This window comes from Pinus tabuliformis, chromosome 2_1 (assembly GCF_031772625.1).
Source record: "Pinus tabuliformis cultivar Carrire ecotype Pingquan chromosome 2_1, CPIR1, whole genome shotgun sequence".
Lineage (NCBI taxonomy): Eukaryota > Viridiplantae > Streptophyta > Pinopsida > Pinales > Pinaceae > Pinus > Pinus tabuliformis.
Window position 1 is genome coordinate 298329099 of NC_142299.1, and position 144179 is coordinate 298473277.

Genomic DNA, 144179 nt, shown 5'->3' on the forward strand with positions numbered 1-144179 from the left:
GAGGAGTGGTAATTTTAGCCAATGCTAAAATATAGGGTTAGATTCATTTATTCTTTCTCAATGTGATATTTCACTTCTTGAACCTTTTTCTTCTTGATATGTCCTTCTATCTTGCAAGTTTGAGGAATGGCAATTCTCTCAAATTCTTTACAAGATATTTTCAGATTCATTTCTTCTTTCTCTGGGGTTGGCTGTTGGTGTATATCCTATTCTTTTGATGCTTCTTGATCCTTTTCTTCCTCCTCTTCATAATCTATGTAAAAACATTTCTTCTCAGCACACTTATGACCTTTATTGTATTCGCTATCACAATTGTAACAAAGCCCCTTTTCTCTTTTTTCTTCCAATTGTTGTCATGTAAACCTTGTAGGTTGTGGAAGGCTAGGAGAAAAAACACTTCCATAATTATATTCATGAGTGGTGGGATTCCTTGTTTCCATAATTTCTCTTTCAATTTTTCTTTCCAACCTGAATGCCTTCTCCAATGAATCAGGTTCCTGAAGACAAACCTCATGTTGAATGTTATCCTTTAAAGTCCCTATGATGACATCAATCCTTTTCTTCTCTAGAATATCATTTACCCTTATATTCGATTTTTGAAAGTCCTCAGTGTGCTCTACCAATGAACCCTTTTGTTCAAGATTAATCAACTAGCTAAAGAAGGTGTTACTCTTTGTATCCTCATAATGTGCTATCATTTCTTCCGTGAAAATTAACAAAGTGACAAGTGCTTTATGAGAACAAAGCCCTTTATACAATAAAAATTGATTTTGTTCTAAATATAAAGATGCAATATGTACCTTTTGTAACAGTTGAACCTCATCTAGATCAAAATATTGCTCCATCTGTAGTATCCAATTTACCGGATCCTTGGCATCAAACTTCCTCATATCGCATTTTCGTGATTTGAGGAGCTTGATCTTGAAATGACTGTAACTCTGCAATTTCAAATCTCTAAGTTTTGAAATTGCATCCTGTAGTATCCCTCTGAGTCCTCTTTCTAACCCTGTAAGTCTGATCAGAATTTAATTCTTCAAGAAAGAGTTATGCCCAATCTCCTAAGATGACTTGATTATATAATTTTTCAATAGAGCAAACTGTACAATGTGCCACATGTCACTGTTTCGACCTTCGGATCTAAAAAATATACACAAAAATCTAAAGTCTGTCCTCTATTTGTAACTTCTTATGAAATTTCAATTTGTTGCTCAAACAGAAAGTTATGACGATTTTCCCCATGTCACCTGTTTGGAATGTAATTCGGGAGTTTGCAAAAACCCTAACTTCTTGAGATCTAGCAAGACAAGCTTTGAAATTTGAACCTAAAGTTCAAAACGAGTTCGGCTCAAATATGTTGTCCTTTTAGCTTCTGAAACATCGCCGAAAAAATGTTATAGCTAAAATTCCATGATGACCTGTTTGGAGTAGCGAAACCCTCGAATCCAAAGCTCTAATATGAAATGTTATGAAAACCAACACACATAAAGATAGTAAAGTTAGATAAACGCCTTATAATTTAGCCCCTTCGAGGGGGCAACCTCCTATACATTACATAAATGAACAATTCTTGGATGATACAAATGACAAGAGCTCCTTTTTACATATAGGAGTCTGAGGGGTCACAATATAATCAGAGTCGACATAACAATAATAATGTAAGGGCACAATAATAACAATAGTGGGAGTCTATGGGGCACAATAATGATAATATGAGGACTAAATGGGCACAACAGTATAATAAGGGGGTTGTACTAATAACAATGATGGGTTACACTAGTAGCATATGGACCTAACAGAGCTCAATGAAATCACGCTTCAATGCTTCTAGCTCTGTGATGCCTTGTAATGTAGCCTACTTCACCTCTTCAACCAATTTTTTTGTAGTTGGTCCCTCTACCGCAAGCAGCATGGTCCTATGATTCTGCTGTAGAGATTTCAGTTTCTCCTGAATAGTTTAGGAAATTTGGCTCCCCTCTTTTGTCCAAGGTTGAAGGAAAGCCTTTAACACTGATTCTTTTTGCTACAACTCTTGTACTTATACCTGTAGCAACTTTCCATCATGGAGGTGCACGAAGCATTGGAATAGCACCAATGTGCGTGAAGTCACCCTGATCTCATCATATTTCTACTAGTCCTCTCTGATTTCTATGTTTAATCTCTGCAAGTTTAGGTCCTCTTACAAAGTGTCCCATAACTCCATGGCATTGTGAAAAAGGAAGTCGCAGCCTTTGATTGCATTCTCCATGGTATTCATGTGTGCCTTTATGGTTACATCATGCTACTCCTTGACCTTTGGAAAAGTAGTCGGCTGTAGCTTCAGCTATAGTTTTGATATCTTCATCTCAAAGTCAAACGTGACTTTGCCTATCTCATATTTTGATTCGCGGACTATAGTAGCCAATTTCCTGATCTTTGCTGTAGCTGCAGTGTCTTCTGGAATATGTCACTCGGGGATGGAACTACATGCCTGTGTAAATTCTACGTTTAGGCTTTGACTTCGTGCTTCTAGATCTTCCTTTTCTTTTAGGGCCCGAGCCTTCTTAGCAAATATTTTTTCATTTTTTACCTTAACCTCACTGATTACTACAAGTGTGTGCTTTTAACTGATTTGAATCTCGTCTAAGACCCCCTGATGAAGCACATGCAGGGTCTGAAGTGGTAGCGCAGCTAAGTTTACTCTTATGTCTTTGAATGTGCTTAGTAGAGAGGAGTCTTCCTCTGTTCCTACGGGGACTGGTCCTTCTGGTAAGGATATGACTCTGAGGTCCAAAGTCCTTTCTCTCTCCAATACGCTCTCAGTCACTTATTATAGGTTTTCTTGCACCATGCTTGCTTTCCCTACACTCATTTGAATTCTGCCTATTTGGATTTGTAGCTCGCGCAGATCCTTTTGGATGCTCCCTAGAATTTACATGTATTTCTTCTCAAACTGTTCCCACAATTCCATTTTGGTGTCCCTGACTTTATCCCCAATTTGCATTGAGGACCCCTTATTTCAGTACCATAGGGTCAGTGTACACTTGCTTATATAATTTGTTCTTCTTCCTTGGTCCGGAAGTTGTCTCCTTACTCCCCTTTTTCAATGTGAAGGGAGTACTCTACTCCTCCCCTCCGTGTCCACCCTGTTCAGACAGTTCCTGTTCCTCCATATGCTAGGAAGTCGATGCTTCGACTTCCACTGTGTCAGTGTGCTCTGTCTCAGCATGGTCTTTCTCAGCAGCTACCTTAGTAGTGTCTTCTCTCTTCCTCTGCTCGGCCAATGCTCGCGCCACTGCCAATTCTACTTCTTTTCATTTCTACATAGCCATTGTTTGTGCAACAGAGCTTTCTCCACCCTGACTGGTATGTGTCACCACTTCACTAGCCAACTTCCCACAATTTCTAGCATATCTATTTCTCAATCTAAATATGGAAACTTTTGCTAGATCTACTAAGGGTCTCGCCTCGCCCAGATTGATACATTATGGAAGTCATCCTTAAAATTCGTGAAGGACCTCAACTGCTTAAACAAGGTTGGGGACAACCTTGGTAGCTGACTTATGATTGTGCTTACGTCCATCTCAACCAGTATCCAAAAAACCTTTGAATCCATGATTCACTCTAAATCCTTCATCGACCAAAATGAAGTGAACTTCACTGCCTCCAATAAATCTTCTTCCTACGGAGAAAATTGACTATCCTCTAGTAATCGCCATGCGACTAATGAAATAAGCAATAGGAGCCAGGCATAGTGAAATGCCTTGCTCTCCTCATGTGCTTCAAGAAAGTTCACAAGTAATTCTTTACATAAGTACCATGCCCATTTGTACTATACCCCCTTCTTGCACTATGCAGCTGATGAAACCACTGGCATCAAAACTTTGTTCGTGTGACATTTCCTCATTATCTTCCCAGCTAGAATTTGGGCAGCAAAGTGCACTGCTTGGTCTTGAATTGAGCAGATAGAATATCCACGTGAATTTTTTATCAGCCCAAACTCAGTCTTCATTTTATCCACCATCTCCTTTTCTCTGCTTTTTCCTCCAAAATCCTTGGCAGGGTCCACCCCTTTATAGGGCAACTTCATAATTCTATGGATGAGCATATCGTTTATAGGGATGGGTTCACCGAGCCATAAGCACCCATCATGCACAAGTGTGGCCAGCTAGCACACACAAACAGTGTTAATGATCGACTGATAGAAGTGTGGCATGCAAAGCATATGTAGTAATCTGGCCTGCTCGACGCCTTTGATCCATTTCATGGGTTTTAGTTTTGTGACCCCAGTTTCTTCATAGTAAATCTTCATCATGTATTTATTGGTGGATAGGTTAGGTAATTTATTGTGGTTGGTGAGATCCCAATCCTACATATTAGGTACCAGGATGCGCGCTATGAGCGCACCTTCAAAACTACCTCCTCTGGCAACAACGGTGTAGAGATTATGAATTTGCCTGAATCTGGGTCCTTGGGTACCTTGGATTTCACTTTTCATGGAGGGATATACATTGGGATCCATGTGATAGGCTCACCCTCCTCAGCATCTAACTCCTCAACTCCATCGTGGAGTTCCTATGCCTCCAAGTCCACTAGTTTCTCTCGCTACTTCAACTTCTCCTTCTTTTCTTCCTGTCAAACCTCGAGGTTCTTCCTTGGTGACTGCCTTACCAGTACAAGATTCTTCTGCTTCTCTTTAGCAGTTGATTTCTTTGGCCTAGGAGACCTTGGTGCCATAGGCATTGAGGGTGTAGCCTCCATGGACACAAATTTAGGGTCTTCTTCTTAAGAAACAACTACTTCGAAACTGACTGGCACAGACATTTTCTCAAGGATGATCTTCTGGTTCCACTTAGGTAAGGTTGCAAATATCAAGTTCGAAGCTAAATCATCCCAAACTTGCTGACTCATGTAGTGGGAATATGAGGGATCATACACATTTGTCAGAATGAAATGTTTTTTGTGATAGACCAACATGCCTAATTTATAGGTGTTTTTGAATTCAATTCCAATTCTAACCATAAATGCGTATTTGGCAGTAGATATCCAAATATTTTCACCCTAAATGTTGCCTACCCACTACTCCTAATGGGATTTTTGATATCCAATCATGAATAGTGACTCCAACAATTACTTTTGGACTCGACTTTGTGGCACCACCCCTTATGGCACAGCTCATCCATCGCAGCTTCATTTGTCGCAGTGTTTCCCATTGTACCTTTTTCGTCCATCGCCTAGCCCCTTTTTTGTATTTTTTTCTTCTTTGAGTAGTGTAGTTTAAAGTCCTGCTCCCCCTTGCAATTGTACGGAGCAGTAAGACTGTCCCATGACCATATAGTCATTGCTTGGGTCCAAGATCCCCTGTATACAACTTCAACCTACTTCCATTCACTTTCCCAGGGAATGGATCCCCATTCAGCTTTCTGAGCTAAATTGTTCCACCATCCGTGAATTTCCTTAATAACATATGGCCCTAACCATTGCATTTGAAATTTCTTCGGAAACTTCATGAATTTGTTGTCATATAGAAACACTAAATCATCCACCCTAAAATTGTGTAGCTTAATATGTCCATCATGCCATGATTTTTATCATTCCTCTTGTATTTTCTAATGAAATCTGGAAAGAAAGTGGTTTTCTTCCAACTCCATCAGCTACATGAGCCATTCCTCCAAAGTCTCGCGATCTACCCCCTCTGTCAAAGATGCAATACATAGACTTGGCACAATATATTCCATAAGAATCATCACTTCAATCCCATAGACCAACCTAAACAGTGTTTGGCCTGTCAACTTCTTGAAAGTCATCCTATATGCCCATAGAAATGCGAGTACCAGCACATCCTAGCCATTCCTATGTGTGTTACAGAACTTTGTCAACAGGTTCTCCAAGATTTTGTTAAATTATTCCACTATTCCATTCGCCTGTGGGTGATATGGCATGCTATTTTGGTGGTATACCTGGAATTCTTCAAGCATTGTGTTGATCGTTTCATTCAAGAAATGTGTACCCCTATCACTCATCAGCACCTTAGGGCATCCAAACTGTGTTAAGATATATTCAAACAAAAACTTCGCAATGGTGGCATTTGTACAATCCTTTACTGGCTATGCTTCCACCCATCTAGTTAAATACTCTGTTGCAGTAATAATATACCACGCTCCCATCTTCTTTCCTAGTGGTTGTATTAGACCTATGAAATCAATAACCCACTTATCAAATACCTGCAATGAAACCCAAGGATTTAAAGGCAATTCATCTCTTCGCGAAGGCTTCCCTGTCCTTTGGAAAGCATCGCACGCCTTGCATTATGCCTTGGAATCCTTAGCTAATGTCAGCCACCATAACCCTGCACACAAAATCTTCTACTCAATCACTTTTCCTGTGTAGTGTCCTTCTACTGCTCCTCCATGTGCTTCAGGGAGGATACTAGCGCGTTCAAATTATGGAACATACCTTCAGGGTATTTCATTTGTTCACATCTTATACAAGTGACTCGAAATCACCGAAAATTTTGTAGAGTGGACTACTAATTCCTTCTTCTGCTAAGTGTAATATCCTTCCAAAGTTGTACCCGTGGTTGAAAAATTGATGATATTAGCAAAATGGTCATCTGCGATGCACACCACAGAGAGTTATGCATCTGAAAATCCTGCCTCCAAACTATTTGGTTCTTCACCCATTTCAATTCTTGATAGATGGTTTGGTCCTACATTCAGCCTTCCATGCTTCACAATTACTTCAAAGCCATATTCTTGAAACAATAACAACCATTGGCATATTCCCCCCCAACAGAGGCTTATTGACTAGGTACTTCAGCATAGAGTGATCTGTATACATTTTAAAATTTCTTCCTAAAAAATAACGCTAAAACTTTTGCAGTGCGTAGACCATCGCCAACCCTTCATGCTCTTAGTGGAATAATTTTTCTCAGCCTTTGATAACTTTATGCTCGCAAAGGCTATTCGATGATCAAGTTATCATTCTCCTACTTGTGTTAATACCGCACCTAGCGCAATGCAAGAGGCATCTACATGCAGATGGATTTCTTTCTTCTAGTCTAGAAATACCAAAATAGGCGCAGTCACCATCTTTTCCTTTAGCACATCCAAAATTTGTTGGAATTCTTCATCCCAACAAAACATCCCATCTTTCACATCTTTCTTCAATAATTTTTTGATTGACGTGGTTATCTGAGCATACGTCTTGATAAACTTTCTATAATACCCAGTGTTCCCCAAGGTCATGCACAACAGTTTTAAATTCCTAGGAGATTCCAAATTCAAAATCATAACGATCTTTGCAAGGTCCACCATCAATCCCTTCTTACATACTACATGTCCGAGTAAAATTCCAAAGGGCACGCATAATATGCACTTCTTCAAATTCAGCATGGCTTGATATCTTCAACATGTATCCAACATAAGGCACAGACTTGCAACATGATGCTTCATCAACCGAAACGAAGTCCAATCATTAAAATAAACCTCCAAAAATTTATGAATAAACTCAAATGATGCAATTACTACCCTGGAGAAGATTGCAGGTGCATTCTTCAATTCGAATGGCATTACTCTATATTGAAAGCAACCCCACTCAGTCCCGAAGGCTTTCTTGCTTCAGTCTTCTGGCGCAATGTTTATTTGATGGTATCCTAAGAACCCATCAGTAAAGGAATAAGCCTCTTATCTGCCACCTTTCTCTAATACTTCATTTGTAAATGGTGTTGGAAACGGATTGTGCATGCATGCATTATTTAGTTTTTTTAGATCTATGCATATCTTAATTTCACCTTTCTATCTTTTCTCTTGGACAACCATTGGTCTCAGCCAATCAAATTCCTTGACTAATTCAATAATTCCGACATTGAGCATCTTATAAAGCTCTCAGCTCACATTTTCTTTATACTTCGGATATAGTCGATAAGGTCTCTGATTAACGGGCTTCGTATCTAGTTTCAACGTAATCTTCATAACACCCAAATCTCGATCGATCCCCTGTAGATCCACAAACTTTGTTGGAAATAGGTCTTCATACTCGCGTAACAGTTCGACCAACTTATAGACTATATCTTCATCTGAATAGTCTCCTATCTTTGCGAACTTAGGCTCTCCTTCATATCCAATATTTAGTTGTTTAGTTTTCAAAGGCTCTCATACATCCTAGTTCTAAGTTTTCGATCCTTGGACTTGGTGTTGTCATTTTGTCTCTGGAATGTTAATACTTTAGGGGTCATCTTCTTCCTCTTCTGCAATCACATTATAAAATTCCAATGCATGGAGAAGCTATGTACTCCAATCCGGCTAAGCTCATTTGATTGGTTCCTTAGGCATTCTAAATATAGCTGATTTTATCTCGTGGAGTGCTTCATCAATGCACTCAAACCCATCCTCAAAGATGAAAGTCAATAAGAAAATCTCTCTTAATATATCCCATTCAGTTGTCACATGGTGAAGCTATATTTCCAAGTACCAGCTCATTGGGATTGTATCTAAGGTATGAAAAAAGATATGCACCCATTCTAGTTCTGGTTCCATTCCCCAAGCCTTAGTCCATCATGCCAAATGATTGCATGGATCATCCTTCCCACTGTATTTTTTTTCGTCTAGATATTATCATACCCAAACCTTAATCTCACCATTCTTGTATATTCCTTCCATCCAGTGAAGCTTTCCTTGTGCATACCCCACCAATGGGAAGGTGTAGCGCACAGTGCTAATTCTAGTGCTTGGAAGTGATGTTCTTCAGGTACTTTCCTTTCAAATTAATTTAAAAACATATCCACATAAGTCAAACCATCATAGTGTGGAATCTTCCTTACCTCATTTCCGGCATACCACATTGATTTGGTAGATACTTCATGCAACCAATTATGCTATTGTTCAAGCTCTTCATATAAGTTTGAGGTGCAGTAACTATCCCTATCCCACACAATTCGTCCGTCGGCCATAGGATTGAATCAATCTTATTTTCACGTTGTGAACTTGTATATCTGATCCAGATCATCATTATCTTCCACAAAATTGTTAACAAGTTCAGTATAACAAGCTCGCTCAGCAGGGTTTAGTGGCACTACAACCCTAAGCACCTTCCTTTCAAACATCATTTTTCACTTCCTTAAGTTAATTACCATGTCCATATCAAAATCCCATTCAATCCCTAGTAGTGCGGGGTACGAGTTACTATCATCAACTATTTCAATGACCTCAAAGTTCGCCAGCACGCTTGTGCCCTCAATGTCCATTGTTACACCATATAAGTACCCCATAGGGATAATCTTTTATTGATTAGCCATAGACATCTAGATAGGAGACCACTATAGCATAAGCCTCCCCATTCTCTCCCATATTTTCTTAGGCATAGCATTTGCATGAGATCCCAGATCCAATATTACCTGGTCCATTTCATATTCTCCGAGTTGTGCGGTCAGCCTCATCTCGCGCCCTATTTGCTTCTTATGCTTACCATTTTTTCTCACAGTGCGCTATTCCATAGGTGTCTTTTCTTTATTCGCACACTTGTCAATTAGCTCTTGCAACCCTTCTATTGCTTTCTTATCGTGCAACAACTTCATACAGGTCTTTAGAAAAGAAGCTAATACCAAAGGATCTACCGCTTATGTCTTACTAGTTTCCGGCATTTTCTCCTCGCTTCCTGAGGTGGAGGCCTCAATGAAGTTCTTCTTTACTTCCATGAAGGTCTCCTTAGCTTGATTAAGATCAAAGTCTATGTCTTTGTTTGCAACCTTGTGCACCCACCCATCAGTCTCAGGTTGATTGGGAATTCCTCTATCACATGGTCGAATTGTCTGCAATAATCACATTACATATGTGTGGGGTTTGTGCAATCTTGTGCGAAGTGTCCTTTGCCACAATTATAGAAAATTATCTTCCCCCAGCCTCTGCCAGCTCTGCCCCCTCTTCCTCACCCTTGACCTTGGAATCCTCCGCGCGCTACTCCTGTACCGTGTTCTCGAGGCCAATTTTCTGCACGCATTTAGTAGGTAGGGGTTCTATCCATCATTAATTCATAGCTTTGGCAATGACGCTCATAATGACCTATAGACTTGGAGAAATTGTAAAACAACAGCTAGGGGTCTACACAAACTTCTGCAGTAAGTGACAACTATTTGTTGCATGTTGTCTAGTAACCTAATAGATAGGGCACCAAGCCACAGCTCCAACTCATGGCCCAACATTATTCTCTAGTTTCATGGGAATAGGCCCTCCCCCAATAAGCTAGTTCTGATAAATTGGGCAATGGCCCTTATCATGCCCATGGCCCTTGCATTTCTAGCACCAGACTTCAACGCACACCTCCGGTTGGGCTTCCCTTCCTTTCTTAAGGATACACAATTCCAAGTGCAGGCTTTTGAGTTGTGAGTGAATCTATTGTACTCTAAGGTTTGTATCCTATAAGGGTGAGTCTTCCAGCCTCATCACGATTTCTAAGGCTTTTGCATGCATTTCTATATTTTGTTGGGACATCAACAATCTTAAGTGTGGTAAGAGCGATGTGATATACCTGTCTCGATTTTGGAGTCTGTAATCAACATATTGGCCTACATGATCATGCATTTTAACCTTTGATCGAAATCCGACGGTGACTCATCTTTTTTTTTTTTGAATTTCTTTAAACTTATTCATCGACTACACCTCTGACTTAGGCTTCCTAAACTCCTTGTTCAGAGCTTGCTAGGTTTCTTCCAATGTCACGTTGGGGTTCTTAGTATAGTACTTGATGTACCATGTCAATCCTCAATCTTTTAAGGTTGTGACCAACTATGCTTTCTTGATGTTATCATTTGTAATCTATTGTGTTATCCATACAACTCCTACAGCAAACCATAACTATTCAGGGTCTTCGTTCCCTATCCCTTTAAAAACAGACATATTCATCGTGTTCACCCTATTGAATCGTGGAAGTGGAGGTGGCAGTGGAGGTGAAGGTGTTGGCATATGAGGTGGAGGTGGAGTTGACGGATGAGGTATCCTCGGGATACCCTGCTTAATCAACTTTACTACACTTCGTAGTGTAGTCATCATTGTCCCTTCACCTTCACTTGATGGTGATTCGATCAGCAAACTATACTTTGAGCTTGTTCCTTCATTTCTTTTGAAAATTTACCACTTCGCATAGCTCCAAACATCAAGATAATTGCATAACCCTATTTTCACATAACAACATTTTCATCCACATTTTCAATGATTTCATATACTTGCCTCACGGTCCCTTGAAGAGCCTACGTTCTACTTCACTATAGTAGATAGTTCGATCAACCGTGAACTCAGTCATAAAACTTCCAAGTCTGTGATCAATCCAATGATCCACAACCCATAAGATATTTCTTTCTTATGCTTCCAGACATCACACTAGTTATGGAGTCCACATTATAAAGTCATCAAGCCTCCACTCCCCTTGACTATCAGTCAATATAGATAATCACTCATGTAGTTTATTAGGGAAGAAACATAAGAATGCTTCGGCATCGTCTATGTACAAATATATTTACAACCACTACTCCTTGGAAAATTTACTGCTTTTGTTCTCTTGAGCTTCAAATGTGTGCACTTTTCATTTAATCCACTTCTTGATCTCTTTCCTTTTAGGAAAACACTTATCACACATCTATTGGGTAGATCCTTATCCTAGAAATGAAAGCATTTGTTGGCTTATGGGGGCGTAACCTGGGTTTAGATTTATTTGTGCCAACCAAAAAAACCCTAACATTTGGCCCTTTCGGCAACAACCTGCATAGTGTAGGCTGCAGTCTCACCCGAAGTAGTATTGGGGGATGTTAGAACCAAGTTTCTACATCTAGATATAGTGTGATGTGTATTCCTAATACCTTGCAAGTGAGATCTGCCTTCGCACAGATTTATACCTTCCTAAGGTCTAGTACTCTATTTAGATGACCTCCAAGTCTTCGCAAATGGATTTGAGCATGCTTATCAGACCTAAAAGAAGTAGGCCCATAACTTTTGATCAGTAAATTACAACCATAGATATTCCTTCGCACGAATCTACCCGATTCGAACAGTTAGTATTAGATCTATTTCAATATCTTTGCGGAAACAGTGCTCACATTCTTAATGCATGAATATTAAAGAGTTAATAGATTCACATAGAGAATACAATTTATTTCATTGAAAAGAGATCATTAAGAAATAATGCATAAGATTAAACAGAATTAAGAAAAAGACACAGATTCAGTAGATTAGGTCAAAAATCAATCTTTATTAGATTCATCATTCAATTTACAGACTCTTCCACCCTGCACACCGAGTTGCATGGCCTCGCGCACTTAGCTGCGGACTTGCCAAGGTCTTCGCACACCCAACTGTAACAGCCTTCCCCTTTCACCTAATTACAAGAAAAAAATCTTTCCTGCTTTAGCCTTTTTCCCCTCCACTTATTCTTTTAACAAAAGTTATTGTCTAGACACACCATGAAACCAATATTTATAACCTTCCTATTAAAATACCTTGGCCCGTGGCCTATGGATGAAGATCAAAACCATCCTATCACTTACCCATACAAGGGGCTAAAGCCACTTTGACTCTTATTTAGTTGCGCACTCGGCTTCGATATTTTGCAGAGACTTTACATTATTTACAAAATTATACTCAAATATTTATTAAACCAACCAAAATTGACCCTAGGGAACCTATCCCAACAATCCTTCAGTTGAAAACCAAAAAAAAAACTTGAGGACTGGCTTGCAACATAATAGTATGACTAATTGCAAAGATTGCGCAATTTTCACTGGGAGGCTGGGAGACTGACTACCAAAACTATGAAAGTTACAGTCTCGGTTGTTAGGAGGCTAACTGACTGTTGGAACTATGCAATGCATAGTCAAGCCTACCTATGGAGGATTGAACTGTTCAATGCAAAGTTTCAGTCAACAAGGGCATGCAAACCCAAAGATGACATTGTGCAATTTTCTAGGTCAGCAGGGCATTGCCGCCTAGAATTATGCAATGCAAGCCTAGAGTCCAGTGCTAGGATTGATTTGCGCAATTTTTGGAGGGAAGGAAGAGCCTTCACGTCTATAAATGTGAATTTTTTGCTGGGTAAGGCAATGTCTGGGCCAAGGCATCCCAAATCCACTGAGGGCAACTGAAAACAGGAGAAATCTGAGTGCATGGAGAAGCTAAGTGCAAACAAGAGTGAATGAACATGCATGCAAACATTGAGTGCAGTATTCATAAAAAAGGAAAGAAAGCGTGCATGGGAAGTGAGTCGCCACGATAGTGACCTTCAGTGCAGAAACAATGTCATGCATGTGACAATAGTGAGATGGAAGGAAAAACTAAAACAATGCTTCTACATGCTAACATGCATCAAAACAACAACAAGCATTCATTGAAATCAAGTAGACAACACTTACACAAAGCAAAATATAAAAAGTTCCAGAAATGAAACACATGACATGAGAAGCAGACTTACCCTGATAAATCTAATCTAAATGTGCCAAAGACGCCTAGATGTGATGCAGGATGTCAAAGTTCTAAGATCAATGTGAGGAATGAGCTCTGCAACGTCGGTACATAAGGTTTGATAAGATAGAGGTTATGACGTGCATGCCACAAATCCAAGAAGAGAGACACTTGGAGGGAGGTTTCTAAAATGATCTTTGCATGTAACGTCCAACTGCTAGAATAGATCCCTAAAATCTATGGATTCCTTTTGCTTATTGCCTTTTGCTATTTCAGGAAAAGTATCCCATGCATACAAATTAGGATAGCTCAGTCCCAAAGGGGACCGGTCTACCTGAAGGGACATGAAATATTTTTCAAGCGTGGGAAAGGGATTTTCATAGTTTATGGGCTAAGGAGGGTTAGTTTTCCCTCAGCCATTGTGCAATTTCTAGGGTCAACGGGTCATTGCCCCTTAGAATAGCGCAATTTATGGGTTGATGCCCACAGTGAGGCTGGATTGGGAGATTTTCCGAGGGAGGACTTCCTGGATGGATTGTACGATCAGGAGCTCAGCAGGTAGCCCAGCAAGGATTGCACAATTGTTGGAGGGATGGTTGGTTTCCCTCCAGAATTGCACAATTTTCTGAGTGAACATCTCAACCAGAAATTACCTAAGTCTAGAATGAAAACCTGTGATGGGAGACAAACAAGTTTACATGCACAGGCTGAAAAGCCAATGAAACTCAGCTAAAGCCTATGTACTTCATAGTGCAAGACATGGTGCTAAGGATGATTAGTAGGGAGGGTCCAAAATGAAGCTAAGGCAAAATTTTGGTGGGTGGTTGTAGTTGCTACAACACCATCATAAAATAGAATCATAGATCACATGTAATCATCATAGACCAGAGTCACAAATCACATGCATAATAAAACTGAAATAAAATATGATACTTATCCTTCATCGATCCTTACTTCTACCTTTGTTCTTTCTGTAAACACATTGGATCGGTTTCCACACCCATCAAACACCCAGTGCATTTTTATTTTCTTCAATAACATACCCAAACACAATGTACATCACAACACATACATCCACACACAATGTACGACACCACACAATGGATACACCTACACCTCACATACCACACAACACATACATCTATACCTAATGTATAATGCCACACAATACATGCACCTACACTCAGAATACAACACAACAAAATACATGTACTACACATAGTACAACACATAGTGTATGAATGTCACGATACCACAACTACACAATGCACATACATAGTACCGCATGCCCGCAACACATCATGTACGACATGCATGAGATACCTCATGTACACCAGTACCATATATACAACATGTACACAGTACCACCTGTACAAAGCACCACCTACATAACATGTACACAACATCACATGTACATGGCACCACCTGTATTAGGTGTACACAACACCACGTGTACATTGTATCACCTATACAATGTGTACATAATGCTAGATGTACACAACACCACATGCATGACATCTAGACAACACCACATGTAGATAGTACCATATGCATGACATGTACACAACACCACCTGCACACCACACCATATGTAGAACATGTACACAACACCACATCCTCACAACACCAATTGTACAATCATGCACACAAAACCATATGTACATATCACCACATGTACATAGCACCATCTATATCCATTATTGTATATCCAATATTCATACAACACTATATGTACCACTTTGTACATAACATGCATAAACAACATGTACACACTTTATATATAGAAAACATCACATGCACACAACATTATAGATGCAACATGTATAACACATACAACATATGTGCAATAGTAGAACCACACATGCAAAACAACACTATCTCTACCAAGCAACCTTGCCTTTAATGTCGTATCCACGCTTGTCCCAACATGTCACAGACCACACTACTTTCATTTCGTTGATGTATCTCTCAGCATTAGCATGTCCATAACATAAACATATAAATAGTATAATCACAATATCAATTCATATTAACTTGATACTCACATCAAATATCTGTCAGGCTACCCTTCCCACTCGATTCCTCATAAACCAGGAACCTCCTCATGCCACTCATCGGCATAAGAAATTATTCCTCCACAAGAATAATCCCTAACAACCATGTCATACAGTGACATAGATACATAGACACATATCCGTAAACATTATCATAAAACAATAATGATCTAGTCATACAACTACATACATACAAACATATGTACATATAAACATTATCATAATCATGATTATAACATAATTACCAGATAATATAAGGTCAAGCTTAAGATAACTCCATTTATCTATGCACAACATGAAAAACATGGAGAACAATCATTCCCAAGATAGCCAAGTCATATGATGCCTCAAATATATTTACATTACCCTTCCTGATTACTCTTCTCATGATTGTCTTACCATCTTCCATTTACACCAATGGACCCAACCAATCCAACTAGCTGTCATAGTCTTACCTTCTACTGCACTTACTCATGCACTGTGCTTCACCTGCGTCTTACATTACCTGTTGGGTACCACACAAATCTCCTTGAGCTCCAGTAACTTTCCTCTTTCCCAACCATTCCCGAGGCTCTCAAAACAATAAAGGAAAGACTTAGAAGCAACCAAGAAGAAAACCATGGAAATCCAACAACAATACGAGACCACAAACAAAGTGACATAGCTATGCACTGGACATAAATAAGTCACAATCAAACGCAACAAATCACAAAAGAGAAAAATTACAACGTTAATAATAGACACCATGACTTAATCCCCATGTTTCCCAGTGATTCCAAATGAAATATCAACCCGAACGTTCTTTATAATTTCATGAAAATCTCTTTGCCATGCAATCCCTTGCGTCATACCTCCATCAACACATTGTCAGTGCATAAATAAACATAAAAATACACTGGTTACCTTATCTTGCTATGCCAAGCACATTGCCTTGTAGTTGAACACATTTGTGCCATGTCTCAAGGGACTCCAATTCCCTTGACGAATCCATCCATAACTAGAAACTAGCTAATATACATGTGAAATACAGGTTCATGACTATAGCACATATCAACATAATGCAAGACAAAATCAAGGTTAGTAAGGATTCCTATATGGAAATAACTCATTCATTTGGAATTAGGGTCTCCAAACATAGCCAAATGAAATCTTGCCCAATTCCTTTATTTTACCTTTTACCTTTCTACAATTGATCCTTTCTATGTACTGTCACATCACCTAATTGTTATTTATATAAACACATAAACTATTACCTTGTCATGCTAATTCCAAACATGTTTCCTACAACTGTTCACACATGTCAACCACAGGTTCCAAATATAAAGACAATCATATCTTTCAATTTGAAATCATTGTTTACCAAGACTAACAATCATGTCATAATCCATAATCAACTCATAGTCATTAGACAAAATGCTAAATTTGTCACCTACTACACTCAATTACATATCAGTTGTCTCAACAATATGTGTTAGTACAATCATCTTGAAACAAGATCATTTGAACACATACTCGTATTATGAAATTTGTCAAACATTCAACCAACTTGCAAACATATCATGTTAAATAAATAAACTAGATGACATAATCAAACACTCAAGAATAAAATATTCGACAGAAGAAAATTCATACTTTGATGTATCTTAGGGGAGACTATCTTGTTTGCACAATCAATCTAGTTAGCATGATATAACTTCACAAAACATCATATCAAGCACAAATAATAACATGACATCCATAACAATAACTAACTAACATCTTCACATCATAATCTCATAAACATTTGTCATTCATACATAATAATCATGTCCTCACAGTCAGTCTAGATTAGTAAAACACAATATCACAAATAAGTTGACTCATACCTGAATTTCGTACAACCCTAACCATCTACATAGGCCAATCCAATTTAATACGATACACATAACATTAAGATCTTAATATAATAACCCTAATCATCAATTTACTAGCATATAACAACAAGAAGTTATATATCATGCTCATCAACAACATATAACCTAATCATCAAGCTAAATATCATATAGCAACAAGTGAACCTATAACATATGAACAACATATATAATAATCATCAAGTTAACTAACATAAAACAACAACAAAAACTCATATAAAAACAAGTTACTATCATTACTGATTATTCGACACGTGCATATGACTGCACTAGTCAACTAGCATCTATCATGTATGTAACCATAAAATCAATAGACATGTACATAAACCTAATGAATATAACCCTAATGCATATAAAAATCCATTAACTGACATACCTACAAGGAAAACCTACAATACATGTATGATGATCTTCTTTTACCCTGAAGTCCATTGTTGCAACTTCGCTTTAATGATTTTCATCTCTTTCTCTATCTCAACCAACACATTAGCATCATAACATACCAATATCATCATGATGACCTAATTGCATACAACGAATTCACAATAAATTTCTGACCTACCATACATGCATAGCCATAGCAATCATAATTCATGCACAAAAGCATGTAGACACTGACATGCATAACAAATTCGTATACAACCATACGCTCATGATGACAAATTCCACAACAACACCATCAACCTTCACATGGTGACATCACTACACCCATGATCAACACCATGCAAATGCAACAATCACATGGTATTACAACACAAGAAATAAATATGCAACCGACATAAATGCATGACCAACACACCACTCATCTAGTCTGAGGGGTGAACCATGCTCTAATTTACCATGCGACGAGAGGTGACTATGATTAGATTGAACCTCCTATGTGACCTTAAGGAAATAAAATCGACAGAAACACAACATACAAACCTTGCACATCAGCTACAAGACCCCTGAGAACCATCCCAACTCTTCTGGTAGCTAGCCCCCAGGTCCCACTAATTGTTTTGACCACTTAACCTCTAGACACTCTCATGCTATAGGTCTGCCAACATCCAGGAGGCTATAAACGCTCTCATGCTATATGCATGCCATCATCTAAGGACTATTTTTTCTAGTTTTATGAAAATGTCCCTAGGTTTTGAGACATTATTTAGGCCTAGAGGCCAGGTCACTACCCATAACTGAATGACATCTCCAAAATAGTAAAATAATAGGGAAACAATGTTGTAAAAAAAAAATAGTTGAACAAGATTTTAACTGGACCCCTACTAGCCATAATAGGAAATTCGTCAAACATATAAAAAATATGTAATCTAGAGGTGTAAATAACATATTTAAGCATAGTGATCTAATAATTATCTGAGAATCACTAAGAAACATTATTCCCTCATAGCATTTGCTGCATTATCATCTATTAGCCCATAGATACATTGTCTATTCATTTGAAAGTAAAAACATGATGATAGCCATATGCAACCACTGTCATGAAGCAAATATATAACCAACATAATAGTAGCAGAAGTACCACCAAAATCATAGGCATATGATCCACATATAAATCAGCATAATACTCATAGAAATATGAGAAATAACCTCATATTGATGATACAAAATCCAAACCCAGGATGTGACTACCACGTTACACCCAACCATAGAATGGCTTAGCCAAATCTCTCTTCCCCCATTCACCCCTATGCCATATTCCAAGAATGAATGTGGTACTCAAACCTAAAGAACCAACTAGGGCATCCCAAGGCTAAAACAACTCACCCTCATCAATAGAAACCAAGATTTATCGTAATCCATCCTCGATCACTAGCCCAACACAATAAATATGTCATACTATGATTTACCATGATCTCCACCTGATCACTAGGCCAAACAAGCAAGGATGGCACTAGATTTCTTCACCTACACGATGAGGAATTTTCCTGTCTCCTAGTCTCTCACGCTATACCATAATCAATACCATGCATGCCAAATATAGCAAGGAAAGTACACATGCAAATTGATACCTACAAAGAATATTGTTGTAGTGGCTTGATCCTTCCTTTCCCTGCTCGATCCTTCCTTCATCTTGCCTTCTTTTCCTTTCTTGATCCAATGAAAAATATGAGCAAAAGTTGGAGCCAAGAGCTTGCCAACTGATCCTCATAGTCCTTTTTATCAATGAGGCCTCTATTTTCTCCATTTTGCAATATTTTCCTTCAATTTCCTCCTCACATGAAACATGTGAGCTTTCACCTTCCTTTTCTCCTAATTTCCATTATTTTCATAAACAAATGTGCCGAAAATGTCATTTTTCCTTTCTAAAGCCTTTGCCATTTCCTTTACCAATTTTCTTAGACATAATAAACAAAATGAACACCCACTAGGATGTTTTTCCAACCATTCAGCTTGGAATACATGTCCCATCAACCATGGTCTTATATATCATTTTTACATGGGCTTTTAACTAGGGATGTTACAATGTTAGTCCGTCTCTAAGTCAAAATAAGTCGAGAAAATAGTGAGAGGACTGCTTGACTTGGTAACTGAAAACATGGGATAGGTGGCTACATAATTAACCCATGGTGGGGTAGATACCACTTCCATATAAGGAACATTTAGGGATGTCAGATGACTAGTAGTCGAATCATGATCAACAAACAAAAGTTGGTCAATAGTCACAATGTTTCCATTGTGAAGGAAGGACATCACTCAAAAGAGTGTGGAGATGATCACTTTCATGGCATAGACATAGTCTCACCCAAGGAGAAAATTAAAATCCAAGGGGCCTTGGACTACTATAAAATCCATATAGAGAATTTTTCCTTCCAAAGTAATAGGTAACTTATGAAGGATCCCTCATGGCTCACTAAATGTTCTGCTCAAAGCTAACATATTTTGTGTAACAAGCACAAGTTGAAGGGAACTGAAAGCTTGCCAAGCAATTGAGGATAAAATAATGGAGCCTGATTATCTTCTTTATTTAGAGGTATCGCCACATTATACCCCAGTTCATAATGTGGCGGAAACACCACCCATAAAATGTATGCTACAAGGGGGGTTCGAGGGGGCGGCTCCGATCTTTGGGAGCCCCGCCCCCCCTGGCAGGGAATCGGGGCCAACGCCCCCTAAGTTAAAAATAGATGTAAAATTTCCTTGTAAAATGTTGTAATTTCATATTCAATCTGGGTCGTTCATTAGGCGGAGATCTGATGGTAGAAGTTATGTTTAATTTATGGTTTTTCCCTAAAAGGCAACCCCTCTCTATATATGGGGGAATTTAATTGGCTCTATGTAGATTTGTATTCTAAGTGAGAAAGGGAGAGGAGACTGAACGATAGAGAAGAGGGAATTATAGTGGATCTATTGTAGGTTGTATCTCTTTAGTTTGCTAGATAATATAAAAGGAAGCATTGGTTGTTTCTCCATGGACGTAGCCCAAATTGGGTGAACCATGTATATATGTATCTCTCTTCTTTTATGCATTTTCTATGTTTATATTTCTACAATATTTTATGTGTTCCACTTCTCTGTAATATATAATTTACTAAAAATCGGTATCAGAGCTGAAGGTTTATTTGGCTGATAAACCTGTAGGAGAGAAGGGTTCCTGGTTCTAGTGGGAGCAATGGCAGAAGATGATGGGTTTAGGGTCAAAAAAATAAATGGCCAAAATTACCAATTGTGGAAGGTGTAGACGGAAGATTATTTGTACCAGAAAGATCTGTTCCAACCATTGAGTGGAAAGGCAAAGAATCCGATGAGTATGATAGACACAGAAAGGGATATTCTCGACAGAAAGGCACTTGGAACAATATGTTTGTGCCTGGCAGTGTTGGTATCATTTAATATTTCAAAGGAAATGACAACAGATGGTTTAATGTTAGCATTGGAAAAACTATATGGAAAACCCTTAGCCTCAAATAAAATATTTCTTATGAATCGTTTATTTAATATGAAAATATCAGAAGGTGGAACTGTTGCTGATCATTTAAATGAATTTAATACAGTTATCAGTCAGTTAAGTTTTGTAGGGGTTACTTTTGATGATGAAGTTAGGGCTCGATTATTTCTGTGCTGATTTCCATAAAGTTGGAATGGTTTAGTTATGGCCATTAGTAACTTTTTCTCTTGATCTAATACTTTAAAGTTTGATGGTGTTTTCGGTGCAATCCTTAGCGAGGAAATGTGATGGAAAAGTTGCGGTGAGACATCAGGTAATGCTTTGACTGCAGAGACTAGGGGAAGAAAAATGGAAAGACGAAAGAGCCCATGATATCGCAGTAAGTAAAGGAAAGGTAGATCAAAGTCCAGATCGGGGATAGTGTGCTAGAAATGCAGGAAGAAATGACACCTGAAGAAAGGCTACAAGTCTTAGAAGGGAAAAGAAGGAGACACAAAGCAAGAAAACAATCATGAAGCGAATTTGACAGGTGATGTGTTGCAAGATGCTTTGATCCTTTCATTAGAAAATATTATTGATGCCTCGGTGGTAGATTCAAAGGCCTCATTCCATGCCACACCTGATAGGAAACATTTTCATGATTATGTTCAAGGAGATTTTGGACAGGTTCAATTGGGTGATGATAAACCTTGTAAACTCATTGGAATGGGTCCAGTTTTCATAAAACAATAAAATGGAAATAAATGGTTGTTGAGGGAGGTAAGGCATGTTCCAAATATGAAGAAAAATATAATTTCAACAGGGCATTTTGGAGGTGAAGGTTGTGTAACTACTTTTATAGATAAAACTTGGAAGGTCACTAAAGGAGCCCTGGTAATAGAGAAAGACGAAAAGGTAGGTACATTGTACTTATGTAATGGTATTTCTAATTCTATTAATGAATTGAACTCTACAGGAGAAGATAAAACATTGTGGCATCAAAGACTCAGGCAAATGAGTGAGAAGGGGATGCATATCCTTCACTCAAGAATTTTGTTGCCAGGTTTGAAGCATGTTGATTTAAAATTCTGTGAGAATTGTGTTTATGGAAAACATAAGAGAGTTAGATTCTTCAGAGTTGGGAAATAAAAGACGAGAGAAAAATTAGAGTTTGTGCATACAAATGTATGGGGACCTACTCAGGTATCATCTCTTAGTGGCTCTTGTTATTATCTTACTTTTATTGATGATGCAACCAAAAAAAACTGGATTTATTGTATTCGAATAAATATGATGTATTTGATACTTTCAAGAAATGGAAAGCCTTGGTTGAAAATGAGATAGGAAAAGGGTTGAAGTGTCTCATATCATACAATGGAGGTGAATATTGAAACAAAGAGTTTAATAGGTATTGTTCAGAGAATGGAGTTCAGAGAGAGAAGACAGCTACATGAACACCACAAGAAAATGGTGTGTCAGAAAGGATGAATAGGACAATCAAGGAGCATGCAAGGTGCATGAGATTGCATGCAAGATTTCCTTTACAATTTTGGGTAGATTTTGTAGATATTGTCGTTTATCTCATAAGCATAGGGCCATCAAGTTCCTTGGATGGTGGTATTCCACAAGAGGCATGGACAGGTAAAAGGTAAACTACTCATTTTTAAAGACTTTTGGTTGTGAAGCCTTTGCCCACATTAATAAAGAAAATAGAACAATGCTTGAGGCAAAATCAAAGGAATGTACGTTTATTGGATATGGTGTTAATGATTTTGGTTATCGCTTTTATGATTATGAAAAACACAAAATAATTAGGAATCGAGATGTCATATTCAATGAAAAGGTTTTGTATAAGTATTATATGCAGGAGAAGAAACATGAAAAAGAAAACAGAGAATACATAGTGCTTGAGGAGATCACAGAAAAAGTGAACGTGCCTAAAAATCATAATGATCAATAGCCAAAACAACAACAACAACAACCATAATAGCAACACGCACCTCAAACACCTGAAAGTGGTGTTAGAAGATCTACCAGGATAAATAGACCCCCTGAACGATACTCTCCTTCATTATAATATGTTTTGTTGATTGATTCTGGTGAACCTAAATGTTATGAAGAAGCAGTGTAGGTAGAAACAGGGATGAGGTGGGAGAATCCATGAAATAAGAGATGGACTCCTTAGGACATAACCAAATTTGGGACTTAGTCAGGTTCCCTGCTAGTAAAACAACATTGTAGAATAAATGGGTTCATAGGTTGAAGGAAGAAGATGGAGGTAGAAAAAGGTATAAAGCTAGACTTGTGGTGAAGGCGTTTGCAGAGAAAAATGTTATAGAATTTGATGAGATATTTTCTCCTTTTGTTAAATGAATTCAATCAAAACTATTTTAAGTCTAGTAGTAGTTGAAGATTTTGATCTTGAGTAGTTAGATTCAAAGACAACCTTTCTCCATGGGGATTTGGAGGAAGAGATATATATGCATCAGCCACAAGGATATGAGGTCAAACGAAAGGAGAAACTAGTGTGCAAGTTGAAGAAGAGCTCGTATGGATTAAAACAGGGTCCAAGGTAATGGTATCTAAAATTTGATAGGTTTATGTCTGAACAAGGTTATACTAGATGTCACTCTGATCATTGTGTTTATCTCAAAAGGAAAAATGATGGAAATTACATTATATTGTTATTGTATTTAGATGACATGTTTGTTGCAGGCTCTAACATGTAGGAAATAAATGTGCTCATAAGAAAATTGGCAAACACATTTACAATTAAGGATTTGGGTGCTGCAAAACAAATTCTTGGTATGAGAATAACTAGAGACAAGAAGAATCACAAATTAACATTGTCTCAGAGTGAGTGCATACAAAAGGTGCTGAAAAGGTTTAATATGCAGAATACAAAACCAATTAGTATACCTCTGGCTATCAATTTCAAACTAAGTGAGGAAATGTGTCCCAAGACTCAGGAAGAAATGGATTATATGTCTAAAGTTCCATATGCATCAGCAGTTGGAAGCTTAATGTATGCAATGGTCTACACGACCTAATATTGTACATGCAGTGGGAGTTGTAAGTAGGTACATTAAAAATCCAAGAAAAGAACATTGCATGGAAGTGAATTGGATTCTCAAATATTTAAGAGGTACCACAAATCAAGCGTTATGCTTTGGTGGTTCAAACGTTGCTCTACAAGGATATGCTGATGCAGATATGGCGGGTGATAGAGATAACAAGAGGAGCACCACAGGGTATGTGTTTACTATAGGTGGAATAGTTGTTAGTTTGGTCTCAAAAATGAAAAGTGTTGTTGCACTCTCAACAATGGAAGCAGAGTATGTTTTTTCTACAGAGGCTAGTAAATAAATGATTTGGTTCCAAAGGTTTCATATGGTTAGCATTGGAAGATGGACAGTTGAAGATAGAAAAGATGCACACTAGCTAGAATCCTGCATATATGTTAACAAAAATTGTAACCGGGGAAAAAAATATATTTTGCTCAGTTTCAATTGGTCTTCACGTATGATGAAGAAGGTGAGAAATAGTCAGGTCCAAAGTGGACTCATTGTCCAACAAATGAAGCAGCGATGGAGTTTCTATAATCAGTCTCCAAGTGGGAGATTGTTGGGTGTGGAGCTTTATTATCTTCTTTATTTAGAGGTATCAACACATTGGATCCCAATTCATAATGTGGTAGCAATGCCGCCTGTAAAATGTACATTGCAAGGTGGGTCCAAGGGGGAGACTGCAATCTTGCCCCCCTGGCGGGGGATCAGGGGCAGTGCCCCCTAAACTAAAAATAGATGTAAAATTTCCTGGGCCATTCATTAGGTAGAAATTTGACAGTAGAAGTTATGTTTCATTTATGGTTTTTTTCCCTAGAAGGAAAACCATCGCTATAAATGGGGGAATCATATTAGATCTTTGTAGATCTGTATTTTAAGTGAGAAAGAGAGAGGAGATTGAGTGAGAGTGAAGAGGGTATTATAGCGGATATGTTGGAGGTTGTATCTCTTCAGTTTGCTGGATAATATAAAAGGAAGGACTGGTTGCTTCTCCATGGACGTAGCCCAAATTGGGTGAACCACATATATATGTGTCTCTCTTGTTTTATGTGTTTTCTATGTTTATATTTCTACAATATTTATGTGTTCCATTGCTCTATAATATATACTTTTCTCACAGGTGGGGTAGATACCACTTCCATATAAGGAACATTCAGGGATGTCAGATGACTGGCAGTCAAATCAATATCATTGAAAAAAAGTTGGTCAATAGTCATAATGTTTCCATTGTGAAGGAAGGACATCACCCAAAAGAGTGTGGAGACGATCAGTTTCATGGCATAGAGATAGTCTCACCCAAGGAGAAAATTAAAATCCAAGGGGCCTTGTAATACCATAAAATAGATACAAAATTTGTTTCCTTCTAGAGTAATAGGTAACTTATGAAGGATCCCTAATGGCTCACTAATGGTTATGCTCAAAGCCAACATATTTTATGTAATAGGAAAAAGTTTAAGGGAACCAAAAGCTTGCCAAGGAGTTGAGTATAAAATACAGACAGAAGCACCTTCGTCGACGTTTATGTGACACATATTCTTACCATATTATTTCATAATAATTTGGAAAGGGGTGGAAGAAGGAAGATGAGGCCTTGTCAGTCTAATCGAATGAAAGGAAATATCATCATTACTTGGAGGGTGTTTAATGGAAGAGGTGAAATGCCCCCATGTGTAGAAGGGTTTGAGGTAACAAGAAACTAAATAATATTAATTTCACTCTCTAAAGGGAGAATGTGATTGATTGAATGTGGAATTGACTGGACCATTTGATAAACCAATGGTTCATCAATCTAACTTATATGTGTTTCACTCTCCAATGGAAGAGTGGGATTGGTTGTACTTGGAATTATATCAATCACTTCATCAACTAAGGTAGGTTGGGAGAAAGTTTACGGTAACTAGTTGGAAGTTGTTACTATGAAAAAATAAGTTTTTACGATAATTTTGAGGCTTCATAAATATGAGTGAAAATGTGACTATGATGAATCATGTTCCATAACCTATAAGGAAACCTAAATTTACCCTTTTTCCATGAAACCTGACAATCACTAGTTTATGGATCAATAGTAACTTGATGGGAAATTTCATACCACACATCTAACAACTTTGGAATACTAGGGAAATCAATAAGAAGGTGGTCACCCTTACAAATATTGCAAGGGAATTTTTACTTTCTATGCATGCTGGAAGTTTCCTCAACATTACCAATACTTACAACCATCATTGGTTGGTTGAATTCTTTCTTATGTTGCTTCTTCTTCTTCTTCCCTTTCTTCTTCTTGTTAGCCACCTGGTTACTGGCATCAAGGCCTTTACCAAGCAAAAAATAAGAAAGAGAGGAGGACATGTTGAATTAAGAAGGTTAAGGGTCAACACAAGGTTAGTGGTGTTGAGATAGTGAAATTGGTTGAGGTGAAAAAATCAGTTGAGGTGGAACAATTTGGGTATTTGGATTAAAGAAGTTGAAAACAATCACACCGGTAAACCTATCCTGAATCTGGGAAGCGATAATGTAGCCATATAAGGAGGACCGACATTTGAAAAGTCAAGAAAAGGACAAGGATTCTAGTTAAAAGGGATTTATTCATCGGTAACTTCCAACATTGTTTCCATTATATTCAAATTAGATAATTTATTACCAATACTAACAATTCAAAATCACAATCCACACCTAAAGTCTTGTAAAAGGTAAAGAAAAAAAATAACACGCACTAATAAATCTAAGGAATCAAACCATACAAACAACCTTTTCATAGTGAAATCACTAGTTGGTGATGAAATCAAATGTCTTTGAAATCGATGTGAAAAGTGAATAAAGATAGAGCAGGTGAAATCAAATACATTGAAAACCTACTTAATGAACATGATCTAGTGTAAGTAACTTCACTTATGCCATCTCAAGTGAAGAATACCCTCCAAAAATGTCCAAGTGAGTCTAGCCAATGTCTGTTCCAAGTACATCAGAGACTTCTCCTTTGTCATCACCTTGGGTAATAGCCCTAATATTATGGTCTTTAAGGTTACCACTTAAGACAATTTAACCTAGGGGGAATGTCACAGATCATACGTACATGCAAGGGAAGATAAACAAAAATTTCAATCCCCTTGAAATTTCTTGAACATGGTTAATATGAGGTTTACTTTCAAGTGACTCCAAAACACCTTTTGACACTGTTTTTAATACGTGTAAATCACTCTACCGTAACTAATGAAGCGGGGTCAATCACTCCACTAAGTCTGATATGATCTCGTGCTTAACTCCTTTATTAGGGGAGCTTCCTAGAGCCAAACTGTAATAAATGGATTTACTCATCACAAGATTCTAGTGTTTCTTTTCAGTTTTGGAAAGTTAACTAATTTTCCTATTCCAAAGCCCCACAACTTTATCTAATGTAGGTGGAAAAATCCCTAAAATAATTAAAAATTTATTTTATTAGCATTTTTTTTTAAGTTGTTGTAACTTACTCAATGGGTAAATGGGTGTCAAACTAATGGTATTACGACTTGACCCAAAACTTTAATGCAATCGAACATGATATTGTGGTATTTCATTTCAATGAATTATAACTAAAGTAAGGAAAGAGGTTTCATTTACTTTTCAATAATACAAGAATCAATGGATCATTTTCAAGATACAAAAAAGAGAATCCGGAATATTCTATTATTAACCCTTTTTAAAAAATGCAACCTAACTTCCTCAAAATATAAGTTACAAAAAGAAAAAATTTAATCTTAACAACTTCTTGCATACCCAAAAACAAACAATGAATTCTTCCCTCAACAGACACAAGCCGTAATTTCAAATTGATGTAATGAGTTACAAATCACTGTAAGTAGAAGATTGTGTTGTCTTGTACAGAGAAATAATCAGTATTCACTTCAACAAAAACAACAAACTCCAAATCACAAGTGTTTCCTTGAAAAACCATATATTTTTCCTAATACTAATGACTCTTTCAAATTATGAAGATAGAGTACTTAATATGATATTTTTACAGAAAAAGGATAGACTCAAGCTATCTCAACAATGACCAATCCTTCTTTTAATTAATCAACAATTTTCCATATCAAAACTTGTACCCTAATTTGTAGAAATAAATAATTCTTCAAGAAGGAAAACCAAAACATCAAATAAAAATAAACAGGACATTTCTAGAAGGTGGACAGGTCTAACTAAACACAACAGTCAAAAGTTCATGGACTCACCAATCAGAAAACTTAATTTTAAATTTTTTTAGGTATGTGCGTAGGAAATAGTTTGATCTAGTGTGCATACGCATTGTTTCTAAAGGCTCAGTTCATAGTTATACAATCTATTGATAAAGATAAAGTGCACACTTTGGGAAAATTTTATAAAAAAGAAAAATAAAACCAAAAAATCACAAAATCCAAACTTTTGATATATTTCATACACTTAGACAAGGCTACGAGAAAAGATTTAAAAGTAAAAACAAGGAGATGATGAAGAATGATAAATTCCTTAGTGGAGTCACCATTTTTTTAGGTGGATAAATCACTTCTTGCGAACAAGAAGGATCACCCTAGGTTTCCAACAAAACCTAGTAACAAACATAAAAAGAATTGCTACCTTTCACTAGCCTATAATTGATTGAAACCAGTAGAATATGAATAATCACTTACCTATTTAAAGAAGTGCTTGTTGAAGTCCTTTTAGTTCTTTTGACAACCAAATTTTCTTCAATGCCTTAGAGGTTTTCCTAATTATTTCCAAAACTTATCCATGATGCTTCAAAAGGGATCTGCATAGAAAAAGCATTCAAAGGGATCAAAGAATATTGCATATAAAAAGAAAGGTAAATGAATCAATAACTAATTATAAACCATGTGTGTGATCAAGAAATCTCACAAATAATATCAAAACATACAAAATTATGAAAGAACAATTGCTTCGTATGGAATTCAAAGGAGAACAAACTTACAACCTAGTTGCCTTGATGTCACAAGCCTCTTCGTATGATATCTAACCTTCTCCTTGGATGAAAATCATTCTATATCTATTTCAGTAGCATAAGCCTATTATTAAGAAAAGTTAAATAAGAAAATTTATTATAAAATAGTTTTCATAAAAAAGATATGATAAAATATTGTAGTTATGATATAATAACAAGGAATCATGGAATTAATAAATAATCAATTTAAAAGAAATACTATTCACATAAAATAATTATTCCATAATTATTTAAATTGAACTCTTAAATAACCCTCATTGAAAAAAATCTAATAATGTTAACATAAACTTATAATTTTCAATCATATTAACTTAGATTAATTATTTCAACTCATAATGGTTTTTACATTATTAATAAAAATGAATAAAAAATTATTATAAAATAGTTTGAAAAACATTCTAATGAAACATAGTAGTTATGATTGACCACAACCCATATCTCAATTAATGATATATAAATATTATGATGATAAAGATACATAGAATTAATAGATAATCAAGTTATAAGAAATATCATTCAGATATCAAATTAACATCAAATAATTATCTCCTAATTAATTAAATTTATCTCTTAAATAACCCTAATAAATTATATTAAGAATTAAAATTAAAATTCTACCAGCCGACTGTAGAACATTCCCCTCATATATCATTATATATATCCTTGCAATTTCCTTACCCTAATCCACACCAATCATCTCAAGAATCTGGGTGTTCCCCTTTAGATGGACTCACATAGAAGTTTGAAACATTGGGTTTAATAAAAACTCTGAACTATTTATTCCAAAACATTTTTTAAATTTGACTCACTGATATGGATTCTCTCTTTAAAAGAATAAGCCTACCTTTAGTGGTCCTCCCCAACCCTCTAGTCTATTTTTGATTTATAGGCCAAGAGAAGGATGTTTGAGATCCTCTTCCTATGGGATGAGATACTGAAATGGTGGGATAAGGGATCTACAAAGAGAGGGAATTTTCTCCATGATGAGAGGGATTGGGTTTGAGTAAGCATTAACTTGAAGCTTTTAGTTGGGAAGGTTTCGCCCAAAAATCTTGTAGAATTTACTTTTTAAATTTTTCTTGCGTTGAGTCATGTGCACAACTAATAGTTTAAGATATATCACACTTTTGCACTAACTTTAATATTCAATTCTGCGTATGCGCAAAAACTAGCTAGGGAACTGCACAACCAATTAAAAATAGGATTTTGGTCCTTGTAATCCATAAATTTCATTCTCTTTGGTATTTTTTCGCTTCTAGCCTTGCAGGGGAATGCTTTGCAACACTTTGATGGATAGAAAAAGATCCAGATTGGTGGTCATTTTCCTAATGGTGATAAAATGGTGTGTAACAGATTTCCCCATAAATTGAAAAGTTAGAAAATATGTTTTTTGATTGAAGCACTTTATCATGTGAAGGTTCGGATTAGAGACCATGGTTGGAGACCTAAAAAAATCAATCAAATGGTACAATAGAATATATAATCATCATTGAGGTAGGCATCCCCATACTCAAAGCATAACTATCTCAAAGAATCAGTATGAAAATACATCTGAATATCGATGTCAATAGAAGACACAGTATAGACACGACCATCATTGGATCTATGTTTACAATCATGGGTATTTAATAATTCCATGCAACTTGAATGGATGAAACTAGATCCAGGGTCTTCGCCATCATCTCTCCATCTGTAGTATGAATCAAAACATGTGAGTAATGTGGGGGCTTCACTCGATGAACCTCTGAAATATCACATGAATTCATGGCATACTAAAAAATACCCATAATTTGACTACATATTGGCAAAGACCTCTAACAATCACATTATTTAAACCCCTAGTAATACGAACCCAATACACCTTCCCAAATTAAAAAACCCCTACTTTCACTAGATATTGTAGGTATATATTTCTTCATGAACATTTATTATACACCTTTATAGTTTTTTATTTACTTTGAGCTCCATTTTTTATACCTATCAATATAAAAAACCTTTAACCCCAACATATCCACTAATATATTATATCTTTTTTTTCCTCAATATATCTCCCCCAATATGAACCCATGTGGTATGGTATTTCTCCCCTATTGAAGCCCCTATGGTGAGTGAATTCCTTGTAGTCAAACGTGGTAGAAACCACTTGATTATTGATCAATGATGTAACCATTGACAAGAGCAAGAGAAACCACCAATAATGAAAATGGTTCTCTAGGTAGTTCCAATACAATCTATGAAGTGTGAAAATATGTCCTAAAGTCAGACACTCATAGAATCATTCCATCGAAGGTCAATGATGAGAACCCATCATCAAAGGTGAGAAACCTGCCATTAAAGCATGCAGGCTCGAAGGTATTAAAGAAGGTTCCTAGATCAAATTACTAGATAATGAGATGAAGTCAATAGGAAGAAACCCGTCAGAGGAGGGCCTACGACATGAAACTCATGTCATGTTTTGAAGAAAAACTTCAGAGTAATCAAGGACTAACTCAACGATGGCTGATGTGATTGAAGGCTACAAATTGCAAGGTAATTTTGACTAAGGTATGACTTCTCTTGAACATATCGGCGATATGACATTTTGACTTTCCAACGTTTGACTCAAAAATAATACCCAAAGCCAATTGAAGACTTTCAATGAGGTATGATTAGCTGTAAGTCAAATGGATTTCCCAACCTGAATACAAAGGTGACAAAGTTTCATGTTCAAGAGCGACATACCGCCTTTTGTAATATAAAAACAAACGTTCTTTCCCAATTTCCCCCCACCATTACTGGAAAGTACCTCTTATTTTTGTGCAAGCTTGAGGAGGATAACATATGATTGTCCTTTAAGCTCATCCTTCAGATGATCCCTTCAAAGTATTTTTAATGAACCCTATGAAGGAGTGCTTCAGTCTCGCCTGACTGGCAAGTCCTGCATTATTTATGTTTAACGAGTCCAGCAAAGGGGTAAATAGATGTCCTTTTCATATTTAAAGAGTTCGAAAAGACACGAAAAGAAAACTTGTTCAATTATTTCAATGTAAATTTTTAATAATCTCGGAGAAAGTAAATGTTAGTGTTTTTCATTTTTAGGGAGTCAGGAGAAAAACATAAGTAAATTTCGAAATTTCTTTTTTCATAAATTTAGTCTCGCAAGCCCAGAAAAGGGTAAAATAATGTAGTAGAGACCTGTATTGACCATGATTAGTCAATGCATACATTTTTTGTAAATATTCTAGTTCAGTCCGTAAAAGAGTTAAACTTATACTGAATAGATGATTGTTCATTTATTTTTATGAGTTTGAATAGTCAAATACTCGACAACCTTTTCATGTTTAGGGAGTCTCAAAAGGGATTAAATAGAATGCGAGTGTTTTTTTTGTAAGTTTTAACGAGTCCAAAAAAGTGATAAAATTTTACTCATCAGCAAAATGATTCGTTTAATATAATTAACACGTGTTCTGCACATTTAAACTCAAAAAATTATCGCAATTGCTAAAAAAATCATAGTAAAAACATTAAAATTTTGATTTTTTCAGAAGCTAAAGGCAAAAAATAATATTTTAATGGTACTAGAATGCTTGTAAAAATCCAAAAAGTAAAAAAAAAAAAATTCCATTTGTGTTTTTACCATTTGAGAGCCATTGAGAGTAAATTTTTACCAAAAAATTTAGAGGTGGATTCTTGCCAAACCAATGGACCAAATCACGAACCGTTTTCTCTAGGTAAGCAATCTTTCCCTTATCTCTTTTTTTATTGCTTAAATTTTTCTTTTCACTAAGTTTAGCACTTTTAGGGGGTTTTGTTAATTTAAAAATAGCCCTCGGTGTGCATAGTTCCTCCTCATCGGGACCACACACACTAACTCTTTTTACAATTCCTCAAATCACGATTTGCGTGGTTTTCTATACAGGAATCACACACACACTTTCTTAATAAAAAATATCCGTGAACAGTGCCAAGAATTTTCAAGAAATAGATAAAACTGCCAAATTATTTTTTCAAAATTTATGACATTGTTTTCTAATCATCCTCCATGGTTATTTTTAGGATTTTGATCTACAAAAGTGGAATGAAGGGAGAGAGAAGGTGAATATCAATATGAAACAACTTTGGATAACCCAAAAATACTATAGGCCTTGAGGGATTGTTGTCTATACAATTTTTTCATGATCCCAGAAAAGAAGGCTTAGCTAGAATTGCTGACATGGATGGTAATAACATGGACTATTTAGGAAGAGTGTTTCCATATTAGAGACCATAGACTTACCATAGATGTAGATGAAATTTATCTCCTGACTCGGGTTCCGTAGTTTGGGGTTGATATTTCTTTATATGGGCATAGACAAGGTGTAGAAACAACAAAAACTTACCTACAATAACATTATTTTGGAGGGTCCTAGCTCAAAGATTGACATCAAAACTATCGAGAGGCTTCCATTGAGGACAATTTCTTTCATTGTTGCATGATTGTATGGAAGACTTATTTTCTCAATAAGTCTAAAATGCATATTTCTGTGAATTGTTCACAACCTACCACTTTCAACTGGTGTGAAGGGGTTGTTGCCTATATCAAATGGCAATTGACCAGAGTAAAGATTGGAAAAATAAAAAACTTTGGGTATGGTTTCTGTTATCACCCCAAGAAACTCTCCTAGGTTGTATCTCAAAAATGCTTGGGAACATTACAAATTCAACAAAATGTTGGAAATGGATGAATGGAAGGAATGATGCATATTCAAGCCAGATAACGACTTCTATTATGCTTAACTCCAGACATGGGTGAACACCCTCAGACTACAAGGCTTTAGACCACCAATTACTCATAGTTTGAGGATTAAGTGAACATGGAGAACACTGACCACACCAGCAGATACACAAGACCATGTGATGGCCAGCTGTAACCAGTAAAGAGGTCTGCAAATCTATTCCCTAATGCACAAACAAGATGACAACTCTCTGGCACTAAGTAAACAGAAAACTGCATAGCACATTCAATGATACATACTAGATTCTAACACAAAGGTGGGATGACAGCCCCTCTAATCTTAAACATCAAGAGGACATGAAAAATACATAACAGGCACAACCTAGAATAGGGTAGAAATGGATAGTGAGCAATTAACAGCAAAAAAAGCTTGTATTAGCTAAAAATGAAGACCAGATGCTGCAAGTATCATAGTAGTTACAGTCTCCAGAAGTTGAACCTTACATCGAAACAACAACCATCAACCCATCCCCCCAATTACATATGTTTTCTGGGTATATATAGAGTTTCATTACAAAGATATTATATTGTTCTATGTGTGGAGGGGTCATAATGGACCACCAACCTCTTTAACTCTCTGATGGAGTCTCTGCTACAATCTTCTTGCTTTAATGAAATAATTGATCTTCTCTGATGTTCTATTGTCCTTCTCGATCGGGTGGAGTGAAATATGGATGAAATTCTAAGCCTGATAAATGCCTTAACTGCTTGAGGCTTTTCCTTCTTTTCCTTTGGCCATACTTCTCTTGAATGCGGTGGTTGAGGATTTGCTGCAAACGGTACTGGGAACTGGTTATGCTCTTCCTTCTCCCTCTCGGGTAGACAATGTGTTGAATGCAGTAGTTGAAGTAGTAATGCACAAGACACTAATAGATGGTTGCTTCTATCCTTCGGGTGCATGTTATAGGTCGAGAACATGGAGACTTCACAGTAGATGAAGGAGCAATATGGGAACAGATATCAACCGTTAGATCACATTGATGGATGGCAGAGATCTATCGGCAGGAGAGAAGAGGGAACAAATAGGATCAAAAAAACGTGGGCCATTAGATCGCGGGCAGATAGATCCGACGACGATCGGGCATGAAAGATGCATGGGAGATAACGCACGAGAGAGAGGACAAGGGCGATAAGCGGTATGGATCGCACCACTTTAGGGAGGTAAGAAGTAATTGTACACGGGGGTAGCGATCATGATAGGTGCATGACGCATGGCAGATGGGACACGGGGAAAAACTCTTTCCCCACGAGTTAACACGCAAGCGGTTCATGGGATGGAGAGGAGCGAATGACATTGGATCACACGACGGACGATCGGACGGTGGGGGAAATAAATGGAGTTTAATGCGTGGAAAAAAAGGCGGAGACCGTTTGATCAAGCGGTAGATGATCAGACGGTGGAAACTCGATCGCACGAACCTTGACTGATGTGATAGGATAGGGCTTGCGAACAGCACGCTATCATATGATCGCAGTTATATGACCATTTGAACTCGGTGCCTGGGGGCTAAGGAAATATGGGTTATGCAGAGTTTAGAGGAATAAAACAGAGGCAGTAGGGTGAATGGAAGTAAGCGGGGAAATAGGGAAAGGCGAGGATAACCAGAGTAGACCATCTCTGAGGCAGCAACCAAGGACCGAGCTTATTCCTCCTCCTAAAAAATCAGTAACATGTAGCAGAGCTAACACTGGCTCCTTCTGGGGATGAGATCCTCCCTGCGAGGTCTCAAGAACTGCAGACCAATGCCTTCATACAAAACAAGCTTAAAAACATTGCATAGTATTCCATTGGGCATGGAGTCTAATTAAGTCTATGCTAAAAGAACACATCAAAAACCCAAATCTTCAAAAACTGCCCATTTACTAGGCTATCAAAATTGTTTCCCCTTCTCCTGATGAACTTACCTGTTAGCCGGTTCATCAAAAATCTGCAAAATGGGGTTGATTTGATCCTCTACCTAAAAACATTTAGAGCATTTGACCTTGTCAGGTAGAGGTAGTTTATACTTTATCCCCTCTCTGTATACTCTCATTGAACTAAGATCCAAAGGGGAACTGAATGTACAAGGAGCTTTGCGAATCTCTACAGGCGATTCTTCACTAGCAATATTAGGCTCTAGACCTTCAGACTGCGTATTCTCAACTATAGGCCTCCTCTTGCAGATATACATGGGACATTTTTAGGCTTACCCAATCCTGATGCTCCTTTCCGTGATGTTTTCTTCGGCTTAATAATCTTCTCAGGGTCAGGCTTTGGAATAGCTACTGATTTCTGAGGATTTCTTCAAGTGTATCTCATGAACTAAGACAGGACTATGATGTGGAGTCGCAAGAGGTTGGGCTTCCTCTAGTGGACTCGCCAGATATATGATTACAACCAGAAATTTGTCCAGACTTTGTCTATCATCAAAATCTGAAACTGTGTTGTCTCCCAGGTAAGCTGAGCTTCAATCTCCTCTCCCCAGAAACGGTGCCAATTAATGTTATCACCCCAAGAAACTCTCCTAGGTTTTATCTCAAAAATGCTCGAGAACATTACAAATTCAACAAAATGTTGGAAATGGATGAATGGAAGGAATGATGCATATTCAAGCCAAATAACCACTTTTACTATTCTTAACTCCTAACATGGGTGAACACCCTTAGACTACAAGGCTTTAGACCACCAATTACTCATAGTTTGAGGATTAAGTGAACATGGAGAATACTAACCACACCAGCAGATACACAAGACCATGTGATGGCCAGCTGCAACCTCTAAAGAGGTCTGCAAATATATTCCCTAATGCACAGACAGGATGACAGCTCTCTGGCACTAAGTAAACAGAAACATGCATATCACATTCAATGATACATACTAGATTCTAACACAGAGGTGGGATGATATACCCTCTAATGCTAAACATCAAGAGCACATGAAAAATACATAACAGGCATAGCCTAGAATAGGGTAGAAATGGAAAGTGAGCAATTAATAGCAAAAGAAGCTTGTATTAGCTGAAAATGAAGACGAGACATTGCAAGTATCACAGTAGTTACAGTCTCCAGAAGTTGAACCTTACATCAAAAAAACAACCATCAACCCATCCCCCTGATTACATCTATTTTCCGGGTATATATAGGGTTTCATTACAAAGATATTCTATCGTTCTATGCGTGGAGGGGTCATAATCGACCACCAACTACTTTAACTCTCTGATGGAGTCTCTACTACAATCTGCTTGCTTTAATGAAAAAATTGATCTTCTCTGATGTTCTGTTGTCCTTCTTGATCAGGTGGAGTGAAATATGGATGAAATTCCATGCCTGATAAACACTTTAACTGCTCAAGGCTTGTCCTTCTCGTCCTTCATCCATACTGCTCTTGAATGTGGTGGTTGAGGATTTGCTGCAAATGGTACCGGGAAATGTTTATGCTCGTCCTTCTCCCTCTCGGGAATGCAATGTGTTGAATGCAGTAGTTGAAGTAGTAATGCACCAGACACTGATAGATGGTTGCTTCTATCCTTCAGGTGCATGTTACAGGTCGGGAACATGGACACTTCATGGCAGATGAAGGAGTAAGATGGGAATAGATATCAGTTGTTAGATCACATGGATGGACGGCGGAGATCTATCGCGGGGAGATAAGCGGGAACAAACAAGATCAAACCAATGTGGGCCATCAGTTCGTGGGCGAACAGATTCGACGATGATTGGGCGCAAAAGATGCATGGGAGGTAATGCATGGGAGAGAGGACAAGGGCGATAAGCGGTATGCATCACACCACTTTAGGGAGGAAAATGGTAATTGTATGCAGGGTAGCGATCATGATAGGCACACGACGCGTGGTAGATGGGATAGGGGGAAAACCTCTTTCCCCACGAGTTAATGCGCGGGTGGTTCATGGGACGGAGAGGAGAGAACGACATTGGATCACGCGACGAACGATCAGACGACGAGGGAAACAAATGGAGTTTAATGCATGGGAAAAAAGGCATAGACCATTCGATCAAGCGGTAGATGATCAAACGGTGGAAACGTGATCGCATGAACCTTGACTGATGTGACAAGAAAGAGCTTGCAAACAGCGTGCTGTCGTATGATCGCAGTTATATGACCATTTGAACTCGACGCCCAAGGGCTAAGGAAATATGAGTTATATAGAGTTTAGAGGAACAAAACAGAGGTAGCAGGGTGAAAGGTAGTAAGCGGGGGAATAGGGAAAGGCGAGGATAACCAGTGTAGACCATCTCTGAGCCAACAACCAAGGACCGAGCTTATTCCTCCTCCACGAAAATTAGCAACATGTAGCAAAGCTAACAGTTTCATTGTGGTATCATTTTCTCTAAAGAAGATTCCTCTTCTTTCCCAACAGGAATATATATATATATATATATATATATATATATATATATATATATATATATATATATATATATATATATATATATATATGAAAGAGGACCTTGATATCCTCATATGCTAAAGTGGATGTTATTGATGGCATGCCATGGACGTGGTGATGACCCAACTGTCAGATACACTCCTAAATGTTTTGGGTGGCTGCAAGGCTAGATCATCATGATCGAGGACTTCTCGTATGTGGGAATGGATTACACTAGTGATCCAGATATCCCACTTCCTACCGGAATCCAGTGGGGCGAAATAGGTAAAAAATTCACATTTTGGTTTTTTTTTGTTTCTTGAATTTTTTTTGTTTTCTTACATCCAAAACTAAATACCTAAAATAGTCACATAGATGTGGGACTAGTCATACCAGTAGGATTACGTCAATTTGAGAGACGTAGTGAGAAACAAACAAATCATGTGGTACACAACCCTAATGCAACAGAGGCTTTAACTGAACTTCAACATAACCTAGAGAGGTTGACTCTGGATATCCTAAATGTTGGGATTGATGATTTGCCTCTTCATTACCAAAGGAATACAATGGGATTTACCAAACTGATAAATTGCTTTCTATGACAAGTAGCTTTCTCCATCATCAGCTACCATGATAACCATGCTTAGATGGTAGTCATAGGCCTAGGTTTTTTTTGTTGATATATCAACATGTTTGGATAATAAAGGCCACAAGGCCTAATATGTCTTGGATGGTATTTTTTAAATCCACACTTTTTACAAACATTTTTATTAATAAAAACTACTGCTATTATCTCATTATATAATGTACAATATGTGGATGGATATTGTTTTTTGTTACATATGTTACAAATGTCAATTTAACACATAATTAGACAATGCATCAGTTAATGTGTTTAAACGTCTTGGAATGTGTTGATATTCAATGTAATAAAATTCTCATTCTAATATATGAACCCACAAAAACATCTTTAACATTGTGGGACTTCTTACTAAATAGACACCATTTAAATGTAATTATATGAGTTTGGAATCTAACCTAATGATCAATTAGCGAATACCAAATGAAAAGGTGTCAGACAATAGCTCAATAACTGCACTATATTTTGGGACGTTATTCAATATTCAACCAACATATTCCATGAATACTAACTAACTCATTAGTGAGTCAATAGTTATCCCAAGAGGTGAAAAAAAAATTTCAAATATTATGACTAGCACCATAAACAAAGCCAATGTAATTTTGAGGGAGCTTCGACATATGCAAATCAAGTGTAACACAAGATAAGGAGGAGAAGTAGTAGAAAATCGTAAAAATATGAAAAAAATTATCACACACAAAACATGATAGAACAATTTACAATGTACCCATGGAGGAGCACATGCCCCCTAACCTTCGTTTGATCTTCTTAAATAAATGACAAGTTACCAATATCTAGATAAAATGAAGGTTCATTTATAAAATAAAATGGAAGACGATCTAAAGGGGGATTTGTTTAATATTTTAATGAGATTGAGACAACACTATGCTCGTGAATTTCATAAATTGGTTTCATTTTCTAGCGAGGTTGACATAGTAAGAACCATCCTCACAAGAATTTGTTTCATTTTTTAATGAGGTTGACACAATAAAGAACCATCCTCATAAGAAAATATTTCATTTTTTAACAAGGTTGACACAGTAAAAGAACCATCCTCATAGGCACTTGATTCATTTTTTAACCAGGTCGACACAGTAAAAGAACCATCCTCATAGGGACTTGATCATGGATTCCAAATGGGAGAAACACATGTCAAGGGACATACCTCAATCATGGCTTCCAAGAGGTCTTCATCAGAAGGAAGAATAGTTCTCTAGAAAGAGCACATGTGAAGAGAATAAGAAGAGGTAAGAAAATCAATTTCAAATTCCCCCATGGGGTATACCATGTCAGTTACTCGATCTAACTCAAAATAAGTCAAGAAAATAGTGAGAGGCTCTCTTGCATCAGTAATTGAAAGCATGGGACAGGTTGCCACATAATTAACCAGTGGTGGGGTAGGTATCACTTCCATATAAGGAACATTCAGGGATGTCGGATGACTAGTAGTTGACTCAAGATCAACTAACGAAATTTGGTCAATGGTCACAATGTTTCCATTTTGAGGGAAGGACATCACTCGAAAGAGTATGGAGACGACACCTTTCATGGCATAAACATAGTCTGTCTCAAGGAGAAAATTGAATTCCAAGGGGCCTTGGACTACCATAAAATTGATACAGAAAGCTTTCCCTTCAAGAGTAATAGGTAACCTAGAAAGGATCCCTAAAGGCTCACTAACGGTTATGTTAAAAGCTAACAGGTTCAGTGTAATAGGAACAAGTTGATGGGATCCCAAATATTGCTAAGAGGTTGAGGATAAAATACTTCAAAAGAAGCTTCATCGACATTGTTAGCCTCACTCTCTTAAAAATCAATAATAAATCCAATTATTAAATTAAATAAATAAAATCATGAGAATTCCTCAAACTAAGGAATCTAGTTTGGATGAGAGATTCTCTCCAACTAGCTCTCCTAAATGAGTGTGTAAGTTGAGAAATTTTCTCAACCAAGTGAGTCTAAGATAGACACACTATCTTAAGCCCACTTGCTCATGTATTTAAATGCATTATTAAATTATTTGAATAAGAGAGAATTACATGAGCATGAGAGACCATATGATGGTTGTCTGCCTTTTCCGCCAGATTAATGTTTGTGTGTTACTTTGTTGTGCATATGGTTATATGGCTTTGTGATTCTTCTTCATGTGGATAGATTGATTGATGTGAAGGACAATTTCTGGTGTAGTGCAGGAGGCCTCCATATGGGTGTCGATAAAATTGATCCAACACTCATAATATGAATATGATTTCATGCTGAAGAAAAGAGAAAAATGTTTGTCAATAGTGTTGGCTATGATCCACTTATTCAGGCTTATTTGTATTCTATTGTTCCACCTAACTTCTTGAACCTTGCCAGTGACGAGAAGTTCACTGCAAATATGTTGAGATGCCTTGTTAAATGGTTTCAAAGCACTTTCCATGTCCAGTCTTCTGAAGAAAGCTCATCTACTCATTCTGAAGAGAGTAAAACGTTTGTCACCAAATTTCTCTATTCGATAGAAATTTGCACTAGGACTATTGAAGAGGTGGCTGCATTGAATCTGGTTGTAATGATGGATCTTAATTTTCTAACAAAATAGAATTTCGCCCAGCTGCCAAGCAAGATAATCCACCCAAAAAATGCAAGAAACTTTGCCCAGGTATTGATATGATAAATTTAGTCTGCTTAAGAAGTGAGGAATGTGTTCAGATTACAAGGAATTTTGGCCAATCGCATAAATATAACGACCATGAGTGTAGTAGAACTTTTCATATTGAAACAACCCATCACTGGGCTGAACCAAGTCAAACTAAGACTGGGCAGTGGCATGAAATCAATTGCCATGTTCAGATCTGTAGCTTGTCTTTAGAGACATACGTGTAGTGGTATATTTGGTTTTCAATAGCATTTCCAGATTAGCATAATCGAGCTCTGTCTTCTGTTGTTAAAACCCAAGTGTATTCTTTACAAATAATATTATAATACCTAACAATTGTTCTTAATAAAAAACCTGAAAAATTCATTTGAATATGCGGCTAAATTTTGGTGAATTTGATGTGAATGAATTTTATTGCTTAATCATTTGGAGCTTATGATTCAACAAAATCATATGCTCATCCAATCAACCATGTTTCCGAAAGACATCAATGAACACAATATAAAAAATTCATGCTCCTCTCTTGGGAATTTCAAATATTATTTTCAGCGCTAACTCAAAATTTTCTACTGATAGATTGTTCTATTTCATTCTTTGAAGAGCTCTAACTGGTCACCGTCAGAACAACCACCTTAAATCACATATTTAGAGCAGACATCCATCCCCAAAAGCCAATAAGGATTGCAATTTTCAAAGGAATTAATAATTCAAGATATCATTCTTGGGAAAGAAAGAAGTTTCAAACCTCAAAAGTGTAGGGGCAAGGGTTGTATTGACAATAGATCCTTTCTCTTTGCCAAATATCACGCTGACAATTTCCAACAGAACAAACGTAGCACCATTGAATGTCTCTAACTTGCAAATTGATTCTCCACACTGTGATCCTGATCTACTACAAAACACAATGGTTATGTTCACAAAAACGTTAAGTGCTTCGAAGAACATCCACTATCAAAAACCATGGATGAACCTTGCTCCAATAAAGCCATCAATTCCTTGCCAGGTTCTCCTCAGTTGCACGCAAAATTTTTAACACTCAAGCTTTGTCACACGATCCTAGAAATCATGAACTTTTCTCTGATACCACATGAAAGATTCTTCGTTGGATGTTTCTAATCACAATAGAAGAGATCCAATTGAATTGCTAGAGTGTTTTACTGAATAGCGCATTTGGTAGCGTTGAAGTAGTGGGACAAGTGGTGCAATGATGCTAGAATTTACAGATCTAGATCAAGAGACGACTAGAAAATAAAGAATCTTCTTCTGATTCCAATGTCAAATCGCCGCCCAACCAACATGCTTATGTTGGCACTGTGAATGCGAATTATGTGTAGACCTTTGAGCTATTTTGGAGCAATGATAGTTTACGATGTGCCAACAACAACCAACATTGGCCAAAAAAATGTCTACCGTGGATGAGTACTTGCACGGAGGACAAGTGAATGCATTGAATTAAGGTGCGCTTTATGAATTAAGTGTGCTTTGACTTTTCAAAAAGGAGATTTCATTCACTTTTAAAGTGACTCCATAACTCTGAATTCAATTTCTAATTCACTTTATTAAAGGGACTCTATAATAAAGATTTAAGTGGGACTTTACAAAGGAATTAAATTATTCTATTAAAGTTTTTTAATGGAGAAATAAGGTGTGGAGATATAAGGTGAGGAGTGATAAATGTAAAATTTTTTATTTTGGAGTAATAAGGTGAAATGAATTTTTGTATTTGGAGTGATAAGTGGAATTTTTTTAGTGAAATTCATTATTTTAATCCAAAGTAATGTTTTACTTTGAGATAATTTAAGTTCACTTCAAATTCAAGTCAAAGTTAAAATTGTAATTGAGAAGTTACAATGTCAAGTGAGAAAAGTGAGGGTTGATGTGAAAGTTAAGTGGAGCAGAAAATGAAGTTAACTTTGAAGATAGAGCTTTGTATTATCATTACTTAAACTGTGTCAACAATGGAGTTATAAGGGTGAATTTGATTGTTGATGTACTCTCATATTTAAATAAAAACATATCTTTTTGTGGTGATCATGTCCTAGATCTGCCTGAAATTGAATAAGGGGATCTTAGGTACACTCTGTGTCATGAATGTGCTTGCATGATTTGAGTCAAACTTGTAAAACACTCTCTTTATTATGTTTAAACAAAATAACTACATGCATATACAAAACTTTACATATACAAGTCATCGATAAAGCTCCTGAAATCAAAGCTCCCATAATCAATTAAGTTCATAAGCATGAAGTGTCACATCATCGATTTGATAAAAGTAATATTCCACACCAAGATTTCACAATAGCTAATTCACGCCATCAAGTTAAGGACGCTACAAATCAAGCACTTCAAGCCTAATGACATCAACATCGTCAACACTTTTTATATCACTTGTAGATAAACTTTTTTTGAATTGTAAGGGTGCATTTGTTGTTGAAACTGACACCCTCATTTGATTTGCTATAGTGCATACATTAAGTCAAGTCAGTTGTCACTTGAACATTTATCATTTGGGTGAATTTTGAACAGTGTTTGACACCCATCATTTTTTCATTCAGTGCATCACTAAGTGCAGTAATCACACAAGAGTTCAAGACAACAAAGTATTTCAAGCAAGTACAATGAAGCAACCGAGCATGTTCATAAAAACAAGGAAGCATGAGTATTTTATTCAAGTACGCATAAAAAAATCAAGAAAATTCAAGCACATAATCAAGCAAGCAATCATCTTCAAATGAGTGTGGACTCTAATCTTCAAATAAGCATCAAAACAAGAATGTGTCTACAACAAGCACCCTAAGATCAAGCGAGCTTGTCAAGTAACCAGATCAGGTACAAGAGTTCAACACACGACAAGCGAGCCTGTGTAAAGTTCATTAAAGCATTCATAATGTTTCATTCAATAAAAGTGATCATCATCGAGTGAGCGTACAATCATTAGTTCAAGCAAGTGTTTAAAAACATCAATAATCAACAACTAGTACAAGCAAGCATGTCATTTCAGTGATAGACTCAAGTGAGCATTTTTTTCAAGCACGAATTCTACTACAAGCAAGCCTGACTTCGAAGTAAGCAAGGCAATATGGTGACACACATTAAGTTGTCCCAAATTATTAACAATTTAATGTTATCATCAGCCGGTGACATGGTGCACATTAGAAAAACCACTCTTGTACAATTCAAGTGCATATTCAACATGCACATGAAATGATTGAGTTTCTTCAACTGGAGTCGCAACTTCAAAGAGATGGGTTGCAACACAAGAGTGATTTTTCCAAGTCTTTCATCCATACAGATGAAGATAAAGATGTTGATTCCATGTCACTAATCCAACCAACTTCCAGTGTCAAAGTGGTCCCTGATCTAGTTCAACTTTATTCCAAACCAATCATCAAGCCATGGGAAGAACTCCAATGTAACAAACATCAACAAGGATTAGGATATGACAAAGAAGAACACAACTTGCATATCCCTGATTATTCTAAGCTGATAAAGTTCATCAGTGCAGGATTTCTTGATCAAGTAACATTAACAAACCATGAGAAAGTTGCATACAAACACACATATGCACAAAGTAAAGTTGCATTCAAAGCAAAATTCCTTCATTGTCAATGAATCGGTCATCTGGAAGATCAACGTTTTTATCTCCATCCTTATCAGCATTGTGGCAAGTCAAATCATACATCAAAGAAACACTATAACCAAAAACAGTCAGCCAAATTGAAGATAAATTATTCATGGATTGATCCCTAGGAATGGTCATCCACAGCAAGAAGATTGTACAATTTTTACAATCAGATTCACTCACACATATTGCAGCCAATAGTCAAATGAATATGGAACTCTCGTGTAGTTGAACGAGGGAGTACAATAGTGAAACACTCATCCATATATAGGGGGGAAGTTCTGATATATTTTGTAGAAGATTGCCTCTCCTTTCAGCTGACAAAGGGAGAAAATGTCAATGAAATTGACAAGCAGTTGTCAGAATAAAAGTCTCGACAACATCAGCGAAGTAGTGAGTGGGCATCTTCATCAGCTAGTAGGCGATCATCATTAGCAAATACGCCAGTGATCATTCATCAAATTGTGTCAATGGACATCGGATTTTGTTTTCAAGCAAAGGATAGTTGGATCATTTTGTGGCTTGGCATATGATGGAGTTGTCAAGCGACATTCAGAGATGAATTAGACATGTAGTTGATTCATCTTCTCTTCAGATTTGAGTTTCTTCAACATCCAACTCTGGCATTTTTCAGGCAAATGTTTTTTGAGGATCAACTTGCGAACTTCGAAGATGGTTCCTTGTTTGTGTTGTATTTATCATTGGGGGGGGGGGGGGGGGATGTTAGCCTCACTCTCTTAAAAATCAATAATAAATCCAATTATTAAATTAAATAAATAAAATCATGAGAATTCCTCAAACTAAGGAATCTAGTTTGGATGAGAGATTCTCTCCAACTAGCTCTACTAAATTAGTGTAAGTTTGAGAAATTGTCTCAACCAAGTGAGTCTAAGATAGACGCACTATATTAAGACCACTTTCTCATGTATTTATTTGTATTATTAAATTATTTGAATAAGAGAGAATTACATGAGCACGAGAGACCATATGATGGTTCTCTGCCTTTTTTTCCAGATTAATGTTTGTGTGTTAATTTGTTGTGCATATGGTTATATGGCTTTGTGATTCTTCTTGAGACATTTGTGTGATGCGCATTTTTACCATACGCTTTTACAAAAATTTGGAAAGGGGTTTAATAAGGAAGACGAGGCCTTGTTAGTCTACTCTAGAAAAGGAAATAACCTAATTACTTTGAGGGGGTTCAATGAAAATAGGTGAAATTTCCCGATCTATAGAAGAATCTAAGGTAACAGGAAGAAGTTGAGCAATATTAATTTCACTCTCTAAAGGGAGAATGGGACTGACTCAATGTGCAATCAAGTGGACAACTTCATCAAGCAATGGCTCATCAACCTGAGTGATATGTGTTTCACTTTCCAATGGAATATTGGGATTATCCATACTTTGAATTAGATCAATCACCTCGTCAACTAATGGTTGGGAGAAAGTTTACGATAACTAGTTGGAAGTTGTTGCTATGAAACAATACATTTTTCCAACAATTTTTAGGCTTCATCCATATGAGGGAAAATGTGACTTTGATGAATCCCTTTGCATAAGTTACAAGGAAACATAACTTTAACATTTTTCCTTGAAAACTAGCAATCATTGGTTGATGGACCAATAGTAAGGTGATAGGAAATTTCATACCACACTTCTAACACCTTTGGAATAACAGGAAAATCAATAAGAAGGTGGTAACCCTTACAAATATTGCAAGGGAATTTGGGCTTGAAATGCATGTTGGAATTTTCCTCAAGAGTACCAATACTTACAACCATGGTTGTTTGGTTGACGTCTTTCTTATCTTGCTTCTTCTTTTTCTTCCATTCCTTCATCTTCTTAGTCACCTAGTTCCTAGCATCAAGTCTTCTACCAAGCAAATAAGAAGAAAGGATGACATGAGGTTGGTGATGTTGAGACAGTGAACTTGGTTGATGTGAAAAAATCGGTCGAGGTGGAATAGTTTGGGCATTTGGGATTAAATAAGTTGAAAACAACCACACCAGTAAACCTATCATGAATCCAAGAAGCAACAACATAGCTATATAAGGAGGAATGACATTTTCAAAGTCAGGAAAAGCAATAGGATTCTTGTTAAAAGGGGTTTCTTTATCTGTAAATTCCTACTTTGTTGCCATTATATTCAACTTAGATAAATTTATTACTAATATTAACAATTCAAAATCACAATCCACACCTAAAGCCTTGTAAAATGAAAAAATAACATGCGTTAATAAATATAAGGAATCAAACCATACAAACAAAATTTTCACATTGAAATAACTAGTTGGTGATGAAATCCAACAACGTCATGATTGATGTGAAAACTGAATAAAGATAGAGTGGGTGAAACTAGTTACATTGATAAGCTGCTCAATGAACATGATCTGGTGCAAGTAACTTCACTTATGCCATATCGAGTGAAGAATTATCTCCAAAAAGGTCCAAGTGATTCTATCAAAAATATTTTATAGGTACAACCGAGACTTTACCTCCGCCATCACCTTGGGTAATAGCTCTAATATTATGGTCTCTAAGAGTACCACTTAAGACAATTTAACTCGGGGGATAGTCACAGATTGGATGTACACACAAGGGAAGAGTAACAAAGCTCAATCCCATTCAAAGTTCCTCAACATGGTTAATTTGAGGTTTGCTTTCAAGCAAATCCAAAGCACCTTTTGACACCATTTGTAATATGTTTAAATCACTCTACCGTATCCAATTAAGTGGTGTTAATCACTCCACTGGGCCCAATATGATCTCGTTCTTAACTCCTTTGTTAGGAGATATTCCCAGAGCCAAACTGTAATAAATGGATTTACTCCTTATCGCAAGATTCTAGTGTTTGTTTGCAGCTTTGGAAAGTTAACTCACTTCCCTATTACAAATTCCTACAACCTAATCTAAAGTAGGCGGAAAGAGCCCTAAAATAATAAAAGATCTAAATTTATTTTATTAGAATTGTTTTTCAAAGTTGTTACTTACTCAATGGGTAAATGGATGTGAAATAGATGGTGTTAGAACATGACCAAAAAATTTACTGCAATCTAACATGATATTGTGATCTTTTCATTTTGACGAATTGTAACTAAAGTAAGGAAAGTTGCTTAATTTAGTTTTCAACAATAGAAGTATCAATGGACCATTTTCAAGATATAAATAAGAGGATGCATAATACACGATTCTTGGCCCTTTTTGAAAAATGCAACCTAATTTCTTTAAAATCTAAGTTCAAAAAGAAAAAATTTAATCTTAACAAATTTCATACCCAAAAGAAAAAAATCAGTTCTTCCTTCAACAGACACAAGCCATAATTTCAAATTGATGTAATGAGTTACAAATCACTGTAAGAAAAAGATTGTGTTGTCTTGTAAAGAGAGAAATAATCATTATTCACTTCGAAAAAAATAAAAAACTCCAAATCACAAGTGCTGCCTTCAAAAACCCTAACTTTTTTCCTAATACTAATGATTCTTTACAATTATGAAAGCAAATTACTTAATCTTATCTTTTGAATGAAAAAGGACAAGCTCAAGTTATCTCATCAATGAATGATCCTTCTTTTAATTAATCAACAATTCACCAGATCAAACCTTGAACCCTACTTTTAAAAAATAAAGAATTCTTCAAGAAGTAATCCTAAAACATCATATCAAAATAAAGAGGACATTTCCATAAGGTAAACAGGTATAAAACAATGGGAAAACTTAAATTTTCAAACATTTCAGGTATGTGCGCAAGAAACAATTTGATTCAGTGCACATAAGTGCTATTAATAAAGGATCATTTTACATATACACTTTTTTGATAAATATAGAGTGCACACTTCGGGAAAATTTTAGAAAAATAAAAATAAAACCAACAAATCACAAAATCCAAAATTTTGGTATCTTTCAGACACTCAAACAATGCTACGATAAAAGAGTCAAAAGTCAAAACAATGAGATTATAAATCATATGTTCCCTAGTGGGGTCGCCAATTTGTTAGGCATAAAAGTCACTTCTTGCAAACAAGAAAGATCTCCCTAGTTTTCTAGCAAAACCTAGTAACAAACATCAAAAGAATTGCTACCTTTTCTTAGCTTATAACTAATTGAAACATGTAGAATGTGAAGAATCACTTACCTATTTAATGAATTGATTAATTAATTTCTTTCAGTGCTTTCCATAGCCAAATTTTCTTTAATGCCTTAGAGGATTTCCGAATACTTTCCATAGCTTCTCCATGATTCTCCAAAATAGATCCACATAGACAAAAGCATTCAAAGGGATCAAATCATATTGCATATAAAATCAAACGTAAATGAATCAATAATTAGCTATAAACAATGTCAGTGATCAAGGAATATCACAAATAATATCAAAATAAACACAATTAGGAAAGAACACTTGCTTTGTATTGTATTCAAAGGAGAACAAGCTTACAACCTAGTTGCCTTGATGTCACAAGCAACTTCCCATGATATCCAAACTTCTCCTTGGATAGAACATATTCTAGCCCTATTTCAACAACATAATCCTACCTTCATTGGTCCTCACAAACCTTCTGGCATGTGCTTGATTAATAGGCCAAGAGGAGGAGGTTTGAGATCCTCAAATGGTGGGATAGGGGATCCACAAAGAGAGGGAATTAGCTCCATGATGAGAGGAGGCAAGCTTGAGTAAGCATCAAATCAAAGAATTTAGTTGGGAAATATTAGCCCAACAAAGCTTCTAGAATTGAATTTTTTATTCTTACTTGCATTGAGGCATGTGTGCAGTCTATAGTGTAAGATAGAGAGAACTTTTGCACTGACATTAATAATCAATTCTACGTATGCTTAAAGACTCGCTAGCTTATTGCGCGGGAAATCCAATAGATTTTTGGGCCTTGCAATCCAAAAATTTCATTCTCTTTGGGATTGTTTAGCTTCTAGCCTTGCAGGGGAATGCTTTGGAACACTTTTGTGGATAGTGAAAGATCTAGATTGATGGGCATTTTCATGATGGTGACAAAATTATGTGTAACAATACCTCATAGCCTTTATTTTCTTACGAGGCCCTTACAACCTCTCCTTCTTCAACTATATCCATACTCCATCTCCCAACTTAAACAATTTCTTTGTTCTTTGTTGATCATTACTAGCCTTATACTTATCCTCCAACTTCTAGAGTATGTCTTGTACCTGTAGATGTACATGCCTATTATTCACTATAGATTTTTCATCCCTTAAAGCATCTCCTATAAGATCTCCCCTCACCCCTCCTTGTTTCCCATATGCGATATCCAAAGGTTAAGGTGGAAAATATCCAAAACAAGTCTCAAATGAGGATTTTCCTGTAGACGTTTGGACTCCTATGTGGTAAGAATGTTGTATATATGCCAAATTTTCATCTTAAGTGTTCAGATTCTTCTAGTTGTAGTTCCTCAAAATCTGCACCAAAGTCATGTTGACTACTTTTGTTTGCCAATCTGTCCATTGATGGAATGTTGTATATCTCTTCAACTTTATGTCCATCTTCTCCCACAATGTAGTCCAGAATGCAGTGAGAAATCATGTATCCTTATCTGAAATGATGCTCCTTGGTATCCCAAAGTGCACCCAGAACTGTCTAAGGAATAAGTTTGTTGCTTCTTTCCCACTTATGGTATTTTTATAGGGCATCAGAACACACATGTTGCTGAACCTGTCAACCACCATGAACAAGTAGTCATGTCCCTTCTTGGTTGTCAGTAAACATCCCAAAAATTCCATGGAAATTATTTCCCAAGGATGAGTAGGTATAAGTAAGGGATGATATAAACCGTATTTCTTGTTGTTGGGATTGTTAGTACAACAAAGCATGCATCCTCATATGAAACTAGCGAGCTTCTCTTGCATCTTGTGTTAATACACATACCTCTACAAGTTAGCCAAGGACTTCCCTAGACCAAAGTGCCCTGCAACCTTGGATGTTTGAGCCTCTTTGATAAACTACAATCACTCGCCTTTAGGAACATGTAGCATATCTAGCATGTAGATTAACCCATCCTGGAGATGGTAGTCAAGAGTGTTATTGCCATCATGAACCTGACTCTGACTCTACAACTACTGATACAACTCCTTGAATTCCTCATCTTCTGAATATATCAATGTTGTAGGTACTAATGCACAGGTGAGTGTAGACAGAAAAACCTTCTCGGGTCTCCCGAGACCTAAGGTAGATGGAATTAGGTGACCTGCGATTGTTCAAGGATACATGCACATATTCATGTTAATCTAGAATCAACAAAGTAAAAGAGAAGAGTTACCTCTCAATCTCTAGTATAGTTTTGTTGGATATCTCAATGTGGAAATGGGAGGACCACTTCATCCACTCTTAGAACATAACCTACACATAGACAAGACAATAAGTAACCTTCATAGCATATATATATTGATGACTAAAATATAGGAATATATAAAACTAGCATGCATCTAAGAGAACCATCAATCTTGAATTCGCATCAACATATAAAAAAAGAGTTTTTAACATCATCAAGTAGACATAACAAAATAATATCTATATTATCATATGAGAGAAGAATGATTACAACCATGGTTGTTGAATCAAGTCTTCCCTTAGCTCCTTAGATCCTTTCCCTTTCTCTCTCTCTCTCAATTCTTTAACAACATAACAATATTGATCTCAAAAAATTTGATCCTTGTTATAATGGCCACACCTCTATTTTATAGGTGAGGACAGGCTCTCTCCATGCCAATTTACTCATAATTTCCAATGGGACAAAAGATTGGATGTTTCCTCTCTTTATTTCTCTTTCCCTTCCTATGAAGCTATGTTAGGATTAACAATGTCCATAGTTAAGACTGACGTGGATGTTCCCTACTTTTCAAGATGAAATTTGGGTGAAAATTGGAGTGTCAATCAGTCAACTCGTGCTTTGACCTCTAGAATCTCATAAATATGCAATAATTATTTCGTTTAGGAAAAACAGAGTCTTAACCTAGGGACTAACTCCTTTTTTTGAGTCATAAGAAGTGTTATAACTCCCTTTGTCTATTTTTGGGGTGTGTTACACTAGCAAATGGTTCTACAACTTAGTGTTTTCTTCGAATCAAAGTGTACTTCTCCCCTGAGCTAATGAGGAGGTCATTTTGTGTATAACATATGCCCTCTAAAGTGTGAGGTTAGAGATGAAGACAATGGATGCAATACTTTATATAATAGAGAGAGAGGATTGGAGCTTCAGCACAATAATAGACCTGAAAACAATAACATATATTAGAAATATATAAATATGTCCCGAGTAAGAAATTCCCATGCTCAATAGCTATATTAGAGTGATTCTTAAAAGAGGTATGATTGTCGTGTCCACCAATAGGCATAATGTGGAAGTTGTGTCATAGTATGCTCAATCTAAAGTGTTGTCTTTGAAAACAATATACATAGCTTGTGAGAGGAAACAAGGCTGAGTGATGTAAGCCTCTACCCAAGGTCTTGGTCATCGCCTCTCTGAATGACATATTTATGCACATGTGAATAAAGGAGTTGAATTTGAACATATGATACATCATATGATTACTAGTCAATGATGGAAACTATTAATAACTGCGATGATGGCAAGAAATAAAGATGATGGTCTCTAAGGTGTCCAATACAAACTAGTGAGTGTGAAAATTTTGTTGTCATCGAACACTCGTAGAATCGTTCAAATCAAAGCCAATAATAAAAACACCCAATCAAATGTAGGGTAACCTACCACTGAGGAAAACAAGTTCCAGGGTACTAATATTTTTCTAGATCTAATTCCTAGATAGGATGTTGAAGTCGATAGGAAGAGATCTATCAAAGGTAGGAAATGAGACGTCCTACATCAGTTGGCATGAAATGAGACAAGAATAATTATTTTGGAGATATATTAGAGCAATGGTACAGAAATACAGAGTGAAATTTGAGGCATATGATGGTACGTTGATATAAGAAGTAGAGAGTAGATGAGTCTCTTGAACAATAGAAGGCAAGACGTCAACATTACTAGGAATATTAGGCTCCTAAACACCAAAGAGTGTTAGGATACAGCGATGCAGGATGTCAAAGTATGAAGTCTAAACTCATACGATGGTAAGGTTCTGTGGGAGTCTAACAAAGAGGCTTACTAAGGGGGTGCCATGTTCAAGGGATGGACTACTCCCAAAAGATCCTTCAGAGTATAGATATTGAGCCATTGTTTTGTCTATTTTTCCCCATATGGTTAAGTTTAACGAATCCAAATGTGAAAAATCAGTGGTATTTTCATATTTAGAGATTCTGAGAAGATCGTAAAGACAAATCCACCGGGTACCTTTGTCATTGTTGATGATCGAGTGTGCCAAAGGGTTAATAGTATACCTGAAAAAATTCCTTTTCTGTAATTTAGTCCACTGAGTATGGATAAAGTGATAAACTTATGCTCAATATACATCTACCTAATTTTCTTATGAGTACGAGGAGACAAAGTGAACTCAATATTGCTTGTGAAATTTTAACGAGTCATATGAAGAAAAACTTGATAGATCTTCATAAAATTTTAATGAGTGAGATGAAGAAAACTCGATATATTTTTTTTCCATTTAAGGAGAGAGAAAAAGAGATAAAAAGAATTGCTCAAGTCTTCTTTGTAGGAGTTTTATTGTTAGGATATTCTGACACATAGGAAATAGTTAAGTACAACTTGGTCTAGTATAGAGTTAGGTAAAGGGTGTTTCTTTACCGTTGTACATTTTGTAACTTACAATTCGACGGTCACGATATGTAGTGATCTGACTGTTCATTCTCTCCTCAGTATTACCGACACTTGATCCGTGGCTTGACACACGATTGGTCCATGATTTCTATTTAAAGCGCATGGAGGGTCATTTGTAGGGTAATCCGTGCATGAGAGAAGCATATGTAAATTTTCATTCTTTTATTAATAAATTGCCTGAAGTGTCCGCGTTGGCTCAGGCCGTGGACTGTTTCCCTCTTTGAGGGTTTTAACCACGTCAAAAATACTGGTGTATTGATCTGCGATCTGGTTGTGAGCGGTGTCCTTTGGTGTTCTGTCTGAGGAACTTACCCTGTAAATTCCTACATGGTATCAAAGCTATTTGAGGGCCGCGTCCGTTGGTGATCCAAATCTAAAGCCGGTAGAACTGCATCCGACTGCCGTTTCCTAGATCTGCTGTTTTTTACTGCTTTGGGGCCGAGAGGACTACTCTGTTGTGTTGGGGGCATCTATTCCAGTGAGGAAACCCTTTCGTTTCACACGAAAAGGTTTCCGGTAGCCCTAGTTGCGTCATTTTTAAGATCTGGAGGAATACAGTGTTTATTTGCAGTTTACAGTTATTTTCTCTTTGTTTATTTCGGTTTCAATTTATTTAGCCTTTTTTATTACCGGATCTATACCTTTCATTTTTGTGTATTCTCTTTGCCCTGCGACTCTATGTGATCTGGGCAAATCAGAAATAGAAAGGAAGGATTTTTCTCATGCGTATGCTCTTTTCCCTACGCCTTAGTGTGATCTCGGAAAATCAGAAACATTGAGAAAAATATTTAGTTTTTCGGCTAAAGCTAACTTTGAGCCGCAAGGTTCATTTTTGAAAATATTTAGTTTTTCGGCTAAATATAACTTCGAGCTGTAAGGTTCGTTTTGTTTTCATGTCCGCGTTGGGTTTTGTGTTTTTTGTTTTGTAGGGAAAACGAGCCTTCTCAAAGCAAGCACGCAACCCAAAGCACCCCCCCTCTCTCTCTCCCTCTCTCTCTCTCCCTCTCAAATTTTTTGTATAGCTCAATTGGTTCAAAGCTATTTTAAGAGAGTAGAGGTCTTGGGTTCAAGTCTCCATTTTGTGGGGGCGGACTTTTTCATTTCCGCACATTCCCGCACTTCGTCGGCAACTTCATCAACCTTTTTTCAAAAAGTCATAACTTCTTCATCCGGAAACCATTTTCAGAGACGTTTTTTTTAAACCAGCCTAATTTTTCGAGATATATCCATTGGAGCACTTATGTTTAGCATCTTTAGCTTTAGTTTTCGTTGAAATGGAAAGTCAATACCAAGTTACCCTTGACAACAACAACTACTTCCAATGGTTGTCTTACATTGAGGATTTACTTAGAAGTAAAGGTCTCTACAGAATAGCCTCAGGCCAAGAAAAGAAACCGAAGGATGAAGATAAGGCTGCTAAATGGGAAAATAGGCAATATCAAGCACGTGGATTGATAGGGATGTCTATTTCTCCAGATCTTAGATTCCATATTGTAGAACTTGATACTCCTGATGAAGTAATGAAACAAATCAATAAAGTTTTTGGGATTAAAAATGAACTTAGATCCCATCAACTTGAAAATGAGTTGCTTACATTGGACCCTAATAATTTTTCTTGCATTGAAGATTTCTTGTCCAAATTCAAGACCCTTAGATATCTCTTGGAAGGTGTTAAAGTTCAAAAATAAGATAGTAACCTTATCTATTCCATTCTTACTAAGTTGGGACCAACCTACTCTGTGTTTGTTTCCACCTTCCATTCTACAAGAGAAGCCCTCATTTCTCAAGGAACAGACTACAAGTCCCCTTCCTTTGACTCTTTTTGTGATTCTTTAATAAGAGAACAAGAAAAACTCTTACACCTTAGTCTTCTTAATCTTGGAAACTCTTCCAAGAAAGCATTAGCTGCCCAGCAGCAACCAAATTCAAAGAATCCTAAGAAGTCATATCCTAAAAAGAATGGTCCTAAACCAAACAAGGGTCCTAAGAAATCTCAGCCTCAAAATGAAATATCATTTCAACAAAATGATAAGACAAATAAAAACAAATGGAAGAAGACTGATAGACATTGCAGCTTTTGTAATCAAGATGGCCACTTAAAATCCAAATGCTTTAAGAAGATGGAAGCCTTGGAAGCAGCGATGAAGAAACATAACATCCATGTGGAGCATTCTTCAACTTCAACTTCATCTTCAGGAATGGCACTTTCTGCATGTGGTTGTCAATCATCTTGGTCTGGTTATTCATTAAATGTATCTTCTTCTTCTCATTCTCATGAGTGGCTCATTGATTCTGGAGCTTCTTATCACATGGCCAAAAACAAAGCCATGTTTTCTTCTTTAAATGATTGTAACACCAAAACTATATATGTTGGTGATGATAGATCTCTTAGTGTTGTAGGGACTGGAACTGTTCATCTAGACAATGGTCAGTTTAATGATGTATTATGCGTTCAAACCTTATCCTACAACCTTCTATCTGTATATCAGATAACTCATTCAGGTGAAGGTAAAATCGTTGAATTTTCACCTCATGATGTTGTAATCAAGGACTTAAGAGATCCTAAAAATATTTTAGCTACTGGCATTGCTGATGATTCTACAAGGTTTTATAAGTTTCACAACTTTGGGTCATCAAATCTTCCCTCAGTATTTGTTTCTCACAACGATGAATTGAGCAAACTTCAGCATGAACGATTTGGTCACTTAAATTATCGCTCCCTTCAGCATCTATGTAAAGAAAATATGGTGACAGGTCTTCCTATGGTACCTTGCAGAGATGGTGTTTGTTCCGGATGTGTACTCGAAAAACATCATCGGGACAGTTTTGAAAAACGTGCCTCTTGGCACGCCTCAGCCCCTTTACAGCTTGTGCATAGTGATTTATGTGGTCCACTTCCAGTTGTGTCATTCTCTGGCTGCAAGTATTTCATAACTTTCATTGATGATTTCTCCAGACGCACTTGGGTATACTTCTTAAAACTCAAGAGTGAAGTATTTAACACATTTTTGGCCTTCAAGCCCTTTGTTGAAAAATGATCTGGACATCAAATTCTTAAGCTAAGATCTGATAATGGCAGAGAATATGTTAAAAACACATTCATCAACTATTGCACTGAGAATGAAATTCAAATGCAACATACTGTTCCATATACTCCACAACAAAATGGTGTAGCTAAAAGGAAGAATCAGACCTTAAAGGAAATGGCTAATTGTATGCTACAATCTAAATGACTTGGTCTTATTTTTTGGGCAGAAGCAATTAACTGTGCAAATTACATAATAAATCGCACTCCTACTAAGGCTTTAAAGAATATCACTCCAGAAGAAGCATGGAGCTCAATCAAACCAGATGTAAGTCATTTTCATGTTTTTGGAAGTGAAGCGTGGGCCCATGTTCCAGATGAAAAGCATAAAGCTTTAGAACCTAAGAGTGAAAAATGTACTTTTGTTGGATATTCTGAAGAAGTCAAAGGTTATCGACCTATCTCATTTAAGTCCAAAAATGTTATCATTAGAAGAGATGTAAAATTTGATGAAAATATATCGGCCTGCGAGCCTAGTCCGGTGGATGTGCCACCTCTTCCTATCTCTTCTACTTTTGAAAACATTTCTTCTTCATATGATGAAAGTGAGGATGACAATCCTACCCCACCATCTCAGGATCCTCCTTCAGCTCCGCAGCTTCTAAAATGGGTTTGTGTTACTCGAGATGCAGCAGGTGATCTTGTCGGTGATCCTACAGATCACCGACGCACACGTTCTCAGTTCGAGAGAGCCTCTTCTTTACTGGCTCAAGCTCTAGTAAATTATGATCCTGACACCTTTGCAGAAGCTTCAGGCCATCCAGATTGGGAAGCAGCTATGAATGAAGAATATCATTCATTATTGGCAAATGATACATGGGATCTTGTTCCTCTACCAAAGGGACGAAAACTTGTTAGATGCAAATGGGTTTACAGAACCAAGTATGGACCATATGGGAAAGTTGATAAACATAAAGCTCGTCTTGTTGCTAAAGGTTTTTCACAGGTTGAAGGCATTGACTACACTGAAACCTTCTCCCCTGTTGTCAAAATGAACTCTATCCACCTTGTTCTTTCCCTTGCTGCCTCGTTCAAATGGGAAGTCCATTAGATGGATGTTAAATCAGCCTTCGTGCATGGGGACTTGCATGAAGAAATCTACATGGAACAACCTATTGGCTTTATACAAACAGACTCCAGCCTTGTATGTCGGCTTAAGAAATCCCTTTATGGTCTCAAACAAGCTCCTTGAGCTTGGTATGCCAAAATGGATAACTTTCTTTTAGAATATGGCTTTTCTAGGTGTCATTCTGACAATACTGTCTACAGCAAGAAAGTGGGCAAGTCTCTTATCATTCTTGTTCTTTACGTTGATGATCTTATCCTGACTGGTAGTGATCCCAACCTTATCAACCATGTGAAGTCTAGCCATAAAAGGAAGTTTGAAATGACAGACTTAGGACATTTACATTATTATCTCGGTCTTCAAGTCTTGTAATCCAAGGAAGGTATTTCCCTTTCTCAGTCCAAGTATGCCTATGATATTCTACGCCACTTTCACATGGAAGACTGTAAGCCAACCCCTTCTCCCTTTCAGTCTGGAGTCAAACTTTCAGTCACTTGTACTTCTCTTCAAGTTGTTGCTACCTTATACCGTCAACTTGTAGGAAAACTTCTATATCTAACCCATACTCGACCTGACCTTTCCTTTGTCGTTGGCCTTGTTGCTCGGTTTATGCAAAACCCACGTGAAAGTCATTGGAAAGCAGCTAAAAAAATACTTAGTTATGTTCGAGGTACAGTTCAGTTTGGGATTCATTACAGTGCCCAAGCATCTCCTCTATTGGTTGGTTTCACTAATTCCAATTGGGCTGGTGACCCTGATGATCGGAAGTCTACTGCAGGTTATGTGTTCACTCTTGGTTCAGGACCTATTACATGGGCTTGTGAGAAACAAGGGGCCACTTCTCTTTCTTCAGCAGAAGAAGAATATCGTGGTGCCATAGAAGCTAGTAAGGAAGCCTTGTGGCTTCGTCAAATCCTGTCAGGGTTTGGCTTTGAGCAGCAGCATCCGGCTACACTTTGGTGTGACAATCAAAGTGCCATTCAGCTATGCAAAGATCCAGTCCAACATCAGTGTAGCAAACACATTGAACTGCACATGCACTTCATCAGAAAGCTCATTCACGACCATGTTCTTGAAGTGCAATATTGTTCAACAGATGATCAAGTTGCAGACATCTTGACAAAGGCTCTCACAGAGGCGAAGTTCACTAAACTTCGATTTATGGTTGGAGTTCAGGAAGTTGTCACTAAGGGGGGATAGGCTCTAGTGCCTCCTTCCTTCTCCTATTGTGTCATATTTGTAAATCCTTCAATCCTATCCCAAGTTGTTCTTAAGGGGGGATGTTACGATATTCCGACACATAGGAAATAGGTAAGTACAAGTTGGTCTAGTATAGAGTTAGGTATAGAGTTAGGTAAAGTGTGTTTATTTACCGTTGTACATTTTGTAACTTACAATCCGACGGTCACGATATGTAGTGATCTAACGGTTCATTCTCTCCTCGGTATTATCGACACTTGATCCATGGCTTGACACCCGATTGGTCCATGATTTCTGTTTAAAGCGCATGGAGGGCCATTTGTAGGGTAATCCATGCATGAGAGAAGCATATGTAAATTTTCATTCTTTTATTAATAAATTGCCTGAAGTGGCCGCGTTGGCTCAGGCCGTGGACTGTTTCCCTCTTTGAGGATTTTAACCATGTCAAAAATACTGGTGTATTGATCTGTGATCTGGTTGTGAGCGGTGTCCTTTGGTGTTCTGTCTGAGGAACTTACCCTATAAATTCCTACATTTATGAGATAGAAGAAGGTAACTCAGGGGTTTTTGAGCTCAAGGGTGAGAAAATGTCCCAAAAAAAATGTGCTCCTATCTTCTATGTAGGTGTTTTTTAAGCCCGAAGAAGGTAGCTCAAGGGTTTTCAGTTTAAGAGCGAGAAAAGGTCCTAAAAAATAATATGCTCATCTAGAGTGTAACTTGGTCGACTCTACATAAATACACTAAATGATTTATAGCATAAGTAAAATTTGACAGAATAGCAATATGGTGCATATTTAAACAAGATAGGAATGGATAGCTTCAATTTCAACGATTAGCTAAAGTGATTCATACCTCTAGAATGACTATCAAAAGCATGACAAGACCTCATTTTTATTATTTGAATTTTACGAGAGTGCTCTAGAGAGAAAAAGGAGTAGAAATTTACTGAGAAATTGTGAGCAATCCAGGCGACCATTTGACGTTCATTCAGTTCTAGGTAGGTGGCTTGATCCTTATCCGCCATTTAAATACTTAATTCATGTTGATGTCTCATAAATTTAGCATTTTTAGTAAGCCCTAGGTGGCTTTTCCAAATAATATAGTTTCCCAGTTCATGGGGAACGTTAAACACATTTCTCATGAAAGGGAAGACCATTAACATGCCTTGGGAGCATAGGAGGGCCACGTTAGCTGACCAAGAACAAGGATATCTTGGTTTTCTTCATTTCCCAAAGTTTTATGCTATCTAGAAACTGATTTAAGGGTTGTGTTATGCAGGGATCGGGCTTACAAGCTGATTCTTTGGGGAGAAAGAGACCATGATGTTGAGAAACTACAAATTTTGAATAATCCACCATGTTTGGAAGCTTTGAAACGATGTGAGCTACTAAAGTATGCTAGAATTTACTTGACTAAAAGTCAAGACGATATCTTGAGCTTGATTATCAAATGGCAGGATGAACAATAGGGATTGTTCAGGATTGGGGACTATGAGATCTTTATATAATGAGATGACATATATTTCCTCAATAGTTTATCATGTAGAGGTGCCTGAGTAAATGTGACATGAGGGAGATAAGATCTAAGGACCACTGTGGAGTTGATCTAAACATATCATAGTGAAAGTAGTCATCTAGTGAGCAAAAAAATTCCAATAGAGTAGTTAAGAACAAGAGTGATGAGGTCAATTCTATGGATGATCGTGTGCCTAGTAGGATCTAAGAGTCAACATGTGGCTACAAAGGCCTAGTTTCTATTGGTATTGGATTTCTTGCAACCACAAGTGTTCAACTAATGTGAGGGAGTACTCTATTAGGTGAAATTAGAGTTGAAAGTGTGCAAGACTTGGGCCCAAAGAGAGCTTGGGTATGACACTTTTATCGTATCCTTCATACTAGAGAGGGTGCCCGTGATGAGGCCTCACATGGGTCTTGTTATAGTCGGTCTCAAGGAGCCTTGACAGGAGTAATGCGTAGCCCTAGTGCCTTGTATAAGAGGGGGACCAATTATACATTTCTTTGAGCATGACCTTTTTGGGTCGCTCAACTAGATCCTAATGATTGATGATTATTCATATGTTGGCATAAAATATACAAGGGGTACAGAACTGATATTTTCACCTTACACTTAATGTGGGCCACTAGGTAAGAGGATAGATCAAAGTGAAAATTGTTTTTTCTCTTTTGAAGTTTATGCAGAATTTTTATTTTTGGGTGAAAAAATTTGACATGAAGTGTTTTCTTGACACATATGTGGAACCGACTTGTCATGTGGGTCCTTCTCACCATTCTAGGTGATGTGATCAACTACCTGTGGTTGGAGCAGCAATAGAGGGTGTGCCAACCATTGAAGAGGGATATGACACACAGAGTCTATGTAGGGTTTCTAGGAACCTCAAAGGATTGAGCATGGGTGTGCCACCTCTTCCCATGAAAGAGATACCTATCCACATGAAGAGACACATAATGGGTGTACCAGAGTGGGTTTTGGTGCCTATGAGGAGGTTAGCTAGAGTAGTGATCTGTTACCATGATCAGCAGGCTAAACAAGAGTAGCAGATGACTAGCGGGTGTTAGAGTGAGGCTTAGAAAATCCATTCCTGTATTAAAACACCCAAGTTTTGAGAATTATATATATATAAACATTTTTCGGTGATTTAATGGTGTATGTATTTTGTGATTTTTATAAATTTTTACTATGAAAATTTTGCACTCATGCATGTAACTATAAAGACTGTAATAGATTTGAATCCAATACATAATTTTCCAACAAATTAACTAATGCATTAGATTCTATAGGAATGTATTCATAAATAATAAAATCGAATTGATGTTCTGAGAGTTGTACCCTTAAAAGTAATGAAATAATATTGCATTGTGAATTTGATAATGATTAGTCAATTGTATAACAACAAGCTGAGAGTCTAACATAACCACTAGATTGGATGTGTCATGAGATGTAGCTTCAGTAAGGAGTGCGATAACAGACATGTACTCAACAATATTATTGGCGGTAGAACCAACAAAACTCCCCCTTGAACTAAGTAGTTCTGATTCAGATTTATAAATAACCCAAGTGGTTGACGTAATGCGCCATGTGTGACTAATGGCACCATCCACATATCTGATGTATGGCAAGGGTGATGAAGACATATGTGCAACAAGAGATGTGTATGTGATGGAGGGAAATGTTCCCCTAGGGATTTTTGGGTTGAAATCCTAGCAGACTGAAAGTTGTATATTCAAAGAAGCACACATTCACACAGCCATTATGCTATTATAAGCAAATTCTATTGTAAATGGTACGTACCATAGGTCCTATGTTTGGGAAGGCCTTTAGGGTCCAAACCCTTCTTGGAGTTCCCTTCTTCTCTTTTGTCCTGCAAAACAACCAATTCCAAAGAATACAGCAGTATATGGACAAAACCTTATAAAGAAACCATATTCATGTTATAAATAAAGGTAGTTAGTAATGAAAACCAAACAACCATCTACATATGAATTCTAAACATGAATATCATTAACATAAAGAAGATTCATTTCGGGAACCAAGACATGTGGTTCTTTTATTATAGATAAATAAAGTACATAAAAAGGAATATTTTCACCTAAGTCACCTTCAGCGGGCTCTAAGCAAAGCTTCCTTCCGGATCCGTTCCAGCCTCAAGCCTTTAACAAACTCCTTCCATGACTCTCTCCATGATGTCATAATGGTGGATGAACATCAACACACAAGGAAACAAAGGTTTCCTGCACAAATGGGGGAAGTGCAGAAGGCACAAGGGACTTCAGACCTGGTCAAGGGAAAAATCTCAGCATAATAACATTTCTCTCTATTCTCTCCTCCCTTAGGCCTTCCCTTTGAGGTCTTTTTATACCTCTCCCAAAGTAGTTTTTTAGTTGGGAGTTAGTTGGGAACAGTTGGGCCACGGGCACTAACAGGTGATCAACTGGTAAAACCCGTGATCTCCGCTCGAAAATAAGGAGTTTTATATTATTTTAAGTGTTTTAATACATATACGCGGGTTGGATATACACAGACCTGCGTATACACGTGTTTAACTGAGGGAAATGTTGTGTATAAGGGATAAAACATTGTTTTTTAAATTTTAGGACCAGGTCTGGAAGGAGGGGTTGCCCTAGGCCATGAGTACAGCATCACAAACCATAAGAGTGATATTTGGAGCTATAACAGATGCCCCCTAATATATGAGGTCAGAAGGGGTACATGATGGCCAAAATATATTATGTGACTACATGGAAAGGAAATCTGTCAAAAACCGAGGAGGACTTCACCAAAATTCTGCCTGCCAAGCCACCAAAGGAGATCAGAAAGAAACACTATCTGAGGCGGGCATACCCATGCTCAGAAAAAGTAAAGCATGTCCGCATATCAAGTACAAGCGGATCCACTAAGTATACAAGTATAAATGACTGAAAGATACATAATGGATCATCTGATCATAATAAACAATTACATGTTTGAATATCACATATAAGACTATCAATGATGCTGAAAGATGCAACGAATCACTGATATCAAAGACTGATCCCAAAAGGTACCAACTGAACATGATGGAATAGGATGGTACTACACTGCAAACTCAAGTGCCAGCATATAGAATGTCGCCATGACTAACTACAACATACAAAGTGGAGGGGTATCAACTAGTAGCAACAGAAGCAACTGTCAAGTGAACCAATGAATGCTGATACAACCTGAGGTCTTCACCGATCACCGTGGTACATTTCTACACCATGGGAATAAATGATTTGAAGTCGACCATGTGAGAAATCGTTTGATTACCGGTCATTGATGTATACCGTTAACAAACACAAGACTACTCACCGATAATGATAATGAGCGTCAAGGTACCCAGTACAATCTAACAAGTGTGAATAGATGAGCTGGAGTCGAACACCTGTAAGAATCTATCGATCAAGAGACAATGATGATTTCCCAATGTCGATAGTGAAGGATCTACCACTAATGACTACAAACCCCAACGTACTGCCAAATGGACTCTAGATCTTTTCCCCAGAGCAATGAGTTGGAGTCGATAGGGAAAGATCCGCTAGAAGGAAGGCATTAAGGCATCCTTCATCAGTCTAGCGCGAGTGTAACCCGAAGGCCAATAATGTGGAGGGAATCGGATGAGAAAGATGTAGTAACCGAACTGAAGTACGTTTTCGGCGTACACAAGATGTGGCTAGTGCATGACAGAAACCCTATGAACCAACCAATAATGAAAGCTGACACAGAGGCGAGATATCCACCAATAGGGTCAAATGGAAACGAAGGTACTGCATGAATCCCAATGTGTGATAATGTAAGCTGATGTCGAACACAAGGGAAACCACTCAGGCAAAGACCCATGATACTGATTGATGCTGAGCACAAGGTGACTTATCAATAATGAAAATAGGGCCAAGGTGCAGCTCTAGGCCCATCCTCAGAGCAAGGTGTCGTTGTTAATAAGGACAAGACCCGCCAGCAAGAAGTCAATGGGGACCTTCTCAAACTGGCACGAGTAAAGGACCAATATAACTGATGTGATGATAGACATGACACTGACAACCAGGGATGGCCGACTGAAAAATGAGTCAACGGACACTGCAGAGAGGCCGACTCAGGCTAACTCCCCTTGAACAAAAGCATGACTCAATGTGACTATGTGGCAGCATATGATGACTCTGTATAAGTTCACCATGCAGGAGGCACGAACGAACCCTCCATATGATTGGAAGAGATAACCAATCGGGGGAGAACTGACTCAATAACAAGGTTATGGCGTACCTAAGTCAAACTAAATCCCACCCATGTGGAGGAGACTTTGTTTTGAGTGCTTTGTTCAAGGGTGACACGACTGACTCTAGCTGCCAGCAATAAATGGAAATACTATCCCGTTCCCGCTCTTTTTTGGAATATTTAGTTTTTTTGTCTTTTTCTATTAAGCTAGAAAAAGAATAAAAGAATGCTATGGTATAGTGGAAAGAACGAGTGTCGGTGAAACAGTTGATCTAGTTCCTGGGAATGGAGCGTTCCTATGCTCAATGCAGGGAGTTGAAAACTGGTTAGTGACACTCAAAGGTGTGTTCCTTCCACAGGTCAAGGTGTGTCAAGCTGCAGAAGTCAAAGGTATGCAAGGTTGATTTTGCAGCCGTCATGGTCAAAAGTTGGCTTAAACACGAGTCCAAGTGAAGCCGGCTCTAGGCCAAAAGGTGCAAGTGGTCAACATGCAATGCAGTAGTACAACTCAACACAAAGGAGCCTCTAGGGTATAAGGCTAGAACAAAGTGGAGAAGCTAAGAGGAATGATTCTTCAACGCATAATTCATGCAGGGCTACAGAGGACTCCCGAGCCTAGGGATGAAAAAATCAGCATGAGTGCCAAGCGACAACAAGGTACTAACTAGGGCACCCATGATACGGTAGGCTCTACCACACAAGTCATGATACTTCTAAGTAATGAGAAGGTTCCGCATCATAACTTGGTGGGGTCGATCCTAATGCTAAATGGGAAAGGAAATTGATAAGTGCACAATGCAGGCGAAAAACCTAACCTATATGCCAGTTTCGAGAACCAATACCTGTCAGAACGGACCAACCATAAACTTCCAAAGGAGAAATCTTCCAAGTTCTGTAAACATAAATAGGAACACTAGACAGGAAGTTAATACATCCCACTTATAAACTTCATATAAAATCTTGTGTTATAGAATAAAAAGCTTGAAAACGCGTACCTTATATATATGATATGGTACAGGGAACCACGCAGCCTTGCGGCTTACGCATAATAGTTCTGCTGAACAAACCCCTTGCAGGGCTCAGGCCAAGGACTCCTTTGGTAGTCAAGACTCGTGGCTTCAAAGAGTTCCTCCTGTGAAGGCAAAACAAGTTCTAAGAAATCATGAGAACTACAAGGATCAAAAGAGGGAATTAAGGGGTCCCATGTCCCTACAGGAAGAATCCCCCGATCAATTGTCGGGACCAAGTCCCAAGAAGGAGAATAATATGTCAAAGGATCCTTCTCAGAAGTGATTGAACATTGAGGACTCAATGCCACATAATTCACCCGTGGCGGGGTAGAGTCTACTTGAACACTTGGAACAAACCAAGGGGCATTCTACAGTAAAGTCGAATTAGGGTGGTGATTATCAGATGCAAGCTGATCAATAGTGACAATATTCTCGTTATGAGGAAAGCACATTGCTCGAAAGAGTGAAGACACCACAGCATTCATAGCATAGACATAATCATGTCTAAGTAGCATATTAAAGTCTAAAGGGCTATCAACCACCATCATATCGATTAAGATAGTCTTCCCACCTAAAGTGATAGGAAATTGAGGAAGAACACCCATAGATTCACCAGGTCTTCTATCATAGACTAACAACTGACTCTGAGCTGTCAACAACTTTGGGGAACCCAAAGCTTTCCAAGTCAAAGAGGATATAATACTTGTAGCGGATCCTTCATCCACCATACATCGATAGACATTTGTGGAATTAACGCTGACCTTTATTTGGAAAGGTGCAACGGAAGGAAGACGAGGCTCAACAAGACTATCCTAATTAAAGAAAACACTCTTAGAACTTAGAGGGGGAACATTCGAAGAAACCGGAATGCCCCCTATACTAGAAGACTCTATACTAGAGATCAAACAGACTCTTTTGTTAGGCACTTCACCCCCCAAAAGAGGAGTGTAATCTGCCAGCGATTGCACTGGCTATACCACATTATCAACCAATGGTTGATGGGATTGATGAGAAACCATATCAGGTTTAGGAGTAGAAGTACTTTCAAACTCAGACCATATCCTTTGAACCTCTGGAATACCAGGGCATAAATGAGTAAGATGGTCTACCTTGCATATCTTACAAGGGAAATTAGGTTTAAAACTTCTACATCCAAGTTTCTTAACAACCTCCATTCCGCCAACATGACTAGCAGTGGTTTGCGGAGAGTCCTGAACATGACTTGCAGAGGTCGGTGACTCTTTGCTAGTATGACTCGTAGTGACTAGACCTGTGCCCCCAGCATGACTTGCAGTGGCTGAAGACTCATCTTCAACATGACTCACAAAGGTTGATGATGAAGTGCTAGTGTGACTCACAGTGACTAGACTTGTGCCCCTAGGATGACTTGCAATGGCTGAAGACTCATCTTCAACATGACTCGCAGAGGTTGATGATGAAGTGATAGTGTGACTCACAGTGACTAGACTTGTGCCCCCAGCATGACTTGTAGTGGCTGAAGGCTCATCTCCAACATGACTGGTAGAGGTTGAGGATGAAGGGATAGAATTATTCTTCTTCTTTGACTTCATTTTTCTCCTCTTTTTAGATTTCTTGTTACAAGAAGGAGGAGAAGAAGGAATCCCAGATTTCTCTTTGAAAGAAGATGAACAATTAGCACCCATGTGATGCCCTTGAAATAAAGCATTCAACTGAGAAGCTTCAAGAGAATTTGGAATATTTGGAGTGGACCATAGCCAAACGGGTAGTCCAACATTCAACCCAGGAATATTCAAAGTGACCATCAAGGGAGTACCAATGTTTCCAAAGAAAGGAAAAGCACAAGGATCCCCTTTGGGGAGGGCACCTTGGTTGGTTTGCACAGGAATATTGGCCATATCTAACTGATCCAAAGACCCTTCCCCTACGAGAATATAGAAATAACTTTTCAAGGAATATGGATAAGCAATCAAAACCTTTTCCCTTGAGGAGGAAACTCCACAACTTTTGAAAGAACGACCAAAAGCCTTTCAATATCGATAGAGTGGTAAGCCGCTAACTCAGAACACAAAGTCCAAATGTAACTAGACAAAAATACCTAAAGCCAACTATATACAAGGAACAAAGAGCACACACTATAAAGTCCCTGAAGATATCAGCCAGTCAAACAACTTCCAAGTATTTCCGCTCCGGGTGATGAGAACTGGACACCAAAATACAAGAAAGGGGAGTATGGGCCCTTCCGAAGATAGTCTGGGATAATGACGACCCAGTCCTATCAGCGAAGGTAACAAAGGAAGTTACGCTGACCTCCTAACAACAGCCTGCGCCAGTGCAAGCCCCCAAGCTTCGCAAGGGTGCCCTCCAATAGTACTGTTGAGATTGATGCAACGTCGACCTCAGGTGCCACGAGATTCCCCTCTGCAGCCACCTGTGTAGATCCCTAGGAGTAGAAACTATGGATACCAACTCGTCGCAGAAGCCAGGCGGAACAGTCGTGAGGTAAGTTCGGACAAGTAGGAGAGGGGGTATCTCTCTTCCCTGTCTTCACAGACCTTCGTGCTTAGCTCCCAGATCCGGACCTTTCCTGGTCTTCCTAATGCTATTAGACTTTCTCTCATTATTCAGACTCCTACGTTTGACGTTTATATGGCCTTGGAGAGTTAACTCTCCACTCGCCTAATCCAAGTCCCTAAAATCCTAAACTTGTTGGCGTAACTGACTAAAACAAAAGTTCTAGTGAATTTTAGTTAGCGCTTGATTTTAAAATAGGTTGTTCTTTAAGTCACAAGGTAACGGAAGTGAAACTAGTGGTGTTTTTTGACGCAAAAGAAATTAATAAAAACTTAACTACATGCACATGCACTTTTTCGTTTTTTGATGAAGAGCAATTTCTATAGGGTTCAGAGGAACTTCTAATAAAGAAAATTTTTCTCTTCTTTTCGTTAATTCACGCTTCACAATCAAAAAAGTTAATAACTCTATGTATTCCTAAAAAGGGATGAAAATCTATCCTAATGCAACAAATATATGTCGATGCAAGATTCAAAACTACTCTAAAAACCAAAAAAATGAAAGTTGCTTGCTTATCAATCTTTATCTTGCCACTTAAAATGTCTAGATGGAATATGAGATGCTACAATTCATTTCGTCTAAACACTAAAAGCAAGTTCTAAGACAAACATAAAGCACTTTCACTCACTAAAAGGAAACCAAATGAAAACCAAGTTCAAGAAAGCAAAACTAAGTTTTTCAAAAGATTTTCTTCAAAAGTAACAACAAAAGAGTCTTTTCAAAAAATGCTCTCAACAACACTAAAACTTGTGATTGAAGAATAGGCAATCAAACACTTTTGCAAGTTGACACCACACAATGGATGAAAACTCAACAAAAATAACTGTGTTAAAAAGTGCTCTTAACAATCAAAAGCAGCAATGAAAGCTTTGGCAATGAAAACCAAAAATATCAAAAAGACCAATTCCAAGAAAGTGTCAATCAACAACTTTTCATGAAACAAAGAAGTGGATGGTCACAAAAAGCAATTTTTGTCAAGCAAACAAAAGGTCACCAAAAGCAAGGTTAACACAAAGATTGAGATCAATATTCCTACTCTGATGAACCAGAGCAGCCAAGATTCTAAGCAAGAAATCTTGCGTGATTTAGAAAAAAACGATGACGCTTGCAATCAACCAAAAACAAGACCAATACTTCTTATAATCAGAGAGAATTTGGAACAAGATGCTTACTGTAAAAAAAATAATTGATATTGGAAAATGACTGTTTCAGACTGACTCAAACTACCAGACAGACCTTCAGAGACAAAAAGATTTACAAATCTTGAAAGTTGAAAGATATACGCGACTGTACTTATGTACAGAATGCGTGGATACGCTACTGTAACTAAGGAAACCTGTGTATACATGGGTTCACTTAAAGAAAGTTACGTACATACGCCTTTGTAACTAAGAAAAATAGCTTATATAAAAGGTTTCAAGAAAAATAAAAACCAAACTGAAGAAACTGGCAAAACTTAAAGTTCAAAAACAGACCAGACAGCAATAGCAAACAAACAGGTAGCTGAGCCCTGATTGGCTTGAAAAACACCCAAACTAGGAACAACAAGAGTGTTGTCCCTAGTGGAGTCGCAAATTCTGATGGAGGGAAATGTTCCCCTAGGGCTTTTTGGGTTGATATCCTAGCAGACTGAAAGTTGTCTATTCAAAGAAGCACACATTCACACAACCATTATGCTATTATAAGCAAATTCTATTGTAAAGGGTACGTACCTTAGGTCCTACATTTGAGAAGGCCTTTAGGGTCCAAACCCTTCTTGGAGTTCCCTTCTTCTCTTTTGTTCTGCAAAACAACCAATTCCAAAGAATACAATAGTATATGGACAAAACCTTATAAAGAAACCATCTTCATGTTATAAATAAATGTAGTTAGTTATGAAAACCAAACAACCATCTACATATGAATTCTAAACATGAATATCATTAACATAAAGAAGATTCATTTCGGGAACCAAGGCATGTGTTTCTTTTATTATAGACAAATAAAGTACATAAAAAGGACTATTTTCACCTGAGTCACCTTCAGCAGGCTCCAAGCAAAGCTTCCTTCCGGATCTGTTCCAGCCTCAAGCCTTTAACAAACTCCTTCCATGACTCTCTCCATGATGTCATAAATGGTGGATGAACATCAACACACAAGGAAACAAAGGTATCCTGCACAAATGGGGGAAGTGCAGAAGGCACAAGGGACTTTAGACCTGGTCAGGGGAAAAATCTCAGCATAATAACCTTTCTCTCTCTTCTCTCCTCCCTTAGGCCTTCCCTTTGAGGTCTTTTTATACCTCTCCCAAAGTAGTTTTTTAGTTGGGAGTTGGTTGGGAACAGTTGGGCCACGGGAACTAACAGGTGATCATCAGGTAAAACCCGCGATCTCCGCTTGAAAATAAGTAGTTTTATATTTTTTAAGTGTTTTAATACATATACGTGGGTTGGATATACACAGACCCGCGTATACATGCGTTTAACTCAGGGCAACGTCGCGTATAAGGGATAAAACGATGTTTTTTAAATTTTAGGACTAGGTCTGGAAGGAGGGGTTGCCCTAGGCCATGAGTACAGCATCACAAACCATAAGAGTGAGATTTGGAGCTATAACAATACAATACTACCCATTTAAAAGAAAAAATATCCAAACACACCAAAAGAGGAAAAGCTTATATAGGTAAAATTACAAAGCAGATGCACAGTAAAACACTAGAAGAAATAATTTTCAAATAGAGCTCGTTATAGGGCTTCGCAATCGGGATTGCATCACAGTCTTGAAGTTCATAGGTGCCTTTAGAAAGAACCTTAGTAATGACATATGGACCGACCCATAATGGTTGAAGTGTTCCTACCCCCAACAGATCATGCTTTTGGTTGTAAGGTAAAACGAGGCCGTCCTTTTTTTAAGATCAAGAATTGACATGTTTGTCATATTCAGCTTCGAATTGTCACTTATGCCCTTCTAGAGCCAGTGTGGAATCTCAATGAGTGTCATATAGGTGATTTAGTGACAACAACCACTCTTCTTCGGCAATAGAATCGGGCAGGGGTTCGACATCTACTTTGAGGGAGGGAATCTTGTGTGTGATATGAAGAACTACTTCCAGGTTGTAGGCAAGCTGAAATGGAGTGAAGCTTGTAGTAGTCTTTTATGAAGTTTGGTATGCCAAAAGGGTAGGATATAACATTCAATGCCAATAGGTTTTATTATTACCCACTAACCAACAGATCATGGTCTTGAGGACGCTTTTAATGGATTCCACTTGGCCATTGACCTATGGGTAGTAGGAGGAAGAATGTTCTTACTGAAAACAAAGGAAAGGAATTAAGTTAGACATCATGTAGTTGTAAAATTGGGAGCCATGGTCTATAATGATCATGTGGGTTAAATGGAAATGACAAATTACTTGATTAAATAGGAATAGAGCAGTGATTTCTCCATCAGCCTAAAAAATTGGAATCGCTTCAGTGAATTAGTCTACAATGAAAAAAATGTAGCTATGTCTGTCATATGAAGTGGGATTACAAGTGATGAAGTCAATGTTGCATTTACCAAAGGGGTGATGGAAATAACCAGGTGAAGAGGGACAAGGGCCACACACATTTTCTTTGTGTAGATTTAACAAGGATGACATTGTTGGACTACAATAATACAATCTTTAAACAAGGTTGGGCAGTACTATATTGTGCACAATTTTTTTTAGGCGGTAGCCATGCCATTAAGATGACCTCCACATGGCCCAGCATGGAAGTCATTAATAACATGTTCCATATCAGTATTTGTAAGACAACTTCAAAGAACTGAGTCAGTGCCACGATGATATAGAGTATCGTTCAGCACTAAGTAGTTCTTAGCTTGTTGGCAGGTGCAACAAGGGTCATCTGAAGATAGATATGGGAAAAAACGTTGTGTTTGGAGGTAGACAAGAACCTCTTTGTACCAAGGATCTGTAGAGTAAACTCGATAGACAAATTCATCGGGAATATGATCATGGGATACTTCATCTGAGTCAACTTTGGGAAGGTCTAAAGACAATTTGGTGAAGACTAGGGAATTTTTTGCCTTGGCAGTGGCAAAAACTAGATCAAATTGTTGGAGGATCACAATCCATTTGGAATATTTTCCTCCAATAACTTGATGAAATAGAATGTGGCTCATGGGATTATACATAGCAATGAGAATAGTTTTTCAGAGTAGAATGTAGTGTCGAAAGTGATTGACAGCAAAAACAACGACCAATGATAGTTTCTCCACATGGGAATACTAGTGTTTGGGACCAACAAGGACTTTTAAGAGATAGTAAACCACATGCTCATTGTGATCATCGTGAGCTTGAACCAAAACCATGCTAATGGATGATGGTGAGGTTTCTAGGTATAGCATAAAGTCATGCGAATAGTCACATGACTGAGTAGTGGGGTTGATATGAGTGCATGTTTCAGGGCATTAAATGACCATTGAGCTTGATCGTCCCAAAAGTACGATACTCATTTCTTTAGTAGGTGCATAAATCATTTTGTTAATTTTGCATAATTCATGATGAAACGACGTAAGAATTTTTTACAAAATTTGGTGTTGTAGACTGGATTGTGGTCTGGGAAATTGAGTAATCACCTTTACCTTATCAAGGGCAACCCATATCCCGTGTTTAGAGACAATGGAACCAAGAAGGTGACTATATTTGAGAATAAATACACACTTATGTGGATTCATACGGATGTTATAGAACCTACACCTAAGAAATATTTCTCGAATATGAGTTAGGCGTTGGGATCGTTTCCTAGAATGACATGGAAAATCATCCAAGTAAGCTTGAACAATATGTCTGATATCATGAAAGGCATATTCAATAGCCCTATGAAAGGTTGCGCCTACATTCTTGAGACCAAATGGGATCTTATGATACACAAATGTGCCCCAAGAATAGATGAAGGATCCACGAAGGAGACAGATTCACAACCAGCAAAATCGTTGATTTTTCTTATCAATGAACAAAGTTGGATAGTTGTCTTTCAGACCTACGACATTCAAATCATGGTAGTCAACATAGATGTGGATGGTACCTTTTTTTTTTCTACAAGAAACATATTAGAAACCCATTCATTCAAGGGAGAAAGGTAGATTAAACCAACAATTGATAGTTTTTCGACTTCACGCTTGATAGTTGCAGTTTTGCGGGGGTGAAATGGTCGAAATATTTTCCAGATATGCCTGGCTTCGTCATATGATTTCATGCTCGACAATATAAGGATATATGTCAAAAATTTCTTTGTAATACCAAGCGAATACATCACGGAATTCCTTGAAAGGGTAGGTGAAGCTTGCAATTACCTCAGGACAGCAGTCAACTCCAATCTAATTGTTTTCTACGATACTTGTTTTGACCAAGATATCAATGAGCATAGTGTTTGAAATATTTCCCAAGTTACCTTTTGAATCCATAGTTTGGATAGTCTTATAAGCCGAAGGAACAATCTCAAGTTGTTCAAAATGTATGATTTGAAGAGGTTTTTCCTATGAATCACATATCAAAGTGTTGCGATGAGAATTTTACCAAGGTCACTCTTTTAAAGACATGATATCTTAAATAAATTCATACAAAGGTAGGACTTCATTGAGGATATAGTTATAAGGAGTGTTAATGTGAGAGGAAGTGATACCATTGGTCGTAACAAAAGAAACGACAAAATTAGATGTAGATTTAATGTCTTAATAAGCCAATTCAACTGGTGAAAGTGGTACTTGTTCTCCATAAGAGTTAATGTATGGAGGGGCCAGGAGGATCTAGGGATCGATAGGGTCATGAGAAATGCTAGAGACCATAGAAACCATGTATGGAACCTCAAGTGGTAGGAGAGGAAGAAAAACCCAAAAGGGAGGAACCCTTGAAATGACCAGTTCCTACACTTACATAGGAATCATGTATACCACACACTAAGGGCACAGTGTTGCTAGGTAATAGGGAGTAACCTGGGGGACAAAAGGATAGTTGGTCCACTATGACTATTTTTCCCTCCAAAGGGAAGATGATGATTCACAAGATCGAAGAAACAATAGAAGTCATGGTGAAATTCCAATTGTGGCCCAGAAACAGATTATAGTCGAGACGATGATCTACGACTTCAATATCCATCATTAGCATTTTCCCACTCAAAATGATAAGGTAGATAGAAAGGTATCCTTTCAGGATGAAAGTGTGGCCATCGAATGCTTAGATGGAATTCAATGTCGATGTAAGAGTGGGAGAAACATGGGAGATCCAACATGAAGTCGACATTACGCATGTCGAAGCACCTTCATCCATGATTGTTCGATGGATAACTTTACCTTTTGATATAACCTCCACCTGAAATGCAAGATGGTGGGAAAGGTGAGGCTTAATTTTTTCCATGTCAAAAATTTGTGGCATGGTATTGTGAGGGTAAATTCCACCAATTGTTGAAAGAAAAGATTTTATTTGTGTTGGATAGGTTTGTAATACTTTTAGGGTAGACATGGTTGGCGGTGCTTGAACCAAATCTTCTACAATACTATAGTTTTGGGCAACACATGCATAGGTATTGTGAGTAGTGTGATGAAGTGTCCCTTTATGGGGATGAATCACAAGGTCAATGACAAGCCTTTTGATATGAATATCATTAGGTGGTGGTGGCTTCGAACTCGAGGCAGTGTGTAGAGTGTTAGTGACTAGAGTTCCATAAATTTTGGCTCACATTTATAGATCTACCATTTCAAAGGTGTAAACAGTTGACAATCTTTCAACAGAGGAAGGAGGATGTGAACCATCATTTCCCCCTTGTGGGGATTGCGGTGGGTTCAATATAATGTGTTTCTGCTGCTAAGTAGGGAAAGGGTTGTTGAGGAATGTGGGGGTCTAACTAGTGTCCTTTTGAGTAAGAAGGTCTGTGCATTCTTGAAGGAAAGGACATTTGTAAGTCATGTGGTCCCTTGTACATATGTTGTGAGGTAACCTAGAAATGTTTTCATTCCTAGTATTATATTTGGCATAGTATTTTTATTTGGGGTTGTTCTGCGTAGCAGGCTGCTCCTCAGAAGCAAAGGTCTTTTTCATATTATTCTTGTTCTTACCATTGGGTTTTTCTGTAGATTACACAGGTTGTATCGCAGGGGTTGAAAGAGAAATTTATTGGGAAGTAGGAGCAGAATCGAAAGATAGCTGGGAATATTTCCTGAGGAGCTATTTTATAGTAGCCCTAGAGGTAGCACTAATGAGGCCATCACTGTGCACACCTGGTCGCTAAGTAGTAGGAGCAATGGAATTTCAAGGGGCATGGGGGATTACATCATATATTGTGCCATATTGAGAGTAGAACAAAACTAAATGTTGGGCATGCAAAATAGATTGGTCTTTCGTCACCTCACCACCTAGGGCAATGTCATTGGAAATTTGGGGAAGAAGTGACTTGCAAAACCAATTTGCTAATAGGTAGTCCAGAATGGAGGTTTTGACAAGCCTCTGCCTGCATATCCATTCATGGATATGAATAGAGATGTGGGTAGAGGTGTCTTGGGGTAGAGTAGTGAGGAATTTCGTTCCAGTTTCACAATAGATAGGAAGCTGGGAGTGCTTTGAGAATTCCATTGCCAGGGCACCAAAGGTATTGACTGATGCACGTGGTAACTCAATGTACCACTTGGCATTATTTCCAATAAGGGTGCGGGGGAAGATTCTGAGTTGGATACTGTCATTAACCATGGAGTTAGATACACACCATAAATGGTAGGTCATGACATGTGTAGGAAGATCATCCCCTTGTTTCCCTTCAAATTTCAGAATTTTGGCAGGTATCTTTTGCGGGATTGGAGGCCAATCCAAGTTGTGATTAATGGGATAATTTTTCAACTTATATCGATTGGGGATGTGAAGTGTTCCTAGAAATGGAAAAGGTGTAGATGCCTCGGATTTTGACCAAGGTGATGCAAGATGACTCGAAGGACCAAGAGGTCCCCCCATCAAGTTGTTTTGAACAAGATACATGGGATTCATTGGATAACAACCTCTTAGTTGTGGTGGTGTATTCATATAAGATAGTGATCCATATGGGGTATTATATTGGGGGTTAATGACTGGTTGTCCCGAGGATGAAAGGTGCCCCCCTGACTCAATTGTTGTTTCGGAGGGGGTGCCCAAATGGATGTAACAGGATTGGTTTGAGGGATACCGCTAATCATATAGTTTGTAGTAAGCACATGATTGACACTAGAATAGTACCACTTGGAGGAGGTTTCAGAATTTTTACTTAGTATTGGGCCTAATGGTGAAAGTGGGTCTAGGTTTGATGTTTTTAGTTAGTTTAATCTAGTATGAAACATTATGAAATGTGGTCCACAAGAGGTGTTTAGGGTTGGAGCCTTCAGTGAGGGAGTCAGAGCTTCCTTCCAATATTATTTGGTGAATTTGTGTAGGGGGTAGGATATCCCTTCCGGTAGGAGCCGGTAAATGAGATCAGGGTGTTGGAGCTCCCTTCCAGTGGGTGTTGGAGAAAAAGAGAAGGTTGTAGCCTTTTTCAAGTGGGTGTCTATGTACTGGTATGAGCCTACACTAGTACAACATTTTAAGATGCTTTAAAATAAGACAGAGATGACTTCAGTTGTGGTTTTCTCCCACATTGTGTTTCCACCTAAAATCTTTGTGTTCATCTGTGTTGATGATCTATCAAGTCTTTGCTGCTCCTTAATGAATGAATAATGAACTAATGATGCATTGGTTAAAGATGAATAATTAACATGTCAAATTAGTTATCTCGATATATGCGGTTTCCTTTACTCACAATCACATACATATGATAGTTTCCTGAATGACATTAGCGTACATAAATCAAAATAAGAAATTGAAAAGTGGAAGTGTGTTTAAAATAATTAATCACCCCCACCCTCTCAGTATTTTTCCAGGCATGAAAGCCATTTACTGACCTTTTCCCCAATAGAAACTCATGCCACTTGTTGTTATGGTGTGGATTGGTGCTGCTACCATTGAAAATGAGGCCATGAAATTCGTTTGGTACTCTATTTCCCCAATGAAAATCCTGACCTCAAAAACATAAGTAGGAAATGACCATTTGATGATGGCCTCCATATTAGAAATATCTATCTTTAGCTCTCCACCATCGATCACATACTCTAGATACACCAAAATACTCTTGCGCAAACTCGCACTTGTAGAGATTTGTTAGCAGGTGGTGCTTCTTCAATGTTTCTAGAAACTGTGTCAAATGTGACATATGCTCCTCCTAGATAGCACTATATACCAGTATATCATCCAAATGGAATTACTAACCACTGATACAAACTTTGTCTAGTTTTGAGGACGGATTTCTAGGTATCTTCTTCTTTCACTTGAACCTGGTTATATCCAGACTTCGAGCTTGGTGAATTATTTTACTTGTTGCAACTAATCCAACAAATAATCTATCAATGTTGTGGTGGTTGTTAGGGTCTTTGCCCTAGTGTGTTTTGGTTTCCTTATTTTTATATTTCCCCCTTTTTGCTTCTTCTTCCCCTCCTTAGAAGCTTCCTATTTCTCCTTCTGCTTTGATCCACTTGATTTGGATCTCTTCGGACCTACTTTTTCTAGGTACTGTGTGAAGAGCACTAGTATTGCAGCAAGAATAGTGCAACTCCCGAGGCTACCAACTTTACTTCATCAACCCAGGGTTCGTACAAGCTTGGAGGTGACAATGATATATACACAAATAGATGTAATAAATCCACTCTTTTGTCACTATTGAGCCGGGGCAATCAACCACTAGGGTTTCTCAAACCACACTTCTATTGATTTATAAAAAGTTTGGTTGCCAATTGAGAAAGGCTAATTTTACTCTAATTGAGAGGATTGAAATGCTACCTATTATAGTAGTGAAAGATTGAATTGAGAGGATTGAAATGCTACCTACTGCAATAATGAAAGACTGAAATAGATGTTTGAAACACACAACTCATATAGCTACTTTTTAGGATAACTTGCTTCAAAATAATTCTAATTTAACACATGTGAAATCTTAACTAACCTAAGCATGAAATTTTATCTAAACAAGAACTTAAATTTTGTGCACATGAATAAGCATAAAAACATTTTTCTTTTTTCATTTTTGGGAAAACATCAATGCTAATCCTTCTTGGTTGCATGGTAGGTAGGATAGGTGTGGAGGGAGATGAGTGTGATCAGTCAAATGGCTTGGGAGGCAAGAAAGCGTCTTCTCCTAGATTTCATGATGCATCTTTGACAAATCGAGCTGAAAACAGGCCACTACAGGTTTTCCTATAGGATGTCTAAGGGATGTCCTAGTTCACCTATAGAACCCCCTATTTTCCTATAGGAAGAGGCCAAAAGAATAAGAACTGATTTGGACAGTGGTATGGAGATTAGGCAAGGTGAGTGATGTAAGCAATACGGCAATGAAGTGGTTGGAACTCACTCATGACTCAAACCGAAGCTCTATGATGGTTGGATTTTCTCAACGAGCATGGCAAGTTGTCGTTGTGAAATGTGATGTGTGCTAGTATTGCATCAAGGATGTTGCAACTCCTAGGCTACCAGCTTTACTTATCAACTCGGGTTCGTACAACCTTGGAGGTGACAGTGTTTTATGCACAAGTAAAAGTGATGATTTTACCTGTTGTCACTATTCAGCTGGTGAGAGACCACTGGGGTTCCAAGCTAGACTTCTATAGAGTCAGAAGAAGCTTGATTCTTTGATGGAAGAAGGTCAAATCTACTCTATGAGAGAGTTACTCTACTATAGTAATGGAAAAAGGCAAGATATAATGCTAAACCGTTTAAGAAGCTATATTAAGTAGAAATACTAAATCAACAATAAAAAAATTCTACTATCTAAGTTACAGAAATCAAAAGCATCAAACAATACTAAGGTGTAAGCAAAGAAACTCAACTAAATCTGTTTTCACTTTTTTTTTTAGTTCTTTTAGGCAAAATCAAGTATGCAAACAAATTGTTCTTGTGGATGTGATAGGTGGATGGAAGGTGTCTGAGGATGGATAGAATGTTTATGAAGTGGTTCGATGGTGTGGAGGGGTCATAAGAGGCTTTTTGTGACTTCCTAGAGGTTTCCCATCAATTCAACCTCAAAACAGGTTGTTTCAGGAAAACCTACAGGATGTACTAGAAACCTATAGGATGATCCTATATGAGTTATAGGAAACCTATAGGATACAACCGAGAGCTAATTGTGAGGTGTTGGGAAGCTTATGAAAGGTGTGTGGTGGGTGGAATGGAGTGTTAGAAGGTCTAGGAGCACTCAAGAGTCAATATCCGAGATAAGAGATGGCTAGATTCGCTCAATGTATTTAGGATATTTTCAATGAAAAATGATGAAAAACTAGTGAGGGTGATGGTGAAACAAGGGAAGCCTAAGGTGGATGAAATGGAATGTGGCTGCTGGTTATGAAGTCTTGATCTCCTCCTAAACTACTTGCTCTACTTAAAACATGTGTGTCTTCCAAAAACTATGCAACAAGATACATTTTCCTAAACTAGAAAAGCATGAATCGACTGCCCATATTATGCATGAAGAAATTTACTGAAGGGAGTGAAAGCATGAGTCAAATGTTATTGAGAAATGGAGATGGAAAAAGATGACAATGAAATCTGCCTTGCAATGTTAACTGACTACTGAATTAAAGAAAACAAACTCCAAATCTCATACAAGAACTGGAAATCTATGTTTTGGGGGCTGTTGAAGGGTCCCTTCCTCAAGTCATGGTCCCAGAGGGAGGAAGTGAGGCTGAGACACCTACTAAAAACCTTGTTGTGATCCTTTTTCTCTTTTCTAACCTGCTACTTGAAAGAAGGCACAAATGGAAGAAAACTATCACACAACCAATCTAATCTACATTGCTTGTAATGGAAATGCATCTACTAAGAAAATTAACAATTAAGCTGTGAATCTACACTAGCATACATGTAAAATAAAGAGGAGACTTGGCTCCTAGGGTTGGGCCCTAGCCTAAGAGCTTTAGCCCTGTGAGTTAACTCATTGCTGGCTCGAAACAAAACTCATTCTTATTACCAAAACAACAGATTACATCAAAATAACTATCACAAGTGTTGTAGCTCGAAAATAGAGTAGTGTTTTACAATGAAAATCCAAATCCTATTGAGGTTCTAGGCCTATCTACTTAGAGATATGAAGTCCCCAATGACTTCCTTAAAATTAGGGAGGCTAGGCTCCCAAAATTGAGATAAACTAGTGCTTTGTCTTTCACTTGCTCAGTTGCCTTCTAGTCCTCATGATTTGGTTGTTTGCACTCTGAGATGATGGAGGAATATTCGAATGGGGGCGTATTAAATGACGAGGATTTACCTCCTATAATCCCTCTCCTTTGTCCCATTCGAGTTTTTACCTTGGTATTTTCCAAAATTCCTTGCTTTTATCCTTTAATCTTTCATGAAATGCACATTAGACCACAAAGCAAAATATCCAACTCTAACTCATCTCATAAAAAAAATATAAACAAAAGTATGCAATAAGTTATGAGAATAGTTGGTTTGACTAATATAGGAGGTGAATTAAGGCCTAATAATAATTACCCAATGATGAGGCTCATCATCAACCCCCACTCAAAGTGTTGCTCATCCTCTAAGCAACTTAGTCGTTATCCATATCCTCCATGGCTCTGGTAGCCTCTCTAACATCCCATTTTTCTGTTGTGGTCTCCTCTTCTTGTTCTTCTTCTTTTCTCCCTTCTAGTATCCTTAATAGTAGTGGTGTACTGAGTTTTAGGGTTATCTAATTGACCTTCAACTTTTGCATAGATTTCTTACACATAAGTGTCATGTTGAGTGCCTCTCTCCACCTTTGAGGGGAGTGATATTCTATTATCTTTAAGTTGTATGGCAGTATGTTCCATATCCTTAAGCAAGCATGTATACTATCATCTCCTAGTAACCTAAGCATGTCCTGAAAATGTGAAATTGATTTCTCTTGGGCAGCAAGATATCTAGGTGCCAGCTGAGGATCATTTGTAATCAAATTATGGGTACTGATGAGGGCCATGGGATTTAATTGTTTAGCTTTGATCAAAAGAGGTTCAAATGTCTCTCTTTCCAATATCCTTTTCATCTCTGTAGATCTTGACTATTCATGGTTCATCCATGATGCCAAAACCATTAATTGTAGATCTCCTAGCTTGGCATTAGGGTCCCAAACATTCATGTCTATGAGGGCCATGTTGTGCAAATAAAACTCAACCATTTTGGCCCTATCCTCTAGTGTACTTTGATCACAAAGATCAATAAACTACCTGTAGTCCTGAAATGGCATGGTTCCCCTATGTGTCAGTGTCTTAATCTGAAACTGCAGCCATTGTTATTTGAGGTAGAGACCATAGGATTTAGATGGCATCCCACACTAGATTTCCTCCAAGGAGAGGGTGGCCATAAATTCTAATTGGTTTTCCCTTTCCTATAACTATCCCCTCTGTTAGAGTCGATCTGTTCAGCCCTTCGTCAAAGATCAAAACCTCTTTTGTTGCATTTCATTTTAGGTGTCTCATTCAGCTCGATCATATACATTCCATTAGGAGCATCGATCTTCTGATGGAAGGGTCTTGTCTCCATACTTCCCTCATCTCATGTACCTGTCGGTTCGTGTCTGATCATCAAAGTTCATCAAATCAATTTTACAGTCATTATGGATGGTCTTTTGGTCAGCCAAGAGTCATTTCAGTCATTAGGTTTAGGGTTTCACAAATTTTGTCTTCAAAGTGTCCAATAATGCCAGCAGGCACATGAGGATGTCCCTAATAAGTTTTCATTCCAAAATTTTCATTATCAATAATGCTTGAGAACGATTCTTCTTCAAAACTCTATTTTGAAGAAGAAATCATTAAATTTATTTTTTATAATAAATATGTAATTTTTAAGGTTTTTCAAGTTCTACAGTTGTTTAGTGCATCCCTGGTCATCCTTTGCCAAAATCCAAGGCCATCATCCCTGCAATAAATTGCCAAGAGTTTCATCATTTCAGTCAAAAGTTAAAGGAAACAACAAAAAACAGAGTTTGTATTAGAAAGTGAAATGTGCTAAAGTGGAAACATTAGAAAGTGGGTTATTGAGATCAAAAAATTAAGTCCAATGGTTATACAAGATATTTTGGTGTCCAAACAATTCATTTGCAAACAAGGAGACAACAATAAGTCAAGTTAGATTGTGGAAGGGAAGAATTGCGATTTTGAAGGCCGACTGTGTGTTGAATTGCTTGCACGACGCATTGGGAGGAAGGCGCGGCGCACACTGACAATGTGGTGCATACAGAGGTTTTTCGCTATGTAATTTATAACTACCGCGGTGCACATAGATGGCACGGTGCACTGGGTTGTGCGCGTGGCGCATAGAGCTGCCAACTAAAAATTTCATCACTGCTTCAGAATTTATTCAAATCGACTCAGTCTTATATGATCCAAGTAAGTGTGTGAGCCTTTTCCATTGCTATTAAACGATGTTTGTTGTGATTTGAAGAGAAGAATATAAGGTTTGAATGGTGAAAACATAAACCCTATCCTATTCTTGAAGCTGCTCCTTAGGGTTTCAAATGGTGTTTTAAAAATTCATTTTCATGCTAAATACTCACTGTCATACTATCATTTCCTTTCCCCTCACTGTCATACTATCATTTCCTTTCCCCTCACTGTCACATCATTATATAGTCCCTCTCCTTCTCCCCTATATTCTAAAATCATTCATATCATTTGTCCCCATTTTGTTTTTTTTCCTATCCCTAAACACTACCATTTCTTATCATTATCCATTTCCCCATATCATTTGCAAAATCCCTAAATCCCCAATTCCCAACAATCAAGCGATTATTATTGCACACATTAATTTCACTTGACAAACTCCACTTTTCCCACTGTTTCATATTCCTCACAGTCCCTCATTTCCCTTTGGCACATTTGGCATTGAAAACAAAGGCACCAATTACTCATTCTCAACAAAACAAACATACACCTTGCTTGAAACATTATGGAAATGGAGACTGATTCGTCATATGAACAAGATAGTGATTCTACCACAGAGCTTCATGCACCGAGAAGGCCTTGTAAAGGAGGAAAACATGTTAAAGAAGAGCCCACCTCTTTGACTGAACTGCAAGTCTGCCCACTTGTCATGCCATGTTTCCAACAATAGTCATGCTTTCAGTATTGCAAATTGATTGCTCACATTCAGCATCATCAGCAGTTGGCTAGGTTATTTTTTTTGCATTTGTATGATGGTCAGGTAACTCTTGCTGGTGTGAATTTCACCTTGACACTAGAGACCATTTCTCAAGCAACAGGAATATTGAATGTAGGTGAGGAGTGGAACAAAAGAATGCAGGTAGAAAAAGTACATTATGAACCATACATCAAGCCCAACTATGTGAAACAGTTCAGCAGGGTGTTCCCATTCCGTTTTTTGAAAGAATCCTATGCGATGTTGATGAGACTCAGTATCAGATACTTTAGTTGTGAGGGCCGCTTCTCACGCCTCTATGCCTACCATATCAGATTGTTGATGCATTTCACAAGAGTGAAGATGATGAACATTCCATATTTCATGTGCCGAAACATTGAGAGGATGACTACTCTTGTGCAAAAAAAGACTCCTGAACAGTAGTACAATAGCATTTACCATTATGCGCTCATCAATATCATTGTTGTATATCAGCTTGGATTGCAGGGTATCACATGGGAAGACTTCATTTCCTTTGAGCTCTTCACAGCTTCAGTAGCTCATCAGGAGGTTGTCCATCATCTAGGTGAACCTTCACATCAACATGGAGGTTGGGAGGCAGAGACTACTAGTGTGCCGAAATATGTCACCTATCAGAGAGGCATGAGAGGATTGTTTGCAGCAGCCCGATGAGTATTATCTCCACCTGGGGTGGAAGGGGTCTTGTTGCCATCATCAGTAGTATAGATACAGGATAGAGGCAAGAAGACTATGTAGCATGAGGGCCCTTCAGGAGGCCTAGACACTGATTTCATACTCATCGATGATGATGTGAGCTCTGCTAGCTCAAAGCTGAGGGAGGTCATTCAGTAGCATAAAGCCGAGATAGATGAATTCACCAACAAGTTGCAGAGAGCTCAATGGTTCATAAACTATTTGGAGCAACGAAACAAACAACTAGAGGATCAACATACATTCATGGAGTTACAAAACATTCGGCAAAACTGCCAAGCTGCCCAAAGGAGGAGCATAGAGTTCACTTCATTGGAGCAGGAGATAGACGCTGATTGAGAGACTTGGCTTGAGAGGGTCAATATTAATCTTGAGAAGTTGTTGGCGAAGGCAAACAAAGACAAGGACATGCTCAGGCACATGAAAAATCATTATATGGCACGAACTCATGTTTGCAAAGCAAGGATCAAAATCTTGAAGGCAAGACTAAGGAGGGCACTAAAAGGACGCAAAAGGCATAATAGGCCCCAAATCTTGGCCGAGGCTTCTCTGGCTGAGCATGATACTTGATGATGAACATGCAGTCCAAATTTCAACAAATTTGGAGAAAATTTTGTCAATTTTGAATTTTTTGGCTTCAAAACAAATTTTCTTGCCCAACGCGTAGCGCCACTTGGTGTGCGCTTATAATTGGGAGATCCTCTGGAGGAAAAATTTGCATTTCTATATTTTTTATGAAAAGTTATGCATGCTTATGAATTACCTAAGGATTTCATCAAGTTCTGGGTTTCCTAAAGGGTCAAAAACACACAAAAAATGATCTCTCTGCCACCTTTTTGCACCCACAGGAAGTAGTGTTGGGAGATTGAATTTTTGGAGGTGAAAATGGACACCAAATCTAGAAATTCCACATGGGTTGTAAATTATACGGGTATGGATTTCCAACGAGCTATCTTGAGCTCAATTTGGACTTCGGGAAGACCCTCAAAATCAACCTCAAATTTTTGCTACGCATATATGTTTTAGGCACGACGCATAGGGAAATTTGGCCTATTTTTCACTCAATAGCTCAGAATTTCGTCCATTTTTGACTAGTTTCACTTTTTCATGTAACTCTTGATTTATCTTAATGTAAATTCATGACTTTGAGGTAATTTTGGCACATTTTTACTCATCCATGTAGATTCATTCACTAAAACGTGAAAAAATAGTGAATGAATCAATTTCCTTTTATTTAGAGGCAAGTTGTTTCAATACCTATTTTTTAGTTCCTTGTTTAGATATGGTTGAAACAACGCCTAGAATGATGAGCTCGACCCCTAGAGGCATGGGAAGGAGTTAGGCTAGTCTATATCATGTAATTTCTCAACCATTTTCAGGGTTGGACACTTGGGATTGCTTGACACTCCATTGTACATCTGATTTCTGCATTTTTGGCAAAGGAAAAAGCAGGGTTTTGCAGCACTTTTTGGGATTCCTGTGGCTCTGTGTTTTGATGGTGTTCCTCTCTATGTAATTTTTGAGTTCACTAAAATTAATGTGCATCATTTTCTTTTCTCTTTTCTTATGAAATTAAACAAATGAGTGATAAAGGTAGAATTCATTAGATTATTCTGCTCTTCCTGTTAGTTTTGTTTAATTTTCAATGTTTTCTTTAGTTTGAAGAGGACTCTTGGTACCCTCTTGCCCTCTTCAACTTCTTACCAGTCTGAAACTTCCACCTTTACATATTAAAGCATCAAAATGATTGCCTTTCTTCCCCCAATCAGAACTCTGCAAAACTGGCCTTCATCCCCAGACCCAAAATTGCCTTTCCCTTGATTCCAACAAAACCCTAAAAAAAAATCAAATCAAATCCTTGTAATGCATACCTAGCCTAACATCAGAAGATATTTCATTCATCTCAAGGCCAATTGATCATCATTTGCTTAGATTGACCCGGAGAGAGCCCTCTCCTATCCTCGTAGGGCTAGCTACGAGGCTGAGCGTGGTCTGATGTTGGTCTTGGATCATGCCTTTTCAGCCTGAGGTAAATTTGGGCACTAACATAGTGGCGACCATACTAGGGAACTAAATTATTTGTTTCTTGGTATTCTTCATTTTATAAACTACAGATGGAGACTGTAGATTAGCCAGGTAGCCTTCGAAATGCTTTTGCTTTGCATTAATGCAAGTAGATAAATGCTACTTCAGCCAATCTCTAGTCTAGACTTATAAACAGAGTATCTAACTTACAAATCACCCCAGTACATCTGAGAATTCTAAGCTTTTGAATCATAAGTTTAGGATTTGATAGGCTGAACAAGTTGTTAATGTCCATTTTATCTCTTGAAAATAAGATCACACTGGCTTCCAGAAGACATACCAGAGTGAATCCGGATCCTGATCCTCTTCCTGTCTATGAAAATCCCAATCTTATTCCAAGAATCATTCGCCAAGGAAGTTCTATTATTCCCGTGTTCAAATCTCAATCTTGTCCTATTGGTTTTGAGTATCTTGAGGATCAAGAATTTGATGAGGAGTTTGAGTTGTCTTTGTTTGAAACCAAATTTGAAAGCGCTGTCACTTCCACTGCATTAAATCCTAAGTTTGTTTGAAATCTTGAAACTGAAAGGGATAATAAATCCATTGATGATTATATCTTGAATCGACTCCAGACTTCAATTGTGGCTTCTAATATCTCTGATTTTTTAGAGACTGCTTCTGTAACCCTTGGGTCATCTACAATTGCATCTAGTTCAAGAATTCCCACTGAACCTCCTTTCATTCCTACCCTTCCCCCGCAGCCTACTATCTCTGATAAAAAATCTGCAGTCGTATCACCTCCATATACTCCTTCTACTCCTAAAATAGCCAAGATTGCTTCACCTCTACGTACACCTCATAATACCCCTCATACATCAGCTCCACCTACTCCCCCAACATCACCAAGACGGATTGAAAATACACCAAGAGCAATGATTTCTCATTTTGCACCACTTGTACTACCCCAAAATCCGGATGATATGCTGGCCGACTATCAAAGAAAAATTCCTTTGTTTGATGGCACTCCTCATGGTGTCACAGCTCAGCAACAAGTGGACAGAATGACAAATTTCTTCGATCTTCATGAGATTGATGCAGAAAATGTAACCATGAGACTGTTTATATAAAAATTTGGTGGTGAAGTAAGGAAATGGTTCTGGGCCTTGCCAGCTGCAAGTGTCACTACATTGGTCGATCTGCATAGATAGTTTTTGAACCATTGGGAAGTGAAGAAAAATCCTTTGCAGATCCTTTCCGAGTATGAGCACATCAAGCGAAACGCTAGTGAGTATGTTCAAGATTATTACATTAGATTCAATTCCATTTACAATGCAATCCCAGATCACATAAAGCCACCCATGGGGCTAGCCTTGATCAAGTTTCCGGATGGTTTTGACACTGATATGGCTTACCAATTAAGAGAAATAGATCCAGCTACTTTAGAAGACATGCAAAATATTTCGGTCAGCATTGAAGAAAATACGCTGGCCAAAAGAGCTAAAGAAAGAGCTAAAAATAAAGTCACAACAAAAGAATAATCTTCCTCATCAGATCAAGTGCTTCAAAAGGTGGAACAGATGCTGGATAGGCTGAAACTTGACAAGCCTAAACCATAGACCAGAAATCCTAACTTTCGTGGCCAGCAGCAGCCCCAATATAGGATCAAACAAAGAGAGCAGCAAGCCCAAGATCAAACAGCGCAACAACAAGTGCAGACACCTCTCCAACAGAATGTTGTACTTGGTCCGGAATCAGAAGAGGAGGAGAATGTGATTGGAGAAGAAAATCATTTCTTTATGCCCAATGACATGCCAATTTACATCACTGAAGATGAGGAGTATTCCGAGAATCCAGCTGAACGAGGGGATGAAAATTTTATTTTGGAAAATGAGACAGTGCTTGAGGAAGAGTCTGATGATTACCAAAGAGGATACATGAATGCTTTGTCAGCTCAGCAATGGCAATATTCACTTCGAAACAGAGATGTGCCTGTAAATCCAATTCAGAAAAGGAAGGAGGAAGCAGCCTCAAAGAATGATCCTCCTAATGTGTCAAAAAAAGTAAAAGAGACAGCTGATCCTAGCAGCAAAAAATCGACATTAGCAAGGGAAAGACCAAATCAACCCAATGTGTCAAAGGAGAAAGTGGAAAAGAAAGATGTTCCAGCAAAAGAGGTAGATAAAGTTTCAGTGTTTAACTTAGAAAATGAAATTGCTAAGTTGAAAATATCCATTCCTTTGACCGAGCTGATGAAGAACAACAATTATAAAAGTTAGGTGTCTAAAATTTTGAGTTTAGATTCATCATCATACATGGTAAATCTGGAGCATGATAGTCCCGAGTTAATCTTTGGGCCAGCGTTGGAAGGTTAGTCCCAAGATAGTGATGTTGCTCCTTTCTATATCAGTCTCAGGGTGCATGACATTGTTTTACATAATGCTATGTTTGATTCCGGAGCTTCTCATAATCTTATGCCGAAAGCCATCATGGAGAAATTGGGATTGTACATCACTAGAAAATACCATGACCTTTACTCTTTTGATTTCGGTAGAGTAAGGTGCATCGGGCTTATCAAAGATTTGGTGGTCAGTTTGGATCAGATTCCGACTAAAAATGTTTTGATCGACGTGGTGGTGGCAGATATACCTCCTAGATTTGGCATGCTTCTTTCCAGATCTTGGGGGGCAAATATTAAAGGGACAATGCAACTTGACTTCTCCTATGCTATGATTCTCGTGTTCGGTCAAATGAGGAAATTATACTAGGAGCAGAAAATGAAGTACATGATCAACTATGTACATACTAATCTAGAGTCATTTTTTTTGTATTCAAATAGTTTTAATGATGTAAATAGCCAATTAGTGGAAGTAGAAGACATTCTTAAGATTACTAAATATTTTAGAGAAGTCTTGAGACAAGAGTGGCAAAGACCTGATGGCACCGCTGAAAAATCAGCAGTCCGCCACTAGCAACATAATGATGGAAAACAAGGTAAAGAAAAAGAGTTTTAGCATTTGGAAGAGGATGAAACAGGCCTATGGAGTATGGACTTTGATGGTGTTGTAGGAAGAGAAGGTGCTGGTATTGGTGTATGGATACGCAATCCAGTTTTCACCCCAAACAAAGTGCCAAGAAAAGTAAGGGTCTACTTTTATAAATTAGCTTTTGACTGCTCAAACAATGAGGTGGAATATGAAGCTTTGATTACTGGTTTGAAAGTGCTTAGAAAATTAAATGCTAAGAGGATTTCAGTGTATGGTGACTTTGAGTTATTCATTAAGCAGGTGAAAGGCTTGTATCAAGCAAAGCCTCCTCGAATGCGGGCCTACCGAAATGCGGTGTTGGATATCTTGAAGGTATTTACTGATTACACTATAACTTGTGTGCCCCGTGCTCAGAATGTCATTGCAGATTCAATTGCAACAGCAGCAAGAAATTTGAAGATTCCTATGAACTCAAACAATAAGTTTGAAATTCATGTGAAGCATCACCCGACTGTGCCCGACAATCAAAGGTATTGGCAAGTGTTCCAAGACAATGATGAGATCGATGAATTTATGCAAAATAAAGGTAAATTCAAGGACATTTCTATTGATATGGAGAATGATGATGGTGATGAGAATATGGAAGTCAATCAGATGGAAGTGTTGCAGCTCAAAGATAACATCATTCCAAAAGGTTTAATACCTTTATAGGAGCTCTTTGATCAGGACGATATGGCTAAAAAACCAAGCTTACTGCCAATCGAAAAGGGAGTCGAAGATGTGAACATTGGATCAGCTGAATATCCCAAGATGGTAAAATTATCAAAGGTGCTTCCCGCACAGGTAAAGGAAAAATACATCATTTTGTTGTCCTCTTTTACTAATGTATTCGCTTGGGATTATTCAGATTTGAAAGCATATGACACAATAATAATTTAGCATGTGATCCCGATAAATCCAAATCAAAAGCATTTTTGCCAAAAGCTAAGAAGAATCAATCCAAAGCTGCTGCCCTCAATCGAAAAGGAGGTGAATAGGTTGTATAAAGCTGGTATCATAGTCCCTATCTAATTTTTATATTGGATATCAAACTTGGTTCCCGTCCGCAAGAAGACAGGTGAGATTCGGTTATGCATTGATTTTAGAAATATAAAGAAAGTCTCCTTGAAAGACAATTATCCATTGTCCAAGATGGATCACATACTTCAGCGAGTAGTTGGAGCATCACGGATGTCACTACTCAATGGTTGTTTGGGTTATAACCAAATTTTGGTCCATCAGGATGATCGTGACAAGACAATGTTCACCACTCCGTGGGGCAATTTTAATTATGCAAAGACGCTGTTTGGATTGAAAAATGCTGGTGCAACCTTTCAGCGGGCGATGGATATAGCGTTTGCTAATGAAAAAGATGTTTTTCTTGTTTTTTATCTTGATGACTTAATAGTTTTCTCCAATACAGATGAAGAGCACCTCCATCATTTGAAGATTGTCTTTCAGTGGTGTAGGAAGTATGGAATCTTGCTCAATCCAAAGAAAATCTTGTTTGCCATGGATGAAGGCAAGCTTCTTGGGCATATAATCCCAAAGTAGGGCATCTGAATCAATCCAGCTCAGGTGGAGGCCATTCAAAAGATTGATCTCCCATGAAGTAAGAAAGAAATCCAATCCTTCAATCGTAAGATAAATTTCCTACGCCGCTTTGTTCCCAATCTTGTAAAACACTTAAGAGAGATCACAAATATGCTAAAAAAGGATAGTGTAGTAAGGTGGAAAGAGGAAGCGGTTAAGTCTTTTAATTTGGTGAAATTATCTCTTTCTTCAGCTCCAGTTTTGATCAACTCGGACTATACTCAGGATTTTATTTTGCTTTCCTTTGCCTCAGATCATACTATGGTAGTGGTCTTGATGCAGAAGAGAGACCAGCTTGAAAAACCGATTGCATTCTTCAACAGAACCATAAGATTATTGAAAAATAGGCCCTTTCATTGGTAAATGCATTGAAAGATTTTTGAGTTTATATTTTGCATTCTCACATCCTTGCCTATGTTCCTAATGTTCCTATCAAACATGTCCTAGTGCAAACAGATCCAGAGGGAAGGAGAGGGAAATGGATTGCCGCCTTGCTGGAATATGATGTAGAAATCAAACCGATAAAGCTCATTAAAGGACAGGGGCTAGAAAAACTTATGGCCAAGTCAAATCTGCACGCCTTGGACATTAATTTAATTTCTGCTATGTCCGACGAAGATGAAGAAAATCTGCCCACTCAGGTATCAGAAATTTTCCTCATTTCTCCTTGGTATTCAGACATTGTTTTTGTTCTTCAAAATTTGTCATCACCTCCCAAAATGGCTAAGAAAAAAAGTAGAACATTGAAGTTGAAGGCTCCTAAGTTTTGTATTTTGAATTCTTCACTTTATTGGAAAGATCCCAGTGGTGTTTTGTTGAATTGTTTGGTGGAAGAAGAAGCGAAGCAGATCATGGTGGATTTCCATAAAGGAGATTGCAGGGGTCACCTTTTTTGGAAAACAACGACCAACAAGATTTTGAAAGCCAGATACTATTGGCCGACACTTTTTGATGATGTGTATAATACTGTCAAGAGTTGTCATAAATGTCAAATTTTTGAAGGAAGACAAAAATTTCAGCCTTTGCCACTTAAACCTATTGAGTTAAGCGCCCATTTTCAGCAATGGGGTTTGGATTTCATTGGTGAGATCCATCCTCCTTCCTCAGCTCAGCATAGGTGGATCCTCACTGTGAGTGATTATTTCACGAAATTGATCGAAGCAATTCCCACCATGTAGGCCACAGATGTGGTAATAATTTCATTCCTTGAGAATAACATTTTGTCTCATTTTGGTTGCACGAATAAGTTAATCACTGATAATGCAGTAGCTTTCAAATCAAAAAGGATGGTTGAGTTTTGTCATAACTATCACATCACTTTGGGACACTCAACTGCTTATCATCCACAAGGCAATGGATTGGTGGGGTCTTCCATCAAATCTTTGGTTAACATCATTAAAAAGTTGCTGGAAATAAATAAGAAAGGTTGGCATAAGAAATTAGTTAATGCACTTTGGGCAGACCGAGTGAGTTAGAAGAAATCCATTGGTATGTCCCCCTTTGAGTTAGTATATGGATTTGACATAGTGTTCCCTACCTCTCTCGCAGCTCCAGTAGTTAAACTTCTTCAGGAAGTTGGCAGTGAAGAAGATCATATGTAGCAAAGATTAAATCAAATGATTCATTTGCAGCAAATGAGAGAAGAGGTTTTCCAAAACACATTCAAGCTACAGGAGAGAATTAAGAAAATCTATGACAAAAAAGCAAAGGTGGACAAATTCCAATTGGAGGACGTGGTGCTGAAATGGGATGCAAGGAATGAGGAAAAGGGTAAGCACGGTAAGTTCGAGAATCTCTGGAAAGGTCCCTTCAAAATTGCTGCATATCAGGGTCAGAATGCTTTTCTTCTGAGGGAGATGAATGGGGAAGACTATCCAGGAGGGCCGGTCAATGGTCGGCTACTCAAGCGATATAATTTTTGAGATGTTTTCTATTGATTACATTGTCATTGTATATACCATTTTATTTCAGTTTCATTGCAAGAGTATGCTATGATATTTTCTTCAGTTTGGGGCCCGAAGTGAAGGCTATAATTCTAAAGAATGATTCCAGCTTTGGTTTGAGTGTGTCAATTCATGTTTTTAAGTCATTTTGGTTTCAAAAGTTAGTTTGAGTCAAATTTCAGTCAATAAATTAGTCAAAAGTCTTGTGTTAGTTTGCTAAGTTATCGACTTCATAGCCCAATGGACGAAGGCACTATCTATCTCTCCCGGAGATCTGTAGTTTTTGGCACCTCCAAGGAGCTACCATCCCCATTGGAGCCACTATTAGATTTGGTATGTTCAGCCCTCCGTCAGAGATGAAAACCTCTTTTGTTGCATTTCATTTTAGGTGTCTCATTCAGCTCGATCATCTACATTCCATTAGGAGAATCAATCTTATGATGGAAGGGTCGTATCTCCATACTTCCCTCATGTCATGTACCTGTTGGTTCATGTCTGATAATCAAAGTTCATCAAATCAATTTTACAGTCATTATGGATGGTCTTTTGGTTAGCCAAGAGTCATTTCAGTCATTAGGTCTCGGGTTTTGCAAATTTTGTCTTCAAAGTGTCCAATAATGCCAGCAGGCACATGAGGATGTCCCTAATAAGTTTTCATTCCAAAATTTTCATTATCAATAATGCTTGAGAAGGATTCTTCCTCAAAACTCTGTTTTGAAGAAGAAATCGTTATATTTATCTTTTGTAATAAATATGTAATTTTTAAGGTTTTTCAAATTCTACAGTTCTTCAGTGCAGCCGTGGTCATCCTTTGCCGAAATCCAAGGCCATCATCCCTGCACAAAATTGCGAAGAGTTTCATCATTTCAGTCAAAAGTCAAAGGAAACAACAAAAAACAGATTTTGTATTAGAAAGTGAAAAGTGCCAAAGTGGAAACATTAGAAAGTGGGTTATTGAGATCAAAAATTTAAGTCCAGTGGTTATACAAGATATTTTGGTGTCCAAACAATTCATTTGCACACAAGGAGACAGCAAGAAGTCAAGTTAGATTGTGGAAGGGCGGAATTGTGATTTTGAAGGCCGACTGTGTGTTGAATTTCTTGTGCAACGCATTGGGAGGAAGGTGCGGTGCACATAGATAGTGCAACGCACTGGGTTGTGCGCGCGACGCATAGAGCTGCCAACTGAAATTTCATCACTTCTTCCAAATTTATTCAAATCGACTCAATCTTCTATTATCCAAGTAAGTGTGTGAGCCTTTTCCATTGCTATTAAACGATGTTTGTTGTGATTTGAAGAGAACAATATAAGGTTTGAATGGTGAAAACATAAATCTTATCCTTTTGTTGAAGCTCCTCCTTAGGGTTTGTTATAGACATTTTTGTGCCTTACAACTCCAAGCATGAAATGTCCTTAAACCAAGGGCTCCTAAGTCCCTAAAAGTGTTGTTCTAACCCCTAAAGGAACAAGGTCAAAATATTACAGCTTCTCCTAGAAGTTCTCCACCAGAAACTGCTCAGAATTGGTCAAAAGAGGATCATTTCAGCTGCTCCACTGGCTAAGTGCGTTCCATTGCACCTAAATACACTGTGAGGGTGCATTGAATTTCAAAACTCCCTTCTGTAGGGTGCGATGGGTGAGAAATGACAAATGGCAGTGTCATTCTGTGAGGTGGAGAGGCAATGGAAGCTTCCAGAATCTTCTCCTGTGACACTTACCTCACTGAATTCGACCAAAGATGAGTAAGAGGCCCTCAGTCTCCAAGTGGAAGAAAGAACTGACAGAGAGAAGACACTAATGAAATCACAAGCTGACTCATCCTCCTTACACATATCTATATATGGATCCCTCATCCCAGAGATCCGGAGGCTGGAATTTTGCATATTGCAAGGAATTGTTGTTGGTTTCTAGAGGCATACATTAGATTGTTGGGTGATTTATTCTTTGTTTGAGCTGAAGATGGGCTTCTTTGCTGGGAGGTTGATGCTGAGTCGGAACCACTGGTTGTAACTCCTCCTGGATCTTTTCTTGCTTATCAATAAAAACTATTTGAGTTTTCCTCCATGCTTTTGTATCATTGATGCTTGTTACATTTTGTGTGGTTAACTTAAATCTGATCCTAAGTTGTTTATGAATATAGATCCTTGTCTTTGTATATTGCTCTTCTTCTGTGATATTACAGGTGCTTTGTGAAGCTAGGCAAGCAAGGGAGCAGGTAGCTAGAGACTATCAAAGAAGAGAGGAATTGGATCAAAGGATTAGCGCAAGACACAGGTTGGTTCTTTCTATTCCTCTCTATCTATAATTCGTAAAGGAAATACAAAAGTAGTTTTTATCTATTTGTTTCTAAGGCAGCTGTCACACCTTAGTGGGATAGAGCAGTTCTAAATAGACACTTTTCCCTATAACAAAATGGCGACTCCACTGGGGAATGTCTAATTAGTTTGTTTTTGTATCATTCTTTGTTGTTTGTTTCATAAACTTACAAGTAGCTCTCAAACTGCATTTGCCATAACAAATGCAAAGTAGATAACTGCTGCTTCAATCCATTCACTGGATCTGTTTATGATTTAAACAGTTGATTCAGAGACTATCTGATTGCCCTTGTGATATATCTTAGATCCTCCTTAGATCTACCCCTGATTGTTGCATTACTGATTGCTTTTTACTCGGCCAAAAACCAAGGACTGAACTGCAAACTGTGACCCAGAACCCAGACAGAGTCTCGTTTCTGGCCTAGCATAGGTACTGTTCAGAGATCCTAAATTTCAGTGCACTTCCCGAAGGGGCAACCTGTGCTGCATTTCAGATTCTCTGTGTTACAGGTGCGCTGATCAGACTAGCTCTGTGCAGCTGTGGTTCCTGTGCTTCATTCTTTCCAGTTCTATTCCTGAATTTTACTGCCTGTGATTAGTATATGTCTGTTTGAAGCCTCTTTTCCTTGTTGTTATTCTGCCTCCTTTGTACAAAAGAAGTATAGATGTTTTGTGTGTTTTTTGAGTCGTTTACAGTTTTCCATTGCAAAAGTAGAATAGTCGTACTGTCGTCCTTTGATTGGAATCTGTCGCAAGTGTCGATTTCGATCATAGGAGAAAGTTTAGTTGTTGTTGATGGTCGATTATACTGTTACTATTGCTTTTGGTCTGAATTTGTGATTTTCTAGTGTGAATAACAAGTGTTCATTTCAAAATCGTAAGGTGTCGTAATCATCTCTGTTTTTCGATTTCGAAAAAGAGCTTGTTTATATTTGTTGCTTGAAAAGAAATTTAGATTTGTACATAAAATTTCTTTTTAGCATCAATACTAAGAAAGTCGAAAACAAATATATGCATGTGCATTTGCATATAGACACTTTGTTTGGCTCGATTTAGGAAAGTGCATTTACGGTGTGCTCTTTGCTCTTTGTGAAAAGATTGTGTCTTTCTTTTCCTTTAGTAGCTAGGATTTTCATTGCACAAAAGAGATAAAAGTTTGTTTATCATCTTTAGATTGCATTTTAGGAATTACATCTACATCTCGTGGTCAACCCGAAAGGCAAACTTCATAAACAAGATCAACTTAAAATAAATTCAATGAATTTAACAACGCTTTGGAACTTAACGCAAAACATTTAGAGGTCTAGGCTAGAGACGTATTCCGGCGTCGTAAAGCCTGGTAACTGTTGTCCTCACTGATGGTTGGGTGATTCCTCCACTTTGAGATGATAAGTGCCAGTACGGACTTGTGCTCCCACGTACCATCGAGTATATTTTGGGAGACCCCTATAGGCTTAAATCCTTTATCCTTAGGAAGCCGTGTCTGCCGCCCTATCGATCGCAATGCACTGAACACAACATTCGGGAAGATTGACTGTCGTACCATAAAAAGTGTTCTGCAGTTTTGCGATTGGTTTGGTACTCCCTCTACCTAGATCTCCAGAGTAGTCCCTTTCATTCCTTTTCAGACTCCTTAATGGAAAAGGTCCATCTGAGCACTTGTCACTTCAGGCTCATTAAAAATCGAAGGCGATGAGAGTCATCTTTTGTTTTTTCTCGACTCTTAAAAACTGAAAAAACAAGTTGTGTCAAAACATCTAAAAATTTATTTGAAACGGAATACTCATTACCCCTTTCCTACGTTGATCTTGGGTTGAGAAAATGGAGTCTACCAACCAAGGAATTCCCCTTGGATGAAATCCTAGTCCCTTCTCCTCATGGGGAGATATTGGTGCACCCCATATGGCCACATTGTCGCTTCCAGGACTGACGATTGGTTTACCTATATGGCTCTTCTCAACCTCTGTCATTCATAACACCACTATTCCTGAACAATCAAATCAGCAATTAGACGAGTCCAGAGTTACCCACCAACCTTCTACTTCCTCTAATTCTTCCTCTCCTCCTTCCTCTTCGCTTGATGGGGCTGGTAAAGCCAAAAGTCAAGTTCCTAAGGAGAAGAAGGAAAAGAAGAAGAAAGAGAAGAAGAAGAAGGAGCCAAAAGCGAATGGGGGCAAACGAGTCTCGTCTAACGAAAATCCACACACTGCACCAACCAGGCCTAAATCGCCATGTGTCATTTGCAAAGGAGACCATTTTCACAGAGATTGTCCCTGCATCCCTCGGATCTTAAGGGACTGGTCTCCTCGTTTGCACAACCCGGTGTCGTCAACCTCTGATGATCATGTTGAAAACACACTGTCAACTAATGAAAGTGAAGCCCCAAGACAAAAAGGAAAATATAGATTTCCTTGTAAACTGTGTGAAGGCGATCATGCCGTTCACCATTGTCCCTTCTTAGATGAAGCTAAAAGATTTTTGGATGATCGTCCGGTTTCACCGTTATGACTTCCTCCTGGATATAGAAAACTCTTGCCGAGTCCGTCACTAGTCGAAAATCTGGCTGACCCGCTCAGGTGGTCGGCTGAAGCATCTGTCATTGAATATGAACCATCTGAATCCATACCAGACGAAATTCAAAAGGTCGAGGCGGTAGTTGACCCGGTCTTGCCTTCAGAGGTTCCATCTTCAGATGATACAATCACTGAAGAGAACAAGGATGACACCGTCCAAATTCTTTTCATAAGCACAGACTCCAACGAACATGGGGGAAATTTACCCGTTCCTTTACCGCAGGAAGGAAGTTCGTCAGAGTCGTACCCGGCCATCTATTCGGTCCCACGTCCAAGCAACCTAGTTGTCTCCTTCGACTGGAATCGACTAGGCAGACCCCGTTTACCAACTAGTGTACCATTCCGAATTATTGTTCAAATATATAGAATGGTTATTGTTGGTACCATCATAGATGAGGGGGCTTCTGTGAGTATCCTTTCCTCAACTGCTTGGAAAGCGCTTAGTTCGCCACCGCTTTTTCCTGAGATGAGAAATCTGACAGGCTTTGATAAAGGAACGAGTTGACCGTTAGGGATCCTTCCCGATGTGCCCATAACATTGAGAGGGAAAACCGTTCATATGAATGTAATGGTAGTTCAAGGACCCCTGGATTACAATCTACTCCTTGGATGAGACTATATTTATTGCATGAGAGCCATTGTCTCATCACTCTTTAGAGTGATGTGTTTTCCGCATGAAGGAAGAGTGGTCAAGCTCGTGGACCAGCTTTCATTTCCCGAATCAAGCATAGCAAATAGTCATATACCATCCCTGAATGGTCTTTTCACGCAAGAAATGTCGCAATGTCCAATCCGTCCTCCCGATGAGTGCGAGTGATTCGGAGGGACATGACTGAAACCCAGGGGGCATGAACCCTGGTCTGCTTTGGCAGGAAAACTTCGGGTATAGGGTAGGTTTCCGCGGGAGAATATGACTAGTCTGTACCCCCGTCCATGATTGGAAGAGGGGGTTATTCTAGAACAAGATACTTTTGTCAAAGTTATGTGAGTTGGCGGGCATCGGCGCTCACCTTTGTTTATTTCGGTAGACATCGCGAGAGAAGTGTTTTGTTTACACCGTAAATAGAACTATCTTTGGTAACCTGTAAGAGGTAGGCCTCTCTCGGTAAAAGAAATGTTTTAACGGACTAAATAAGGGGTAACCTTGAAACTCTGTTTTATACCTGGGGGCATGCAAACCTTTTGGAATGCAGGCAAAGAGTGACTATTTATTTTTTAAATTTTTAGGACCTCTAACCCTTTAAACTCGTAGGATTGGTCGTTTCCTAACTTGCATAAAGAAAGGATGTGGGGAAAAACTCTAAAAGTTGTCATTTTTATATGAGACATTCTTATCACAAGACTGGATTAATCGAGCAGTGTTACCGCAAGGTCCAAGCTCGTTAAAAAATAAACCCGCATCGAGCAGTTTTAGCACATAGTTCAAGCTCGTTAAAAAATAAACATAAGACATGAGCAAATGTTTCCACCCGCGTTTAAGCTCATTAAAAAATGAACTATTCCCCCGGTAAATAATCATCTTGAATGTAGTACTTCAGCCGTTAAAGCCTTGGTCGCGTTTGCACCGTCACCTCCACTTTTCATTGGCCGATCATTCACCTCCATTTGATTGTTTACCCATTTTGAGGAACAACTGCGAGGAGTGATCTCACTAGCCATCCTTGTGACACTGCCGTGATTGGAAAATTCCAAACCTTACCTGGAATCAGCTGATACCCGTTTTATCACTCGTTCGTCAAAAGATGAGTCTCCTTTAAGCTCTTTTCAACTGACTCATGAAATATGAAAAGATTGCCGAGCCATTGGCCTCTCCAGCTCGTTAAAGGGACAGGAAGTGCTATCCCTCCTCTAGATTTTAATCTTTTTGGACCTGAGGGATTATTACACAAAAATATTGAGTGCTTGTTTTGTTCGGCTCGTTAAAACTATCGAAAATTCATCCCTTCTGTATTGTTTTATACCTTTTTGGACTTGAGGGATTAGATGACGAAAAAGGAATTTTGGAGTTACCTTTACGTTCCTTTTCAGACTCTCTAAAATTGAAAAGGACCGAGTTATCTTTGTCGTTAAACTCGTTAAAAAGATTAATAGCGACAAACTTGTCTTTAGACGAGAATGAGTTTCACTATCGCTAGGCTCGTTAAAACATAGCGATGGGTTTGCCAGAAGGGAAAATTATAGAACAAGCATATGTTATCCTCCTCAAGCTTGACAAAAATAAAGAGGTACTGGTCAGCAATGACTGGGGAAAAATTGGGAAGAAAACTCAAAGAAACTTTGTTGGTAGCAAGTTGCTCTTGAACATGACACTTCCACTCCGTGTCCGAGTCGGGTTGGGTTGTTTCATTCACCGGTCACATCACCATGGTCACGCCATACCATCCACATTTGGGGTTAATGCTACCAATCCATCACATCAGTGTCGCCGATATGTTCAAGAGAAGTCACCTGTGTCTCACCCACTACCATATATTATACTCCATTCTTTCATGACCGCCACCCTGAACATTATATCATCAGATCGTTTTCACTTCCATCAAAATCATTTGCTCTGTTCCGTGTCATTGATGTGGGATTCATTAAGGCCCTCCTGTGACGGATCACTTCTTGTCGACATCAGCTCATTATCCAAGAAGTTGATCTAGGAACACCCCATTCAGTACTTTGAAGCTTGCATGCCTCAATGGCAAGTTTCTCACTTCCAGCGACAGGTTTACATCAATGACCTTCGACCGAAATATTTTGTGTGGTGTTCGACGCCAAGTCCTTTATTCACACCACGTGAATTTTACTGCAGTACCTTGAGGATCATTATCATTATCGGTGATTCCTCTCGCACTTGTTAACAGTTTACATCATTGACTAGTAATCAAGCGATGCCTTTCCATGTTCGACTTCAAAACATTTCTCACATGGATCGAATTGTACTTCGAGTGAAGATCGGACGATATTGAAGACCCCGGATCTAGTTTCATCCATCTAGGCTACGATATATATTCAGGGAAATAAAGACATCATTGCAGCACAGATAATCATCCTACCAAAAGGATGATGGCTCTATCAGAATCATCAGTCTACACTCAGACGATTGTCTGTCCTATGTCCATGAAAATGAATTTATAAAGCTGAGCATGGGAATGCCCGCCTCAGCTAGATCATGAAAAAAATATGAAGATAATGTATTGTATTGTATCTTATTACAGGTCTCCTCCCAGTATTGAAAGAACTTCAGATCCTCATAATAAAGCATTTCGCCCGACACAAAAAGGTTAACGGCCTCATACTTTAGGGGGCAACTGTTATAGACATTTTTGTGCCTTACAACTCCAAGCATGAAATTTCCATAAACCAAGGGCTCCTAAGTCCTTAAAAGTGTTGTTATAACCCCTAAAGGAACAAGGTCAATAGATTACAGCTTCTCCCAGAAGTTCTCCACCAGAAACTGCTCAGAATTGGTCAAAACAGGATCATTTCAGCTGCTCCACTGGCTAAGTGCGTTGCATTGCACCTAAATACACTTTGAGGGTGCATTTCATTTCAAAATTCCCTTTTGTAGGGTGCGATGGGCGATAAATGACAAATGGCAGTGTCATTCCATGAGGTGGAGAGGCAATGGAAGCTTCCAGAATCTTCTCCTGTGACACTTGCCTCATTGAATTCTACCAAAGATGAGTAAGAGGCCCTCAGTCTCCAAGTGGAAGCAAGAACTGATAGAGAGAAGACACTAATCAAATCACAAGCTAACTCATCCTCCTTACACATATCTATATATGGATCCCTCATCCCAGAGATCCGGAGGCTAGAATTTTGCATATTGCAAGGAATTGTTGTTGGTTTCTAGAGACATACATCAGATTGTTGGGTGATTTATGCTTTGTTTGAGGTGAAGAGGGGCTTCTTTTCTGGGAGGTTGATGCTAGGTCGGAACCACTGGTTGTAACTCCTCCTGGATCTTTTCTTTCTTATCAATAAAAACTATTTGATTTTTCCTCCATGCTTTTGTATCATTGATGCTTGTTACATTTTGTGTGGTTAACTTAAATCTGATCCTAAGTTGTTTATGAATATAGATTCTTGTCTTTGTATAGTGATCTTCTTCTGTGATCTTACAAGTGATTTGTGAAGCTGGGCAAGCAAGGGAGCAGGTAGCTGGACACTATCAAAGAAGAGAGGAATTGGATCAAAGGATTAGCGCAAGACACAGGTTGGTTCTTTCTATTCCTCTCTGTCTATAATTCGTAAAGGAAATACAAAAGTAGTTTTTCTCTGTTTGTTTCTAAGGCAGCTATCACACCTTAGTGGGATAGAACAGTTCTAAATAGACACTTTTCCCTGTAACAGGGTTTCAAATGGTGTTTTAAAAAATCATTTTCATGCCAAATACTCACTGTCATACTATCATTTCCTACCTGTAATTCCTTTCCCCTCACTATCACATCATTATACAATCCCTCTCCTTCTCCCCTATATTCTAAAATCAGTCATATCATTTGTCCCCATTTTGTTTTTTTTTTCCTATGCCTAAACACTACAATTTCTTATCATTATCGATTTCACCATATCATTTGCAAAATCCCTAAATCCTCAATTCCCAATAGTCAAGTGATTGTTATTGCACACCTTAATTTCACTTGACAAACTGCACTTTTCCCACTGTTTCATATTCCTCACAGTCCCTCATTTCCCTTTGGCACATTTGGCATTGAAAACAAAGTCACCAATTAGTCATTCTCAACAAAACAAACATACACCTTGCTTGAAACATTATGGAAATGGAGACCAATTCATCATATGAACAAGACAGTGATTCTATCACAGAGCTTCATGCACTGAGAAGGCCTCGTAAAGGAGGCAAACATGTTAGAGAAGAGCCCACCTCTTTGACTGAACTGCAAGCCTGCCCACTTGACATGGCATGTTTTCAACAACAGTCATGCTTTCAAAATTACGAAATGATTGCTCAGATTCAGCATCATCAGGAGTTAACTCGGTTATTTGTTTTGCATTTGCATGATGGTTAGGTAACTCTTGCTGGTGTGAATTTCGCCTTCACCCCAGAGACCATTTCTCAAGCAACAAGAATACCGAATGTAGGTGAGGAGTGGAACAAAGTAATGCAGGTAGAAAAAGTACATTATGAGCCATACATCAGGCCCAACAATGTGAAACAGCTCAGCATGGTGTTCCCATTCTGTTTTTTGAAAGAATCGTATGCACCATTGATGAGACTCATTATCAGATACTTCAGTTGTGAGGGCCGCTTCTCACACCTCTATGCATACCATATGAGATTGTTGATGGATTTCATGACAGTGAAGATGATGAACATTCCATATTTCATGTGCCGAAACATCGGGAAGATGACCACTCTTGTGCAAAAGAAGACTCCTGAACAGCAGTACAATAGCATTTACCATTATGCGCTCATCAAGATCATTGTTTAATATCAGCTTGCCTTGCAGGGTATCACATGGGGAGACTTCATTTCCCGTGAGTTCTTCACAGCTTCAGGAGCTCATCAGGAGGTTGTCGATCATGCAGGTGAACCTTCACATCAGCATGGAGGTCAGGAGGCAGAGACTACTAGTGTACCGACATATGTCACCTATCAGAGAGGCATGAGAGGATTATTTGCAGTAGCCCGACGAGTATTATCTCCACCTGGGGTTGAAGGGGTCTCATTGCCGTCATCAGTAGTATAGATACAGGACAAAGGCAAGAACCCTATGCAGCATGAGGTCCCTTCAGGAGGTCTAGACACTGATTTCATACTCATCGATGATGATGTGAGCTTTCCTAGCTCAAAGCTGAGGGAGATCATTCAGGACCAGAAAGCCGAGATAGATGCATTGACCAACATGTTTCAGAGAGCTCAATGGGTCATAAACTATTTGGAGCAGTGAAACAAACAATTGGATTATCCGCATATAGTTATGGAGTTACAAAACGTTCGGTAAAACCGCCAAGCTGCCCAAAGGAGGAGGATAGAGTTCACTTCATTGGAGCAGGAGATAGAGGCTGATTGAGAGACTTGGCTTGAGAGGGTCAATATTCATCTTGAGAAGCTGTTGGTGAAGGCAAATGAAGACAAGGACATGCTCAGGTAAATTAAAAATCATTATTGGACATGAACTCATGTTTGCAAAGCAAGGATCAAAATCCTGAAGCCAAGACTAAGGAGGGCACTAAAATGACGCAAAAGGCATGATAGGATCCAAATCTTGGCCGAAGCTTCTTTGGCTAAGCATTATACTTGATGATGGACCTTCAGTCCAAATTTTGACCAATTTGGAGAAAATTTTGTCAATTTTGAATTTTTTGGCTTCAAAATAGATTTTCCTGCCCAACGCGTAGCGCCACTTGGCGCGTGCTTATAATTGGGAGATCCTCTGGAGGAAAAATTTACATTTCTATATCTTTTATGAAAATTTATTCATGTTCATGAATTACCTAAGGATTTCATCAAGTTCTAGGTTGCCTAAATGGTCAAAAACACACAAAAAAAATGACCTCTCTGCCACCTTTTGCACCCACAGGAAGCAGTGTTGGGAGATTGGATTTTTGGAGGGGAAAATGGACACCAAATACAGAAATTACACTTGGGTTGGAAAATAGACGGGCAGGGATTTCCAACGAGCTATCTTGAGCTCAATTTGGACTTCAGGAAGACCCCCAAAATCAGCCTCAAAGTTGTGCTACGCCGACAGGTTCCAGGTGCGCCGCATATGGAAATTTGGCCTATTTTTCACTCAGCAGCTCATAATTTCGCCCAGTTTTGACTAGTTTCACTTTTTCATGTAACTCTTGATTTCTCTTGATGTAAATTCATGAATTTGATGTAATTTGGGCACATTTTTACTCATCCATGTAGATTCATTCACTAAAAGGTGAAAAGATAGTGAATGAATCAATTTCCTTTTATTTAGAGGCAAGTTGTTTCATTGCCTATTTCTCAGTTCATTGTTTAGATATGGTTGAAACAGCTCCTAGAATGATGAGATCCACCCCTAGAGGCATGGGAAGGAGTTAGGCTTGTCTATATCATGTAATTTCTCAATCATTTTCAGGGTTGGACACTTGGGATTGCTTGACACTCCATTGTACATCTGATTTCTGAATTTTTGGCAAAGTAAAGACTAGGGTTTTGCAGCACTTTTTGGGATTCCTGTGGCTCTGTGTTTTGATGGTGTTCCTCTCTATGTAATTTGTGAGTTCACTGAAATTTATGTGCATCATTTTCTTTTCTCTTTGCTTCTGAAATTAAACAAACGAGTGATAAAGGTGGAATTAATTAGCTTGTTGTTCTCTGCCTGTTAGTTTTGTTTAATTTCAATGTTTTCTTCAGTTTGAAGAGGATTCTTAGTACCCTCTTGCCCTCTTCAGCTTCTCACCGGTCTAAAACTTCCACCTTTACAAATTAAAGAATCAAAATTATTGCCTTTCTTGCCCCAATCAGAACTCTGCAAAACTGGCCTTCATCCCCGAACCCAAAATTTGCCTTTCCCTTGATTCCAACAAAACCCTTAAAAAAAAATCAAATCAAATCCTTGCACTTCATACCTAGCCTAGCATCAGAAGATATTTCAGTAATCTCAAGCCCCAATCAATCATCATTTGCTGAGATTGACCCAGAGAGCACCCTCTACTGTCCTCGTAGGGCTAGCTACGAGGCTAAGCGTGGTTTGATGTTGGTCCTGGATCCTGCCTTTTTAGCCTAAGGTAAATCTAGGCACTAACACCCTCAGCCATGCATTTTTTGTCTCTAGTTGATTTATCATTATAGCTTCTCTACCCATTTCTTTGAGTTTCTCCTCCATGTGCCCAATGTCTTCCACCCCCTTTGATTTGGTGATCTACATCCATTGGTGAGTTCTGGCCCTGTCCTTCTCAAGATCGAAGAACAGTGGGATGGAAATGTTTTGAGGTATGACCCTACCTCCTTAAATAAACCGATAATAAGAGTCCATGTTAGGTTGGGGCTGGGTTCCTTTGTCTCTGTGTCCTCCTATTTAGCTTCTTGGTGATCCCCTACCTTTCTTTTCAATTTTTGTGCCTCCTGTAGATTTAAAAAAGTATCATGTAGGACTTTTTTTGCCTCATGTAGATTTTGTTGTGGACCTTGTAGGATTTCCTTACCCTTTGAGGAAGTTTATCTAGTAGTAGGCATCCTTACATAGGTTATAGGGGACTTGGGGGAAGGAATTTTGTCTCCTTGTGTAGGGGAATCTTCAATATCAATAGGAATTTGGGTTGATGTTTGTGGCTTACCCTATCATATTCTTGTGCTCTTTCTTGTCCTAAAATATAGTGGGGTCTCCCTCTGACTTTTTCTTTTTTTCTTGATTGGGGTGCTGAGAGCAGTGAGGGAAGCTGTTACTACTCTCTCAGTGGCCTCTAGAGACACCCTAGGTGACTCCTCCTTATGTTTTGTCCCCTCTATTCTATTTCCTTCTTCCCCTCTATCTTTCATGTCTTTTTCTTCTTGTAGATATAATCATCACTATCAGTTTCCTCCTTAATTTCGTCCTCTGTTTCCTCATCATCCTCCTTCTCTTCTCCCTCTTCTTAATCATCTTCATCACTTTTCTTTGTGTTACCTCCTTCTTCATCCATCTAATCCTTATCTCCTTCTGTATCTTCCTCCTCCTGTTTTACTTCCTCTTCACTGATAGTAGGACTAACATCATAAGTGAGAGCTTTGATGTCATCCTCTGCTGGCATGCCTCTGAAAATTGACCAGGTTATAGGGGTTCTGAGTTTTTGGGGGGCATATTAAGTGAGGATCCTAATCAACACATGGTGAGCTAATTGTTGCGAATTGCCCTCCTTCACTTTCATGCTTGAGTCTATGAGTGATTGAAGTAAGAAATATGGTATGTTGAGCCTTTAGTGAGTGGGTGTTTCTACTCCAAATCTTAACTCTTAAAGGATCCTGAAATGATATCCATAGGCAAGACTATATCTACCCTCACATGAGATGTATTTGGTTAGTTGGTAGCCTACCTCACTCCATGGATATGGCAGACTTTCCCTCCTTACTCCATTTTCATACTCAGTGGGTTCTTCACCTTCGAAAAAGAATTTTCTTTTGGAAACTTGGCTATCTCCTTTGTCTTCTTTTCTCCATGGGATTCATAAGGGAAATGTGGTGACCCTATTGATGAGCTCAGGGGCGAGATCTAGAGTGAAGCCCATTATTACAATGGTGGCATGGATTTTGTTGTGTGGAGTGAGGGAGAGAGCAAATTCTTGAGCCACCTCATCATCGTACCCTCTAAATTTTCAAAAAACCCCATCCAGTTATGTCTTGTGAAGATTTCAAGCACTTGCAGGTATTGTTGGATTCTCACAGTGTTTGTGGGCTCTCTCCTATTAAACCCTCCTTTCATATTGTTGGTGAAGCTTGAGGAGAAAATGAGAGGGTTGAAACAATTTTTCAAATGTAGGAGCAAAACAGAGTTGAATGTGTATTTAATTCCCTTCACACAGTTGCTAAATTCACTCAAATTTAGAGTATCCTTGGTTCATTTACTTGCAAAGGGGAATGTAATTTTAGAGCCTACCTATTTAGAATAGTTTCAGTGGCCAACTCCCATGATATTCCTTATGAACCCTTCTTTGCCAATCCTGTAGACAGTCTATGTGTATCCTGTAGATTGTATCTTGTAGGAATTCCTATGCATGCTCCTGTAGGAATTATTGTGCTATGAATGATGGATCTTTGCTTTTGGTGGGTGGCCTAGATTATGAGAGCAACTCGAGTGAGGGATTTTCAAGGAGGTGAAATGCATGAATGCATGGGAACAATGTTTTATTTCCCCTTATGGTGATTAAGAGTGAGGTGGTGTGTTGGCAGCACAGGTACGCTTCCATTTTTGGACCATTGGTCCCCACTACCACCTCATAATTTTACACTCCTCATAATCATGTCCCACCTCGCAGATCTATATTTTAACCTCTTTTTGTCCTCCTCCTTCTTTGACTTTGAGTTGACTCGTGCCATGTGTGAGAGGACACCCGATTGTGCATGCAGTGACTAAACGAAGGTGGCCAAGTTAACTGGCCACCTTTTCACTTATAAACCAACTATCTTAACCCTTACAATTTTTTACTACATGATGCATATGAGAGAGTGAGCGGGATAGTTTCCTATGGTTTCAATGCTATGTTGTAGTTGTCGAAGACCAGAGGTGTTGCTGTGTATATTTTCTGCACGCCATTCTTCTTCCTCCTCTTCCTGTCTACCAATGGTTTCTCAATTTTTTCAAGTATCTGTGGTTGAAGATCTCATGGTGCTACTTTGAACCTCTTGGATCATCCTGGTGAAGACTTGTTGCTGGTGTGATTTGCCTTCTATGGGATAGGCTGCTACAGGATTTCTTATAGGATGTGCTATAGCTGCTTCTCCCTCAGAATTCTTTAATCATTTTGCTTGATGGGGCTGTGAGGATGGTGACAGGGATTGAAAGGAGTGGGAGTGTGGAGAGCAAAGGATACTCAGGTGATGCTCAATACTCCTCTCTATTTCCACTATTTTTTTTTAAGACTAGAAGAAAACTTGTTGAAACTGATCTTTTTTGAATGGAGAGTGCAGGGATGATGATTATGGACGAGGTGAGGCGCTAGATCATGAATGGGGTGAATTTTAGGGACCTAAAAAGTCCATCATTTTCCTTTAGATTATTTCCTGTAGGATTTTTGGGTCACGGTAATTCCTACAAGAACATCCTGTGGGTTTTTAGGGGATCCTGTAGGAATACAGGGGATCCTATAGAAAACACAATCTTTGCATAAATCGAAGAAATGGAGTGGAAAAATGACGGAGGGATGCATGGTAAGGAGTGAAGAAAATGAATATGTGAGTGGCAAGGGTCTCCTTGGGATCCTCTTTTGCTCCTCGACTGTCCTTCTCACCCACCTGCAAATGGAAATTTCATGATAATTTTTTTTATTCTTTTGAAAAACAACTAGGCTGACTCAGAGAGGTTTTCACCCTAGCTATTTGCCCTGGGAACCTCAAGAAAGGTCTTCACCCAGGGATCTTCTTATCTCTTTTTTCTTTCTCTCTTTTTTGTCATAACTGGGTCACCTCAATAGGTTTTCAACCCAAATATGGGACTCAAGCACCTCATGGAGGTTTTCACCTGAGTCCTTAATCTTTTTTATTTTTCCTCGGTGATTTGATGAGGGAGGAGCTAGAACTTTCTCCACTATCATCATTATTTTATTGACATCATTAGTGAACTCTTGTGTTGATAAAGGTTTCTTGTACATTTTCACTTGGTGTCCATTAACAAGCAAAAGAATGGATTTTTTATCTATGGTTCTGATTTGCATTGATCCATTATCATGGCATCTTTCCACAACAGAAGGTCTGAGCCATCTTGTCCTTAACTTTCCCTTGAATTATTTATACCTAGAATCATATAACAATGCCTAGTATCCTTCCTGAAATTGCTTCTCTGTGATATTTTTATTGTGCCAGATCTTCCTCTAAAGTTGAACTACCTTTGTAGGTAGGATGGCCTGCATTTTGAATTCATCCAAACCATTCAATTGGAACAATATTTCTTTCTGTGCACTGCTAAGATCCAAATCTAGTTAGGATTCCATCCTTAATGTGTTATATTCAAAGTCAATGGATAGCGAGGCCTTTTTCCCAAAGATGATCTCGTAGGTTGTGAATCCATTGGTGGTCTTCCATGTGGTATTATAGGCCAAGTGGCCTCAACTAGCCATTTTTCCCAATCCTTCTTGGTACTTCTTGCTACCTTGGTTAAGATGCCCTCCAGTGCTCTGTAGGTCAGCTCCACTTGCCCATTAGCTTGTGGATGATAGGGAGTGGAGGTCCTATGCTTGATCTTGTGATGACTAAGAAAGTCTTTGATCATGTTGGAGGTAAACTGGTTGCCTTCGTCTATGACCAACTCTCTAGGGTACCCAAATTTGTAGAATACGTTCTCCCTTAGGAACTAGGCCACCTTCTCTTCTGTTGTTGCCTTAATTGCCTTGGTTTCATGCCACTTATTTAAGTAATTAGTGCACACAATAATGTATTAATTTTGCTTTGAAGGAGGGTCAATAGGCCCAATGAATTCCATGCCCCACTTGTCAAATGGCTTGAATGTCACTTGATGTTGTAGATGCATTTCATCTCTTGGAGTAGGCCTTCCCATCCTCTAGCACTGATCACACTGACCAGTGTATTTTTTCACATCCTGATGAAGAGTGGGTCAATAATAGCTTGCTTGTCACACTTTGAATGTTGTCCTCTTTGCTGCAAAGTGACCTCCACAAGGACCATTATGACAGGTTAGAAGGATGTCAAAGACTTCCTCTTCCCTGACACACCTTCTCAAGATTTGATCTGGGTGAAGTTCGAAAAGATTTCCCCCAATCCAAGTGAAGGGGGTGCTTTTCCTGACTATCTTGCTCTTTTCTTTAGAGAACAAGTTTGGTGGGAATTGTGCTGATACCAAATAGTTTTCTATATCAGCAAACCATGGAGACAAAATTGAAATAGAAAATAAGTACTTGTCTGGTAATTGGTCATCCACCATTCCTTCCTCACTTGCAGGCAAATTTACCCTAGATAAAAATTCTGTAACAACATTTCCCTTATCGAGCCTATCAACAATGGTTAGATCAAATTGCTATAAAGGTAACCATATTATAATTCAAGAATTCAAATCTATTGTGTTCATTAAATATTTGATTACAGCATGGTTAGTATGCACAAATGTTTGATAGCCTATAATGTAATGCCTAAATTTTTTTAATGAATGCACAACAACCAAGAGTTCCTTTTCGGTCACTGTATAATTTATTTCAGCCTTCCGTAAGTTCTGATTAATAAAACAGATAGCATAAGGCAATTTTTCATCTATTTGACCTAGGGCTGCTCCTATGGCTTTGTATGAGGCATCAAAATGAATATGAAAGGGGAGGGACTGGTTTGAGCCCAAGAGAATTGGTACAGTGGTTAACTTATCCTTTAGGATGTCTAAGGCCTTTTCACAACTTTTTGACCATATAAACACAGAGTATTTGGCCAACAAACCAAATAAAGGAGTGACAAACTTGTTGAAGTCCTTTATGAACCTTTAGTAGTATCCAGCTAACCCTAGGCAACTTCTAACATCTCCCTTATTTTGAGTAGGTGGGACACTTTAGATGATGGCTATTTTGTTTGGGTCCATCTGTAGTCCTTGCTGAGATATTGAATGACCTAGCACGGTCCCTGCGGTATTAAGAATTCACATTTTTCGGGACTGAGAGACAAGTTCATTTCAATGCATGTGTGCAATACTTTGCCTAGGTTAGACAGGGCTTCTTGAATATCATAGCCATAAGGTGTAAAATCATCCATATAAATCTCCACCGCATCATGGACTAATTCAGCGAAAATACTCAAGATTGATCTCTAGAAAGTGGCAGGAGCATTTCATAGGCCAAAAGGAAGTACCCTATAGGCAAAAGTACCCCAAGGATAGGTGAGTGTGGTCTTATCTTGGTCTTCTGGGTAGATCTGGATTTGATTGTATCCACTAAATCCATCTAGGAAAGAGAAAAACATTTTCCCTACCATACCATCTAGCACTTGGTCAATGAAGGGCAGAGGAAAATAATCCTTCTTTGTGGCTTTGTTCAACTCCCTGTAATCGACACAAATCCTCCACTTACCATTTTTCTTGGGAACTAACACCAAAGGAGAGACCCACTCACTGTCAGATATGGGGTAAATGAATCTTGCATCTAGCAGTTTTTGTAGTTCTTCTTTGACTATATCTTTAAGAGCTGGATTCATCCTCCTTTATGGTTGCCAGACCAGCTTGCAACCTTCTTGGATGTATATGTGGTGAGTACACACTGAGTGGTCTGCTCCCTTCATTTCCTTGTAACTCCAAGTGAAGGCTTCTAGATTTTCCTTTAACATTTTTCATAGTTTCTCCTCTTCGAGAGCAGAAAGAGATGGATTTATTTTCAAGGTTCTCTTTGGGCCGACTTCTATGGTTTTGACATAGAGTGGGTTGGAATCGGCGAAGCATAAGTCAACTGGATGATTGTTCTAGGTTTCCTTTACTGCTTCTTCTAAAGTAATGAACCAGGAGTGGGACTTTGGAGCAGGTGTTCAATCAAGTCATCCTCATCTTGTTGTCCTCCTCCCATGGTTGCTTCCAAAGCATAAAGTTGGGTAGAATAAAATTCATCTTCTTCCTCCTCCTCCAACCATAAAGGTAGGTCATGCTCTAGAGAAGGTTCAACAGGAGGGTATAGGACTATTTGCTTGAACATATGCCCACTCTTGATGGTCATATTCCCAGCTCTGCAGCTAATCTAAGCATTAGTTATGGCCAACCATGGCATCCCAACAATGAGAGGATAACTAATAAGCTTAGCCTTAGGTTGGAGAACTAGGAAATCTACAAGGTACTCCTAGGAGTCAATGGAGACCATCACATCCTCCACAATTCCCTCAAGGGTTACTGTGGAATGGTTTGCAAGTTGCAGAATTATTGTGGTATTCCTCAATGATGCTTGGAGGTTGAGCTTGAGCATGGTGTCCTTGGTCATCACATTGATGGTAGCCCCAGGATCGATTAGAGTGTGTGGGACAATGGTGACATTAAGGTGCACATCTACTACAGGGCTTCCAGGGTCCAAATATTTTAGGACATATTACATGCCCCAGCATTAAGTCGGATAGCTGCCCAATGAAATTAATTGTAGGGGCATCCCTTTTTCGCCTCCCTAGATGCTTGAAGCATTTCTCCTTAATCAACTTATTGTAAATGGGAACATGTTTGATTGCCTAGAGAAGGGGGATCTTTACACATAGATTTTTCAATTCTCCCAGAGGTTCAGTCTCTTTTGGGGTAGGCTGGAGTGGTTGGGCTAATTTATCAGGAAAGGGTAGATTTACTTTAGGGTTCATTTCCTCACTTTCTTCCTCAACCTCCCTAGGTGGAGGGGGAGGTTGGTTATCCAGGAGAGCTCTCCCAGATCTCAAATTAATCTCGTGGATTTCTTGAGCATAAGTTGGATATGATATCTCTCCACTGTATACTTGTTGAGCCTACCTATTGTTTGGGTTTGGATTTGGTTGTGTAGGCATCTAAGGCTGGTTGGTTGGAGCAGAGTGTAGGAGTTATGGTTGGACAGGTGGTGGAGGAAATAGAGATGGAGCATTGTTGTATTGGGGCCTCCACCCCTGGAGTGGTGTATTCCATTGAGTTTGTGGCAGATCATAAACCTGAAATGACTATCTACATGGTTGGGAATGATACTAATATGCATAGGACCAAGGAGGGGGTGTAGACTAGGAAGGATGAGCAGGGGGTCCCCAAGAAGTTATAGTTGTGGTTTGGTTGGGGTTGTAATATGAATGGGATGACCCTTGGATGCCCTACTGGTATGGTCTAGGCCCAGGAGGTCTCCTTTGGTTAATGTAGCAAAGTTGATTAGTGGCCGCTTCAGCTCCTTGATATAAAACTTTGATTCTGGGTAAAGAAGGGTATTTGTCTGTGGAGTGGTTTTCTTCACAGACTGAGCAAATTTCAATACAGTTGAATGAAAATTCATTCCTAGGGTGCCTCCTAGTGCATCTAGGACAAAAGATGGCCAAGGCTCTCTCTGCTTCCTCCTGCTTACTTTTAATATTCACGGTGTCCATTTGAAAGGCAAGGGTTTGCAGCATCTCACTTTTGAAATCTTCCAGCATGTTTCCACTTTCACCCTTGATGGATGAGTTGGAAGATGATATACTAGCCATAGGTTGACTACCCCTACCCTTTTTCCTGGCTGCCCTAGAATGGTTTCTAAAGAAAGTTTTGATATCATCATAGGGTAATTGGTAGATATCTCCTCCTGCTAACAAATCTAAGGTATCTAGAAGATCTTCTCTTACTCCCCTAAGCAATACCAACTTTAGTGACTCAAGGTCAAGTGTGCACCTGACCCTTTTGTAACTGATCTAGAATCTTTTGTCGTAGTCTTCTAAGGATTCATCATGGCCTATGGCCAGCCTGAAAATTTATTCTTTAGTATCCTTTGATCGACAATAGTCCCAATATTTTTTATTAAAGGCCTACTGCATATGAGCCCAAGTTGTGATGTTATCTCCAGGTAAACCCATGAACCGGTGCAATGCTGCATCCTTGAGGGTAGATGGAAATAGTTTTAACTTTTTCTCATCATTTGTATAGTCATATGTTCGGCATATAATAGAAAACTCAAAAAGGAAAGTGTCAGTGTCCTCTGTGGTCAGGCCATGGAAATTAGGTAGGGCAGAGGGGCTTATATTTTTCATCTTAGTGTCCCCATTGGTTTCCCTAGTGGGGAAGGACCCCTCAACTCTCTCTCTATTCCCTCTGCCTTTTCAGTTTTCAGCCATTGCTTTAGTAGGAATGGGTTCCTCTTCTTCTTCTTCCCCTATAGGTTCTTCAAATATGTTAGGTTGCTCACCTAAGGGTTACTCTAGTTCACAGCCACCGAGGAAGAGAGAACGTTGGCTATTGGATGCAGTGGGGGTATTTGGAAAAAGTTTACCCAAGTTGTCCCTATTCCTACGATGCATGAAAGGAAATATTTTTGGGTTGGTTTTGTACTATTTTTAAAACTTGGAAAGTACATGTAGAATTGGAATTTCTGATTGAATCAAAATTACTGACAGAATGAAAAAGCTACTTGCTGAATTGAAATCCTACTTGCAGAATGGAAAGGAAAGCAGATAATGAAAAATGAAAGAAAGGAAACAACTAGATTACTTTTGCATAAATAAACTAATGGCAGAATATTGAAGAAAATAAATTAGAAGTAGAGAAAGCAGTAATCGCATTTTACTCAGACACCTCTCCGGCATGTAGTGCCAAAAAGTGATGAGCGCCAGTATTGCAGCAAGGATGCTGCAATTCCTGGGCTACCAGCTTTACTTATCAATCTAGGGTTCGTACAAACTTGGAGGTGACAGTGTTGTATGCACAAGTAAAAGTGATGGTTATGAATATTATCATTTTTTAGCTGGAAAGAGACCATTGGGGTTCCAATCCAGACTTCTATAGAGTCAGAAGAATATTTATTCTTTCATGGAAGAAGGGAAAATCTACTCTAAGAGAGGGTTACTCTACTACACTAATGGAAAAAGACAACATGTAATGCTAAACCATTTAAGAAGCTATGCTAAGAAGAAATGTTAAATCAACAATAAAAACTGCTACTATCTAAGTTACAGAAGTAAAAAACATCAAACAATACTAAGGTGCATGCGAAGAAACTCAACTAAATCTATTTTAACATTTTTTTTTTGTTTTTTTAGGCAAAATCAAGTATGCAAACTAATTGTTATTGTGGATATGATAGGTGGATGGAAGGTGTTTGAGGATGGATAGAATGTTTATGAAGTGTTTGGATGGTGTGGAGGGGTCCTAGGAGGATTTTTGTGACTTCCTAGAGGTTTCCCATCAATTTTGCCTCAAAACTTGTTGTTTGAGGCAAACCTACAGGATGTACTAGAAACCTACGGGATACAGATGAGAGCTAATTGTGAGGTTTTGGAGGTCTGGAGAAGCTTAAGAAAGGTGTGTGATGGGTGGAATAGAGTGTTAGAAGGTCTAGGAGCACTCAGGAGTGAATATCCAATATAAGAGATGGCTAGATTTGCTCAATGTATTTAGGATAATTTCAATGAAAAATGATGAAAAACTAGTGAGGGTGATGGTGAAACAAGGGAAACCTAAGGTGGATGAATTGGAACGTGGCTACTGGTTACGAAGTATTGGTCTCCTCATAAAGTGCCTGCTCTACTTAAAACATGTGTGTCTTCCAAAAACTATGCAACAAGATACATTTTCCTAAACTAGAAAAGCATAAATCAACTGCCTATATTATGCATGAAGAAAGTTGCTAAAGGGAGTGAAAGAACGAGTCAAATATTATTGAAGAAATGGAGATGGAAAAATATGACAATAAAATCTACCTTGGAACATTAACCGACTACTGAATTAAAGACAACAAACTCCAAATCTCATACAAGAACTAGAAATTTGTGTTTTTGGGGCTACTGAAGAGTCCCTTCCTCAAGTCATGGTCCTAGAGGGAGGATGTGAGGTCGAGACACCTGCTGACAACCTTTTGGTGATCCTTTTTCTCCTTGCTAACCTACTACTTGAAAGAAGGCACAAATGGAAGCAAACTATCACACAACCAATCTAATCTACACTGCCTATAATGGAAATGCATCTACTAAGTAAATTAACAATTAAGCTATGAATCTACACTATCATACATGTACAATAAGGAGGAGCCTTAGTTACTAGGGTTGGGCCCTAATGTAAGAGCTTCAACCCTCTGAGTTAACTCATTGCTGGCCCAAAGGAAAACTCATTCTTATTACCAAAACAATAGATTACATCAAAAGAATTGTCACAGGTCTTACGGCTCGAAAATAGAGTAGAGTTTTACAATGAAAATATGAATTCTATTGAGGTCCTAGGCCTCTCTTCTTATACATCTGAAGTCTCCAACAACTTCCTTAAAATTAGGGAGGCTCGACTCCCAAACTCAGGTAAACTGGTGCTTTGTCTTTCGCTTTGTTGGTTACCTTCTAGTCCTCATGATTTACCTCATATAGTCCCTCTCCTTTCTCCCATTCGAGTTTTGACCTTGGTCTTTGTCAAAATTCCTTACTTTTATCCTTTAATCCTACATTAAATGCACATTATACCACAAAGAAAAATATGCAACTCTAACTCGTCTCATAAGCAAAATATAATCAAAATTATGCAATGAGTTATGAGAATAGTTGGCTTGACTAAGCAAGGAGGTGAATTAAGGCCCATATAATTACCCAATGATGAGGCTCATCAAAATGATAACTCAGATTGAGAACTTAGTGGCCTTTGGTGATCATGGGTGGGTATGGTTTGGCTGAGGCTGATGATATGAATTCTCCCTGCAATATTGAAACTCCTGCAACATACACATTATTGCTGGCATTTATCCATAAATCATTTCAAAACAAGAAGGGTTTACAATAATATAAGGAAACAAAATTTGCATCATTTATTTTCCAAGTTCATCCATGGAAATGCTTGAAACCTATTATGAAAGCAACATAAATCTAATACACACCTTAATATATCATAAATGACAATTGCAACCTATATTCTAAAACTGAAAGATGATGACCTAATTAGCAGAAAAACCATAAATTTCAGAGGAAACCAGAATTCTATTTTTTTGGGGCTGAATGGGAGTTCTTCCTCAAACCATGGTCCTTGAAGGGAGGAATGAGGTAAGATCCACCTGTTATCAGCCTTTTTTGAATATTTTTTTGTCTCTCTAATGCTACTGTTAAAGCTAGAAACAAATGGAAGCAAACTAGTCAAGTTAACTAATACTTTCAATGTGATAACACCAAAATCAATTTAACAAGTAATCTATGAAATAACCTATGCATACAAGTATCATAAGAGGAACCTTTGATGCTAGGTTTTGGCCCTAACTCAAGAGATTCAGCCCTTTGAGTCAAATCAATGCTGGATCAAGAGAATTCTCATTTTCATTAACATATCAAAAAAATATGTAGCAGTGTTTGGTCACAATCCTTTAACTGGAAATCTGCTTAGCTATTTTAAAAAAATCTAAATCCTTATCATGCTCTAGGCGTCTTTATTTATACAACTGAAGTTTCCAAGAACTTCCTTAAACGTAGGGAGGCTTGGCTCCCAATCTTAATATTAACTGGTTCTTAACTATCACTGACTTGGCTACCAATGATCCTTATGACTCGACTTCCTACAACTCCGAGCTGGTGTGATTTGATTGAGGGTTCTTTGAGCGAGGATTTAATGAGGGAGACACATCTCCTATAATCTCTCCTTCTTGTCTCATTCGAGTTCTTGCACGCTAATTATCCATAATCTTCTCTCAAAAACCTGAAATCAATGCACATTAGAGCATTAGACATAACATCTTACTTTTACTCATCTCATTAAGAAAAATATAATTAAAACATGTAAATAATTATGAGGAGAGTTGATTTTAATAAGATTGTAGGTGTATTAGGGTCCATATACTTTATCCAATGATGAGCCTCATCATCACCCCCTACTGAAAGTGTTTCTCATCCTCTAAGCAACTCAATCTATGTCCATTTCCTTCATTGCTTTTGTGGCTTCGCTAACATCCCATGCTTCTGTTGTAGCCTCTTGCTCTTGTGAATAAAACCCCTCATCTTTCTCTATCTCTTACCATTGTTTTATTTCTTCTTATTCTTCTTTTCTTCCTTCCAACATTCCCAAAATAAATGGTGGACTATGCCTCAAGCCATTCCAGATGACTTTGATTCTTTGTACTGCCTTCTTATATATTGGATTTGTATTTAATGCCTCTCTCATTATTCCAGGAGAATGATATTCTCTGATTTTGGAGTTGTAAGGTAATGTTTTCCATCTCCTTTAGTAGGCTTGTTGGAATTCATCTCCTAGCAATATTAGCATGTCTTCAAAGTGTGTGACTACCTTTTCTTGTACAACAAGGTACCTTGGTGCAAGATTGGGATCATTTGTAATGAGGTTGTCAATGCTGATGATAGTCATTGGGTTATATTGTTTTGGTCTTATCATAAGGGGTTCTGCCTCTTATTTTGCCAATACCTTTTTCATCGTTGTCACTCTTGCCTCCTCATGATTCATCCAAGATGCTAAGGCCATCAATTCCACGTCCCCTAGCTTCGGATTTGGGTCTCACATGTTTAAATCTGTCAAGGCCAAATTGTGTAGGTAAAACTCAGATATCTTTGCTCTATCTTCCAAGGTGCTTTGATCACATAGATCAATGAAATGTCTATAGCCTTGGAAGGGCATAGTTCCTCTTTGTACTAGGGTCCTTATCTGGAATTGTAGCCATTGTTCCTTTAGGTACAAGACATATGACTTTGCTGGCATCTTTCACAGGATTTCCTCCATGGACAAACTGGCCATAGTTTCCAATTGGATTTCCCTTTCTTGTAGTTGCTTCCTTAGCCATATATTATCAGCCTCTAACTAATATTCAATCATTTCTTCTTTGTCTCTTACACTGCTCATTTCTCTTACCATCTCTTGCAGTTTCTCCTCCATGTGGCCTACATCCTCTACCCCTTTTGATTTAGCAATTTTCATCCACCTGTGTGTCCTTGCCCTCTCTTTTTCAAGTTCAAAGAATAGGGGAATGGAATGATTATGTAGTATCACCCTACCTATTTCAATGAACCTATAGTAGGAGCTAAGGTTTGATTGTGGGATAGGTTCTTTCAGTTCTTGGCCCTCTTCCCTTTTTCCTTGTTGAATAATTCCTTCATGGTCTCTTTTTTTGTTTCCTATAGGTTTGACAGAGTTTCATGTAGGATGGTATCTGCTTCCTATAGGTCTAACTGTGTCTCCTATAGGAGACATTTTCCCTTTGATGAGGTTGACCTTGTGATAGGCCTCCTAACATAGGTGATTGGAGACTTGTGAGAAGTTTGTTTTGATGTTCCTTCTCCTTCATTTTTCCTTACAAGGACTACCTTCTCTTGTTGTTTTGGTGAATCCTCAATGATAACTAGAATTTTGGTAGGGTTTTGAGGTCTCCCTTGTCCGATCCTAGTGCTCTTTCTTGTCCTAAAGTACAATGGAGTTTGTCTTTGTCTCTTTCCCTTTGATTTGATAGGTGTACTTAGGACTATTAGATAAGTTGTTGCCCCTTTCTCTGTAGACTCTGGAGACACCCTTGGTGATTCTTATTTTTCGCTGCCTTGAGCTATAGAGTTCTGTTCATCCTTCTGTCCTTTTTCTTCTTTTCCATTTTCTTTCTCATCATCTTCTTTGTCTCCTCCTTCCTCTTCTTTTTCTTCCTCTATTTCTTCACTCTGAGCATCTATTTCTTCTTTTGTTTCTTCCTCTGTCTCTTCTTCATCTTCCACCTCTATTTCTTCTTCATTTTTCTCCTTTATTTCTTCTTTATTTTCCTCCTCTATTTCCTCTTCTCCCTCACTAGCAGTAAGGTTTCTGTTACACTCAATAGATTGAATTTCTCCTTCTGCCTGCATGTCTAACAAATGTTGTCCATATAATAGGGAATCTTAAGTTTTGTAGAGAATCTTCAAGGATGAGTTTCATCAACCCATGAATCTATTCAAAGTTACATCAAAACCCAATTACTTGGCTGAATTGAAATCTATTTCTTACAGATTTGAAAATATATTTTTAATTGGAAAATTCAAAACCTATTTCTATTTGCATAAAAGGAAACGCTAACACTAGATTACAAGAAAAAGATTTTAATTCTACTTGCAGAACTTAAAACGCTACTTTATAGAGATTAACATGTATATTAATTGCACAAAAGGAAATTCCATAAAGAAAGCTTACTTCCTAATTTCAAAAAGAAAATAAATTAACTATAATTGTAGGAAATAATGTTAATGAAACTACTTGCAGAAGCAAAAATCAAATGAGAAATTGTAACTTCAATTCATTATTGATGTGTGCAATTAAATCTAAAATACATTTACTTCACCATCTTCAAAATCAACTAAGTAATGTAACTTAAAAGCAAATGCATATGAAAATCAAATCTTTTTTGTAATTTCCCTTTATGGGCACTCGAAAACAAAAATTACAAATGATGAAAACATAATTGTAATTAAATTACTCAAGGAGAAAAGAAACTTCAGGAAACTATCAAGCTATGAACAAAATGGAAATAAAAATAAATATCCTTACAACTCGCCAAGGTCCCTACTATGAATGTAAGTCTGCTTGTGATCAAATCATTTCATAGCCACGCATTGAAAACATAGGATTGTATTAACTGAGAATAGAGTTTCACAAATATTGGAAATGAACCTCATCATATTTTAATTTATGAACTGTCTTTTGGGTTTCACCTTATGGATTTTATTCAATTTTCATTAAAACTAATTTAAGAGTTTTATGCTGATGATAAATGAAATTTTTCTACCATCCAGGAAATATGTTTAAATTAGAACTTTATCTCATTATTTTCTACTGAAATAGAAATCATGACAGATTGTTCTCGAATCATATCCTCGTGATGGAACATGTATTTTTCATTCATGCCTGATGTCGTCATGATCTTCTACTTATCTTCGCTTGACCGCTACACCATCATACTTAGAGTTTGACTCTTAGATCTCCTTGTCTATGTAGCCTTCCAAGTCATGCCAATAGGTGGTTGTCCATGTAGTGAACATTTTTCATCTTGATATACCTTTCATCCCTTTATTGATGCATTGCAACCCATCTAATCATGGATATGTTTGCAAAATTCAACATTAGTGATGAGCCTCATCATTGGGTAATAATATGGGCCTTAATTCACCTCCTATCTTATTCAAACCAACTATTCTCATTACTTATTGCATACTTTTGATTATATTTTGTTTATGAGATGAGCTAGAGTTGGATAATTTTCGTTGTAGTCTAATGTGCACTTAATGCAGGATTAAAGGATAAAAGCAAGGAATTTTGGCAAAGTCCTTGGTCAAAACTCAAATGGGACAAGGGAGAGGAATTATAGGAGGTAAATCCTCCTAATTTACTACCCCTCCATTCAAATATTCCTCCATCATCTCGAAGTGGAAATAGCCAAATCATGAGGACTAGAAGGCAGTCGAGCAAGTGAAAGACAAAGCACTAGTTTATCTTGAGTTTGGGAGCGGAGCCTCCCTAATTTTAAGGAAGTCGTAGGAGACTTCATTTGTATAAGTAGAGAGGCCTAGGAACTCAATAGGATTCAGATTTTTGATTGTAAAACTCTACTATATTTTAAAGCTGCAAGAATTGTGACAGTTTTTGATGTAATCCACAGTTTTGACAATAACAATGAGTTTTATTTTGAGCCAGCATTGAGTTAAATCAGAGGGCTAAGGCTCTTGGGTTAGGGCCCAACCCTAGAATCCAAGGATCCTCTTTATTATACATGTATGTTAGCATAGATTCATACTTTAATTGTTCATTTGCTTAAGCAGTTGCATTTCCATTACAACAGTGAAGATTAGATTGGTTGTATGTTAGTTTCCTTCCATTTGTGCCTTCTATCAATTAGTAGGTTAGCAAGGAGAAGAAGGATCACCATAAGGTTGTCAGCAGGTGTCTTGGCCTCACTTCCTCGCTTTGGGACCAGGAACTTGATGAAGAAACCCTTCAGCAACCCCAAAAAAACAGATTTCTAGTTCTTGCATGAGCTTTGGAGTTTGTTGTCTTGATTTAGCATTTGGTTCATTTCATTGTCATATTTTTCCATTACTCCATTTTTGCAATAAGATCTCACTCATGATTTCATTCCCTTTAGCACTCTCTTCGTTCATAATATAGGAAATTGATTCATTCTTTTCTAATTTATGAAAATGTATCTTGTTGAATAGTTCTTGGGAAACACATATGTTTTGAGCACATCAGGTACTTCAGGAGGAGACCCAAACATCATCACCAGCAACCACCTTCCACTTCATCCACCCTAACCATCTCTTGTTCCACCATCACCCTCACTACTTTTTGTCATTTTTCACTGAAGTTCCCCTAGATACATTGAGTGAATCTAGCCATCTCTGATCTTGGATATTGACTCTTGAGTATTCCTAGACATCCTAACACCCCATCCCACTCATCACACCTTTTCCAAGCTTCCAAATACCTTCAAAACCTCACAATTATCTCTCGGCCCCCTATAGGTTTTCTGTAATTCCTACAGGATCATCCTGTAGATTTCTAGTACATCCTATAGGTTTTCCTGAAACAACCTGTTTTGAGGCTGAATTTATGGGGAACCTCTAGGAAGTCACAAAAAGCCTCCTAGGATCCTTTCACACCATCCAATCACTCCATAAGCCTTTTAGCATCCTTAATCACCTTCCATCCACCTGTTACATCCACAAGAACAATTAATTTGCATACTTGATTTTGCCTTTAAAAAAACGAAAAAGAGGTGAAAACAGATTTAGTTTAGTTTTCTTGCTTACACACTAGTATGGTTTAATACTCTTTAATTTTGTAGCTTAGATACTAGCATTAGTTTAGTGTTTATTTAGAAATTCTTCTTAGCATAGTTGTCTAAATGGTTAATTAGGATACAGTGTGATTTAGAATTACATATTGTTTTCTTCATTATTGTAGTAGAGTAGCTCTCTTAGAATATATTTGCTCTTCTTCCATAAAAGAATCAAGATTCTTCTGACTCTCTAGAAGTCTAGCTTGGAACCCCTGGCATCTCTCACTGGAAAAATAGTGATAACAAGTAGGACCTACACTTTTACTTGTGCATATAGCACAGTCACCTCCAAGTTTGTACAAACCCCGGGTTGATAAATAAAGCTGGTAGCCCAGGATTTGCAGCATCTTTACTGCAATACTGGCGGTCATCACTTTTTGGCACCGTTTGCGGAGAGGTATCTGAGTAGAACTTGATTACTGCTTTCTTTTCTTCTATTTCTCCTCTTCAAATTTCTACCATTAGTTTATTTCTGTAAAAGTAATCTAGTAGCTTCCTTTATTTCATTTGTCATTATCTTCTTTCCTTTCCGTTCTGCAAGTAGAATTTAAATTCAGTAAGTAGCGTTTTCATTCTTTTAGTGATTTTCATTCAATTTGCAGTTTCATTTCTGCAAAGTACTTTCAAGGCTTAAAAAATTTACAAAAACCAACCCAAAAACATTTCCTTTCACGCCTCGTAAAAATAGGGAAAATTTAGGAAAATGTTTGCGAAATACCCCCACTGTGTCCAACACCCAACCTACTCTCTTCTTTGGTGGCTGTGAACTATAGGAACCTTTAGATGAGAAAAATGGCATGTTTCAAGAACCTATAGGAGAAGAAGAATAATAGGAACCCATTCCTACTGAACCAATAGCTGAAAACCAAAATGATAGAGGGAATAGAGAGAGAGTCGAGGGTGCCTTCCCCATCAAGGAAACCAACAGAGATACTAATATGAAGAATATAAGCCCCTCTGCCCTACCTCATTTCCATGGCATGGCCACAGAAGAACCTGACACTTTAATTTTTGTTATATGTTGAACCTATGACTATACGGATGATGAGAAAAAGTTAAAACTATTTCCATCTACCCTCAAGGATGCAGCATTACACTAGTTCATGGGCTTACATGGAGATAGCATCACAACCTGGGCTCATATGTAGCAAGGTTTTAACAACAAATATCAGGACTACTGTAGGTCAAAGGATACTAAAGAAGAAATTTTCAGGATGCCCATAGGCTAGGATGAATCCTTAGAAGACTATGAAGAAATATTCTAGCTCAGTTAAAAATGGGCTAGGTGCACACTTGACCCTAAGTCACTAAAGTTGGTCCTGATTAGGGGAGTAAGAGAAGACCTTATAGATACCTTAGACTTGTTGGCAGGAGGAGATATCTACCAATTACCCTTTGAGGATATCAAGACTATCTTTAGAAACCATTTGTCAGGCCAGGTTATCTCAGAAATTAATGAGCACAAGAAACAACCGGTTGATTTATTCATTAGACAATTATTTATTTATACATATACACAACGGATCAGTTCATCTTCTAGATGACTGTCCAGCTTCACCTCATCCATTTCGGATTAGGTGTCAACATTCCCCCCCTTAATCTGAAGGGATGTTGGTGAGTCCAAGCATCGTTCTGAATCTTTCAAGCTTTTCTCTTCCAAGGGCTTTGGTGAAGATGTCTGCAATTTGCTCGTTTGTGGAACAATGACGGAGATGGATTGTTTTGGCCTCAACATGATGTCGGATCAGATGATATTTAGTATTGATGTGCTTAGTACGATCATGGAACTTTGGATTCTTGGCCAACTTTATTGCATATGTGTTATCAATCATGAGTGGAGTAGATTGTATTTGTTTTACCTGCAAATCTTCAAGAATTTTCCTGAGCCACACAATTTCTTTTGTTGCTTCAGCTGCTGCCACGTATTCTTCTTCTGTTGTGGAATCTGCTGGTACTGATTGTTTGCGTGATCTCCAGGAGACAGCTCCTGATCCAAGACTCATAGCATATCCTGAAGTAGATACCCCAGTTTCTTTGTCTCCATCGAAGTCTGAATCAGAGTATCCAATCAAGTTGAAGTCGTCCACCTGTGTATACTTGATTCCAAGGTTTTTAGTTCCCTTCAAGTACCTTACAATTCTTTTTGCAGCAGACCAATGTCCCTCACAAGGCTTTTGTATAAACCTGGAGAGAATTCCAACAGCAAATGAAATGTCTGGTCTGGTCGTAGTGAGGTAGATGAGACTTCCTACAAGCTGTCTATACTTTGTTGCATCCTCAAATTCCTTTCCTTTAGTAGATGTGAGTTTCAAGTTTTGTTCCATTGGAGTAGAAAGGGGATTGCACTCTGTCATGCCAAATCTGTATAATAAATCTCCAATGTATTTCTTTTGAGAAAGAAATATGGACTTTGGATGTTGGGTTACTTCAATGCCAAGATAGTAATGAACATAGCCCAAATCAGTCATTTCAAAAAAATTTCCTAATTCTTTCTTTATGGATGCAATATAACTTTCATTGTTCCCTGTCATTAAAAGATCATCTACATATACCACAAGATATACAACTGTTTTGCCAACTTTCTTGACAAATAAAGTTGCATCATCAAGATCAAAATGATTGAAGTTGAGTTTCAGAAGATGCTCAGTTAGTTTTTCATACCAAGCTCGTGGTGCTTGTTTGAGGCCATACAAGGACTTCAAAAGTTTGCATACTTTGTGTTCATGTCCTTTCACAGCAAATCCTTCAGGTTGGGACATAAAAAAATTCTCTTTTAGATCTCCATTCAAGAATGCAGTTTTTACATCTATTTGATGGACTTTCCAACCGTTCTGAGCAGCTAGTGCAAAGAGTGTCCGGATGGTGGCCCATTTTGCTGTGGGAGCAAAAGTTTCCTCATAATCGGCCCCTTCCTTTTGTGCAAAACCTTTTGCCACAAGCCTAGCTTTGTGCTTGTCAAGTGAGCCATCAGCTTTGTACTTGTTCTTGTAGACCCACTTGCAGCCAATTGGTTTGGTTCCAAATGGAGGATCAACCAGCTTCCAAGTGCCATTCTTTATGAGGGCATCATACTCCTTCTGCATCACTTCTTTCCATTCATCATGAGAAGCAGCTTCTTTGAAGGAAGTTGGTTCAAAATCTGTAGACAAGTTCAATTCACAATCATAAGTAACATACATATCAACAGGTGAATTAGAGTTATCTACATCACCTCCATCTTGCCGGTTTGAATTTCTGGTTCCTGTTTTTCCAATTTCATCAGGATGAACACTTTCAAGTGTCTTTGTCAGCCACTTTGGGGGACCTTTCTGAGATGGTCCAGGCTGTTCTGTTGATTGAGTTGGGACTGAATCAAGATTAAGTCTCCCAATTCTATCAATTACATCACTTAAATCATCATCCGTTGCTGGAGTGTTATGCAGGGGAGATTGTTCTTCAGAAGGAAATTCCACATGTTGATCTAGAATAGGAATCCCCCCTTCAAGATGTGGAATCTGATTATCAAATTCTTGGAATGATTTCGGTTTTGTGAATCTATCCAAGCGATCAATTTGCCGCTCAACAACACTGTCAGATTTGGATGATTCAAGAAAAATGACATCTCTAGATAAAACAAACTTTTTATTTACTTCATCATAAAGGCGGTATGCTTTAGATGTGTTTGAATACCTCAGGAAGATACACTTACGACTTCTAGCACCAAGTTTGTTTCTATGTACCTTTGGTATTAAAGCATAACAGGTGGAACCAAATATCCTGAGATGTTTTACCGAAGGAACATGTCCATACCACAGTTCATAAGGAGTCTTGTTTCTTATAGCACTAGATGGACATCTATTCTTTATATATGCAGCACATAGAACAGCATCAGCCCAAAACACTGTCTTTACATTTTTGAAGAAAAGCATGGATCGTACCATATTCAAAATTGTTCTGTTCATTCTTTTAGCTACACCATTCTGTTGAGGATTATAAGGCACAGTTGTTTGATGTTTAATCCCATGTTGGCGAAGATAGTGTTCAAATTCATTTGATGTATATTCTTTTCCATTATCAGTGCGAATAGACCCAACATGAGATTGTGCATCATTTTCAATCCACTTATGAAAATTCTTGAATGTTTGAAAAGCATCAGATTTGTTCTTCAATAAGTAAACCCAACACATTCTAGTGTAATCATCAATAAATGTCATGATATTTTTATTTCCATTTGCAGAAGGAACAGGCATTGGACCACATAAATCTGAATGAATAAGTTCAAGCTTCCTATGTGCTCTTGAATGTGAATCATGAAAAGACTGTTTGCTATGCTTTCCTAGAATGCAAGCATCACATTGTTTATGTTTTCTAGGAATTGTAGGCAAACCAGGAACACCATTTTTCTTCAACAAGCAGAGACTATCATAGTTTAAATTTCCAAATCTAGCATGCCATAATAAACTTGATGGAAGTGCACCTTCTTCATGATGAGAAATATATGAGAAATGTTGTGCATGAGCAGAGGTTCCTTGCAGTTTAAGGAGTCTTTCTTCTTCTATACCCCTCATGACAAGTGGGTGGTCAGATGCCTTTCTTACCTCAAGCTTGCCATCAAACATGTGAATGGAGTGACCTTGCTGGCGGATGTGGACCAAGGACAACAAGTTTCTCTTCAGCTGTGGGAGATATAGAACATGATCAAGAAGAAAGTCTGGAAGACCAGGCAGTTTAAGCCTGATTGTGCCAAGCCCTGATGGCTTGATTTTTGACTGATCTGTAAAGTATACTGCTCCATCAACATTGTCAATGTAATCTTCAAAGAAATCTCTCCTATGAGTCATATGACAGGTTGCTCCTGAATCAAGCAACCAGTCATTTTTCGAAGAAGCAAGTGAAGCATTAAACAAATCTTCATTGACTCCAATGTTACATTGTGCCTCAATATAGTGAGCGGATTTAGGTGCTTTACCTTTGTCCATGTCATCAGTTTTACCTTTCTGCTGATTTCTTCTCTGCTCAACCTTGTCCCATGGTAGCTTGCATGTAGAAGAATCATGTGATCCATTTCGTTTGCAGCGAATGCAATGCAGATCTGCCTTTTCTGCTTGAGGATGTCTGCCCCCCCTGCCTCTGAAGTATCTTCCTCTTCCTCTTCGTCCACCTCTTCCTCTTGTAGAATCTTGAGCAGGATGCTTTTCTTTATGAGCAAGGCAAACAGTCTCTTCAGAAGATTCAGGGACTGTTTTCTTTCCAAAGGCTTTCTCTCTTTTAGCAAACTTTTTCACAAGAGTGTCAAAGGTTATATCTTTAAGATTTCCATTTGCTTGTAAAGACTCAAGATAGTTAGAGTAGGTAGGATAGAGTGCTCTGAGAAAGGCAATAAGAGAGATATCAAACTCAACCTTAGTGGATTTAATATCATGCACTATAGACTTTATTTCAGATGCAAGAGTAAGAGGATCATTATTTTTTAGTTCAAGAGTGAAGAGTTTAATCATGAGCTGAACAACTTCAAGTGCAGAATGTGTATCATAGAGTTCTTTCAACTTTTGTAAAGCTTCAAAGGCAGTGGAATAGGATGAAATATGACGACTTACTTCCTCATTTACAGATGTTGCGATCAATGCAAAGGCTTTGCTGTTCTTGTTTTCCCAAATGGCGAGTTCTTTGCCTGATGTGGGCTGCACAGGGTCTTTGTCTTCTTCTCCGACACACACTCCTTTCCACAGCTCATTGTAGATAAGGGTGTGTTTTACCATCCGGGACCATTCAGAATAGTTCTCTTTGCCAGTGAGGACTATTCCGACCATAGAAATGATTGAATGCATTCTGAAAAAAAATATCTCCGCTGATAAAAAACTTTCCTCACTTCAATATCACTTTAATGCTTTAACTTTTCAAAGCAGCATTATCATTCAAATGATAAAAAAAAAGTGCAATATTACAACTGCTTTGAATGAACAAAACTGTGCATAGGCATTCAAATCAAAGGTTGATGATTTTAAATCCTTTCATCAGCATCTCCAAGTCTTAAAAAAAAAACTATAATCCTCTGAAACAAATGATGTGTAGACAGGCTCGACCCCTATAAACAATGTACATATATATAAATGTTGCTCAAATTACAGGAGTTTTCAATGTTTCATAGATAAATGCTGCACCATCCAAAACCCGAGATGACCTTCTCAATTTCTTAGTCAATTGGTTTCTTAGCTCAAGATCTTTAATTCGGCATCCACATTAACATGTAATGCAACTCAGAATGACAGGAACAAAATGAATGCTTTCTAAAATACAATGAAGCTCTGCTTGGAAATGTGCTCGTAACAGAAATCTTCAAAAATATAAGCTTAAAAATGCAGAAGAAATTGACATAAAATAATCTGATATTTCTGATATTTCTGTTTTTAAAAGCTGTATCAGATTATTAATCTGTTTTGAAAGTGTACCAGAAGCAAAATTTTCAATCTTGCTGCAAAGGAACTCTTAGATCTTCTATGAAATCATAAATAGACACCTACAAAGGGCGATTGTGCTCCCATTCTTCCGACTGTTAAACGAAGTTGAAGATTGCACATTCAAAATCGAATGAAGCTGCACTGAATTAGGATGATGCAACTTGAGTGAATAAGACGACGGGACGGCTCATGGGATCGCCGGGAGGTTTGGTAGCACCACTATGGCCTACAGTGCCGACGGAACAAGACTGTTCTCCTGTGGAACTAGCAAGGAGGGAGATTTGGTAGCCGACGGATGGGTCATAACATCAAGTGCCGAACTGAGCATGTCACTACATCTGTATGGTCCATCGAGGCGTTTAGTCGGTGAACTTGACAGTCGGAAATTTTGAAACCCAAAGAAACAATGTATATACGCAGAGCCAACCGTGAGAAATCTTGGATGAATGCGGGTAACCTCAATGAAAGCAGTTCCTTTAATTCACCAGTGGAGAAACAAAGGAAAATCAGATGCAATCAGAAAACAAAGAAGGAATAAGGCGTGAACCCAGTTCTCCAGGAAGAAAGCTCTTTTGCAATTTGCACAGGCAAATAACATGTTAGGGTATGGAAAGACAAACCGACTGATTAATGAGGATATGGAAAGACTGTCGTTTCCCCTCCCTGCGCATACCTGAATGTATCGGTTATGCGTTAGGCAAACGTTTGTAAAAAAAATAATGGGCAGACTCTGGCAGTCAGAGAGTGCAGTCTCTCAGAGAAAACGGATGCGTAGTCTCTCAGGACAGAGGTTTCATGAGGCAGCAGAAACTTGGCAGAGGAGTTACAGCTATTTCGCGACTGGGACCTGGGCTCTGATACCATGTCAGGCCACGTTAGCTCAGAAATTAATGAGCACAAGAAACAACTGGTTGATTTATTCATTAGACAATTATTTATTTATACATATACACAACGGATCAGTTCATCTTCTAGATGACTGTCCAACTTCACCTCATCAGTTTCGGATTAGGTGTCAACACCATTCTAGGGCGGCCAGGAAAAAGGGTAGGGGTAATCAACCTATGTCTAGTACATCATCTTCCAACTCATCCATCAAGGGTGAAATTGGAAATATGCTGGAAGATTTCAAAATTGAGATGCTTCAAACCCTTGCCTTGCAAATGGACACCATGAACATCAGAAGGAAGCAAGAGGAAGCAGAGAGAGCCTCGACCATCTTTTGTCCTAGATGCACTAAGAGGCATCCTAGGAATGAACATCCATTGAACTATATTGAAATTTGCTCGTTCTTGGAAGAGAACCACTCCACAGAAAAGTTCCCTTCATTACCCAGACTTAAAGCTGTATATCAAGGAGCTGAAGGGGTCACTGAGCAACTTTGCTACATTAACCAAAGGAGGCCTCCTGGGCATAGACCATACTAGTAGGGCATGCAAGGGTCATCCCATGCATATTACAACCCCAACCAAAACACAGGTGTACCTTCGTGGGGACCTCCTGCTCATGCTTCCTGGTCTAGACCCCCTCCTTGGTCCTATGCATCTCAATATCATTCCCAGCCATCCAGCCAATCATTTCAACCTTACGCTCCACCACAACCTAAGTGGAATACACCAATCCAGGGGTGGAGGCCCTAATACAACAATGCTTCAGCTCTATTTCCTCCACCACCTGCCCAACCACAACTGCTACACTTTGATCCACCCAAGCAACCCTAGATGCCTACCCAGCCAAATCTGAACCCGAACAATAGGCAGGCTCAACAAGTATATAGTGGAGAGACATCATATCCAGCTTATGTGGTAGAAATCTAGGAGATCAACCTAATATTTGGGAGAATTCTCCCGGATAACCCACCTCCCCCTCCACATAGGGAGGTTTAGGAAGAAAGAGAGGAAATAAACCTTAAAGTAAATCCACCCTTTCCTGCGAGATTAGCCCAACCACTCCAGCCTACCCTAGAAGAAACTAAACTCCTGGGAGAATTGAAAAATATATGTGTAAAGATCCCCATTCTCCAGACAATAAAGGATGTTCCCATTTACAATAATTTGATTAAGGAAAAATTCTTCAAGCATCCAGGAAGAAGAAAAAGGAATGCCCCTACAATTAATGTCATTGGGAAACTCTCTGACTTAATGCTGGGATAGGTAACCTAGAAGCCCTATAGTAGATGTGCAAATCAATCAAACCATTGTCCCACATACTCTGATCGATCTTGGGGCTGCCATTAATGTGACGAACAAGGACACCATGCTCAAGCTCAACTTCCAAGGGTCATTGAGGAAGATCACAATAGTTCTGCAACTTGCAGATCATTCCATAGTCGCCCCTGAGGGAATTGTGGAGGATGTGATGGTCTCCATTGACTCCTGGGAATACCCTCTAGATTTTCTAGCTCTCCATCCTAAGGCTATACTTACTGGTTACCCTCTCATCCTTGGGAGGCCATGGTTGGCGAGAGCCAGTGCTTACTTTAGCTGCAGAGATGGGAATATGACCATCAAGAATGGGCATATGCCCAAGACGTTAGTCCTATACCCTCCTGCTCAACCTTCTCTAGAGCATTATTTACCTTTATGGTTGGAGGAGGAGGAAGAAGATGAGGTTTATTCCACCCAACTTTATGCTTTAGAAGCAACCATAGGAGGAGGACAGTAAGATTAGGATGCCTTTATTGAACACCTGCCCCAAAGCCCAACTCCTAGTTCATTACCATTAGAATAATAAGGGAAACCAAGAACAACCATCCAATTAACTTATGCTTTACCGATTTCAACCCACTCCATGTCGAAACCATAGAATTTGGCCCAGAGAAAACCTTGAAAATTAATCCATCTATTTCTTCTCTCGAAGAGAAAAATCGATGGAACATGTTAAACGAAGACCTAGAATCCTTCACTTGGAGTTACAAGGAAATGAAGGGAGTACACCCCTCAATGTGTACTCACCATGTATACATCAAGGAAGGTTGCAAGCCAGTCCCGTAACCACAATGGAGGATGAATCCAACTCTTAAAGATATAGTCAAAGAAGAACTGCAAAAGCTACTAGCAGGATTCATTTACCCTATCTCTAACAGTGAGTGGGTCTCCCCTTTAGTGTTAGTTCCCAATAAAAATGGTAAGTGGAGGATTTGTGTCGATTAGAGGGAGTTGAAAAAAGCCACAAAGAAGGATCATTTCCCCCTACCCTTCATTGACCAAGTGCTAGATGACCTGGCATGGAAAAAGATTTTTTTCTTTCCTAGATGGATTCAGTGGGAACAACCAAATCCAAATTTGCCCAGAAGACTAGGATAAGACAACATTCACCTATCCTTGGGGTACTTTTTCCTATAGGGTCTTTCCTTTTGACCTATGCAATTCTCCTTGCACTTTCCATAGAGAAGTATTGAGTATTTTTGCCAAATTAGTACATGATGTGGTGGAAATTTATATGGATGAATTTACACCTTATGGCTCCGATTTTCAAGAAGCCCTGACTAACCTAGGAAAGGAGCTGCACAAATGCATTGAAATGAACCTATCTCTCAATCCTAAAAATGTGAATTCTTAATGACTGAAGGGACTGTGCTAGGTCATTCAATGTATCAGCAAGGATTGCAGGTGGACCCGAACAAAATAGCCATCATCCAAAGGGTCTCACCTCTGCAAAAGTAGAGAGATGCCAGGAGTTTCTTAGGGTTAGCTAGATACTACTGAAGGTTTATAAAGGATTTCAATATGTTGGCCTCTCCTTTATTTGGTTTTTGGGCCAAATATTCTGAGTTTAGATGGTCAAAAAGTTGTCAAGAGGCCTTAGACATTCTAAAGGGTAAGCTAACCGCTGCACCAATTCTTCGAGGCCCAAATTGGGCCCTCTCCTTCATATTCATGTTGATGCCTCACACAAAGCCATAGGAGCAGCCTTAGGTCAAGTAGAGGAAAAACTTCCTTCTACCATCTATTTTATTAGTAAGAATTTGTTGAAGGCTGAGCTAAATTATATTGTGACTGAAGAGGAAGTCCTAGTTGTTCTGCATTCATTAAGAAAATTTAGGCATTACATTATAGGCTATCAAACATTTGTGCATACTGACCATGCTGCAATCAAAATATTTAATGAACAAAGTAGATGTGAATGCTCGAATTATAAGATGGTTTCTTTTATTACAATAGTTTGATCTAACCATTGTTGATCAGTCCATTAAGTAAAATGTTGAGGATATCCGCCTGTAGGTGAAGAAGGAATGGTGGATGACCAGTTACCAAATGAGCACTCGTTTTCTATTTCAGTTCTCTCCCCAACATTTTCTGATATAGAAAACTATTTTGTATCATCATAGTTCCGACCAAACTTTCCCTCTAAAGGAAAGAGGAAGATAGTCAGGAAAAGCGCCCCCTTAAACTGGATTTGGGGCAATCTTTTCAAACTTGGCCCGAGAAGGTGTGTAGGGGAAGAGGAATTTTTTGACATCCTTCTGACTTGTCACGATGGGCCTTGTGGAGGTCACTTTGCAGAAAGGAGGAAAACATTCAGAGTGTTACAAGCATGCTATTATTGTCCCACTCTCCATCGAGATGTGAAAAAGTACACTAGTCAGTGTGATTGGTGCTAGAGGATGGGAAATCCTACTCCAAGAAATGAAATGCCCCTATAGCCTCAAGTGACTTTTGAACCATTTGACAAGTGGGGCATGGACTTCAATGTGCCTATCAACCCTCCTTCGAAGCAAAAATAGTAAATTATTGTGTGCACTAATTATTTGAATAAGTGAGCAGAAACCAAGGCAATCAAGGCAGTAATAGAAGAGAAGGTGGTTGAGTTCCTAAGGGAGAATGTATTCTACAAATTTGGGTACCCTAGAGAGCTAGTCACGAGCAAGGCAACCAGTTTACCTCCAACATGATTGAAGAACGACTTATCCATCACAAAATCAAGCATAGGACCTCCACTCTCTATCATCCACAAGCTAATGGGCAAGTGGAGGTGACCAACAGGGGACTGGAGGCATCTTAACGGAGGTAGTGAGCAGCAGCAGGAAGGATTGGGTAGAGAGACTATTTAAGGCCACCTGGGCCTATAATACCACATGGAGTACCACCACTAAATTTACACCCTATGAGTTGGTTTATGGGGAAAATGCCTTGCTTTCCATTGAGTTTGAATATAACACATTAAGGATGTTAGCCCAACTAGATTTGGATCTCACTCATGCACAAAAAGAGATATTATTCCAATTGAATGGCTTGGATGAATTCAGAGTGCATGCCCTCCTACATACAGAGATAGTTCAGCTTTAGAGGAAGATCTGGCATGATAAACATATTAAGGAGAAGTAATTTCAGGAGATCGATTGGGCATTGTTATATGATTCTAGGTATAAAGACTTCAAGGGAAATCTAAGGAAAATATGGCTTGGACATTATGTTGTGGAAGGATTCCATGATAATGGTTTAGTGCAAATCAAAACTATAGATGAAGAAGCCATTCCATTTCTTGTTAATGGGCACTGATTGAAAATGTACAAGGGACCTTTATCTAAACATGAGTTCATTGAAAATATCAATAAAACAATGATGATTGTGGAGCAATGTTTAGCTCCTCCCTCATCAAGTCACTGAAAAGAAAAAATATAAGGACTCAGGTGAAAACCTACATGAGGCGCCTGAGTCCCATCATTGGGTTGAAAACCTCGTGAGGCAGCCCAATGATGTGAGAAAAAAAAAGAATAACAAGATCCATGGGTAAAACCCTCCCTTGAGGCACCCAGCGCAAATAGCTAGGGTGAAAACCTCTCTGAGGCAGCCTAGTTGTTTTTCAAAAAAAATAAAATGGGAGAGAAAAGATAAAATTGTTATTTGCAGGTGGGTGAGAAAGACAGTCAAGGAGAAAAACGAGGATCCAAAGGGAACCCTGCCTCACACATATTCATCTCCCCCACCCCTCACCATGCATACCTCAATCATTTCTATCTTTTTTCCACTCCATTCCTTTCATTTAGGTGAAGGTTGTGTTTTCTATAGGATCCCTTGTATTCCTACAGGATCCCCTGAAAACCTACAGGATGATGTTGTAGGAATTACAGTGGCTCATAAAACATACAAGAAGCAATCCAAGGGCACATGGTAGGTTTTTTGGGTCCCTAAAATTCATCCTAGGCATGATCTAACACCTCACCCTGTCCACCATTATCATCCCTGCACTCACCATTCAAAACAAAAAAGATCAATTTCAATAGTTTCTGCCAGTCATATCAAAAGAGAAAAAAGAAAAACAAAGAGGATTAGAGCATTACCTACGTGTCCTTTGCTCTACACACACTCCTACTCCCTCTATCCATTCATTGCACCATCCTCACAGCCCTATCTAGCAACATGATTAAAGAATTCTGAGGGATAAGTAGATACAAGACATCCTGTAGGAAAATCCTATAGCAGCCTATCCCACAGAATTCCAATCAACAACTACAAGTCTTCAATAGGATGATCCAGGAGCTCAACCATAGTTGCAACATCAGATATTCAGTCACAGATACCTGCAAAATCCAAGAAACCATTAACAGACAGCAAGATGATGAAGGAGAATGGCATGTAGCAAAAAAAAAAAAACATCACCTCTGATCTTTGAATACTGCAGCATGGCATCAAAACCATAGGTAAGTATCCCGCTCACTCACTAATATGCATCATTTAATCAAAATTTGTAAGTGTTACAAGATAGTTGGTTTATAAGTGGAAAGGTGGCCAGTTAACTTGGCCACCTTCGTTGTTAGGCGCCTATACTACTAGTGTAACCCCTTATTGTTATTAGTATAACCCACTTATTATATTGATGTACCCATGTAGTGCCCATATTGTTACTATTGTGCCCCATAGAAGCCCACTATTGTTATTATTATGCCCTTACATTATTATTGTTACGTCGGCTCTGATTATGTTATAAACCCTTAGACTCCTATATATAGAAAGGAGGTCTTTTCATTTGTATCATCAAAGAATTTTTCATTTATGTAATGTAAAGGAGGTTTCCCCCTCGAAGAGGCTGAATTCCAAGGCGTTGATCTTTCTTTTCTATATTTTCTTGAGCTGGTTTCATAACATTTGGTATCAGAGCTTTGGATTCTAGGGTTTCGCTGCTCCAAACAAGTCATCGTGGCATTTTCGCTATAACGTTTTTTCTGTGACGTTTCAGAAGTTAAAAAACAAACCCATTTGAGAAGAATTTATGTTGAACCTTGGGTCCGAATTTCCGATATGTTTACATGATATTTTCGGAGATATGATCTGAGGAAGTTGGTCTTTTGGCAGACTCCTGAATTACACTCAAAACAGGTGACCTGGGGACAATCGTCATAACTTTCTTTTTGAGAATCGGATTGAAATTTCGTAAGAAGGTACAGAAAGAGGATGGACTGTAGTTTCTGTTTATATATTTTTTAGAGTCAAAGGTTGAAACAGTGACACGTGGCACTTCATATAAGTTCGCTCTACTGAACTAGTCTATAATCGGGTCACTGCAGGAGATTGTGCATAACTCTTTCTTGGAGAGTCCAATTTGGATCATACTTGTGGCATTGGAAAGAGGACACAGAGGGCTACTACAGGTCACAATTTCAGAACTTGAAGATCCGAAAGTACAGAGTTACAGTCATTTCAAGGTAGAGCTCCTAAAATCAAGAAAAAGCAAGATGAGGAAGTTTGATGGCAAGGATCCGGTAAATTGGATACTTCAGATGGAGAAATATTTTGATATACATGGTGTACAACTATTACAAAAGGTATGTATTGCATCTTCATATTTAGTACCAGATCAACTTTTATGGTACAAAGGGCTTTGTTCTCGTAAAAAACTTGTTACGTGGTCAATTTTCACGGAGGAAATGATAGCACATTATGAGGATACAAAGAGCAACACCTTCTTTAGAGCAACACCACAACAATTGGAAAGAGTAAAAGGGCTTTGTGACATAATGGAAAGCAAAATTATGGAAACCAGGAAGCATACCCCTCATAACTATAAAGATGGAAGTGTTGTTTCTCCCAGCCTTCCACAACCTACAAGGGTTACACCACAACAACTGGAAGAAAAAAGAGAAAAAGGGCTTTGTTACAATTGTGATAGAAAATTCACTAAAGGTCATAGGTGTGCTGAGAAGAAATTATTTTACATAGAATATGAAGAGGAGGAAGAAAAGGATCAAGAAACATCAAAAGAAGAGGATATACGTCAGCACACCACCCCAGAGAAAGAAGAAATGAATCAGACCATATCTTGTAAAGCATTGGCAAGAATTACCACTCCTCAAACTCTCAAGATAGAAGGACATATCAAGAAGAAAAAGGTGCAAGAAGTGAAAGATCACATCGAGAAAGAAGAAATGAATCCAACTATATCTTGTAATTCAATGGATGAAATTACCACTCCTCAAACTATCAAGATAGAAGGACACATCAAGAAGAAAAATGTTCAAGAAGTGAAAGATCACATCGAGCATCAAGAAATGAATCCGACCATATCTCGTAAAGGACTGGAAGAAATTACCACTCCTCAAAAGATAGAAGGACATATCAAGAAGAAAAAGGTTCAAGCAGAGAAAGATCATATCGAGCATCAACAACAAGTTCTCCAACTTTTAAAGGATAACGCCACTTCGGTGCAAAATCAAATGAAACAACAGGTAGATCAACATCGTAGTGAAAAATGTTTTGATGTAAGTGATTGGGTATTTTTACTGCTACATCTCAAGCAAGCTATTTATGAGAAGGAAATGTTGGCAATACTACATGCACTTAAAAAATGGTGACCTAACCGAATGGGAAGACGCTTCAAGGATGAGGATGTGGAAGCATTATTTTGTGCTATTTATATTATCCAACCAAATTGGATAAATGAAGCAACGAATGAATGGAAGAAGAACGAAGAAGTATGGCCACTTATTCAAAAGTTGCAAAAGATCCCAATTCAAGCAATATTGCCAGAAATTGAAGAGGAAGGAAAAATCATATTGGAACCTGGAGCAGTCACAGAAACAAGAACCTGACAGCTACGAAATCGATCAATTTCAGAGTATCTCATCAAGTGGAAGAACTTACCCGCTGAATATTCCACATGGGAGGACAAGAATTTTATATAGAAGCATCAAGAACTACTCAAGCGTTGAGGACAACGATTTTTGAAGGAGAGGGGCATGTTAGGCCCCTATACTACTAGTGTAACTCCTTATTGTTATTAGTATAACCCACTTATTATATTGATGTACCCATGTAGTGCCCATATTGTTACTATTGTGCCCCATAGAAGCCCACTATTGTTATTATTATGCCCTTACATTATTATTGTTATGTCGGCTCTGATTATGTTATAAACCCTTAGACTCCTATATATAGAAAGGAGGTCCTTTCATTTGTATCATGAAAGAATTGTTCATTTATGTAATGTAAAGGAGGTTGCCCCCTCGAAGAAGCTGAATTCTAAGGCGTTGATCTTTCTTTTCTATCTTTTCTTGAGCTGGTTTCTTAACATTCATGTTAGGCCCCTATACTACTAGTGTAACCTCTTATTGTTATTAGTACAACCCACTTATTATATTGATGTACCCATGTAGTGCCCATATTTTTACTATTGTGCCACATAGAAGCCCACTATTGTTATTGTTTTTCCCTACAATATTATTGTTATGTAGGCCTTGATTGTATTGGGACCACTTAGAGTCCTATATATAGAAAGGAGGTATTTTCATTTGTATCATCAAAGAATTGTTCATTTATGTAATTTAAAGGAGGTTGCCCCCTCGAAGAGGCTTAATTCTAAGGCGTTGATCTATCTTTTCTATCTTTTCTTGAGCTGGTTTCATAACATTTGGTATCAGAGCTTTGGATTCTAGGGTTTCGCTGCTCCAAACAGGTCATCGTGGAATTTTCGCTATAGATTTTTTTCTGTGATGTTTCAGAAGTCGAAAAAAAACCCATTTGAAAAGAAATCACATTGAACCTTGGGTCTAAATTTCAGAGCTTTTCACGCAATATTTGTGGAGATATGATCTAAGGAAGTTGGTCTTTTTGCAGACTCCTGCATTACATACAAAACAGGTGACCTGGGGAAAATCGTCATAACTTTCTTTCCGAGAATCGGATTGAAATTTCGTAAGAAGGTAAAGAAAGAGAACGGATGGCAGTTTTATTTTATGTATTTTTCAGAGTCAAAGGTTGAAGCACTGACTTGTGGCACGTCATACAAGTTCGCTCTACTGAACTAGTCTAAAAGCAAGTCACTGTGGGAGATTTCACATAACTTTTTCTTGGAGAATCCAGTTTGGATCAAACTAGTGGCATTGGAAAGAAGACACAGAGGGATACTACAGGTCACAATTTCAGAACTTAAAGATCCAAAAGTACAGAGTTACAGTCGTTTCAAGGTCGAGCTCCTAAAATCAAGAAAAAGCAAGATGAGGAAGTTTGATGGCAAGGATCCGGTAAATTGGATACTTCAGATGGAGCAATATTTTGATCTACATGGTGTAAAACTGTTACAAAAGGTATGTATTTCATATTCATATTTAGAACCAGATCAATTTTTATGGTACAAAGGGCTTTGTTCTCGTAAACCACTTGTTACGTGGTCAATTTTCACGGAGGAAATGATAGCACATTATGAGGATACAAAGAGCAACACCTTCTTTAGAGCAACACCACAACAATTGGAAAGAGTAAAAGGGCTTTGTGACATAGTGGAAAGGAAAATTACGGAAACCAGGAAGTGTACCCGTCACAACTATAAAGATGGAAGTGTTGTTTCTCCTAGCCTTCCACAACCTACAAGGGTTACACCACAACAATTGGAAGAAAAAAGAGAAGAAGGGCTTTGTTACAATTGTGATAGAAAATGCACTAAAGGTCATAAGTGTGCTGAGAAGAAATTATTTTACATAGAATATGAAGAGGAGGAAGAAAAGGATCAAGAAACAACAAAAGAAGAAGATATACGGCGGGACCCCACCCCAGAGAAAGAAAAAATGAATCAGACGATATCTTGTAAAGCATTGGCAAGAATTACCACTCCTCAAACTCTCAAGATAGAAGGACATATCAAGAAGAAAAAGGTTCAAGAAGTGAAAGATCACATCGAGAAAGAAGAAATGAATCCAACCATATCTTGTAATTCATTGTTCGAAATTACCACTCCTCAAACTATCAAGATAGAAGGACATATAAAGAAGAAAAATGTTCAAGTAGTGAAAGATCACATCGGGCATCAAGAAATGAATCCGACCACATCTTGTAAAGGATTGGAAGAAATTACCACTCCTCAAACTCTAGAGATAGAAGGACATATCAAGAAGAAAATGGTTCAAGCAGTGAAGGATCACATCGAGCATCAACAACAATTTCTACAACTTTTAAAGGATAACGCCACTTCAGTGAAAAATCAAACGAAACAACAGGTAGATCAACATCGTAGTGAAAAATGTTTTGATGTAGTTGATTGGGTATTTTTACTGCTACATCTCAAGCAAGCTATTTATGAGAAGGAAATGTTGGCAATACTACATGCACTTAAAAAATGGCAACCTTACCGAATGGGAAGACTCTTCAAGGATGAGGATGTGGAAGCATTGTTTTGTGCTATTTATATTATCCAACCAGATTGGATAAACGAAGCAAGGGATGAATGGAAGAAGGACGAAGAAGTATGGCCACTTATTCAAAAGTTGCAAAAGACCCCAATTCAAACAATATTGCCAGAAATTGAAGAGGAAAGAAAAATCATATTGAAACCAGGAGCAGTCACAGAAACAAGAACCCGACAGCTACGAAATCGATCAATTTCAGAGTATCTCATCAAGTGGAAGAACTTACCCGCTCAAGATTCCACATGGGAGGACAAGAATCCTATACAGAAGCATCAAGAACTACTCAAGCGTTGAGGACAACACTTTTTGAAGGAGAGGGGCATGTTAGGCTCCTATACTACTAGTGTAACCCCTTATTGTTATTAGTACAGCCCACTTATTATATTGATGTACCCATGTAGTGCCCATATTTTTACTATTGTGCCACATAGAAGCCCACTATTGTTATTGTTTTTCCCTACAATATTATTGTTATGTAGGCTTTGATTATATTGGGATCACTTAGAGTCCTATATATAGAAAGGAGGTATTTTCATTTGTATCATCCAAGAATTGTTCATTTATGTAATGTAAAGGAGGTTGCCCCCTCGAAGAGGCTGAATTCTAAGGCGTTGATCTATCTTTTCTATCTTTTCTTGAGCTGGTTTCATAACATTCGTTCAGTCATCACATGCAAAACATAATGTCCTCGCACATGTGGCTGCAGTCAAATCAGAGACGGAGGAGTAGGACAAGAAGTGGTTAACTACAGATCTATGAGGTGGGAGTTGATAACGAGGAGTGGGAAATTATGAGGTGATAGTGGGGACCAATGGTCCAAAAATGGCAACGTACCTCTGCTACTAGCACACCACCTCACCCCGAAACACCATAAAGGGAAATAAAATATCGTTCACGTGCATTCATGTATACCACCTCCTCGAGACTCCCTCACTAAAGCTGCTCTCATAACTCTAGCGACCCACCGAAAGTAAGGATCCATCATTCTGCACAGGAATTCCTACAGGATACAGTCTATAGGATTAGTCTACAGGATACACAAAGGCAGTCTACAGGATAGGCAGAGAAGAGTTCAAGAGGGGGTATCACGAGAATTATCCACTGCCACCATTCTAAAGTGGTAATCTCTAAAATTCCATCCCCATTTACAAGCAAATGAACCAGAAATACTCCAAAATCTAGTGAATTTAGCAACTATGAGGGGTGAATTATATACACAATCAACTCTATTTTCCTCCTGAATTACAAATTTTGTTCGTATCGACCCTCTCATTTTCTCCTCAAGCCTCACAAGCAAGATGACAAGAGGGTTTAATACGAGAGATCCCATAAACTCTGTGGGGATACAACAGCAACCCCAAGTGCTTGAAATATTTATAAGACAGAAATGGATGGGGTTTTTCGAAAAATTCATAGGGTATGATGATGAGGTGGCTCAAGAATTTTCTCACTCCCTCACTCCACACAACAGAATCCATGCCACTGTTTTAGTTAGAGGCCTCACTATATATCTCACCCTAGAGCTCATAAGTACGGTCACCACACTTCCCCTAGGAATTCCATGGGCAAAAGAAGATAAAGGAGACAGTCAGGTGGCAAAAAGGAAATTCCTTTTAGAATGTGAAGAACCCACAAAGGATAAAAATGGAGTAAGAAGGGACAATCTGCCATACCCATGGAGTGAGGTAGGCTACCAACTCACCAAATATATCTCATGTGAGGGTAGATATAGTGTTGTTTATCACTACCATTTAAGGATCCTTGAAGAATTAAGATTTGGGGTAGAAACACTAGTTCACCAAAGACTCAGCATAAACTATTTCTTCATGCAATGACTCAGAGAATCTAGTAGCAAAGTAAAGGAAGGGAATTCCCAGCAATCGGCTCACCATGGTTTGATTAGGATCCTCATTGAGGATGCCCTCCAAAACCTCAGAATCCCTATAACATGGTTAGTCGTCAAATACGTGCCAGCAGAGGATGACATCAAAACCCTCATTATGATGTTAGTCCTTGTGTCAGTGAGGAGGAGGCAAAACAGGAAGAAGAATATACAGAGCTAGATAAGGATGAGATGGATGAAGAAGAAGTTGACATAGAGGAACATGATGAGCGGAAGAAGAAGAGGGAGAAGAGAAGGAGGCTAATGATGAAACAAAGGATGAAACAAAGGTAGGAACTAATGGAGATGAGGAAGAACCGCAAGAGGAAGAAGACAAGAAAACAGAGAGGAAGAAGGCATTGAAATAGAAGGGAAATAAAACAAGGAGGAGTCACCTAGTGTGTCTGCAGAGGCCATTGAGAGGGAGGTAGCAACTGCCCTCACTGCTCTCAGCACCCCAGTCAAGCAAGAAGGAAAAAGAAGGAGGCAAACTCCCCTATATTTCAGAACAAAAAAGAGCACAAGAATCAAACAAGGGAAGCCACAAATATCAACAAAAATTCCTATTGAGATTGAAGATTCCCATACTCAAAGAGACAAAATGCCTTCCCCTAAGTCACCAATCACATATGTAAGGAGGCCTAATACTAAATCAACTTCCTCAAAGGGTAAGGCAATCCTACAGGATCCACAACAAAACCTACAGGAAGTAAAAATAGTCCTACAGGATACTCTATTGAAACAACAGGAAGCACAGAAATTGGAAAGCAAGGTAGGAGAGTAGAAAGAAACAAAATAAGAAGACCCAAAGATAGAGTAACCAAGCCCCAAACCTAACCAAGATTCATATTACTGGTTTATTGAAGGAGGCAGGGTAATACCTCAAAATTTTTCTATCTGAATGTTTTTTGAACTTGAGAAGGAAAGGGCCAAAACCCACCGATGGATGAAAATCAGCAAGTCAAAATGGGTGGAAGACAATTGGCACATGGAAGAGAAGCTCAAAGAAATGGGCAAAGAGCTAAGTGGCTTAAATGATAGAGAAGCAATAATGAGAGATCAACTTGAGAGGGAAAATGCATGGCTGAGGGGACAACTATAGGAAAGGGAGAACCA